The sequence below is a fragment of the Tamandua tetradactyla genome, chromosome 9, assembly GCF_023851605.1.
Source record: "Tamandua tetradactyla isolate mTamTet1 chromosome 9, mTamTet1.pri, whole genome shotgun sequence".
NCBI classification, from domain to species: domain Eukaryota; kingdom Metazoa; phylum Chordata; class Mammalia; order Pilosa; family Myrmecophagidae; genus Tamandua; species Tamandua tetradactyla.
In genome coordinates this window covers 9,282,791-9,403,240 of record NC_135335.1, presented here as the reverse complement: position 1 = coordinate 9,403,240, position 120,450 = coordinate 9,282,791, and the positions used below count along the sequence as shown (strand labels likewise).

Sequence of the window (120,450 nt, the reverse complement as noted above, 5' to 3'; positions counted from 1 at the left end):
TCTAGAGCATGGAAAAGGCATGGAAATGGACTGTCCCTTAGAGACTCCTGAAAGGTATGCAGCCCTGCTGACCCCTTGATTTTAGACCAGTGAGACCCATTTTGGGCTGTTGATTTCCAGAGCTGTAACATGTATGTCTGTATTGTTTTAAGCACGAAGCTTGTGGTAATTTGTTATAACATGAATGAGAATCCAATGCAATAATAAACAACCTCCAAATTTCGGTGGCTTTCAAAGAGAAAAAATGATTTCTTGCTTCTATTACATGTCCTTTACCATTTGGATTTCACTCTTCATGTGTTCTTTATCCCAGAACCCAGGTATGATGGATTGAATTCAGGAAGAATTCAGAGAGACCCACAGATGCAGAGAGACTGGAGAGACTAAGAAAGACTAAGAGACTCAGAGAGAACTAGAGAGAGCCAAAGAAACCCAGAGAGACTAAAACTGACTGAGAGGCCCAGAGAAACTAAGCAATAATAGGATACCTAGAGACAGAAGGGACCCAGTGATCAAAGAGAGACCCAGAAACCCAGAGACTCAGAGAAACAGACTCAGAGAGACCCAGAGATTCAAGAAATTCAGACTCTGAGAGAACAAGAAACCAAGAGACCCAGTGATACCTGAGAGACCAAGAGACTGAAAGAGACCCAGAGATCCAAAGATACCTGGCAGAGAGCCACCCAAACCCCAGAAAGACCAAGAAATTCAGAGAGATTCAGAAAGCCATAAATGCATAGACCCAATCACCCAGAGAAGCCCAAGAGTGATAAATTCAGAGGGACCAAGGGACACAGAGATACCCAGAAAGATCCAAGAGAACCAGAGACATGGAGAAACACGGAGAGACTAAGAAACACAATGAGACAGAGGGACCCAGAGAGACCTGAGACCAAGAAACCTAGAGAGCCATAAAGACTGGGAAAGATCAAGAGAAGCAGAGGGAATGAGTGAAGCCCAGAGATCTAGAGGGACCCACTGAGACCCAGAAACTCAGAGAGACCAAGGCCAAGAGAAACCAAGAGACCCAGACACATCAAGAGACTCAGAGACCCAAAGAGACTCAAAAAACGGAAAACCCCAGAGATCCAGAGAGACCCAGAGGCCCAAAGACCCAAAAAGACCAAGACTCAGAACAACTCAGAGACCCAGAGAGAACAAGAGATTCAAAGACCCAGAGAGACCAAGAAACCCAGGACACCCAGAAATCTAGAGAGACCAAGAGAGTCTGAGAGAATCATAGACCAAAGATCAAGATATACAGAGATACCCAGAGATCCAGGGAGATCCAGAGAGATGCAGATATGTCCTAAGCAACTAGAGACTGAGAGAGACCCAGAGACCTAGAGAGACCAGTTAAGACTCAGAGAGATTCAGGGATCCAAAGACCCTCAGATACAGGGGACAAGGAAAGCCCAAGAGAAGCAAAGTACCTGAGAAACCTAGAGACAGGGAGACCCAGAAAGACCATAAGACTCAGAGAGACTGAGACCCAGAGAGACACAAGGACACAAAGATAGCCAGAGACATCAAGAGACCCAGTGAGAATAAGAGACTGAGAGAGACAGAACCAGAGAGACTGAAGGGTACAAAGAAGCAGCAAGACACAGTAAAGGAGGAGAGACACCCTGGAGTGAAAATTCACACTGACAGCCTTGGCCAAAGCCTGAGACAGGGAGCAAAGCAGACACAGGATGAAGCAAGCTTCAATGGGTACCCAGGATCCAACCCATGAAGGGCAGATTGTGGCAGAGAAAGAAGCCTCCCCCTGGGGTCCGGAGACCTGGGCTCCAAAGCTGGCCCTGCTTTTATTTCCCACCTGGCTCAGCCCACATTTCCTTCATCTTTCATTCTGATGTCAGGAGCTGAGCTCCCTGAGCCTCCGTTTCCCCATGTGGAAAACAATGAGAACCACAGAATCTACTTCAAAGGCTCAAAAAAGTTGAGGAAGAGAATATACGTTGTGTTGGTTATTGTGACTTGAGTTGGGTCCCATTGTCACCAGTGGGGGGACTTTGAGCACAAGAGATTTAACTTCTTTTGGGGCCTCCATTTCTATTAATATCATTTAATTGATATGTCACCAATCGCCTACTAAGATAACTATTATTAAAATAAAACAAAAACAGAAAATAAGAAACGTTGATGGGGAAGTGGAGAAATTGACAACCTCATACACTGTTGGTGGGATTGTAAAATGGTGCAGCCACTGTGGAAATCAGTTTGATGGTTCCTCAGCAAATGGAACACAGAATTACTATATGACCTGGCAATCCCACTTTTAGGTATATACCGGGACTTGAGCAGGACATTTGCACACCGATGTTTATCACAGCATTATTCACAATAGCCAAGAGGTGGAAGCAACCCAAATGCTCATGAACAGATGAACAGATAAACAAAATGTGGTACACACACACACACACACACACACACACACACACACACAATGTAAAAAGGAATGAAGTTCTGATGCATGCTACATCATGGATGAAGACACTACATTGAGTGAAATAAGCCAGGCAAATATTATATGGAATAACTAGAATATGCAAATTCAGAAACAGAAAGTAGATGATGGGGTACCGAGGTGGGGTGGGAATGGGGAGTGAATGCTTAATGGGTGCAGAGTTTCTGTTTGGGACGATGGAAAAGTTTGGGTAATGGATGTTAGTAAATGACATTTACTGTACACTTGAAAGTGGTTAAAATGGAGAATTTTGAGCTGTATGTATGTTACCACAACAAAAAGTTACAAGAAAGAAAAGTCACCCATCACGTGTGAAAAGTAACCCAGGAGCTGACTATCCCATGGAATTGGGGAAGGAAAACGAGCCAGTGGAGCCAAAAAGGCTTCGGATCCCTAAGGGGTAAGCCTGGGGGCGGGGGCGGGGGTTTCCTGGGGACACCAGCCAGCCTCCCCTTATCCCCAGAAGACCTTGGGAAGGGGATGGGTCCTCTGGAAGTTCCATGCCAAGATAGTATTCTCTCTGGCTCCCAGGTTTTGAGGTTTCTCAATCTGAAACAATCACCCACAACACCCAGCGTGGCTGCCTCCCACAGTCAGTGAATTAAAACTTTCCCTTCATACCTTTGGCTCACCTTCCGTGAGGAGTGGGGTGGGGTCCTGCCCGAGCACCCCATCTGCCCTGCGGGGGTAACGTTTCTTCTGGAGAAGCTTTTACCTTGGGGAGCCGCAGCTGGGAGGCACAGGAAATCTGGTTCCTGGTGGGCGGTGATGACCAAGCCCCGCCCCCTCTGCCACAAGGGAACTGATTGGTGGAGAGCCTGGGTGGGGCGGGGCAGCCCCAGGGCTATATAAGCGGCCGGGGCGGCCCGCAGGGCGTTATGCTGTAGGTTGTTGCTGAGGCCAGGTAAGGCTTCTCGAGGAGGGAGGCTGCGCCCCTGGAGACGCCTGGATGGAAGTCCTGGGCCGATCCCGGGCTAGGGGAGGGCGCCTTCCCTCCAACCCTCGAGTTGTAGGGAAGGCTTAGGAAAGTAGCTGGAGATACTTGAGCAAGCTCTCGACACCCCTCTCAGCCTCACTTACCCCGTGTGTGTTCAACCCTTTGGTGTGGGATGGGGTGGGGTGGGAGTTGGGGGCAAGAGAAACAGTGACGCTCTGGGGCTTTTGGAATCAGCCAAACTCCACCTTTAACTGGCTGCAAGTCCCCTGTGCCTTGGTTTCCTTGTTTGTGGAATGCGTGTCACGGACCCAGCTTTCGGGAGGAAATAAGATGTCTTAAATAAGTATTTAGCACAGCTCCAGGCACTTAGTGGCTGTTATTACACCTCTCTGGCCTGGCCTGGGGTGCCGGGAGGAGGGCTAGGGGTGCTGCGGCCTCCGGGAATTCCTCGTTTCTTTCCTAGGTTCCCCCACCCCCACCCCCCACAATGCATCGCAGCGTCCATCTTTGCTGAACTCCCTTCTCCACTCGCATCCCTCCACCTTGGGGTGCTCTTTTCGGCAGGCCTCACCATCCCCCCTGGACTGGTGGGAGGTGGGGGAGGGGGTACTTGCTGAGTCGGGGTGGGGGGCTGCCCTCTCCACAGGTCACCCTGCCCCGCCCCACCCCGCCTCACCCCACCCCCTCATGAGATGAGTGGCGCCCCGGACCGTGCCACTGTCCCTGTGGTCGCCGCCCAGGTGAAGCTGGGGGGCTGGAGCCGTCGAGGTGGGGGCCGCGGGTTCCTCCCTTCCCTCCAGCACCAGGAGCTCCAGGCCTTCCTCAACCTTCTGGGTGAGTTCATTTGGGGGACGGGGGTGGGGGGGGGTAGAGAATGACACGGGAGGGGCTGCAGGGATCAAGTGTGAAAAAAGATACAAGCATCTGAGCTCTCGGGTGCCCTTCCCGCTCAGGTGACCCAGGTTTGGCAGGTGGCAGAGGGGTCGCGTCGGAAAGTGGGTTCCGTGGGGGCTCGGGCTTTGGCACTCTGATGCCACTTCGCGTCTCGTGGTGGGTGGGGGATAATGCAGAGCCCCCATTTCTCCTCTCCCTCCACCCAGAGGACAGTTTTCTCCAGGAATTCCTCTCCAAAGACCCCTGTTTCCAGATTTCAGATAAGGTGGGGGGGGCAGAGGTTGTGGGTCACTTGAGGGGACGGTTGATTTAGTGGGGCTGGAGCTCTGCTACTTTCCTGGGGGTCCCTGGAATGGTGGGGGTGGGTGGGGGAGGACTCACTTTTTACCTCTAAATCGTCCTTGGAGCCCCCTCCCCACCATCTTACCCCATCCCTTCTCTCTACCACCAAAATTACCTGGCCAGGACACACCCCTGCTCCCCAACCCCCCCTCCACAGCTGACCTATGACCTCCACCCCCTCCCACACCTCTGTCTCTCTGCAGTATCTCCTGGCAATGGTGCTGGTTTACTTCCGGCGCGCCAACATGCAACTCAGCGAATACACCCACAGCAACCTGTTCTTGGCACTGTGAGCGGGGGTGGCAGGGGGCGGGGGTGAGGGGGCCTCAGCGGGCCTTTGGAGGGTGCTCGGCCGGTGCTGCGCCCTCCGCTCCCTGACCCCCCCAGTCCCGCATGGCCAGGTACCTTGCGAATGACATGGAGGAGGACCTGGAGGACCCCAAATGTGAGATTTTCCCCTGGGCTCTGGGCGAAGGCTGGCGTCCTCGGGTCTCGGACTTCCTGCACCAGAGGGACCAGCTGTGGGCGCGGATGGACTTCCGGGCTGTCGTGAGCCGCCAGTCCTGCGAGGAGGTGACGGCCGGGGCCTGGCATCCCCCGTGGGAGCAGCAGCTCCCCCCCCCACTGACCACCCGCTTTCCTCCTCCCAGGTCATGGCCAAGGAGCCGTCCCACTGGGTCTGGATGCGGGAGCGGCGCCCCCACCACGGCGGGGCGCAGAGGGGCTGCCCTGAGGCCCTCCTCTCCCTGCCCCGGGGCCCCGGCCTCTCGCCACCCCATTGCTCCCTCTGTGGCTTGCCCCCGAGCCACCCCTTGCCTGGGTCATCCAAGTGTCCTTCTCCAACCCCTGAGTGTCACAGCCCTCCCTCCCGAGCTTGGCTCTCAGTGGTTGAAGACCCCTGGGGTGGGAGCTTTCTCCTCGTCCTGCCCCCGCAGCTGCAGCTGGAGCCAGGCCTCTACACCCTCCACAGTGAGTGGGGCAGGGGGAGCTGGGGGATGGGCTTGGAAGCCTGGGAGGGGGGAATGGGGGAGGTCAGAGTGACAGAGCGGGGCCCATGGGGTGTATACAGGCTCCCATCCCAGCCAGTGACAGCTTGGCAAGTTTCCTCTTTGAGCCTCACTGTGTCCTTCTCCCCTAGTCCTCCGGGGGCCTCTGCCGTGCCCAGGAACCCAGCACCCTGCGGGGTGAAGAGCCGCTGGCCTGTGAGCTCACTGAACCAGTGCCCCTACTGGCTGTGGACCCTCCTGGCCTCCTCTCTAGTTGACTTCAGGCTGGCAGTGCTGCCCACGCCCCCTGCCCCTTCCTCCCACCTGCAACTTGTACCCACGCTGGCCTTGGCCCCCCCTCCAATAAACTCGTGTCACGGGACACCAGCTGTGCTTAGGCCCTGGCCTGGCTCCTTATTCCTGGATGAACTATAGGGCAGGGGACTGATGGGAAAGGGGGCCCAGCGGGGTTAAGCCTGAGTGGCTGGGACCACGGGCAGCTCGGCCCTGCCCCATCCATGTGACCTGAGACCAGCTGTCATCGCCCTGAGCCTCAGTTTCCCCTCTGTAACATGTATCACCTATGGACGAAGAGGCCCCCCACAGTAGCAATGGGGTGTGTACAGTTCCTAGGAGAAGGCCTGGAACCCATAGAAAGGAAAGCTCAAATGGAAGCTGGCTCTATAGTCAGTAAAAAATGCCTACAGGGCCAGGTATTGTTAGAAATAAGGTTTGGTCCTTGGCCTGGGCTGCAATAGAATATAATGCAGTAATTGGTATAATTCCCCTCCCCCCCAAAAAAGATTGATAACCCGAAAGAGTGAATTTCTTGTTCATGGGGGAGCAAGGAAGGCTTCCCAGAGGAGGTGGCATTTGAACTGGGCCTTGAAGAATGTCACGTGTGCCCGGGCTGGAGGTGGGGGTGGGGGTGACGGGACAAGCGAAGAATATCTTTGGAAAACAGTCTAGAGTAGTGATAAGGTTTTGCTCTCTGCAGCCAGGGGTTTAGGTTTCACGCCCAGATTGCTGTGGAAACTTGCTAATTACTCTCCCTGTGCCTCCATGGCCTCATCTGTAAAATGGGTATTATACTAATATGGGTGATATGGGATTTGAATGAGTTGATAGGTTGAAGCATTTAGAACAGAGTCTGGCATGAACTGGCACTCAGGTGTGAGGCATGGTGTTCATGGTGGAAGGAACTCTGCTCAGAGAAAGGCGAAAGAGGAGGGGTGTGTTTGGCAAGCAGCTAGAAGAGAAGATGGAAAAGGCTGGAGGTGACATCTACAAGTGTCAGATGGTAGAGGAGTCGGCCAGCAGTTCCCCTTCATGCTTTATGGAAGCTCTCAGGGGGCATGCAGGTAAGCAGCCTGAGAATGGAGGGCATTAGAAGACAAAACAGGACTAAACTGTTTTTTTCTTTCTTTTTAATAGACTTTCTCTCTCTTTTTTTTTTTTAGAGCAGTTTCAGGTTTACAGAAAGATTGCACAGAAAGCACAGAGGGTTGCTATATACTCACAGAAACCTACAGCTTCCCCTATTAATCCACCAGTGGTGCATTTGATACAACTGATGATGAATCAATATTGATACACTGTTATTAACTAAAGTCAGTAGTTTACCTTAGGATTCTCTTTGTGTCTCTAGTTTTTCCTTTTCCCAATGTCACATGGGTGCAATCATACTGTACATAGCTTTTTCATTCTAGCTTCTTTCACTTAGCAATAGGTATTTAAGGTTCTTCCCAATCTTTTCATAGCTTAATAGCTCCTTTCTTTTTATTACTGAGTAATATTCCATAATATGGATTAGCACAGTTTGTTTATCCATTTATCTGTTAAGGATATTTTGATTGCTTCCAGTTTGGGGCTATTTTGAATAAAGCTGCTATAAACGTTTGTGTGTAGGTTTTCGTGTGGTCATATGTTTTCGGCTCATTTGGGTAAATATCTTGAAGCATGATTGCTGGATTGTGTGGTATGACTGTGTTTTGTAGGAAACAGCTAGACTGTCTTTCAGAGTGGTTGTTCCATTGTGCATTCTCACCAGCAATGAGTGAGAGTTCCTAATGCTCCACAACCTCACCAACACTTGATGGTGTCAGTGTTTTGGATTTTAGCCATTCTGATGCGCACATAGTAGTATCTGTTTTCACGTGTGATTCCTTAATAAAATGATGATGACCATTTTTTTCATACGCTTCTCAGCCATCTGTGTATCTTCTTTGGTCTAAAAAGTATTTTTAATTTGTTTCTTGAGGAGGTAATATATACGCACATACATTTAGAATTTTGAACCAAGAGTCACAATCTTGCCCCTGACTCCCTGCCACCTGATTCCCTTCCCTGGCAGCAATGAAAGCAATACTTTATGTCCTTGCAGAGAATCTAAACATACGTAACCAAATGTGCATTTATGCTCCACACACTCTTTTTTATTAAGATGAAATGAATCGCTTTAAAATGAACAATTCAGTGTCATCTAGTATATTCATTATGTTTTGAAACCACCACCTTTATCTAGTTCCAAAATAATTTTCATAATTCCATATCCATTGAACAATCACTTCCCACAGCCCCTGGCAACCACCAACCTGCTTTGTCTCTATGGATTTGCCTGTTCTGGAAATTTCATGTAAACGGAATCATACAATATGTGACCTTTTGTGTCTGCCTCCTTTCTCTTAGCATAATATTTTTTAAGGTCATCCATGTAACATACCAGCGTTCATTGCTTTATTTTTATGGCTGAATAATACTCCATTTATATGCTGGTATTGCAATTTTTTAATCCATTTATCTGCTGATAGACATTAAGGTATTTCCCATTTTGGGGTCCTTGTTTTTTGCCCATTTCTCCCTTGTTTTTGGTTTCTCATTGATACTTAAGGTGGGGAACTAGCCATTCAAGGTGTAAACTGTAAATATTTTCTTCAGTTTATAATTTTGGCTTTTCAAAATGGATTTTTAGACATAGTTAAAAAACTTTTTTTTTAATGGCTTCTGGATGTTGCATCATAGTTTAAAAGACTTTTCCCACACAAAATGATTTTCTCAAAACCTCCCTTAGTGCCTGGCTTTACTTTTGATTTTTAATGTCTACCTTTAAATTTTGGATTCATCTGGAGTTTATTCCAGGTTGTAGATTATGGATCCGACTATATTTCCCAGATTGCTCCTACCCATTTCATAATACCTTTTTATTGAATAATTCCTCTTTCCTCAACAGATATGAAATGATACATTTAGCATATACTAAATTCCTGTGTGCATTTAGATCTAATTCTAGGTTTTTCTGTCTTCCACTGATCTATGTGTACTAGGATTACTTTTTAGTTATTACATTTTAACTATTATAACTTTGCCATGTTTAAATATCTGGTAGGGTTAGTCTCTGTTCATTGCTCTTTGTTTTCATAAGCATCCTGACTTTTTGCTTATTTATTTCTCCATATGAACTTTAAATCAACTTTCCCACCCCCCAATCACCACCAAAAAAAATAAACAACCAAAAACTTGTTAGGTTTTTTTTTTTTGGCACGGGTAGGCACTGGGAATCGAACCCGGGTCTTGTGCATGGCAGGCAAGAACTCTGACACTGTGCCACCAGCGCCCACCCTAGGCTTTTTAATTGTGATGAACTCAGACTAATTTAGGGAGAATTGACACCTTTAGACGGCAAATCCCTACCGAGAACAAGGGTTCCTTGGTACCCATAATGTGTTTGTGCACTCACCTGTTGATGGACAGTTGCTGGACAGATAACTGCAGGTTATCTCTGAGTGTCACATGAGTTCATCCATTCTCCCCAAGTATGTCACTCAGAGGTCCTGAGGGTAACCCCCAAACCTGAACTTCCACTCTACCCCTAGCTTAGTGAGTGCACCTTCTCATGAATCCACAATGGGGATCAAGTCAGGTTAAGGGTCTGGGAGCCCTTGATTCCTCCCTTTCTCCCAAGAGCTATATCCTATCAGTGATTAAATCCTCTCGGCATTTTTAACAGCTTTATCCAGGTGAATCTGACATCCAATAAACTGTATGTATATAAAGTGAGCTATTTTAGTTTTGACATATATATATATACTCATGAAACCATAACCATAATCAAGTCCATGAACGTATGATCACCTCCAAAAGTTTTTTCGGGCCCTTTTGTCCACCGTGTCCTGCCTGCCACCCCTCGGGCAACCACTGATCTGCTTTCTGTCACTAGATTAGTGTCCATTTTCTAGAATTTTCATATAAACAGAATTACATAGTTATGTGTTCGCTTGTCTGGCTTCTTACACTCAGCACACTTATTCTGAGCTGCATCCATTTTGTTCTTTTTTTATCACTCAGTAGTATTTCATTGTATGGACATACCACAATTTGTGTATCCCTTCATTCTCTCATTGGTGGACATTTGGCTGTTTCCAACTTGGGGCTATTACAATGAAAGCTGCTACGAACATTTGCTGCAAGTCTGTATGTGGACATAGGCTTTCATTTCTCTTGGGTAAATACCCAGGAGTGGAGTGGCTGGGTCACATGGTAGGCGTATACTTAACTTTTTAAGAAACTGCCAAACTGTCTTCCAAAGTGATTGTACCATTTTACATTCCCACTAGCAGTGGATGGGAGTTCTATTTTCTGCATATCCTTGCCAATATTTGGCATGGTTGGTAATTCTTTTAGTCATTCTAGTAGGTATACAGTGGCATCTCTTAGTGGTTTTAACTTACATTCTTCTAATGAGTAATGTGTCAACCAGATTTTTATGTGCTTATTATGCCATTCATATATCTTCTTGAGTGAACTGTCTTGTCCGTATCCTTTGCCCATTTTTTATTGGACTGTTTGTCTTTTTAAGTTGCAAGACTTCTTTATGTATTCTAGATACAAAGTCCATCAGATAAATTTTGGCAATTATTTTCCCTTAGTCTATGGCTTGCCACTTCATTTTCCAATTAGTGTCTTTTGAAGAAAAACGGTGTTTTACTTTGAAGTTCAATTTATTAACTTTTTTTTTCTTTTATAGTTTGTGCTTCTTTGTGGCATATTTAAGAAATCCTTCCCAAACCCACCCAAGGTCACTAAGACTTTCCCCTATGTTTTCTTCCAGAAGTTTTTTTTCAGGTTTTACCATTAAACCTGTGATCGTTTGAATTCATTTTTGCTATTCTGTATTCTGGATAGTTAACTAATCCACCTATCTCTCTCTACTGTGTCTCCCACCACCCTACCTTCCATCATCCCTTGCTACCATTATCTCTTCCTGGACAACTAACTGCAGCAGTCTTTTATCTGGATTCTTTGCTTTGTGTCTTGTCCTTTCCAAACCACTCCTCCTGCAGCCTCCTCCTCCCTTTGTACAGATCTAATCACATCAGCTTCCTGCCTCACTAAGCTCTATGGTGAAGGAAGGGATGGAGTCAAGTTAGCAGAAGAGATGGAAGGGTTGTGAAGGTGACTGTCCGACACGGGGGGTTGAGCCAGAGGGCTTTGAGGGGAAAGGTGGTCTTTGGCACTCTGCAGTCACATCTTCCCTCTCCCCTGCTCCCTTTGATCCAGCCACAAGGGACATCCTTACAGGGTGTGTTCTCCTAGCCTTTGGATTTTTGTCCTCACAGTCTTTCTGCTTACAACACTGTCTCCAGCACCTTCTTGCCTGGTTAACTCCTACTTAGCCATGAAGAATCAGGTTTTTTAATCCCCAAAACTGGGCCAGGAGGGAGCCTGCCCCTGCAGTGGCTGGTTCACCTTGGTCGCAGGTCCGTGCAGAAAGGGTTTTGTCAAGGTTGGCTGCATAAACGCTGAGTGGAGAAGGGCACAGAGCCCAGAGCCGTTCTGGTCCCGGCTTAACCAGGTGAGGGAGCTCAGGCAAGCCACGCCCCTCCCGGGCCTCAGTTTCCCCAATCTGTAAACTCGGTTTAGATCCGTGGCTCTTAACCTTTTGGGGGTCTTGGATCTGACAATCCCGAAAAGGCTATGGTCTGTTCCCCAGCCAAATGCTTGTGTGCACGTCCTAGGAGCTGCGGGGCTGGGGTCCCCAGGGCCGGTGCGAAGCCGTGGGCTGCGGGAAGTTGCAGCCTGCCAACTCCTCGCCTTCCCACCCCAGTCCTCCCGGTCTCCCGCTGCTTCCTGCAGCTCGGGCGCCGGGGTCTCCGGGTCCTCAGCGCGCCTGCAGTCTGGCTCGCAGCCTCCGCCGCCCCCTCCCGGGTAAGGCGGCCCGTGGGCGCTCCCTGGTGGGCGGGCAGAGGGCGTGGGGGAGTGGGCGGGGAAGCCCCCCGACCACCCTCCCGCCGCGACTCCGACTTCCCCGATTCAAGAAACCCCAGCGCGCCGGAGAACGACAGCTTCCCCTAGCGGCTCATCGCCAGCCGGCGCGCGGCGGGAACCGGGGACCCCGCGCACAGAGGCGCGGGGACTTACCCAAGGTCGCGCCGCGAGCCCCGGTTCGGCCGCCTGCAGCCGCCGAGGCGCGGCGGCGGCGGCAACCCCGGGCCTGCGCCCCAGGGCGCGGGGGTGGGGTGGGGGGCGGGGTGAGGGTGGGGGCGGGGAGCCGGGGTGCGGCGCGGCCCGGGCGGGGTGGGGCTGCGGCTGCCGAGTGTCCGGCCGGGTCCCCGCGCCGCTCGCCGCACGCCCGGGCCCCGCCGCCAGCGGCTGCAGCAGCGCCAGGTAATCTCGGCCCCGCGCTGGGGCGGCGGGCGGCGGGAGGCCGTGGCGGTCCCCCCGGGGGGCCCGCGTGTCGCGGCGCGCTGGCCCGGGAACGCCCGCCGGGCCCTGCAACTCGAGCCGCGGCCCCTGGTTAAAAATACCCGCGGCCCTGCCCAGCCGCCCTCCTCCCCCGCCGTGCCCTCGGCCCCGGCCCCGCGCTGGCCCCTCCCCGGGGACAACTGTGCCTTTGGCTAATTTGTCCTCTCGCGGAGCTGGACCCGGGCCTGCGGAGGGAGCGAGGGGCGGGGAGACGCCGTGGGCCCGAGAGATAGTCGGAGAGCGCGTGGGAGAGATAAGGGAGGGCGGGGAGGAAGCGGGGCCGAGCCCCCGGAGCCGCCGGAGGAGGAGAGAGGGCGGGCGGAGGGGCGCGCGAGGAGGGCGGGGAGGAGCGCTCTTCCTGGTTGGGCCCGGCCCTGAGCAGCCACCGGGGAAGCCCGCCGCAGGGACCGCCGCCACCCCCCACCCCCTGCCCAAGCAGCCGTCCCTGCCCCCAGGTAAGGCCGGCCGGGGTGCCCTGATCCCGGCCACGGCGCCCCGGGGCTGCCCCCGCTCGGCGCGGCCGCGACCCTCCGGGTGCTGGGGAGCGGCCCCAGCCTGAGCTCACCATTGTGGCCAGGGGCTGGGCCGGGGCGGGGCTGGAGGAGGAGGGGCTGGGGGTCCAGCCCGCCTTGATGGCCCGGTCAGTCTCGGGGGGCCTGGGGAGCGGGGTCCTTGTCTGCCCGCTGTTCTCAGCCTGCAGCCCAGAGCTGGGAACTTGTTGGGTCTGGGATTGGCAAATCGGTTGGAAGAGGCCTTCCCTGGGGTCCCCGCCTTCTCTGTTCCTTCTGTTATCACGGGATCCACCCTGTCCAACCTGGGGGCGGGGAGGGGAGGCTGCAGGCCCAGGACTATAGTTTGGGAAGGGAGAGGTGGTGGGTATTCAGTGTGAGGGGGGGCAGGGTGGTGATGGCCTGGACACCCAGGGGCGGGGCAGGGGGGCTCTCCTGGGTGCTGGGAGCAGAGGGAGGGGGCACTGCGAGCCCCTCAGGTTCTGCAAGGGGAACTGCAGTGTGGCCAGGGAACCCCAGGTTTGGAGAGGAACGGCGGGGTGGGGGGCCGTGAAGAGGGGCAGGCACCCCAGTCCTCGCCCAGGGAAGGCCTGGGCTCTGAGCCAGCCATCGGTCCCGCAGGATGGCCGAGGAGTTCATCACTCCGGTGTACTGCACGGGGGTGTCCGCACAAGTGCAGAAGCTGCGGGCCAAGGGGCTGGGTCTGGGCCGCCACGAGAATGCTATCAAGTACATGGGCCAGGACTATGAGCAGCTGCGGGCGCAGTGCCTGCAGAGCGGGTCCCTCTTCCGGGACGAGGCCTTCCCCCCAGCGCCCCAGAGTCTGGGCTTCAAAGACCTGGGCCCCAATTCCTCCAAGACCTATGGCATCAAGTGGAAGCGCCCCACGGTGAGAGAGGGGCCACCCCGGGTGGGGCTGGCCGACCCCTTCCCCCTCCTCCCAATTTTGGGTGAGGAGGTGGGACAGGATGGTGGGGCGTGGGGGTCTGGGGTGGCTGGGGGCCGGTTTCCAGGAGGGACAGGACTCTGGGTCTCTCGCAGGAGCTCCTCTCAAACCCCCAGTTCATTGTGGACGGAGCCACACGCACAGACATCTGCCAGGGAGCACTGGGTAGGCCCCGGGGGACTCTGGGTGTTTTTTTTTTTTGGTCTTGTGAGTTCCCTAGTCCCGTTCCTTCCTGCAGCGGGATCTGCCCCTACTCCGCCCTCCTGCAAGCCGAGGCAGGCTCTGCCAATCAGGGCTGGGGCTGGTTTGCCTAGATTCCTGGGTAAGCTGAGGGGAGCCCAGGGCACACCACCTGGGGAGCCCCACCTGTTCCCCAGTATGGCACCTGTATGCACTGTCAGAGCAGGCTCCGGGGAGTGGACCTGATGTGGGCCCCCTCCCATGCCAGGGGACTGTTGGCTGCTGGCCGCCATTGCCTCCCTCACCCTCAACGACACCCTACTGCACCGGGTGGTCCCACATGGCCAGAGCTTCCAGGATGGCTACGCCGGCATCTTCCACTTCCAGGTGAGGCACCTGCACAGGTACAGGGCGCGTTGGCGTGGGGGAGTATTGGCGAGGAGGGATGCAGGGATGCACTGCTGTCCGAGGTCAGGGCAGCCGCAGGCACACCCTGCGGGGGCCAGCCCCTCCCCTGGAAGGTATTTGACCTCTCTTTGCCGTCTCAGGTCTGTCATGTGTGACACGGTCAGGCAGGTATTGCTGCTGGCGGGTTTCCAGGGTGTATTGGGGAGAAGGTGTTTGGAAGGAAAGAAAGAGCTCTGCTGTATATCCTGCAGGGCAGATCCTTCTCCTTCCCTGGGCGTCACTTTCCCCATCTAAAAATAAAGGGGCATTCTAGAGGGTAAAACAGACCAGTACCTGCAGCTGTCTCCCCTCTGAGCACCTCCTTCACTTTGGCAAACTCGAGCCTCTGACTGCGCCCCGCTAAAAAGAAAGACTTGGGATGAAGTCTGTTGAAACCAGCTTTTCCTGACCTTGTTTGCTCCCTGAGCCCATTTTTCAGGTCAGGCGAATTAATTTGCAATGAGCTGGGGTTGGCAGAGACACACCCTGGCAACCTAAAGGCCAGACCCTCTGCCCTGGGGGCCCCAGCCCTGTCCTGGGGGTTCCTGGGTGTTCTCTCCTTTTCATGTGGGACCCCCTTGTCCCACACCACCCACACCGGTCCTGCAGGACCCAAGGTTCAAGCCATGTGGCTGCACCTGTCCAGTTCATAGGGATGTGCCCCCCCACTTCCCTCCTTCCCTCCTGCCCCTGGGTCTCCCCTCCACCTGCTCCAGCTCCCGCCCCCTCCCCTTCCCTCAGCCTTCGGTACCCTGGGTCCTGACTGGACAGGCCCTTTCTCCCACCTGGACAACCCGTCCCCTTCTGACTCATCCCTGCATCTTTGAGGCAAACCCTGTGATTTTTTTGGGGGGGGGGGGGTGAACCTGCTCACTGATCTTGTGGTTAAAGGGGCTGGAAACCGCATTTTCATTCTTCACGCAATTTGCACATGTGTTCCCCCATCCCAGGACCCAAGGGAGCAGGGTCGGGCAGGGGGCTGGTGGGAGAAGAATTCAGGCCTCAAGGTCCTCCCAACTCTCCTTAGCTGCCTCCATCCTCTCCTTTCCTGAGGAGGCACCTGGTTTAAAAAATTAAGGGCAGGGAGATACAAAGGTGGCTCAGTGGCAAGAATTCTCACCTGGCGAGCCAGAGACCCAGGTTCGTTCCCGGAGCCTGCCCATGCAAAAAAAAAAAAAAAAAAAAAATTATGGGCAGACCCGTGCAGGCTTTGATTCACCTCCCACTGCCACTCCCTCTTGTGGTTGGGGAAACTGAGGCTGCGTGTGGCAGGGGCGTTAGGATCGGCATCTGGCAGTGGCTGAGCTGAGGCCGGAGCCCTGGTCTGTGGCATCCCCAGGCAGGCTCTCACTGCGCACTCTTCCTCCAGCTGTGGCAGTTTGGGGAGTGGGTGGACGTGGTCGTGGATGACCTGCTGCCCATCAAGGACGGGAAGCTTGTGTTCGTGCACTCGGCGCAAGGCAATGAGTTCTGGAGCGCCCTGCTGGAGAAAGCCTACGCCAAGTGAGTGGGGGTCCGGGGGCAGCTCGGCTAGCTTCGCGGGAGGGCTCTGGCCCCGCCTTGCTGACCCGGGGCTGCCCACAGGGTGAATGGCAGCTACGAGGCCCTGTCGGGGGGCAGCACCTCGGAGGGCTTTGAGGACTTCACAGGCGGCGTCACGGAGTGGTACGAGCTGCGGAAGGCACCCAGCGACCTCTACCAGATCATCCTCAAGGCGCTCGAGCGGGGCTCCCTGCTGGGCTGCTCCATCGACGTAAGTGCACCCTGTGCGCCCTGGCCCCAGACCCTCTCCCCCCACCCCGTCCTGTGCCCTGGCCCCAGCCCCGTGCCCTAGCTCCAGGGCCCCCCACCTTCCACCCTGGATCTGTGGTTGACTCCACACCCAGCTCAGCCACCAACCGCGTCAACCCCTTGGCATTCCGGTTCCCTCTCCCCACTGTCCCCAGAACCTCAGACCTCAGCCCTTCCCCGTGGGGGCTTTGCTGTCAGCCCCCTCTCCTTGCTGTGGGCCCATCCATCGGCCAGCACACTGGCCTCAGGCCACATCCTTCCCCAGTCTCGCTTCCCCTCCTTTCCCAACCTCGTTCCCTTCCTTTCCATCCCCCCAGCTCATCCCCAGTCCTCCTTTCCTTGACCTTGACCTGAGTCCACCCCAACATCTCTGAGGTCCTCTAGTCCCTCCACCAAGCCCCTCCCCATCTCAAACTTGTCCAGCCTGTCCCTTCCCCCTCCTTGTCTCCCACCACACTGCCCCCCCATACCCGGCCCTCTGAGGGGCTCTGGGGGGGCTGTGCATAGATGGGGGGGTGTATATGTGTGTTTCCAGAGTCTTGCCCGCCCTGGCCAACAGCATAGTGGGGTGCCCATGCTGCCCCCTCCCTCCGCCCCCCAAGGGGCAGCGTGTGCATGTGGGGGTGGGGGGTGGACTAGACAGGCTCAGGGTCCTGGCGGGCGACCCCCAATGGCTGAGATATGTCAGCGGAGATGCCCAAGAACCACGAGTGCTCAGGGCTCATCTCCTGACCGGGGTGGGGGTGCAGTTGGGTCGCGGGGAGCCCGGCCCCGCCCGCAGAGCCTCATCTTTGCGCAGATCTCCAGCATTCTGGACATGGAGGCGGTCACCTTCAAGAAGCTGGTGAAGGGCCATGCCTACTCTGTGACGGGCGCCCAGCAGGTACCCCGGGGCAGGGGTGGAGGGAAGGGCAGGGGCGGGGGCAGGAGGCAGGGGCAGGAGGTAGGGAGAGGGTGTAGGAGGGAGGGGCGGGGGCAGGAGGGAGGGGGAGGGGCAGGGGGAGGGGCAGGAGAGAGGGGGAGGGGCAGGAGGGGGCAGGAGGGAGGGGGAAGGTGCAGGAGGGAGGGGGGGGGCAGGAGCAGGGGCGCCTCCCCTTAGAAGCTGTGGCTGTCCCCTTGCCAGCAGGGGCCCCACTGGGGTCTGCCCGGGGCCGTGGCTGGGTTGTCTCCCCCTGCAGCCCTTTACCCATGTCCTGGGCACCCTCATTCTGAGATCCTTATCCCGTCCTGTCCCATGTGGCCAGGCTGCCGCCCTCGCGGGCTTCTGGGGCAGGCTTCACAGTGTATCTCCCGTGACGCGGGAGCTGGTCCCGGAGAGGCGTGGGCCCGGGGGCGCGCGTGGGCGTGGGGTTGAGGGGCCTAGGCCAGTGACAATTCTGGGGCCCAGGTGAACTACCAGGGCCAGATGGTGAGTCTGATCCGCATGCGGAACCCCTGGGGCGAGGTGGAGTGGACTGGAGCCTGGAGTGATGGGTGAGTACGGGACCGCCGGTGGGGGGCCAGGGGGTCTGGGGTGGGGGTGGGGGCTGCTAGGTGCCCCTGGCATCTCAGGACTGAGCACAGGGGCCCCTCTACGTGTGCTTGGGCCTGGGGACAGAGCTGGGGGCGGGGCTGCCTTGGCAGGGGGGCCCCTGTGCCCAGCCCGCGGGGCATCCTCAGGGCATCCCGCCCGGCCCTGAGAACCGCCTCCCCCACCCCGAACTTGACCTTGAGGAAACCCCAGGCCTGGGGTGGGGGTGGGGAGGTGTGGATTCAGGCTGGGGTGGGCAGGCTGGGGCCCCAAGGCCAGGCAGGGCAGCGCCCACCAGCGCCTGGCAATGCCGTCCCGGTACCCGTCCCCCCAGCTCCTCGGAGTGGAACAGCGTGGACCCTTACCAGCGGGAGCAGCTCCGCGTCAAGATGGAAGATGGGGAGTTCTGGTGAGCAGTCCCTCCTCAGCCTGGCCCCTTCCGTGGCCTTGACCCCCCACCCCCCAGCTCCCGATCCCCTCCCCCGACCCGGCCTCCCAGACCGACCACCACTCACCGGGGCTCCCGGCCCCCCAGGATGTCCTTCCGGGACTTCCTGCGCGAGTTCACCCGCCTGGAGATCTGCAACCTGACTCCCGATGCGCTCAAGAGCCGCTCCATCCGCAAGTGGAACACCACGCTCTACGAGGGCACCTGGCGGCGGGGCAGCACCGCGGGGGGCTGCCGCAACTACCCAGGTGACCACACCTCCAGCGGGCGTGGGGCGCGGGGCACGGACCTGGTGGGGGAGATCCTGGGTGTTCTCACCTGTGAGATGGGGACGCAATCGTACAGACCCCTCGCATTTGCTTTGATGGGTAAATTCAGAAGAGTAAATTCTGAAGAGCTCAGAGTGGTAACGGGGGAGTGGGGAGAGGAAAAGGTTAGAGACCTCCTTCCCTTGCCCTCTGTTGCCATCTGGCCACCTCCCTGTTGCTCCTTGCGCCCATCCTAGTCCTTCTCCTGTCCCCTGTCCCTGGGTTCCCCATCCATGTCTACACCCTAGCCTCTCCGTCCTTGAGGTTCTCCCCTCCAGCCACCACCCTGGGCACACCGGAGCTGGTCTTGCCCAGTAGCTGCTCCTATCTGAGTCCACCTTTGCCAAACAGCCCACTCTGACCTCCACCTTTGACCCTGTCAGCTCCCCTGCTCTACAGTCCTCTTTTCTTTTTTTTTTTTTTTTTTGACTCATTGAAATATCTCATCTGATGAACCTGTTATCTTTGCACTCTTCCATCTCCTTTCACCTTGTCTTCATGTCTCACCTACCCAGGTCAGAGCCCATCATTCCATCTTGTCCCTGCACATGCTGGGTTTCTTGGCCCTTCTCTCCCTCTGTTGTTTTTCCCTGGGCACCAACCGCAGTTCTCATTGAACCTAACCCAGTTCTCCACCTCCACATGCCGGCACCGGAAATGTTGCACGTGGCTGGAGAGAAATCACATAACCAAGACCATGCTTCCTCTGGAAATGCACAGCCACAAACCTCAAATAAGCACTTTGCACAGTCCGGCAATTCTCTGAACTGTTTAGGAAGGTTCCCAGTCTCTCATCAAACCTCCCTCCACTGGTACGTCCAGCTGAGAACTTGGCTTTGTGCTGCATTGAGAAGGTGGATTTCATCAAATGCAGGTGGAACTACATGTCCCCACCTCCAAGTCCCCCAGCCCCAGAGGGACCTGTGCCCATCTTCACTGCCTCCCCACTTGTGACGAATGAAGACAGAAGGCAGAACTGTCTATACTTGTGGGGACCTCCCACCTCTGCTCTACGTGCCGTTCTCACTCCCTCTTAAAGCAATGGGCTCTTCCATCTGTCACCGCTCACTCTTGTGTGGCTGTTGGGTCCTTCCATCAGCTTCTGCCCATTATGGAGAATCTCCTGCAAATTCACAGCCACAGACCTCACTCACCCACTCATTTCTCTGCTTACCTTCAAAGCAAAATTTTTCATTAGCTACAAACTTCAAATGAACTTCCAGTTCGTTTTTTTAACTCACTGCTGTCCAGCTTCCATTAACACCACACTGCCCAAGCAGCTGTTTGAAGGTTACCAACAGTTTCTCCTCTGCTGTATACCACTGCTGTGTTTTCCGGTTCTCACCCTCCAATAGTTCTCAGCGTGCCTCCTTGCCCTCTGTTTTGAAGCATTCTTCTCTCTTATGGGAATCCGACTTCATTATTCCCCTCAAACATATCATCAGTTTTCCCTATGCTGTTTATTGAGAAGTCCCTCCTTTACTTGCTGACCAGCTCTTATATAATCTAGTTCTCATATATGTGTGGGTCTGTGTCTGGGTTTGCCATTCTGTCCCTCTGTCTGGCTGTCCCTCAGTCACCAAGCACATTGATTTAATTGGTCTAGATTTCTAAGATGTCCTGCTATTGGGGAGAGTGAATTCCTTCTTCAGTAGTCTCTTGGCTATTCTTGACTCTTTGTTTTTTTTTTTTCAATTGAGATTTAGGGTCATCTTCCCATGTTATAAAAAAAAAAGATTTGAGATTTTTTATTTGGAATTGCATTGACTCTATAGATCAATTTGGGGAGAATTGATAGCTTTATAATTTTGAGCCTTTTTAACCAAGAATATGGTTTCTCTCTCCATTTATTTTGGTCTTCTCGAATGTCATCTGATAAAATTTTCTAATTTTCTTCATAAAGGGCTTACATGTCTTTTCAGATTTGTCCTAGGTATTCTAATCATTTTGTTGCTGTTGTGGTATCACTTTTTAAATTACATTTTCCATGTAGTAGTTGCTGATACAGTAACACATGGTTGACTTTTAAAAATTATTTTGTAGCAAGCAAACTTGCTAATTAATTATACTAATTAATCTGTAGATGCTTTTTGATTTTCTGCATTGAATATATACCATCTGGCATTGATGGCAAATTTGTTTCTTTTTCAATTCTTACAGCTTTTATTTCTCTTTCCTGTTTAATATGCTAGTTAGGACTGCAGGGTTTCAGTAGTAGCAGCTATGAAGGCCTGCTTACCTAGCTTCTCTCTCTTTTTTTTTTTTAATTTTTTAAACTTTTTCATTGTATAGTATAACATTATGCAAAGCAAAGAAAGAAAAAAGCAATAGTTTTCGAAGCACTTTTCAACGAGTAGTTACAGGACAGATCCCAGAGTTTGTCATGGGCTACCAAATGATCCACTCAGATTTTTCCTTCTAGCTGCTCCAGAATATAGGAGGCTAGAAAGCTTAGATTTTTTTTTATCATCACAATCAACTTTTTTATGAAAAATAACATATATACCAAAAAAAAAAAACTACATTTCCAAGCACAGCACCCCAATTAGTTGTAGAACATATTTCAGAGTTTGACATGGGTTACAATTCCACAATTTTAGGTTTTTACTTCTAGCTGCTCTAACATACTGGAGACTAAAAGAGATAATCAATTTAATGATTCAGCATTCATATTCATTTGTTAAATCCTATCTTCACCGTATAACTCCACCATCACTTTTGATTTATCCTTTTCTCTCTTTAGGGGTGTTTTGAGCTATGGCATTTGTAAATTTCTCATACTGGAAGGGTCTGCACTAATTTGGGGTAAGGAGATGGAAATATCTGATGTTCTGGAGAGGCTGGGCCCTCTAGCTTTCGGGACTTAGCTGGACCAGGGACCCACCTGAAGGTTGTTAGTTTCTGAAAAGTTGCTCTAGTGCATGGAACCTCTGCAGAATTTTATTTATTGCCCTAGGTGTTCTTTAGGATTGGCTGGAATGGTCCTGGTTGGGGGTTGGCAGGTTATGACAGGTAGCAAGGTCTAACCAAAGCTTGTGTAAGAACAATCTCCAGAGTAGCCTCTCAACTCTATTTGAACTCTCTCTGCCACACATATTTTATAGTTATACCTCTTTTCCTCCTTTTGGTCAGGGTGGAATTGTTGATCCCACTGTGCCAGGGTCAGATTCATCCCTGGGAGTCATCTCTCATGTTACCTACCTACCTTCTCTCTGAAAGGGAAAAATTTCAACATTTCACTACTAAATATTCACTGTACGTTTCCCCACTAAACCTTTTTACTATAGGTTTTGCCTTTTATCAGATCGAGGTTAATATTATTAAACTTGATGTGTTTATTGTTGATGATAATATACATTTATTCTTTTATCTGTTAACATGGTAAGTTACATTTATCAATTTATGTTCCTGGCATAAAAACAACCCAGGCATGATGTACCTATTTATTTTTATTTGTTTGAGAATTTGTGGGTTTACAGAACAACCATGCAAAAAATACAGGATTCCTGTATATTAGCCTATTATTAAAATATTGCATTGGTGTGCTGTGTTTGTTGCAATTGATGAGAGCCTATTTTTAAAATTGTACTGTTAGCTATAGTCCATGGTTCAATTTAGGAGCTCGCTGTTTGTGTGGTGCTGTGCTATGAATTTTAAAAAACATTTTTACTCTAGTAACATGTATATATAACCTAAAATTTCCCCCTTTAACCACATTCAAATCTGTAATTCATTGCTCCTAATTACTTTCACCACCATCTATTAACAAAACTTTCCCATCATCCCAAATAGAAACTCTGTCCATTTTAAACCTGAACTTTCTATTCCCTACCTCCACCCGAGCCTATATAACCCATATTCTAGATTATGGGTTTAATCTAGAATTATTCTGATGATTTGATATCAGTGAGATCATACAATATTTATCCTTTTGTGTCTGCCTTATTTCACTAAGCATGCTGTCTGTGAGGTTCACCCATGTTGTCACATGGATCAGGTCTTTGTTCCTTTTTTATGGCTGAATAGTATTCCACCCTGTGTATATACCACATTTTGTTTATCTGTTCATCAGTCGATGGACACTTTGTTGTATCCATATTTGGGCGATTGTGAATAACGCCCCTATGAACATCAGTGTGCAAATATCTGTTTGAGTCCCTGCTTTCAACTCTTTGGGTATATACCTAAAAGTGGGACTGCTGGGTCATGTGATAATTCTATACTTAACTTTCTGAGGATCTGCCAAACTGTTTTCCCCAATGGCTGCGCCATTTTACATTCCCGCCAGCAATGACTGAGTGTCCTATTTCTCCACAACTTCTCCAAGATTCTTGTGATTTTGTTTTGTTTTGTTTTTTATATATAGTAGCCATTCTAGTGGGTGTAAAATGGTATTTTACTGTGGTTTTGATTTGCATTTCCTCAGTGGTTAATGATATTAAACATCTTTTCTTGTGCTTTTTGACCATTTATCTATCTTTGGAGAAATATCTATTCAAGTCTTTTGTCTATTTTTTAATTGGGTTGCTTATTTTTTTGTTGTTGAGTTGAAGGACTTCTTAGATGTTCTGGGTATTAAACCCCTGTTGGATATGTGGTTTCGAAATATTTTCACCCATCGTGTAGGTAATCATTTTACTTATATGAGAAAGTCCTTTTTTTTAAATGCAGTTTTATTGAGATATATTCACACCCCATACAAACCATCCAAAGTGTACGATCACTGGCTCACTGTGTCATCACATAGTTGTGCATACAACCCTTTGATTGCTTTTAGAACATTTCTTTTAGAATATAACTTTTTTATATAACAGTTTTACATCTAGGTTTGTGATAAAGTCCCTTGAGGCACAAAATTTTTAATTTTAATGAAGTGCCCTTTATCTGTATTTTTCCTTTTGTTGCGTGTGCTTTGGGCATAAAGATGACATAACCTTTTTTTTTTCATGGGCAGGCACCAGGAACCGAATCCAGGTCTCTGGCATGGCAGGCGAGAACTCTGCCTGCTGAGCCACTTTTTTATATTAAAAAGTTATATACATAACTTTTTTTTTTTAGATTTTTTAAAATTAATTAACGGAAAAAAAGAAATTAACCCAACATTTAGAAATCATACCATTCTACATATGCAATCAGTAATTCTTAACATCATCACATAGATGCATGATCATCGTTTCTTAGTACATTTGCATCGGTTTAGAGGAACTAGCAACGCAACCGAAAAAGATATAGAATGTTAATATAAGAAAAAAATAAAAGTAATAATAGTAAAAACAAAACAAAACAAAACAAAAACGTATAGCTCGGATGCAGCTTCATTCAGTGTTTTAACATGATTACTTTACAATTAGGTATTATTGTGCTGTCCATTTTTGAGTTTTTGGATCTAGTCCTGTTGCACAGTCTGTATCCCTTCAGCTCCAATTACCCATTATCTTACCCTGTTTCTAACTCCTGCTGGACTCTGTTACCAATGACATATTCCAAGTTTATTCTCGAATGTCGGTTCACATCAGTGGGACCTTACAGTATTTGTCTTTTAGTTTTTGGCTAGACTCACTCAGCATAATGTTCTCTAGGTCCATCCATGTTATTACATGCTTCATAAGTTTATCCTGTCTTAAAGCTGCATAATATTCCATCGTATGTATATACCACAGTTTGTTTAGCCACTCATCTGTTGATGGACATTTTGGCTGTTTCCATCTCTTTGCAATTGTAAATAACGCTGCTATAAACATTGGTGTGCAAATGTCCGTTTGAGTTTTTGCCCTTAATTCCTTTGAGTAGATTCCCAGCAATGGTATTGCTGGGTCGTATGGCAATTCTATATTCAGCTTTTTGAGGAACCGCCAAACTGCCTTCCACAGTGGTTGCACCATTTGACATTCCCACCAACAGTGGATAAGTGTGCCTCTTTCTCCGCATCCTCTCCAGCACTTGTCATTTTCTGTTTTGTTGATAATGGCCATTCTGGTGGGTGTGAGATGATATCTCATTGTGGTTTTGATTTGCATTTCTCTAATGGCCAGGGACATTGAGCATCTCTTCATGTGCTTTTTGGCCATTTGTATTTCCTCTTCTGAGAGGTGTCTGTTCAAGTCTTTTTCCCATTTTGTAATTGGGTTGGCTGTCTTTTTGTTGTTGAGTTGAACAATCTCTTTATAAATTCTGGATACTAGACCTTTATCTGATATGTCATTTCCAAATATCATCTCCCATTGTGTAGGCTGTCTTTCTACTTTCTTGATGAAGTTCTTTGATGCACAAAAGTGTTTAATTTTGAGGAGTTCCATAACTTTTTTATATAACAGTTTTACATCTAGGTTTGTGAGATTTACTTGTAATTTTCTTTCTCATGCTGACCTTATCCAGTTTTGAGATTGATACTCTTTTTTGTCTTATTAAGTGAATGGGGATATGTCTTCTCTTTTTCCTAGAAGATTTTGTGGGAATAATTTGTTTCTGGAATGTTTGGTAGAACTTGTCTGTAAAGCTTTCAGGTCTGCTCTTTGGTTTGTGTGAAGATTAACTTTTGATGTTGAATATCTTTGATGGTTATTGGACTATTCAGGTTTTCTCTTCTTGGGCTTTTTTTTTAACTTTTAGATTTTTAAAAACATATATAGCAACAAACACAAACATCTTAACTCATGATCATTCTGTTCTACATATGTAATCAATAATTCACAATATCCTCACATAGTTGCATATTCATCATCATGATCATTTCTTGGAACACTCGCGTCTATTCAGAAAAAGAAATAAAAAGAAAACAAAAAATTCATACATACCATATCCCTCCCCCCTCCCCCTCACCGATCACCAGTATTTCACTCTAAATTTATTTTAACTTTTGTTCCCCCTATTATTTGTTTTTATTCCATATGCTTTACTTGTCTGTTGATAAGGTAGATAAAAGGAGCATCAGACACAAGGTTTTCACAATCACACAGTCACATTGTGAAAGCTATATCATTATACAATCATCTTCAACAAACATGGCTACTGGAACACAGCTCCACATTTTCAGGCAGTTCCCTCCAGCCTCTCCATTACATCTTGACCAACAAGGTGGTGATCTATTTAATGCATAAGAATAACCTCCAGGATAACCTCTAGACTCTGTTTGGAATCTCTCAGCAATTGACACTTTATTTTGTCTCATTTCCCTCTTCCCCCTTTTGGTCGAGAAGGTTTTCTCAATCCCTTGATGCTGAGTCCCAGCTCATTCCAGGATTTCTGTCCCACGTTGCCAGGAAGGTCCACACCCCTGGGAGTCATGTCCCATGTAGACAGGGGGAGGGTGGTGAGTTTGCTTGTTGTGTTGGCTGGAGAGAGAGGCCACATCTGAGCAACAAAAGAGGTTCTCTTGGGGGTGACTCTTAGGCCTAATTTTAAGTAGACTTGACCTATCCTTTGTGGGATTAAGTTTCATATGAACAAACCCCAAGACTGGGGGCTCAGCCTATAGCTTTGGTTGTCCACACTGCTTGTGAGACTATCAAGAATTCAACTTGGGGAGGTTGAATTTCTCCCCGTTCTCAGCAATTTTCCACTCACTGAATATGATAGCTTTTTAAGTTTTGAGGAACTGCCAAACAGTTTTTTCCAAGTGGTTGCACCATTTTATATCCTTAGCAGCAGTGTATGAAGGTTGCAATTTCTCTCCATCCTTGCTAACATTGTCTGTCTTTTGGATTATAGCCATCTCAGTGGACATGAAGTGCTATCTCATAGTTTTAATTTGCATTTCCCTCATGACTAATGATGTTGAGCATCTTTTCATGTGCTCATTGACCATTTGTATACCTTAATTGGAGAAATGTCTATTGAAATCATTTGCCCATTTTAAATAAAATTGGGTTATTTGTCTTTTTTATTGCCGAATTGCCAGTTCTTTGTATAGGCTCATATGTATTCTTTCTAGGTATGTGATTTGCAAATATTTTCTTTCTTTCTATGGATTGTCTTCACTTTCTTGACAGTGACCTTTGATACACAAAGGTTTTAAATTTTAATGATGTCTGCTTTCTCTGTTGTTTTCTTTGGTAAATTGTGCTTTGGGTGTCATATTTAAAAAAACATTCTGAATCTAAATTCATGATGACTCAGAACTATATTTTCATCTATGAGTTTTATAGTTATAGCTCCCCCATTTAAGCCTGTGACTCAGAGTGAGTTAAATTTTGTATATGGTTGAAGGTAGATCTCCAACCTCATTCTTTTGCATGTGGGTATCCAGTTGTCCCACCACCATTTGCTAAAAAGATTGCTCTTTTCCCCATGGAGTGGTCTTGGCACTCTTGTTGAAAATAAGTTGACCATAATCAGGTGAGTTTATTTCCAATCTCTCAGTTCTTTTCCATTGATCTAGATGTATATCCTTATGCAGGTACCACACAGTTTTGATTACCATAGCTTCATAGTAAGTTTTGAATTCAGGATGTGAGTCCTCCAACTTTGGCGGATTTTTTGTTTAGATTTGTTTCAAGATTGTTTGGGTTATTCTTGAGCGCTTCTATTTCCATATGAAGTTTAGGATCAACTTGTCAATTTCTATGAAAAGCCAGCTGGCATTTTGATAAGGATTGTATTGAATCTGCAGGATGCTTTGGATGGTGTTATATTAACAATGGTAAATATTTTAATCCATGAACGTGGGATGTCTTTCCATTTACTTAGGTCATCTTTCATTTTTTTCAACGCTTTTTATTTTTTCAGTGCACTTGTTTTGTTAAGTTCATTACTATTTTATTCTTTTTGATGCTGTTGTAAATGGAATTTTCTTAATTTCATTTTCAGATTGTTTGGTCCTGGTGTATAGAAACACAGTTGATTATTTTATATTGCTCTTGTGTCCTGCAGCCTTGCTGAACTCGTTTGTTAGCTTTCCTAGTTTGTGTGTGTGTGTGTGCCTCTTAGAAATTTATATATATAACAAAAGTTCATCTTTGGGAGTTCTTTAAATCCTGAGATGAAGTTAAGTTCCTTCAGAGAAGATTTGCCTCTATTTCTGCCACTTACCTGGGGCTGCTACTAGCCCAGGGTTCTTAGAAAAATACATTCTCTGCTTAAGATTTCCTTGACCTTTAATTCATACAGTTGCATGAATTAAAACTGCATAGCCATGTGAAGGCTGGCTTGTAGTTATAAATTCTCAGGAGTATTTTTTTTTCTTCCTCCCGCTGGGGCTTATTTCTCTTTTACACTTGTACATCTGGTGTTCCCCTGACCCCCCCCCGCCCCCCGTTTTATTGTAGATGTTGATTGGATTTTCCACTTTGGGCAGGTCCTGGGTTTTATCTCTTGCCCTCTATGCCCAGTGCTTAGGGTCTCCAGGGGTAGACAGAAGCCCTCTGGCATTACTGACCTTGCAGAGCTCCTAGTTTCATTTTGTGAAAGCATTTGTATTGAGATATAATTCACATACCATAGGATTCACCCATTTAAAGTATACAGTTCAGTAGCTGTTAGTCTATTCACACAGCTGCAAATCCAGCACTACATCAATTTTAGAGCATTCTTATTACCCCAAGAAGGAGCCCTTGCCCCCTTAGCTGTCACCTCTCCAATCCTCCCATCCCACTTATCCCCAGGCATCCACTAATCTACTTTCTGTTTCTGTGGTCTTACCTGTTCGGGACATGCCATATAAATGGAATCATACTATATGTCATTCGTTTGTGTATGGCTTCCTTTACTTAGCATGCTGTGACGAGCTTCATTTCTTTTTATTGCCAAATAACGTTCCATGGTGTGGATTTACCACATTTTGTTTACCCATTCATTAGCTGATGGATAGTTGGGTTGTTTCTACTCTGGCTGTTATGAATAATGCTGCTAGGAACATTTGTGTGCAACTCTTTGGGTGGATGTTTATTTTCAATTCTCTTGGATCTATACTTAGGAATAGGATTGCTGAGTCATATGGTGACTCTGTATTTAGCCCTTGGAGGAGCTGCCAGACCAATTCTGCAACACTTTAGAGTCCCACCCTCATTCCCAGTGTGCAAGAATGCCAGTTTCTCCACATCCTCGCCAACATGTATTGTTATCAGTCTTTGTGGCGGTGGCGGTGGTAGGGCTGGGTGCTGTGACTTAGTGGTGCATTTGAAAATATTCTATCCAGCATTTGGTTGTTTAGTCCAGTGGGTTGTCCAGGCAGCGAAATCACCAAACTGTCTGAAACAGAAGTCCCCTGTCATCTCTCGCCGCCCTCTGCGCCCTCTTATCGGATCCCTGCGTGCATCCTTGCCATCTTCTAAGCCCTTCTGTGCTCAGCAGCCAGGGCCACCTTCTAAAGGACCCATCCTGTCCCTCCCTGTCGGAGGCTCCTTTGGCTCTTTGGTTCAATCCGTGTTCCTTGCCACCCAGAAGGCTCCGTGGGTCCCGCCTGCTCCCTGGCCTTTGCATCTCCTTAGACACTTGCAGGGCTCTTCCTCCCTCCGCTCTGCTTCCCTCTTGGCTTCCCAGGGCTGCACCTTCAGGTCTCAGCTCCAGTCTCACCTCCTCAAGGTGCCTTCCTGGACCGACTCTAGTTTGTTTAATTAACTTAATGGACTTGCTCCTCCTTCACCCCTCCCCCCGGGTGGAATCTGAACCCCATGTGGGCAGGGACCACGTGGCATCCAGTGGGTAATACCCGTTGAAAGGTTGGGTGGATGTGTTGGGGAGGCTCAGGGTGGGGGGCTGCTCTGTCCTGCCCCTGATCCCCACCTTCCTGCCTCCCGCAGCCACCTTCTGGGTGAACCCCCAGTTCAAGATCCGACTGGACGAGGTGGACGACCCAGACGATGACTATGGGGGTCGTGAGTCAGGCTGCAGCTTCGTGCTGGCCCTCATGCAGAAGCACCGCCGCCGCGAGCGCCGCTTCGGCCGGGACATGGAGACCATCGGCTTTGCAGTCTACGAGGTGAGCCCGGGTAGCCCAGGGACCCTCTAGGAAACCGGCTTCCTGCAACCCCTCCCCCACCCCGAGCTTCCACCAGGGGGCGCCAGAGCTCGCCGCCACCACCCCACCTGCAGACCCATCCCTGGTCCCTGCTTAGAGAGAGACACCTTCTCGGGCTCTCTGCTGGCTATGGTGTGGGCAGACACCTAAGAGTCCTCTCCTGCAGCGGGGTGGAAGGAGAGGAAGGCGTTTGGCTAGGAAAAGAGGATTCTGGGATTTGCCCTCACCCTCAGAGGCTAGACAGATGCCCTCCGGGAGAGGGAACTGGCTGAGCCCGACACCTGGGAGGCAGCTTCTGGGGGCCAGACTCGGGCTCAGCTTCAGAAAAGAGTGGGCAAGTGGGCTGCCCTGTAGGAGGAGTGAGCTCCCTATCCTGGAGGCATGTAAGCCGAGGCCCTGCCAGGTTGGGCTGGTGGCTCTGTACTTGTGACTCCTGACTTGCCCTGAGGCTGCCCAACCATGCAGTGTGCTTCCAAGACAGGGGAGCCCCCAGCCCCCAGCTGCACACCGTCAGCTCTGCCTGGCTTTCCTTTCTGGGGCCCTGGGGACCCTCTCTGGCGTGAGGACAGGATCTGTCTCTCAAAACTTGGGACCCCTGCCGCATGACCCGTCCCCTGCCCCAGCACCGTGGGACAAGCACACATTTCTAATTTCCTCCTTCTCTCTTGCAGATTCCTCCGCAGGTAAGTGTGGTACCCACCTCACCTGGATTTACACATCCCTGAGTGCACCCTGCCTGATGGTGCCACACTCACAGTCCAGAGGGGTGCGGGACCGAGGCAGATGCCCACGTGCAGAGCTCGCAGAATGCCCTCTGCCCCTGACTGTCTGTGCAATGGGTGGAGCAGGCATTGCCCCCCTGAGGGTCAAAACAGGGTAGCTGGACTGGAAGCACCCATCGTGCACCCAGGGGCCTGCTCTAGCTTGCTCTCCCTCGGAGTGAGTCCCACTCTGGGCGTCTTGGGCAGGAGCAGGGCATGAGGCAGGTGAGTTTGCAGCCTTGAGCAAGTCACTTATGCTCTCAGCCTCAGTGTCCATGTCTGTAAAATGGGGGCGACTGCCCCACTGCATGGGGCTGTCGTGCCCCAGCCGTCCCTAGAGTCCCCGCCGCAGGTGGGGCTGGTGCTACCCCCATTTTACAAATGTGGAAACTGAGGCTTCTGTGGGTGGCTGAGCCCTGACCCGGCTCTCCAGAGCCCTTGACCAGGGCTTGGGGCCCGGGAATGGGGGCTAATGGGGGCGGCTCAGGAGGGTGGACTGAGCGGCCACTCCCCCCGCCCCCCCTGCCCCTGCCAGCTGGTGGGCCAGCCGGCCGTGCACCTGAAGCGCGACTTCTTCCTGGCCAACGCGTCCCGGGCGCGCTCGGAGCAGTTCATCAACCTGCGGGAGGTCAGCACCCGCTTCCGCCTGCCGCCCGGGGAGTATGTGGTGGTGCCGTCCACCTTCGAGCCCAACAAGGAGGGCGACTTCGTGCTGCGCTTCTTCTCGGAGAAGAGCGCTGGGACCCAGTGAGTCGCGCCCTGGTGCCTCCCCCTTTCCCCCCTGCCCCCCAATCCAGGTCCCAGGAGTACCCCACCCCCACCCCCCACCCCCACTGACTGGTCCTTCCTTCTGCCCACTCTCTGCAGGGAGCTGGATGACCAGATCCAGGCCAACCTCCCTGACGAGGTGTGTGCCCACTCCCGGGCCCCCGGGGAGTTGTGGGGGGGGACCTGGGTGTCCTCCTTGGCTGGCCAGAGCCCCTCACGGCAGGAGTGATCGAATCCTCCACTGCCCGGCCCGGCTTGGTTTATGGAGGCTTCTGGTTGCAGTGACGCGGCCCCTGAGCATTTGTGGGGCCACGTGTGTGCTAAGCCTTGGACCCAGGACACCCCATTTCCTCCCAATGTCAGCCCTCTTGGGGTGTTCACCTCATATATCCCTCTAAAGAAGGGGAAACTAAAGCCCAGAAGGGTCAAGGAACTTGCCCAAGGTCACACAGCAAGGATCCAGCCCCTCACCCTCATTGCTAAGCTCAACTGCATCTCCTCATTTAGGGCACCAGTGTCCTGGGGGTGGGACAAGATCCCCCTTTTACAGATTGGAGGAATGAGGTTCAGATAGGGGAGGGGATGTGTAGCCAGTGAGTGCTCCCAGCCCCACTTTCGGCTGCTCATGCTGCACAGCTGGAGCGCCCCTTACCTGCTCTCCATTCTTCCCGGTCCAGCAAGTGCTCTCAGAAGAGGAGATCGATGAGAACTTCAAGGCCCTCTTCAGGCAGCTGGCAGGGGAGGTAGGTCGGAGCAGGGGCTGGGAAGCACCGATGGGGCAGCCCCCTGCCCACGACGGCAGGCGCCGCCCACCCGACCCTTCTCTTTCCCCAGGACCTCGAGATCAGCGTCAAGGAGCTACGGACCATCCTCAACAGGATTATCAGCAAACGTGAGCGTCCCCCACGTGGCTGTGCTGCAGCCTACATCCCATGCCCTGTTTCCCCCAAGCGCTAGAATCCAGCCCTCTGTTCCCACCGCGAGCTCCGGCCACTGTGCCCCTTACACTTACCCGACCTGAAACCTGCTCTCTGCGCCTGAGCTCTGTGCCTTTGTGTGCTTGGAAGCCCGGTGCCCCTCTGGGCGGTGCAGACCCCAGGCCCACAGCCTGGCCACCTGATGGCACCCCTTCCTACCGGACACGCATGCCCAGGCCAGGCTGCACAGCCTGGGGAGACGAATTGGGCAGGCCTCCTTTCCCAGCATGCACACAGGAAGCTTCTGGACCTCAGCCCTCCTCTCCCTCCAGGCCTTGGCTCCACATAGCCAGCTGGACCCTGCGTCCCTGCCCTGCCGACTGTCCCCTCTGGCCTCTCACCCCACTCCCTTCACTTCTTCAGCATGTGTCTCATTTGCCTGGGACTCTGCAAGTCTGGGGACACAGGCTTGAAGGCGGAGACACTTTAAACCATTTTCTGATGACAGAGAATTGCAGCACACTTCCTCTGTCCGCCCTTGCCCTCCCTGCTCCCGGGCCCACCCCGTGCCCCCAGCCCGTTCAGGCACAGGAGGAGGCCTGCCCGCTGAGTTGTACGAACTGGTTTTGCTTTGCAGACAAAGATCTGCGGACCAAGGGCTTCAGCCTGGAGTCCTGCCGTAGCATGGTGAACCTCATGGACGTATCCTGCCCGAGTGGGGCTCGGTGGGGGGCCTTGGGGGGGGGGGGGACTGGCTGAGCACCCCAGAGAAATGCACCAGGCCTTTGTGGGGTGCAGATGCCTCTGTGCTCCAGGTTGAGATGCATCCCCGGGAGGGGGAAACTGAGGCACCGGCCTTGCGTCAAGTGAAAGATAGAGCAGGGGTGGGGTCTCCGAGGGACCCTAAGGCTCGAGCTCTTTCTGCACCCTGCTCCAGCCCACCCTGCTTCTCCCCTCCCCCCTGAGTCGTCTGCTTTCCAAACTGTGGCAGCTCCCTCCCTCCCCACTGCCCATTTGCACCCCCACTCCTGCTCTCAGCAGTGGCATTTCCTTCTTAACGGGGCACCCCCAGCGCGACGGCAATGGAAAGCTGGGCCTGGTGGAGTTCAACATCCTCTGGAACCGCATCCGGAATTACCTGGTGGGTGGACCTCCCCCCTTTCCAGCCTCACCCCTCAGCAGCCTGGGGTGGGGGGGTCAGGAAGTGCCCGAAGCTTCTGTCCGGCTCTCACTCCCTGTCCCCACCCCCAGACCATCTTCCGTAAGTTCGACCTGGACAAGTCCGGCAGCATGAGCGCCTACGAGATGCGGATGGCCATCGAGTCTGCAGGTGAGGCCTGAGGGGTGGCTGCTGCCCTGTGCCCGGGCCCTGGGTGGGGGTGGCGGGAAGGGGTCCCAGGCCTGACGCTTTGGCCTTTAGTCCCCGATCGTAAGCCCAAGCACCCCGCATGCTTCCCCCAGCGTTCTTTCCCTCCTGCCTTGTTGCAACCTGGAGAGGGCAGGTTCTTTTCTTGTCCCCACTGTGCATGTGAGAAAAGTCAGCTCAGAGAAGGGAGGTGACCAGCTCAGGCCACACAGCCAGCGAGGGGCCGAAGCCAGGCTCCAGAGCCTTTGTTGAGAGAGAGTCTGGTGAGCCAGGTCCATTTCAGGAGAAGGCCGGGGCACTCTGCACACACTAAACTGGAGCCCTGGGCCCTCTCTGATTGGCACCCAATGCTCAGGCCTCTGGCGGTCCCTCTGGGACTGGAACTCGGGGCCAGCCTCTCCCCACTCCTAGCCCTGCCCAGGAGCTGTTCGTGGCCCCAGGCAGTGGGGCCTTCCTGGGACAAGGGAAGGCTCTGGGTCTCCTGCCCCCTGCCCCCACCCAGGGACAGGGGCTGGGCCTCCCCGGCCCTCACGCCACTCCCCTGGGCCAGGCTTCAAGCTAAACAAGAAGCTGTACGAGCTCATCATCACCCGCTACTCGGAGCCCGACCTGGCGGTCGACTTCGACAACTTTGTGTGCTGCCTGGTGCGGCTGGAGACCATGTTCCGTGAGTGTCCCCCCACCAGCACGGCCCCAGATCCAGCCCCTACAGGAGCCCCGCCGGCAGATTTGGGCCAGCAGGGTGCAGAGAAAGGGCATGGGGGGGTTGTGGCCAGGCAGGGCTGGGAGGCCCCCCACAGCCACGGAGCATGTAACCTGAAGGCCCAGTGCTGGGGGTGCCGTGGGGGGGTGGGGTGGGCAAGAGAGCTCGGGGTGCTATGCACAGGTTTGGGGTGGAGGTGGGGCAGGAGGCTGGGGGGCCTGCCGTCAATGCCTCACTTGGTTCCCAGCCTCACGGCTTCTTTTCTCGAACACACAGGGTTTTTCAAAACTCTGGATACAGATCTGGATGGAGTCGTGACCTTTGACCTGTTTAAGGTAGGGGGGCCTCCCTTGGACCTGTGGCAGAACCTCAGAACTTCTAGGCCAGGCCACCTGAGCCCTGGGGGGGACAGGGCAGAAAGATCCAAGTCCCAGGAGGACGGGATGGGGGGACCCGAGCCCTGGAAGGGCGGGGTGGGGGGGTTCTGAGTTCTCAGAGGGTGGGATGGGGGGTTGTGGTTTCTCGGAGTGTAGGGTGGGGGATTGGGGGTTCTGGGAAGGGAGGGCCAGAGGCCCCAGAGGCCTTGGTGGAAGCCAATAGCCGGGTGTCCCAGGGGTAGGGAGGTAAGAAAGCATCTCCACACGAGGGACCCTCTCCCACCTGCCCTCAGAGAGGCAAAAAGTGGATGGCTCCTGGGTCAAGGGATCTGGTGGAGAGGAAGCTGGAGAAGGCTGAGCCAGCCTCTCCTGCTGTACCCGCTGACTTCCGTCTGCTTTCCCGGGCAGTGGTTACAGCTGACCATGTTTGCGTGAGGCGAGTCTCAGGACCCCTGGCTGTGTCCCGTTCCCTTCCTGGTCACCACGCCTTCCCGCCACGCCACACCACGCCACGCCACGCCACGCCATGCCATGCCGGGCCACGCCAGCTGCAAGTGCCTTCCTCGGAGCCGAGGCAGCCTTTTCCTGCTACCCCTTTTCCCCCACCCCCCACGTTCATCTGCCGTCCGTCTCCACTGGCCATGGGCTCAAGTGGGCCCCCGGCCCTCCCCCCCCAGCCCCCCAGCAGGCAGCTTATGCATGTGCCTGCCTCAGGGTGGCCTGACTCCAAGGGAGCTGCCAGCCTCAGGCCCCCCAGTACCCCGGTGTGTCCCCACCCCTTACACCACGCCCAGCTCTGGGAGGCTGCACCCCGGCCCCCCCACTCTGCCCCACCCCCCTGTGTGTCTCCTACAGACTTTAAACATAACCACTAGCCCTGCACAGCCACTGTCGCCAGGGCAGCACAGAGCCCCCTCCCCCGGCTGGGGCTGCCTCCCCCGGGGCTGGGGACAGCTGTGCCTTCCGTGCAGAAGCCAGTGCCCCCCCAAATCCTGCCCGGCCACCTGCCCTGGAAGGTATTCAGACCTGCCCCCTCCCCCGCCCCTGCCTTCCTCCTCCTTTTTTTTATATTGGGGATTTCAAAGGGGATTTCTTCAGGGATGGGATTATGGTCATGGGGTGTCAGAGGCCCCGGGGCATGGGTGTGGGGGTCCCGTTGCCATTCAGAGGATCCCCAAATAAAAGGGAAAAGGCCCCACATCTGTCTCTGGAGCGTGTTTCTTACTCAAGCTTGCAGCTGGGGAGGAGGCCAGCAAGCTGTGACCTGTGGGGACACACCCAGGGCCCCCCATCCCTGCTCCAGCCACCCCAACTCCTTCCCCATCATTGCTGAGACCTCGCACCCCGTGGGGGGCTGGCTGTGTGCCGGGAGGGCGGGCAGGGAGCATGGGCCCAGGGCCCAGGCTGTGGCCTGGACAGGGCTCTGATTTGGGGACCCAGGTGGCCCTGCCGGGTCCCACCCGCCCCCTTCACAGCCCAAGGCCTGAGTGCCGCCAGGGGCTGAAACCCAAACCCCTACTTAGCCCAAGCCTGACCTCTGGGGAGCTCCCCACAAACACCTCTGGTGGGGGGGGGTACCCTGTGACCCAGGCACCTGCAGCTTATATAAGCCGCTCCAGCCAACTCCAGGATCCTGGCTGTTCTTATCAGAGATAAGAGCGGGTCAGCGTGGGGGTAGGGGAGGCAAGACGTGCCGTGGGCGAAGTGGGGGCAGAGGGAGCCACAAAACTAGGACTCATCTCCCGAGCAAAAGCTGGGGGCAGGCTGGACAGGATGGGGGGAGGCTGCAGCTGGCTGCTCTGAGCCTCCCCCACCCTGGGGTGGGGCATTTTTGCTGATCTGGGGCGTCCTGAAGCACAGGCTGTCTCCAGCTGAATAGGAGCCTGGGACTGGGTGCTGCAGGGCCCTGGCGTCCTCATTGTGACCCGCCACCATCCTCGTCCACCAGTCACAGTGGCACCCCCTTCGCTGTTGTCTGTACTGGGTTTTGTGGGTGGAACCCCACCAGTCTGGATGATCTTGGGGCCCTACTCCCTTAAAACCCCTGACTCTGAGGGTGATGAGAGGGGGAGCCAGGGAGACCAGCGCTTCTTCTCGGCTGCCCTATTTGGACTTTTTGTTTGTTTGATTAGAGGAATTGTGGGTCTACAGAACCATCGTGTATAAAATACAGGATTCCCACAGACTAACCTATTACTGGCACCTTGCAATGGGACAGAACATTTGTTACAACTGATGAAAGAATGCACATTTTTATAACTGTACTGTTAATTATAGTCCATGGTTTAATTTAGGGTTCACCGTTTGTGTAATGCAGTTCCATGGATTTTGTTGTTGTTGTTGTTCTGTTACTATCTAACATTTTTAAAAGTTTCGCTCTGTTACCATGTAGCATTTCCCCCTTTTACTCCCATAAGATATATATATTCCAGTACTGTTCATTGCCCTCACAATGTGGTTCCATAACCATCATCCATTACCAAAATATTTCCATCGTTCCAAATAGGAACCCTGTATATTTTAAGCTCTTAACTCCCCATTCCTTACCGCCACCCCATTTCCTGATAAACTGTACTGCAGATTTTGACTTTGAGTTTGTTTTTTTCAACAGTTTCAAATCAATATGAGCAAACAATATTCATCCTTTTGTGTCTGGCTCATTTCACTCAGTACGATGTCTCCAAATTTCAACCATGTTGTTGCATAAATCAGAACTTCATTCCCTGTTAATGCTGAATAATATTTCATTGTATGTATGTACCACATTTTGTTTATCCATTCGTCAGTTAATGGACACTTGGACTGCGTCCATCATTTGACAATTGTGAATAATGCCGCTCTGATCATTGGCATGCAAATGTCTGTTCAAGTCCCTGCTTCCAATGCGTTTGGGTTTATACGTAGAATTGGGATTACCAGGCCATATGGTTCTGTTTAACTTTTTGAGGAACCTCCAAGCTGTTTTCTGCAGCAGCCGCACCATTTTGCAATCCAACCAACAGTGCATGAGATTTCCTATTTCTCTACATCCTCTCCAACACTAGTTACGTTCGTTTTTTTTGTTTTTTTGTTTGGTCTGGTTTTTTTGCTCTGCTTTGTTTTTTTAATAATAGTCATTCTTTTGGGTGTGAAGTGGTATCTCATTGTGGTTATGATTTGCATTTTCCTAAAGGCTAATGATGTTGAGCCTCTTTTCATGGGCTTATTGGCCATTTATAAATCTTCCTTGGAGAAATGTCTAGTCAAGTCCTTTGCCCATTTCTTCATTAGTTTGTCTTTTTGTTGTTGACTTGCAGGAATTCCTTATATATTCTGAATATTAAGCTAAACACATGGTTTCCAAATATTTTCTTCCATTCTGCAGCTGGTCTTTTCAATTCCTTGATACTATCCTCGGATGTACACAAGCTGTGAATTTTGATGACGTCGCATTGATCTCTCTTCTTTTGTTGCTTGTGTTTTTGGTATAAAGGCTAAGCATCCCTTGCCTAATACAAGATAACCTGGGCGTTTTAAAAGACTTTTTCCCTGGGGTCTCCTGGGCAGCCAAGCTCTGAGCTTCTGGTAGGGTACTTTCCCAGCCCCCCAGCCCCCACCCCTAATCTCTGACAGCCAAGCAGCAGCCCAGGTCCGGGGGCTGCATCCACATGCTGAGCTAAGACTAGGCTCCTGGAGAAACCTCGGGATGGCCGACTGGGGGAGGGGGGTGGCAAATGGGGTGATGGTGCACCATGCATGGGGGGCCTGCAGCGGTGGGCTGTGAGGCGGCCCCCCCTCCCCAGGACCCCTTGCTTTCCTAGCCCAGGAGGGGAGAGACTAAGGGGGTTGGGGAGGAAGACGCAGGGGCCGGCCCGCTGGCCTGGAAAAGTAGGGGAGCCTGCAGATATGGGGGACACCTGAGGCCTCCTGTGAGGTGTAACTGGACTCCTCTGAGCTGTTGGCTACTGGCCTTAGCTCTTAGGTCCTAACCCCAAGCCTCCTTTTCCTCCGCCTCCTCCTCCTCCTCCACGGCCCCCTCCCCAGGGCCCTTTGCATAAGGCCAGGCTGGGCCTCCCGTCCACCCTTGGCCATGGCCTTCACTGACCTGCTGGATGCACTGGGCGGTGTGGGCCGCTTCCAGCTCCTCCACACGGCCCTGCTGCTGTTGCCCTGCAGCCTGCTGGCCTGTCACAACTTCCTGCAGAACTTCACAGCCGCCGCGCCCCCCCCATCGCTGCCGGGGCCCCGCCAACCAGAGCGCGGGCCCCACCGGCCACTCCAGTGCCTGGCTGCGGGCCACCGTGCCCCTGGACCGGCTTGGGGCCCCCGAACCGTGCCGGCGCTTCACGGAGCCTCAGTGGGCCCTCCTGAACCCCAACACCTCCTCCGTCCCCGGGGCGGCCACGGAGGGCTGCAAGGACGGCTGGGTCTACGACCACACGGTGTTCCCGTCCACCATCGTGACGGAGGTCAGCGGGGGTCGGGGTGGCGGGTGGGGGCTGCCGCAGTGGGCCGAGGCTGGAGCGTCCCTCCCTCTGTCTGCACCCTCCCACCCCTGCAGTGGGACCTGGTCTGCGACGCCCGGAACCTCTGCGATCTGGCTCAGTCCATCTACATGGCCGGGGTGCTGGTGGGTGCCGCTGTGTTTGGCAGCCTTGCGGACAGGTGAGCCTTGGGAGAAGAGGATCCCAGCCCCTCTGCTCAGGCAGGAAAGACCCCAGGCCTTTTCCTTTATAAAAATGTGTCTTTGATTCCCGGTGCCTGCCCATGCAAAAAAAAAAAAAAAAAAAAGTATCTGCATATTTTTATTTATGTTCTTCTTATTTTTTTTTTTTTATATGCTGTAGGGCAGGGGTCAACGTTTCACTCTTTTTCCATGTTAGGATCCCGTTATTTGCACCTCTATTTGTTGAATTTTTGATTGGTTGGTTTTTGGTTTGTTTGGGGAAGTGCATGGGCCGGGAATCGAACCCGGGTCTCCCGCGTGGCAGGTGAGAATTCTACCACTGAAACTACCCTTGCACCATCTGTAGCTGCGTATTTTTAAATAGCTAATACATATAATACATTCGCATCATTCGAGATTCCAAGGGGTACAGAGGGTACACAGGGAAGCACCCCCTCCACGCCTGGCCTGCTCCCCCAGCCGCTTCCCCAGGGCCACCCAGTCTCTTTGTACCATAGCAGAGCTAACTTACAGTTTTGTGCCTAATCGAGCAAAGGTATATATAGACTCTGTCCCCCCTTTTTATACAGATGCTGGCACCCCTCACATGTGACTTTTTTATCGCTTAGCAATATGTCTGGGGGCCTCTCCATAGCCTTTCAGAAAGAGCGTGCCAGTCCTTTCTAATATCTACCTTGTATCCCATGGTATGACTGAGCCAGTAGGCATCTAACCAGCCCCTACAGATGGACAGCCTTCTCTAGAGGGGGGCTGAGGGGTGGCAATGGCGTGGGTGGCTCTGATGGCATCCTGAGTCCATGACTCTTTCTCTGTCCCTTTCTCCCTGCGCTTCCCCCTTCTCTCTCCCTCTCTCTTATCCCCTTCCCTGCACGACCCCCACTCCAGTAAAGCCCCTCCTCCTCTGCACCCCCCTGCAGGACCCCTGTGGGTGTGTCTGTCCTGGGCCTCATTGCACCAGGCCACAATATAATCTGGCTTTGTTACCTACAAGCTTATATTTTATCCACAGTGTTTTGTCTGTTTCTAGCACTCAACTTAGAAGCCATCAATGAATGTTTGTGTAATGGAATGAATGAATGAATGAATGAGTGTGTTACCGTATGTGTGGAGAAAAAATGCTTCCTGCCCCTGCTTTGCCTGTTGACCCCCCCGGCCATGCTGGGGCTGTGTGCTCCTGGCTTGGGATCCCTGCCGTTGAACCCCACTGTGGCCACACCACCCTAGCACCCCAGCTCCCCAACTCCCCAGCACCCAGCTCCCCAGCACCCCAGCACCCCACCATCCTTGTGCCCCAGCACCCCAGCTCCCCAGACCCCAGCTCCCTAGCACCCAGAGGTCCCACCTCTGGGTCCCTGTTTGCCCATTATAAGACGAAAGGGAGGTTTTTATTTCATACATGAGTTAGTCACGGGGACCCCCAGCTTCCTCCTGGGGTGCAGCCTGCCCGTTTGCTCCCTCTCCCTTTGGGGTCTGCCGCTGCCACCTCCCAGAGCCCTAGCGCCGACCCCATACCACCTCACCCTTCATCCTGTGTCCTCCGTCCCTCACCCCCCTGCCTCTCACCCTTCCCCCAACCTCAGGCTGGGCCGCAAGGGCCCCCTGGTCTGGTCGTACCTGCAGATGGCAGTTTCGGGGGCCGCCACGGCGTATTTCGGCTCCTTCAGCGCCTACTGCGTCTTCCGGTTCCTCACCGGCATGACCTTCTCCGGCATCATCCTCAACTCCCTGTCCCTGGGTGAGTCCCCAGAACCCAGGCCTGGGTGGGTGGGGCTCGCACGGGAGCAGGGAACGGCCGCCCCCTCCCCGGACGTCTCTCCTATTTCCTTTTGAGTGGGAGTCTCATCCAGCGACCTCAACTCCAACACAGACCTCCTGTCCCAGGGTGGGAGTGGGCTTGGCTGCAGGATGTGGGACAGCCTTTTCCCACCCCTGGGTCCCTGCCTGCCCATCTGTAAGACGAAAGGGCGGCTGTTATTTCATGCATCAGTTAGTCAACGACTGGCCCTCACTAAGTGCCTTCTGAGTGCCAGGCCCGGGGTGGGGGGTGGGGCAGAGGAGACAGTGGGGTGGGAGGGACTCGATGGCCCTCAGGACTGCAAGAAGCCCTTAGATAACATGGTTCTAAAAAGGGTTAAATGTGCACAAGTAGTTCAGTGGTAAAATGCTCGTCTTCCATGCGGGAGACCCGGGTTCGATTCCCAGACCATGTACTGCCCCCCCTGCTCCCCCCAAAAAAGGATTAAGTTAGCCAGGCTGCAAAAGCCAGTGATTTCTGGGCTCCAAGGTGGAGACCTGGCCTCCCGGATGCCAGAGGGGGATGTCACCCTTTACCCCCAAGTGACAGGTCAGTTCTCACTCCAGGTTGGCTCTGGGCAGCTCTGGGACCCAGTCCAGGGCTCCCCTGGGATCACCCTGGGCACAGGCGTGCAAGCTGCCTGCCCCTCCTTGACCACTTAGCTTGCTCCAGAGAACACTGCCGGCCTCAGGGAGGACCTCAGGGCTCCAGAACCTGCCACCACCCTCAGCCAGGCAGACAGAATGGGTCCTTCATCGCAGGTGGGAAGAGATCTAGGGACCAGAGAATTAGTCCAGCGTCCACGTCCGAGGCCCCTGACCAACATCGGGACCCCATGAGGCACTGAGCACCCACTGGGGTCTCCACAATCCTCACCCCTACCCCCCTCTGTGGCAGACATCCCGCCACGGCTCATGGGATCTCGAGGTGGGAACGGATGCCAAGGGCCGTCTCGTGCTGGGATTCCCTCCCCTCTGCAACAATCCCCTTTGCCCCCACCCAGAGGGAAAACAGAACTGGGAAGGGGGAAGGGGACGGCTGGGGGTGCAGGAGGGGTGCGCAGCTTTATGGGCCAGGGACGACGAGGTGGAGGAGGTTCTTTTCTTTATTTGAGAGTCCTCATTGTGGTAATGCACATACATTGGGTTTCCTAGCTTAACCACGTTCAAGGGCATGGTTCAGCGGAGACGTTTCATTTTGAGCCAAGGCCGAGCCTTGCACCTAGGAAAGGGCATTTCCAGGCTGAGGGAATGGTCTATGCGGGCACCTGCCTGCCTGTTGGGATGAGGAGGCAGCAAAGAAGCCCATGGTGCAGAGTTGGGGGCAAGGGAGGGGAAGAAAGAGGTGGGTGGCGTGAGTGTGTGTCACATGCAGGACCTTGTAGCATCTGAAGAACTTCGGTTTTCATTCCGAGATGGGACCCAGTGGAGGGTTTTTGTTTTGTTTTGTTTAATATTTTTATTGAGATATCTTCATGCACCAAGGTATACCATCAATGGCTCACAATATCATCACCTAGCTGTGTATTCATCATCATGATCATTTTTAAACTGATAAGAACAGATACTACACTTGATCTTAGCCAAAAGGCTGAGAAGCGATCCATGATCATTTTTAGAACATGTGCATCACTCCAGAAAAAGAAATAAAAATAAAAAATTCATGCATCCCATACCTCTTACCCCTCCCTCTCATTGACCACCAGCATTTCTATCTACTCACTTAATTTTAGCCTTTGTCCCCGACTATTTGTTTATTTTTTTACCCATACTCATCTGTCCATACCCTGGATAAAAGGAGTAACAGACACAAGGTTTTCACAATCACACAGTCACATTGTAAACGTTGTAGCCAGGTCCCAGCTCATCCCAGGAGTCATGTCCCACATGCAAGGGAGATGCACACCCCTGGGAGTCATGTCAGTGGAGGGTTTTGAGCAGAGGAGAGACCTGACTCAGAACTAACTGGGACTGTTCTGCTGCCAAGTGGCCCAAGAGCAGAAGCGGGAGGCCAGTTGGGAGGCTGTTGCCATCATCCCAGTAGGAGATGAGGTTGGCATGGGCCAGGGCAACAGAGAAGAGCTGATTCTGCCTAAATTCTGAAGGCAGAAGCAACAGGGCTGGCCGATGAGTTGGACGCAGTGAGCTGGTCGCTCTATGAAAAGAAGCCACCTCGTGAACTTGCTATGGTGGCCTCATAAGGATGTACCACCATGTCCCCTGTGGATGGACATTTAGATCATTTCTCATTTTTGCTATGTACAAAAAAATTGCGTTTTTTTAATCTTTGCAAAGGTTGAGCATCTTTCCATATGGTTGGGAGCCAGTGAATTTCCTTTTCTATCAACCGTTCACCTCCTTGGCCCATTTTCCTTTCAGCTTATTGGTCTTTTTCCTAGGGATCTGAAAGAACTCTCCCAACATTAGGGAAATTAGCCCTTTGCTTGTGAAGCTACAAATATTTTTTGCATGTTTTTATGACTGCTTATGGAAGGTTTTTTTTCCTTCAACGCAGACGTTTCTTATTTCTATGAAGTTAAATGTGTTGATCATATTCTTTTATTTTTTATTTTTTGATCATATTCTTTTATTGTTCCTGCTTCTTGTGACCTACTTGAAGAAGCTTTTCCTTACTGAAGATCATAAGAATTCCACCATCATCTCTTCTAATATTTTTGTGGGTTTTATTTTTTCACTTATGTTTGATTCCTTGATCTGTGTGGAATGCAGCTGGGGGTGATGATACCTGTCTCTGGGTCTCACGGAACTCTGGAATTATTTTAAGCTCCCACTGGGTCATTCCGGAGGGGGCAGAGCTGATGCGCTAAGCACGTGGGAGGGTGAGTCGCCTCACCAAGCATGTTGTTGTTTTCCCCCCAGTGGTGGAGTGGATGCCCACCCGGGGCCGCACGGTGGCTGGCATCCTGCTGGGATTTTCCTTCACCGTGGGTCAGGTAATCCTGGCTGGAGTGGCATACCTGGTCCGTCCCTGGCGGTGGCTGCAGTTTGCCGTCTCTGCACCTTTCCTGGTCTTTTTCTTTTATTCTTGGTACGTCCTGAGCACAGCGGGGTGGGGAAGATGCACCGGGGCAGCCAAGCCCTCGCCTGGCTCCGTGAGAAGCTCGGGGTGTGTGGTGGCTGGGACTTGGTGGCCTCGATGGGGACAGTATCACTGTCCTCTATGGAGACAGTATCGGGAAGCTCCAGCCAATCCCTGATTTCAGCCTGGGGCTCAAGACCGAGAGGAAGCTTTTACCCTCATCAGCCAGCTCCTTCGTGCCTCAGAACAGCCCGAGGGCATTTTAAAAGAGGGAAACTGAGGCACAGCTCAGAGAGCGGGCCATGACTTCTTTAACCCTGGTGCAAAACCAGATTCAAAACCGGGTCTGTTGAAGTCCTAGCACGCATGGTCTCTAAGCACCCTTCATTAGACTCTATCTGATGTGCTGCAAGAAAGGGGGAGCACATCCTCCAGCCTTTCCTGAGTCTGCAGAGGCAAGGAAATTTCACCTTCTTTTAGGGTGTGAAAGAAGGTAAATGAAGGTGTTCTTGGGCTCGGGAATGGAATGAGCTCCATCCAGCCCAGGATCATTCCTCATTCTTCCCCTGGGCCCCAGGTGGCTGCCAGAGTCCTCCCGATGGCTTCTCCTCCATGGCAAGTCCCAGTTAGCCGTGCAAAACCTGCGCAAGGTCGCGGCGCTGAATGGAAAGAAGGAGGAAGGGGAGAGGCTGACTAAGGAGGTGAGGGGATGGGAGCAGGGAGGCTGGGGACAGCCTTCAGTCTTGTGGGCAGCCTAGACCGCCACCCGGATTTAGCAGCTCCCCAGACCTCACCGCCATCCGGGTGTGGAGGGAATAAACAGACAGGAGGACCTTCAAGTGTGGGAAGGAGCCGCTGAAGGGCCCTGCTATCTGGGATAAATAATTCGACTGCTTGGTTCATCAGTTTCTCCATCTGTGCAATGGGGAAAGAACCCCATTCGCACTGACCTCCAGGTGAAATTTTAATTAAATAATTAAAAGAGCAATCACAAAACAAAATTTAGTGGAGAATCACTAATAAAAATGGTTACCATCTATTATAAAATAAGTACCATTTGTGGAGGCCCATCACAGGCACTGTGCTAAGGGGCTTTACGTACATAACTATATTTAATAAGTCATCTTTGCTGACAGGTTAGGCAGTTTGTCCAGGAACACCCAGTGGGAGCTGGTGGGACCCCTCTGAACCCCTGCTCTTAGCCATTGGCCACCGTTATCTCAGAGTCAACCTAATCAGTAGGCAGTTCCTGAGCATTTGGGACTCCCATTGGAGCCTCTGCTTTGTCTCCGAGTCCTGCCAGCCCATGGAGAACCATCTGTGCTGGAATGGAGAGCAGACTAAGGGTGGCCATCGTTTCAGGACCCTCAACCCCAGCCACGCTTGTCACGGACAAGGGGATTCCCAGCGGGGAAATAGGGTCCCGGATGCCCGGATCCCCATGACCAGACTTTCCTCGCTCAGGTGGTGAGCTCCTACATCCAGAGCGAGTTTGCAAGTGGCCGCACCTCTAACTCAGTCTTGGACCTTTTCCGAACCCCAGCCATCCGCAAGGTCACATGCTGTCTCATGCTGGTCTGGTAGGTGACGGGCTCATGGTCAGTGCTTTGCCTGAGGCAGGGACGCGCCCCTTGCTCCCACTGGCAAACTGTGCTAAGATGCTCTTCATACGAGGAGCAGGAGAGCCTTGTACATCCTACGCTCCATACGCTTTCTCTAGCACCCAGATGTGGCGGTGGGCGAGGCGTCTAAGCTGACCTGGGGACCCCACATCTGGGCAGTGAGTCTCCCCTGAGGGGAAGGGAATCACCTGGACAGCTATCCCAAAATGCACCTGTCCCATCCTGATAGGCCCCAAGGGTTTACTAGAGGATTCTGGGAAATGTCTCACTGCGGGGGGGGGGGGGGGGGGGGAATACTTCCGGGTCAGGAAGGAGACAGGCGGGGCAAAAATAACTACCAAGGGTCATATCGGCAGCTGTCCTCATTGGGGGCTGCTGAGGGTGTCGCACAGGAGATGGCATTTAGGTGGGTTTTAAAAAATGGTTCATCGACTTTGCCAGGTGGGCAGGAAGGCATTCCCAACAGGAAGAAATAGAGGCACGTAGGTGTGAAGGTGTGGAATGGATAAAAATACAAAGGCAGTCCGTGTTTGGTGGCACAGACCAAAAGCTGGCAAACCCTTAAGGGACTGGGAAAAGCAGATGACCATTTTCACTTAGCTTCTTTGGATTTCCTGGTCATTTTAATAGCAGAGGTTGGTATTTTTGAAGTAGAGGCTGCAGGCAATGGGTTACGTCTGCTTTCCAGAGCTGACCCGGGCACTCAGGGTGAGTGGTTACTAGCTGGGCTCTGAGGCCAAACCACCCCTGTGTCCACCAGAGGATCAGCCATTCTCCCTGCCACCTTTTTCCACTCTTATGTACCTGCCCATAGGACCTGGCGAGGATGGGAAGAGTTAAGACGGGTAAAGTGCTTGAAACCACACCTGGCAGTTCTCAGTAAATGAGTCATTGTCTTCTGGTTTAGGCTTGGAGCTGTGCCCCAGTGACCTGTGATTATGGAATGTCCGCCTCTCTGGGCTTCTGCCCAAGTTTTTGTTGGACAGTGCTTTTTGCAAATCTCTTCTTCCGCTCTAGAGCTCGCCTTTTTTTTTTTCCCCCATACATTTTTTACTTTGGAGTTAATTTAGATTCACAGTTAAGTTGCAAAGGTAAGTCCCCATCTGTCCTTCAGCCACCTTCCCCCGATAGTATCATCTTACATAACCTGGTACGTTTACCAAAAGTAAGAGTGTTACATGGGCACATAGCTAGTAACCAAACCAGATGCTTCATTTGGATTTCACTCATTTGAATCCCATATTACATTTTGTCGTAGGTCTCCTTAGTTCCTTTTGATCTGTGATAGTTTCTCAGTCTTTCCTTGTTTTTCGTGACCTTGACAATTTAGAGGAGTCTTGGTCAGGTATTATGTAGAAAGCACCTCATTTTGCATTTGTCTGGTGTTTTTCTCATGACTATCCTGGAGTTACAGGGTTGAGGACAGAAGACCATGGAGGTGAAGTGGCCTTTTCATCATAGCATATCAGGGTTGCCTGATACCAACTGGTGAGGTTAAACCTGGTTACTTGGTTAAGGTGCTGTCTGCCAGGCTTCTGCTCTGTAACTTATTATTTTTCTCTTTCCATATTCTATTTGAAAGTGAGTCAATAAGTTCTGCCCATTCTGAAGGAGAAGGGATTAAGGTCCACCTCCTGAATTATCTACACATAATTCTTGGAATTCCACTGTAAGATTTATTTATTCAGTCATTTATGTATATAGACTCAGGCATATGTATTTTTATACTTTGGTTTATTTTCCAGTACTACGATATTTATTTTATCTCTCAGATTGTTCCAGCTTTGGCCATTGGGATCTCTTTCAGTTTGGCTTCTGTGTGCTTTGACCTGCCCCCATCTTCTATTTTTATTTGTTAGCACTGCTTTGCTTCCTGGAACTACAAGATCTCCAGGCTCATTTTCCCTATCCCAGTCCTAGAATAAGCCATATCTCCAAGCACTCTGCTTGCTGTTATTGGAGAATGATATTTAGAAACCAAGATCCGGGCACTGGGTGTGCTCAATGCTTCTGGGGATTATGGCTTCCAGGCCATGTAGCTGACAGACCTGAGAAATACAGATATGTATACTAATCCATGCACACATATGTATTTATAATTATTTATGTATCTATCTGCATATATACAATTCCATCACCATAATAACTCTCATGTGGCCCTTTCATAGTCAACCACTCCCCTCTCACCCAACTCCTGACAACCATTGGACTGGCTTTCCATTATGATTTTGCCTTTTCCAAAATGTCATATAAATAGATAAATAGAATCATAGGAAATGTGATCTTTTGGGTTTGACGTCTTTCATTTAGCAGAAATACTTTTGCTTTTTGGCAGATATACTTTTAGCAGTTATCCGTACTGTTATGTGAATCAGACTTCGTTCCTTTTTATTGTGAATAGTACTTTATTGAATGGATGCACCAGAATTAGTTTATCCATTCCCTTGTGGAAGGATATCTTGGCTGTCTCTAGATTTTGGTGATTATAAATAAAGTTGTTGTAAGCATTCACATACAGGTTTTTATTTCAGTTCACTTGGGTAAATATATAGGAGTGTGATTGCTGGTCCCCGTGACAAGTGTATGTTTAACTTTGAAACAGCCAAACTATTTTCCATAATGCCTGTACCATTGTGTTTTCCCCTCCATCAATGAATGAGACTTCCTAGTTAACATTTAGCATTGCCACTTCTGTGGATTTTAGCCATTCTAATAGGTGTGTAGTGGTATCCCTTCCATCGCATTTTGCTCTTTCCTCTGTACATTTACTAATTGAATTCCAAACAGGCAGTTTTCAATTCCTCGTGGTCTCAGAGCATCATTTTTAATTTAACTAACTTATTTTGAGAACACTCCAAACTTGATATAGGACAACAAAATACTTTTACCTGTAAAATGGAGAACTGACAAGTTAAAACCACTTACGGTGATGTGTTTACTTTTCAGTAGCTACTCAATGCTTCCTGCTGGACTAGCTAAGATACAACAATTCTCTACTCCATGGTTCTAATCGAGGCTTAGTCCACTGGGAGTTACTCCATTTGAACCCATTTCCAACTCCAGTACTTGTGATTCTGTGCGTTCAGCTGCCGACAACTGAAGAGTTTTCTGCAAATCAGTGGGTTCTAGGGAGATGTCCTGAGTGCATTTACTGGGGGGTGGGATGAGGGGGTTCCACTGGTCAGTGTTTGGGGAATATGAAGACTCGCAGGGGCCTGGTCAAAGGGGTTTAAAGATAGGAGCCAAGTAAAGAAGTTGCTGCGGCTCATCCAGGCCCTGTTTTCCCACAGCAAAAGTAGTTACAACTTCCCCAATGTTTGTTGGGTAGAGGCACTGCAGCTTGAACCACCTCTAAGTTTTGGAGGCTTTTTGGAGGTACCCAAGGAGGCTTTTCCCCCGAGTTTTTAATCTCTTGAGGCCCTTAGTGAGATTTTGCAAATCTTCTTATCTATATGTGGCATTTATGAGGGAGGCACATAGGGATTTGGCACTCTTGCAGAACTTTATCTTCCTGCAGATCCACGGCTCCCGTGTGGTCCAGGTGGGACTTTTCTAGGTTTCCTCTTAGATAATTCAGGACATGATGGTCCCAGGAGCCAGCAGGTGAAAAGTGTCATCTTTGATTATCTCTTAACATATTATATGCTTTATTTATTTATATCTTTCATAGCACAGGGACTCTGCTGGTTTAACATAACTGGGTCCAGATGGCGTCTTTCCCTTACTGACCCTCAGACTTGCATCTAGAGATGCAAATAGGGCGCACAGCAATATAAGGAAAGGCTTTTTCTTTCTTTTTTTTTAGGAGGTGGGAAGGGGTAACACAAGCAGGCAGACTCGCTCAGTCCCTGATCCCTTCCTTTGTAAAAGAAAGGCAATCGGATGCAGCTTTGCTGCTGAATCCCTCAGCAGAGGAGAGGGGTAAAGAGGAGATGGAAAGTGAGACATCAGGGCCTTCAACATGACCCTCGTCCTGAGCCCACCTCTGCCTCCCGGCGGGTTGGTGTCTCTCCACATCCCACAGAGGCTACACCAAACTCTTGGGGGATAAGAACAGAGGTTTGGGGGAGTTTTTAGAAGACAAGCAAGCCCAGTGTTCTTCCAGAAGACATGGAAGGAAGGAGCGTGAGGACACAATTTGTTGAGTTCTTCTGGTTATGGAGAGAGGAACGCGGGCATCCATCTCCCACACCGGAAATCCGGGGTCTTGTCCGACTCACTCACTGTGCCGTGGCCTGGACCTAGAAGGAAGAGATGAATGAATGAATGGGCTGGTGAAGGGAAGACAGGAGCATCTACATTTGAGAGGAGGCAGAAGACGGAGAGATGCCAGAGGGGGTGAGGAGGTCAGTGAGAGAGCAGGGTCAGGGAAGCCTGGGGCAAGAGACAACACCAAGGAGAGAACGGTCAGTGCTGGACAAGATGGGGGTGGACAAGGGAGAAGGACAAAAAGGGGGGGGAGCAGTGACCACAACTAGTCTTTCCAAGGTCAAATGATCTACTCTCACAACAAACTCTAGCTCCCCCAAAACCTGTATTACATCACCATCCCTGCAATAAGAAGGGCCAAGAAATGTTTTACCTGCTGTTGCTACTATTGTTTCAGAGTGTTAAAAATTATTAATTTGGAGGGGAGGTCTTGACTCCCCTCTGGGAATGGTGGAAGCGGGGATATCAGGCCACTTTTCTCTGGACCTGCCCTCACCTTAGACATAAGGTTGATCAGAATGACTGGGCAAGTTTTCTAGGAGTTTCCTCCTTCTCTCTCCATCTTCACTGACTCACATAACTTGGGGCAGGTGGGAGGGATGGTCAGTGTTTCTCAGTAAGGTGGTTTGGGAGCAAATGCCAGACCCGGCTGGGAAAGAACCCACAGAGTCCATATTTATGCCACCTCCTGCTCCACAGCCCCGAGCCTGTGCCTGTATACGTCCGCACCAAAATAAATCCTGTCTGCCAGCAACATGAGTCAGAACCCACCCCCTTGACCTCAGGAACCTTTTTTTTTTTAATTAAAAAAAATTTATTTATTAATTAAAAAATAAAGAAACAAAATAAAACATCAACATACATAATCAGTAATTCACAATATCATCACTTAGTTGCATATTCATCATTTCTTGGAACATTTGCATTAATTCAGAAAAAGAAATAAAAAGCAATAGAAAAAGAAATAAAACAAACACAGGAAAGAAAGAAAAAAAAAAAAGATTATACTTACCATACCCCTTACCCCTTGCTTTCATTGATCACTAGCATTTCAAACTAAATTTATTTTAGCATTTGTTCCCCTATTATTTCTTTTTATTCCATATGTTCTACTCCTTTGTTGACAAGGTAGATAAAAGGAGCATCAGACACAAGGTTTTCACAATCACACAGTCACTTTGTGACAGCTGTATCATTATTCAATCACCCTCAAGAAACATGGCTACTGGAACACAGCTCTACATTTTCAGGCAGTTCCCTCCAGCCTCTCCATTACATCTTTTTTTTTATTATTATTAATTAACGTAAAAAAAGAAATTAACCCAACATTTAGAAATCATACCATTCTACATATGCAATCAGTAATTCTTAACATCATCACGTAGATGCATGATCATCGTTTCTTAGTACATTTGCATCGGTTTAGAAGAACTAGCAACACAACAGAAAAAGATATAGAATGTTAATATAGAGAAAAAAATAAAAGTAATAGTAGTAAAAACAAAACATAACAAAACAAAAACCTATAGCTCGGATGCAGCTTCATTCAGTGTTTTAACATGATTACAATTAGGTATTATTGTGCTGTCCATTTTTGAGTTTTTGTATCTAGTCCTGTTGCACAGTCTGTATCCCTTCAGCTCCAATTACCCATTATCTTACCCTGTTTCTAACTCCTGCTGGACTCTGTTACCAATGACATATTCCAAGTTTATTCTCGAATGTCGGTTCACATCAGTGGGACCATACAGTATTTGTCTTTTAGTTTTTGGCTAGACTCACTCAGCATAATGTTCTCTAGGTCCATCCATGTTATTACATGCTTCATAAGTTTATCCTGTCTTAAAGCTGCATAATATTCCATCGTATGTATATACCACAGTTTGTTTAGCCACTCGTCTGTTGATGGACATTTTGGCTGTTTCCATCTCTTTGCAATTGTAAATAACGCTGCTATAAACATTGGTGTGCAAATGTCTGTTTGAGTTTTTGCCCTTAATTCCTTTGAGTAGATTCCCAGCAATGGTATTGCTGGGTCATATGGCAATTCTATATTCAGCTTTTTGAGGAACCGCCAAACTGCCTTCCACAGTGGTTGCACCATTTGACATTCCCACCAACAGTGGATAAGTGTGCCTCTTTCTCCGCATCCTCTCCAGCACTTGTCATTTTCTGTTTTGTTGATAATGGCCATTCTGGTGGGTGTGAGATGATATCTCATTGTGGTTTTGATTTGCATTTCTCTAATGGCCAGGGACATTGAGCATCTCTTCATGTGCTTTTTGGCCATTTGTATTTCCTCTTCTGAGAGGTGTCTGTTCAAGTCTTTTTCCCATTTTGTAATTGGGTTGGCTGTCTTTTTGTTGTTGAGTTGAACAATCTCTTTATAAATTCTGGATACTAGACCTTTATCTGATATGTCATTTCCAAATATTGTCTCCCATTGTGTAGGCTGTCTTTCTACTTTCTTGATGAAGTTCTTTGATGCACAAAAGTGTTTAATTTTGAGGAGTTCCCATTTATTTATTTCCTTCTTCAGTGCTCTTGCTTTAGGTTTAAGGTCCATCAGGAGCCTTTTAAATTTCTGCAAGAAACCTTTGATTTGTAAACTCCAGGTCTTTGTGATCAGTTCTCCCTTGGCAGAAACAGCCATCTTTTTTTTTCTTTTAAATTTTATTGTGATAGCGTACATATAACAAAATTTGCCATCTTAAGCACTGTCAGTGTACAACTCGGTGGTGTTAATTAGATTTACCATCACCACCATCTGTTACCAGAACCAAACTCTACACCCATTAGTTATCTGCCACCCCCTCAAAACTTTGAATCTACTTTCTGTCTCCATGGATTTACCTATTCTAGATATTTCATGGACATGAAATCTTACGGGACTTATCCTTTTGTATCTGGCTTCTTTCATTTAGCATAATGTTTCCAAGGTTCATCCATGTTGTAGCCTGTATCAGGACTTTGCTCCTTTTCGTGGCCGAGTAATATTCCACTATATGTTCATCCACATTGTGTTTCTCCATTCATCTGCCAACGGAGACTAGGGTTACTTCCAGCTATTAGCTATTGTGAATACACTGCTCTGAGCATTGGTGACAAGTACCTGTTCTGCTTTCGATCCTTTGGGGCGACATATCTAGGTGTGAGCAGAATTGTAGGGTCCTATGGTAATTCTATGCTTAACTCTCTAAGGAACCTCCAAGCTGTTTTCCAGAAGCAGGGCTGGGGGCTGGGGTGACGCTGATAGGGAAAAACAAGGCTTATGGTTCAGGGTCCACAGTGGGGTGGTGGAGGGGGGTCCTGAGCCCCATGGCCTAACTCAGAGACTTCAGGGGGTGGGTGGGGGTGAGGGTGCTGAGCAGACCTTCAGGGGATCCCAGCTCTCCCCAAGGGCTGGGGTCTCCTGTGCAGCCATCCTGGTCTCCCCTTGCCCACCCAGAACGGTGAACATCCATTGGGTGAGACTGAGACAGGACCCTCGCACCTCCTCTCCCAGGTTCTCCAACTCCCTGGCTTACTACGGGCTGGCCATGGACCTGCAGAAGTTTGGGCTCAGCATCCACCTGGTGCAGGTTGTGTTCGGGGTCATCGACATCCCGGCCATGCTGGTGGCCACCGCCACCATGATTTCTGTGGGCCGCCGGGCTACGGTGTCCTCCTTCCTTGTCCTGGCCGGGGCCATGGTGGTCGCCAACCTGTTTGTGCCAGAAGGTGAGGCTCTGGCGGGCAGAAAGACGCTGAGGGAGGGAGGTGGATGGATGGTAAAGGAAGCGACAGAGCAGCGGGTTCTTATCAAGCCCGGGGTGCCTGGACTGGGGTGGGGTGGGGGGTATCCACAGAGAACCTGGGTCTTTATGCACAAGGCATTTAGGCTGGTGGGAAAGACCAGACTCCTGCATAGAAAAACAATGGGAGGGCAGACGTGCCTGCTTGGGTGTGTGTCCTAGGAGCCTGGGCAGGGCAGCGTCTCCAAGGACTGAGAGTTAGGGTTCAAGTCTCAGCAGCTGGCCTCTCACCAGGGCTTGCAAAGACAGCTGTGATTATGCTCACCTGGAGACCCTGGAGTGCCGCTCATGCCCAGGCCATGCTCCAGGAAGTTGCAATTAGAATCTCCAGGGTGGAACCCGAGTCAGTGTTTTTAAAAAACTCCATGACCAAAAGGGGGGAAAAGAAGTATAACTAATAAAGTATCAGTGGCTGAGAGAGTTCAGATAGAGTTGAGAGTCTACTCTGGAGGTTGCTGTTACGCAAGCTTCAGTTAGACCTTGCTACCTATCATAACCTGCCAACCCCCAACCAGAACCATTCCAGCCAATCCTAAAGAACACCTAGGGCAATCAATGTATAAGATTCTACAAAGGTTCCATGCACTAGAGTAACTTTCCAGAAACCTACAACTGCCAGATGGGTCCCTGGACCAGATAAGTCCTGAAACCTAGAGGGCCCAGACTCTCCAGAACATCAGCTAGTTCCATCTCCCTACCCCATATTATCGACAGCCCCTTCCAACATGAAAAAGCTAGAATGGCCATAGCCCAAATACCCCTGAAGTGGGAGACAGATCAAAGGTGATGGTGGAGTTATACAGAGAAGGTCGGGTTTAACAAACCAGTATGGTTGCTGAATCATTATATTGATATTTCTTTTAGTCTCCAGTATCTTAGAACAGCTTGAAGCAAAAACCCAGAATGGTAGAATTGTAACCGGTACCAAACTCTGAACTCTATTCTACAACTAATTGTTTTGCTGTGCTTTTTTTTATATGTGTTATTTTTCACAAAAGAGAAAAAAAAAAGTCGATTGTGAGGATAAAAAAATATTTATTCCTTCTAGTCTCCAATATTCTGGAGCAGCTAGAAGGAAAAATCTGATAGGATGGTATGGCAGCCCATGACAAACTCAGGGATCTGTCCTGTAACTACTTGTTGAAGAGTGCTTTGAAAACTATTGGGGTTTTTTTTTCTTTGCTTTGTATGTATATTATACAATAAAAAAGTTAAAAAAAAAAAAAATTCTTCCAGCAATACCAGGGTGCAGCCGGGGCTGAGAACCAGCCTCTGGGAGCATGTGCAAAACCCCTCTGCACAGGTGTGGCCCCACCTGGGCCATGATAGCCTCGGGCGGGGTGTCTAACCTCCGTGCTTCAGTTTCTCACCTGTTAAGTGGCTATGTTATCATGACTGTATTCTGATGCATCTGTCCCAGCCTGTTTTTCCTATTAGCAGATTTTGGTTTTAACGTCATTGGGATCATATATGTTTATCGTATATATACATTTATATATATTATATACGTATTGTTGCATCCTCTTTTCACTCCACGTTGTAACGTAAATGTGCTTTTCCGTGTCTATATATTTCACGAATCTAATTTTTTGTAACTATTATTTCACCTACAGTCTTGTTTCTCAACTCTGACTGTACATCAGAACTTCCTGAGGGCCTTAAATACTAGCACTTGAGCCCACCCCTAAGAGATTTAATTTTAATGGGGCATGGGGGTGGGGCCCAGGCATGGTTTTTTTATAAAGTCTCACCACCTGAGGGTGCATGGATCCTGCAGTGGTTGAATGCTTGCCTTCCATGCAGGAGACCTGGGTTCGATTCCCAGGCCATGCACCCCTCCCACCAAAAAACAAAATCTCCCCACCTGATTCCAGTGGGCAGCCAGGTGGGGCTGCCGCCAAGCCTAGAGGACACAGCATGATTTCCTTGGCTACTGCCCTGATGCAGACATTTGGATTTGGGATTTTGCCATCTGTATAAGCGACCACCCAGCCAGCAAAGGAACCGGGACGCTTCCCTTCCCACAAGCCTTTCCTGGGCTCCATGCACTCGAAACTCATGGTGTCATGTCCACCCCGGCAAGCTGTGAGGTCCGCGTTGGTATTTTCCTGATTTTCCAGGGGAGGACAGGGAGGCTCAGAGAGGTTAATAACATTGATCGAGGTCACCCAGCAGGGCCAGAGCTAGGATTTGAACCCGGGCCTGACTCTAAAGCTTGTCCACAAACTCCCCCAGCAGGACCTGGTGACTGATGGGGAGAAGGGAGGAAGGAGGCAAAAGCCGGAGAAGAGCAGTTGGGGGGAAAGAGGGGGTTCTGGGCCTTTGGGCTCTGACCACCACCCCCCATATTGCACGGTCTTCCTCCCTCTCCAGACATGCAAATCCTGCGCACAGCCCAGGCGGCCCTGGGCAAAGGCTGCCTGGCCAGCTCCTTCATCTGCGTGTACCTATTCACAGGAGAGCTGTACCCCACGGAGATCAGGTGGGTGCATGGGGGGAACCCAGGAGCCCCTGTGCTCCAAGCTGAGACCTGTCGTGGTCGCCAAAGCTGTGCACCCTCCCCGCTCCTCTCTGCTCTCCCATACTCCGGGGCCTGGTCCTCCCAGCCCTGTGGGGCGTCCTGACTACGGCTGCTGACTGCTCCCCACTCCTCTCACAGGCAGATGGGCATGGGCTTTGCCTCGGTGAATGCCCGCCTCGGGGGGCTGGCGGCACCCCTGGTCTCCACGCTCGGGGAGCTTAGTGCCATCCTGCCGCCTGTGGGCTTCGGGATCCCCTCCATCCTGGCCGGGCTGGTGGTCTGCCTCCTGCCCGAGACCCTTGACGTCCCTCTGGCAGAGACCATCGAAGTGATGGAGAGGAGGTGAGGGGGCTCTGGGCACGGCGGGGTGGGGGCAGCCAAACAGGCTGCAGATTGATATGAAACACCTGGAGATCAAAAAGACCCTTTCTGCCACGGCCATTCCACTGACATGTTGCTCTGGTTTGCTAGCTGCCGGAATGCGATATACCAGAAACAGAACGGCTTTTAAAAGGGCGGCTTTATTAAGTTGCAAGTCCACAGTTCTAAGGCCGTGAAAATGTCCCAGCTAAAGCAAGTCTATAGAGATGTCCAATCTAAGGCATCCAGGGAAAAGATACCTTGGTTCAAGAAGGCCGATGAAGTTCAGGGTTTCTCTCTCAAGTGAGAAGGCACGTGGTGAACAAGGTCAGGGTTTCTCTCTTATCTGGAAAGGCAGGTGGCGAACATGGCATCATCCGCTAGCTTTCTCTCCTGGCTTCCTATTTCATGACGCTCCCCGGGAGGCGTTTTCCTTCTTCATTTCCAAAGGTTGCTGGCTGATGGACTCTCTGCTTCTCATGGCTGTGTCATTCTGCTTTCTCCAAATCTCTTTCATTCTCCAGAATGTTCCCTCTTTTATAGGACTTCAGAAACTAATCAAGACCCACCCAAATGGGTGGAGACATACCTCTACTTAATCCAGTTTAACAACCACTCTTGAGTGAGTCACATCTCCAGGGAGATGATCTAATTACAGTTTCAAACATACAATACTGAATAAGGATTAGAAGAAACGGCTGCCTTTACAAAATGGGATTAGGATTAAAACATGGCTTTTCTAGGGTCCATACATCATTTCAAACCAGCGCACCACCCTTAAATAATCCCCCCACAAACATCCCGTCTCTTACCTGATCTGTGGACAAAGGTTGGAAGCTCACAGATCAAGGGTATATGCTTTGACAAGTCCTGTCCATGCTGCCTCCAAAATATATTTTGAATCCTTACATCCCTCCCCATCCCGATGGCATGAGCCCCCTACTGCCCCAAGAGCCTCCTACCGCCCCTGTCTCTCTCCCCAGCAATGAGTGTGATTTGCTGATAGTGCAAAAAATAGTATTACTTCCCCACTCAGAACTCTGTCCTCTTCAGTTTCCTGAAGATTCCTATTGCATTGTGGATAAAACCCAAGATCTTACAAAGCCCTCATGGCCCCTCCCTGCCCACCTGGCCCGCTTCCTGGCCACAGTCAACCTAGCTGCCACCAGCTCGTTCATTACGTGCTCAGCTCCTGCTCATTGCCAGGTGTGGCTCCACTGACCAGGTGCTGGATAAATATTTGTCCTTAGCCCAATCAAGAGCCTGATTTGCAGGTGTTCCGAGCTGTCTTCTGAGAGACCCAAGAACAAGAAAAAAAAAAATATTGGAGAACTGCCTTCCCCCTAACATTTACAGGGAACAGCAGAGTTGATTCTGGCCTGGGCATTTTTATTTATTTTTAAAATATTTTTATTGATAAACAACATACAAACATTATTAACATACAGACATTCTATACGTGGTGTACGATCAATGGCTCACAATATCATCACATACTTGTGTATTCATCACCATGATCATTTCTTAGAACAGTTGCACTACTCCAGAAAAAGAAAAAGAAAACTCAAACATGCCATACCCCTTACCCCTCCTTCTCATTGACCACTAATATTTCCATCTACCCAATATATTTTAACCTTGGTCCCCCCTATTATTTGCTTATTTTTTACACATATTTCTTACTCATCTGTCCATACCCTAGATAAAGGGAGTATCAGACACAAGGTTTTCACAATCACATAGTCACATTGTAAACATTATATCTTCATACAATCATCTTCAAGAAACAAGGTTACTTGAACACAGCTCTACAGTTTCAGGCACTTCCCTCCAGCCTCTCCAATACACCATAAACTTAAAAAAGGATATCCATATGTTGCATAAGAATAACTTCCAGGATAACCTCTCGACTCTGTTTGAAATCTCTCAGTCATTGACACTTTTTTTTTTTCTTCTCATTTCTCTCTTACCCCTTTTGGTCAAGAAAGTTTTCTTGGCCTGGGCATTTTTTTAGTCCGGCTATAGAAAAATTACAGTTATGACAAATGAAGCCCTAGTTTTAAGAAACTTGGCTTCCTTTGACTCTGCCTGGAAACAATTGACTATAAAACTACAGTATGTTGTTCCTGGATATGGACCAATAAAATATGAGAGACCATTTACTAAAAATAATATTAATTTTTATTTAATTGATAATGAGCCATTCTTTTCCACAACAATTTGCTGGTTGGGTGTGATCTAGCTAATTCTACCAGGAGTCCATTCATTCTAGGGGTTTAGGATGAGTTTGAACAAGCTTAAAACCAGTTAATTCATATCTACAAAGTGGAAAGCTTAAGAGGGCTCAGTAAATGTGGCATAGTAGTCTCATATTTAGTATTGCTTTTATCATTTATTTTTAAATTTTTTATATGCATATATAAATGTGAATACACATATGCACACACCAATATACATCTTTGCTTTCTGACACAAAATGCTCCATAATTTATATATGTATCTCTATCTATCTATCTATATGCAGTTTGGAATAATCACAAATTTGCTGAAGAAGTACAAGACAGAGAACTGTTTTCCCAAACCATTTGCAAAAATGTTGTTGATATCACCTCCAGGTACTTTATTATATTTCCTCCAAACGAGGACAATCTCCTACATAACCGCATGCACAACCATCAAAATCAGAACTTTAACATTGATACATGACTAGCACTTCATCCTCAGACCCCATTCAAGTTTTTCCAGGCGCTTCTCTCGGGGTCCTCTCTTAGGAGCCCGGAAGGGGCTTCCTTTCTGAATCACAAGCCACCAAGAAGAGAATGAGATCTCTCAGTCTCAAGGAAGCCAGGGCACCAGTGGACCGAGAGGTTCACTGACTATCCAGTGGTCACACAGCCAAGACCAGACTGTGCTACCTGGTCAACCCAAGGCAGACCATGAATCTATGCATTTTCAATAAACAGTATAGACAGGTTGGTAGAGGGTGCCTCCAGGGAAGACTCAGACTTTAACAGCACCTTGTAAATTACTGGCTGGTACTTTGTGTCCTTGCCTTTGTGGTTGGTTGAGTGTCAAGGATCCAGGAATCTTTGGAGATGAGCACAGAGCTGCAAGTTAAACCTCTGCTTACACAATGACTTTGACCATTTTAAAGATTATAGGATAAGTGTTTTGCACAGTTGCCCTCGGTTGGGGGTTTTTCTGAGGTTGTAGGTTATGCATCTTTGGCAGCTCTCTCCCAGAAGTGAAGCTGTGTTCTTGGATCTTGTCAAATGGTACGTGATTTTCATTTGTCCTATGACTGGTGATGTCCCCTTTGATCACCTGACTCAGGTGGCATCTTCTCCTCTGCAAAGTTTCTCTTTTCCCTTTGTCATTCATGTGTATCTTGTGGTGAGGTCATTTGAAACGATGTAAACATTCCATTCTTCATCAAACTTTCCGTTTGTTTATATCATCATGGACTTATACATTCTTATTCTGTTCAGTGGGTTATACTCTATTTTAATGCTGAATTTGTTCCAGGTCTCTGTGTCCTTTTAACATTCTTTGAGACCATCCTTGCTTCTGGCACAGCAAGATGTTCCAGGTTCATCCTACACTTTCCCTGCTGCCGTTCTGGAAGCAGCTGTTCGTTGCTCAGAGTATCCTGGTCGATTTTAGTACAGAATGGGACTTAGAAGCCAAGCTCTGGGTGTGAGGTGTGTTCATTAGTTACTGGAGTGTCTCTGCTGTCAAGTGGACACAGGTAGGGAATAGTTTCACACTCTTACATCTTTATTTCTCTATCTATGGATTCTATTGAAAACTATGAGTCCACACCAATACTTCTTCCAACGCAACACCAGAATTCCTTCTAGTTTTCTCCCTTTTCATCCCTGATAACTCCCTTCTCGGACACTGCAGAACCTGGCTCCCCTTATCCTTAATATGTTTCCTAATCTGACTGGTCCCCCTGGATGTAACTCGCTTCTCACGGTCGCTATTGCCACCTCCTCTGCATGGATGGCCACACCACCACATTACACCTACCTTCCACTGCCCCCACTTAACAGCTTTAGGACTGAACTATTCAGGAAGAGAAGGGAAGAAGGAGCACTTTGCATGTATTTTTTGATGACCCAGATTGTCATTCTCATAAACAGGTAAAGTGCCCCCTTTCCCAATCTCCCTTCCCTCTTGGAGTCCCCTCTAAGTGGACAATGCCAAAGGCTAGACCTGCCATGCCAGCGCCTGTTGGCATCTCCTGTACACTTTTTTTTTTTTTAACATGGGCAGGCACCGGGAATCGAACCCGGGTCCTCGGGCATGGCAGGCAAGCATTCTTACCTGCTGAGCCACCGTGGCCCGCCCTCCTGTACACTTTTGCAAAATAGAGCAAAGCCTGTGGTTTCCACAGGAGGAGGGAGGCGTGGGGCTTATGAAGTCAGTAGAGCAAACGAATAGGCTGACGCCTTGAGGAAACAAAGTCCAGACTTCTTGGAAACAAGGTGGACACCGCCCTGTGTACACCCAGGTCTCTAATCTCAGAGACCACTGGTCAGGAAAGCTCTGCAGAGACTTGGAGGCAATGATTTTTTTTTAATTAATGTTTTTATGGTAAACCTTAACAAACAAATGTACAAACTTTCTTTTTTTTCCCCCTCTCAATTTTATTGAGCTCTATTCACACAACACGCCAAGTATACAATCACTGGCTCACAGTATCACACAGCTGTGCATATATCCTCATGATCAATTTTAGAACATTTTCATTCTCCAGAACAGAGATAGGAATAGAAAATAAATCCCAAATCCTCCCATACCCCTTATCCACTCCACCCCTCAATTGTTGACCCATCATTTTGGTGTAGTAAATTTGTTACTGTTGGTGAAAGAATATTAAAATATTACTATTAACTATAGTCCATAGTTTGTATTAGCTATGTTTTTCCAATATATCCTTCTATTATTATTATTTTTTTACATTTGTAGTAGTTCATGTGAGAACTTATTTACATACATGACTTTAAACAACCACTTAAAATTAAATTCACCTTATTATGCATTACTATTACTTATAATCCCAATAAGGAGCCACCATCACCTCTATCCATTCCCAGACGTTTAAGTTCAAACTTGTTAACAATTCTGTACATATTTGGTAACCACTCCCCCTTCTCTAACTTCTATTTATCTCTAGGTACCCTATATTCTACATTTTAAGACTCTTAATTTACATGTTCCAGTTCATATTAGTGAAATCATAGAATATCTGTCCCGTAGTGAGTGGCTTATTAAACTCAGCATTGTGTCCTCAAGATTCATCCATGTTGTCATGTGCTTCAGGACATCATTAATTCTTACTGCTGCATAATATTCCATCATATGTATATACCACATTTTGTTGATCCACTCATCTCTTGACGGACTTTTGGATTGTTTCTATCTTTTGACAATTGTGAATAATGCTGCTATGAATATCGGTTTGCAAATATCTGTTTGTGTCCCTGCTTTCAGCTCTTCTGGGCATATACTGAGTGGTGGAGTTGTTGGGTCATAGGGCAACTCAATATTTAGTTTTCTGAGGAATCACCAAACTGTCTTCCACAGTGGCTGATCCATTTTACGTTGCCACCAGCAGTGAATAAGTATTCCTATTTCTCCACATCTTTTGCAGCTTTTGTATTTTCTTGTTTGTTTAACAGTGGTCCTTCTTACAGGTGTGAAATGATCATTCATTGTGGATTTGATTTACATTTCCCTAATAGCTAATGAAGATGAATATCTTTTCATGTGATTTTTAGCCATTTGTATTTCCTCTTTGGAGAAATGTCTATTCATATCTTTTGCCTATTTTATTTATTGCTATTTTTTTAGCCAACAAAACAAAACAACATACACACACGAACATTCTTTTTTTTTTTTTTTTTTTTACATGGGCAGCACCAGGAATCGAACCTGGGTCCTCAGGCACGGCAGGCCCACCCACACGAACATTCTTAACATATGAACATTCCACACTTGGTATACAATGAATGGCTCACAATACCGTCACATAGTTGTGTGTCATCACCATGATCATTTCTTACAACATTTGCAATACTCCAGAAAAAGAAATAAAAAGAAAAACTCATACATACCATACTCCTTACCCCTCTCTCTCAACCACTAGTGTTTCTGTCTACCCAATATATTTTAACCTTTGTTCATCCTATTTTTTTTATTATACCCCTTACCACTCCCTTTCATTGATCACTGGTAAATTTTTTGGGGGGCAGGGGCAGGCACTGGGAATCGAACCTGGGTCTCCAGCATGGCAGGTGAGAACTCTGCCACAGAGCCACCATCGCACCGCCCTTCGTACAAAAATTCTTGGCATATAAACATTCTATACATACTGTACAATCAATGGCTTCTATATCATCACATAGTTGTATATTCATCACCATGATCATTTTTTTGAACATTTATATCACTCCAGCAAAATAAATTAAAAAAGAAAAAAGAAAAACTTATACATACCATGCCCCTTACCTCTCCCTCTCAACCACTAGTATTTCAATCTACTCAATTTATTTTAACCTTTTCCCCCTATTATTTGTTTATTTTTATCTGTATTTTTTACTCATCTGTCCATACTGTAGATAAAAGGAGCATCAGACACAAGGTTTTCACAACCACACAGTCATACTGTAAAAGCTATTAAGTTATACAATCATCTTCAAGAAACATGGCTATTGGAATCCAGGTCTTCCTCCAGCCCCTCTAATACACCATAAACTAAAAAGGGATATCTATATAATGCATAAGAATAAGTTCCAAGATAATCTCTCAACTCGGTTTGAAATCTCTCAGCCACTGACACTTCCTTTTGTCTCATTTCTCTCTTCCCCTTTTGGTCAAGAAGGTTTCCTTTCAATCCCTTGATGCCAAGACACAGCTCATCCCAGGATTTCTGTCCCACGTTGCCAGGGAGGTTTACACCCCTGGAGTCATGTCTCACGTAGAGAGGGGGAGGGCAGTGAGTTTGCTTGTCGTGTTGGCTGAGAGAGAGAGGCCGCATCTGAGCAACAAAAGAGGTTCTCTTGGGGGTGACCCTTATGCCTAATTTTAAGTAGACCTAGCCTAGCCTTTGCAGGGATAAGTTCCAAAGAAATAAACCCCAATATTGAGGGCTTGGAGGCCAATGATTTTACCCTGTGTTTAAGCCCCACTTTTTGAGATCAAATTAATTGATCCATTGTTATTTATAGAGTTCCTGCTGTGTGCCAGGCACCATGCTAAGTGTTAGATGTCTGGTGACTAAAACAGGTGACCCTTGCCGCTTACAGAGTAAGGGAGACACAAATAAGATGTGTTTCTGGCGCTCAAATAATACTTAAGGAAGGGATTAACTGGGTGGTTGGGGGAGGGGGGAGCGTGCCTCAAAGAAGAAGGATTATTTAAGCCCAGACATAAAAGAGGAGGAGGAGGTAGCCAGACTGAAGGGAGAGCCAGCCTACATACAGATCACATTGAGAGTTTAGACTTTAAAAAGCTAATGGAGAGGGTGGGCCACAGCGGCTCAGCAGGTAGAGTACTTTCCTGCTGTGCTAGAGACCTGGGTTCAATTCCCGGTGCCTGCCATGCAAAAATGGAGAAAAAAATAAAAACCCAAGGAAAAGTCAATGGAGAAACCACCGTAGGACTTTGAGGAAGGGTTCATTGGAAAGATCTCTCTGTCTCTTCAACATCGTTTTATCTCAGCCCAAATGGAGGCTGGGGTCTGCACGTTTAAGGCAGTTGCTGTAGAATAGTGTTTCAATTCAAATCTTTTTCATTATCATGCCCTCTAAGGGGTCATTTTTTAAGAAATTTTTCTCCCTCTTTGCCCAACCCGTCACTTCTTCCCCATGAAATTTAAATACCGCAGTTATCCCACACATCTGCTTCTATGGCCCTTTGCGGAGCTGCACACCATTATAATAGCTTGAAATATCTTTGTCCTCTCAGGAACCAGGTTTTTTGCCCCCTTGGGGGCTGTGCGTGGGAAATACATGTTCTAGAACTACGATGGCATGTTCTGACAGCCATAAGGAGTCCTGGCAGCTAAGATTTTTAGAGCCACTGATAGAGTCAGATACACATTTACTGTGTCCCTGGGAAGCTTCTGGAGCATGCTGGGTTTCTTCATTAACCCGCCAGATCTTCTTATTGACCTTTCTTGTCCAACCAGGAACTGGAGGCTGAAGTTCTCACCCAACCAGACATGAGACAGAATTGGCCCGGCTTGTTTTAGTCCACTAGGAAATGGGTGAGGTGGGAGGGGAGGGGAGGGGAGGCAAGAGAGACCCTCTCTCACAGGCCAGCCCAATGGAGGTTCAGCTATCGGAACAATAAGCATCCAAGGACTCCTCCCCCATCTCATTTTTCTCAACTTCTAATCTCATTAAATAATTATGGGTGCCGGTCAGAGGCCCAGGATGTCAAGGATTAAGATGAGAAGGAAGTGGCCTCCTTCTCCCCGGGTTGGAGATACCAACCCAAAGATGGCGGGAAGCCAAAAGGGGTTGGTGCCAGCAGCCCTCGGAACACTGGTTCCCGTGGTCAAGGTTAAGTGAGCTCCCCGCCCCGATTTATTTCGCAGTCTATTTGTAAATCATTCATTTCTGCTTAGATTGTCAGATGCTCCCCTGATCCCCAGACCAGCTACCGTTTTTCCAGAATGTTCTAAAGACCCAAAGTAGTGCTGGGGTTGATGTCAGTTGCCCAACTGGGGTTATATTCCAGTTTGTTGTAGCAACACAGCGAAGGAACAGCTGGCTGACCCTGTTCAAAAACTCCTTTTGTGTAAGAAGAATACAACCATCACAAACGAGAAAACTCAAAAAGGAAGTAAATACGGGAAAATATCCAAACAGCCATAATCAAAGACATGCAGATTAAAGCAGTGAGATATTTTTTAATATCCAACAAGGAAAGGTTGTAAAACAGGGTAATAAACAATACGGGAATGGGGGTGCAGGCAGGAGAGGAAACCACTGCAGCCTTTCTGGAAGGTTCTTCGGCATTACCGATCTCCAGCTGTAAACATTTTCATATTCTTCAAAGCATCAGTGACATTTGCAGGAATCTATCCCAGGAAAATAAGCTGATATGTGAACACAATATATATGCAAAAATATCCATTGTCATGTTTTATATACTAGAAAAAAATGTAAACTCTCCAAACATCTATCAATAATTAGATTATAATACATGGTGCAGTTGTTAAGTGTGAAGTTTATGAACGTTTTAATGGCATAGGGATGTTTACGAATTACTGGTAAGTGGTATATTAAAATTAGTTATATTTTAATTGTGTCGAGAGATATATTGGACTTAAAAGAGAGAAATATGTCTCAATGGTGACAAAAGTTGCCTCAAAGTATGGGTGGATTTTTTTTTCTTTGGTCTGGTTGTTTACATTTTTAAAAAATTATCTCCAAATTATCTATACCAAGCAGGGAGACCAGACCCTCTCAGAGGCTAGAGGATTAAAAAAGGAAAAAGGCAAAATTGGCAGCAGACCTGGCTCATAGGATGCAAAGCTCTGTGGGGAGCCACCAGGCTGTTTGGCACCATAGGAACCCCCGAAGTCCAGGCCACTTTCCTACCTGTCACCCCATCCCTGACTCCGGTCCCTGAAAAGAGCCCAGGGCAGGGACAGCCTGGAGCCCCCCGACCTTGGAGCCTTGCTGCCTCCTGGGTCTCCCGTTCCTTGGGCAGGGGTAATGGGGAGCTTTCTGTAGGTGCCTCAAGCCTGATACCAGGAAGCCCTGTTTGAGGCCTGCTCCCCACGCCCCACTTGCAGGTGGGGTGTCTCTGGGGATGTGTCTGATCTCCGGTTCCTCCTCTCTAAACTCTTGGCTAGCCCCCTGGGCACTGCAGTCATTCCAAGTCCCGTGTCTCGGCCAGGCCAGCTCTGACCACTATGAGACACAGCCTCAGCGGTAGAAGGGACCCCGGGGTGGGGGAAGGGGAGGGGGTGCCACTAAGAGGCCCCAGGGAGAACCCAGAGGAGGGGCTGCTGGGACCCCCGCCTTCCTTTGGGGCTCTGGGGCAGTGGGGAAACGCTGCAGGTGTCGCAAATACTCCCTTGAATGACTCGCCCTGCCACCTGCCCCTCGCCACCTCCATTCACCTTTTCCCACCCATGGCCTTCTCCTTTCAACAGAGCCAGAGAAGGCCTTTCCAAGAAGGACGTGCAAGAGAAGAGAGAAGAAATTGCTCTTCAGCAGATGGGAGCCTCTCCCCTTAAAGAAACCATCTAAGTTCAGTAGCAGCCTGGCACTGGCTCGTGGCCTTCTCAGCCCCGGATGCTGCCAAGTCCAGCCAGGGGCCACTGCCCCATGCCAGAGTCCCCACACATGGGCTGCTGGGAAGGAAACCCCCGATCAGCAGAGGTCTATGTACATTACAAATATATAGAAAGTGGGGAGAAAAGTGTGTCCCAAGGGCCCCAGGAGGGACTGTTTTCTGTAGCAATAAAAGGTCTGTTTTCCTTTCCCATCCTTGCAGCTGCCCTTTAAAAATGTCTCTGTTCCCTGTTGTTCCACCTGAAAACAAGCTGGGTCTTTGTGGAGTTAGGGTGACACCTGTGCCACAGGGTCAGCCCCGAGCAGCCCTGCCCCTCCTCTCACGGAAGAAGGCTTATCCTCAGAGAAGCTTCCAGAACTCACTCCGCACCACTCATTTGTCATTTACTCTCTCCTGTCCTGTTGTACGAGAAAACTTTTTTCTGCTGTGTGTCTGACTTACCTCCTTGACTGGCAAATGTCTCCTTGACCAAGGCCGCGCTTGATGGCCTTCGTTGCCCCAGGGTCCCTGACGTGAGTCTTGCAGAGACCCAAGAAGTCAATGAATAAGTGATGAAGCCAGGCTTGGTCAATGGGTAGAGACCTTTACCCTCCATTTGCCTTCCCAGGACAAGTACTTTGCAGAAATGGGGTGGGGCTCGGTTCCCAGGAAGTCTTACAGAGGGGCGATCCCTGGGAGAAGGGGAGAGCACCGGATCCCCTCTGACCTTAGACCTATTTCCCTCGATGTTGGGGGCGCATGCTGCGTCCTTGACCTTGGCCATCACCGGGAATTCTGATTAGAGTCACAAGGGTCTGGATTCGAATCCTGGCTCCTTGGGTGACCTTGGGCAAGTTCCCTGGTCTACTGCCTTCCTCCAGGAGTTGCCAGAGCATCAAATGAGTTCAGTACTCACCCCCCTCGAGCCCACGGAAAAGCACAGTAGAGGCAAAAAGTGGGAATATCATGGTTTGGACAAGAGCCACCGAGACCTGCCATTTCTCCAGGTCGGTCTTTCAGCAGCTCAGCCCTTGGAACAGGGGTTCATTGTCACTCTCAAGGGTTGTCCCAAGGACCTGGCATCGAAGTCACTAATCCTCATTCCCTCCCGTGGATTTAACCTCCCCTGTTGCACACGTCAGGGAGCATCTGTTAGCAATCCACGATGTGAGCTCTCTGCTTGGATTTGTTCTCAGCCCACACCCCTCAACAGATCAGAACGTTGGAAATGGGGAGAGTACTGCCTTGTCTCACTTGGGAAGGTTACCTCCTCCAGGCTGCCCTCCCAGACCTCCCCTTGGTGCCCTCTACACCCCACCCCTTTGCTCTTTCCCAGCTGTCTGCTGCCCTCTCCTGGCAGCTCTCTGAGGACAGGGTTGGGTCCGCCTGGCCTTTGTCCCGCACCGAGGCCAGCACCTCGGCAGGTGCTCAGGCCACTTTGCTGAGCGAAGGATGACCGAGTCACAGGGATGGCGAAAGCGGCCTGCAACTTCCAGACGCCAAGGGAGGGGGCAGAAAACCTCAATGGGAGCCCTGGATAGAAGATCAAGATTTTGTTTGCGTTTTAGAAGCGCAACTGTCATCAACACCAGTTTGTGGGGGTTGTTTTTGTTTTTGTTTTTGTTTGGCATGTACAGCCTCCGGGAATTGAACCCCATCTCCGGCATGACAAGCAAGAACTCTAAACACCAATTTGTTTTTACTTTTGGAGTAAAAAAGGTGTCCTTAGTCTGGCATGGGTCCAGGCTGAGAACCGCTGATCTTGGAACAGTTTTCCTAACCAGCAAGAGAAGTCACGTAACTTAACCCAACAAGTAGGGTTTACTATAACCATGAAGCCCTAGTTGGTGGGTCCATTACCATGGGGTTAGTAAACTAGTTCGACTTCCCAAGACAAACAAACTATATCCTTTGAAGGGAGCAAACCCAATTTTCCATACAAACCTTCTGACAAATGAAGTTTCCTACAACAGCCATGAACACTCCTGGGGCTCCAGGTCACAGGCCTCGGAGAAAACCATGGAATCTTTGATTGCTCTTCTCCTTAGCAATCCACGCTGGTCAGGAAGTGTTCAATGAAGGCACATTCCCGAGGAGGAGACACAAGGCTTAGACAGGACTCCACTCGGCCCAGGCTCTTTATTCATTCTGCTAACTGGCATACAGCTTCCAAGCGTCCCTATTGCACATCGGAAGGCATTGACCAGCCAATGTGTGGCATTTTCAAAAGCCCTGGGACATTCCAGCCAATCCTAAAGAACACCTAGGGCGTTCATAGAAGATTCTAGAAAGGTTCCAGGCAGCAGGGTAACTTTCCAGAAACCTACAACCTCCAGATGGGTCCCTGGACCAGATAAGTCCTGAAATGCAGGGGGCCCAGCCTCTTCAGAACATCAGCTAGTTCCATCCCCCTACCCCATATTATCGACACCCCTTTCCAAGTTGAAAAATTTAGAGAGGGCATAGTCCAAATACCCCTAACAATTGGGAGAAGGATCAAAAGAGAAGCTATAACAGAAAAGATAGAATTTAACAAATGGCTATGACTGCTGATTTATTTTTAAGTCTCCAGTATCTTAGAACAGATAGAAGTAAAGACCTAACATGGTGGAATTGTAACCCATACCAGACTCTGAAATCTGTGCTACAACTATTTGTTGCAATGTGCTTTGAAGTTTATTGCTGTATTGTATTTATGTTATTTTTCACAAAAAAAAAAAAGAAAAAAAGTTTCTTCTAGCCTCCAGTGTTTTGGAGCAGCTAAAGGAAAAATCTGAAATAGTGGAGTGGTAGCCCATAACAAACTCTGAAATCTGTTCTGTATCTACTTTTTGAAGTGTATTTTGAAATTCATTGCTTTTTCTTTTCTTTTCTTTGTATATATGTTATATTTAACAATTAGAAAACTTAAAAACTAAACGCCCCGTGACAACAGTCTTCGGCATCTCTAGGCTTCTACAGAAGCAAGAGTGGACCTTGCGGCCGGAGGGCAACGTCTCAGCCCATTCGTGCAGGGGGACTGCGGGGGCCGGCTGAGTTGAAGGCTGCCGTGTCCCGGGTCGCTGCAGCTGTGCAGCCTCAAAGGGAAAAGGGAACCGAACTCTGCTCGATGGCTGGAGCTGCAAGGCCGCGGGGCCGGTCCCGGAAGACGCCTTCCACCATGCATCTGGTTACATTTTCGCAGACTCGGGGGGGGGGGGGGGGGGGGGGTGCAGCGCGGTCTGGAGCCCGGCGCGGGAGGGATGGGAGAGGGCGCGAGGCCCGGCCCTCGCGCGGATGGCCGTGGGAAAGGAAGGGGCAGCGGTGGAATCAGCGGGCCGGTGGGCCCCACACGGCCAGGCAGCGGGTGCCAAGGGCGGGAGGAACCGACTCGGACGGACAAACCCAGCAGGACGACAGGACCGCGGGGCTCGGTGCCCTGCCAGCGGCTGCTGCAGGAGTCGGGCTCTAGCTGGAGGATTCCACCCCCTTTAAAGAGAATGTTTCATTATAACGTCAGGGAGAGGGGAGGAGACCAAAAAAAAAAAAATCCCTTTTAAAATAATTAACCCTTTCCACTCTACTCTTTTCCTTCCCGTGACTGGCCCAGGTGACTGGAATTTGTGTGCAGCAAGCAAGAGCTGGAAGGGGCAGGAGTACCAGGGGGAGTCTAACCTAATGCTTCTTTGGCTGCAGGATTGGGGCACTTATGGATTTTGGTGGTAATGATTACGGAAACCATTGCTGGTTTAAAACTGTTATGCACCCCAGAAGAGCCATGCTTTTTTTTTCTTTTTGTCTTTTGCATGGGCAGGCACCGGGAGCTGAACCCGGGTCTCCAGCACTGCAGGCAAGAACTCTGCCTGCCGAGCCACCGTGGCCCACCTGAGCCATGATATTTTAATCCAATCCTATGGGGGCAGACCTACTGCTGGGTGGGACCTTTTGATTAGGTTGTTTCCATGGAGATGTGACTCCGCCCATTCAAGGTGGGTCTTAATCCCCTTCCTTAAAAGTCCTTTAAGAGGGAGACATTTGGAGAAAGCACACGTGCGTGCGTGGACGCAGAAACACCCCAGAAGATGCTAAGCAAGGACCCAGGGGAACTGAAAGAACCAGAATCTGGAGAGAAGCTAAGAGATGAAATTCGGAGTTTGCCTTGCAGAAGTTTGAGAAAGGACCTACAGAGACGCTAAGGGAAAACCTGCAGAACCCAGAGAAAGCCACAGGAATCAGAAGCTGAAAGCAATGGAATCAGGAGCAAGGGCCAGCAGACACCGGCCATGTGCCTTTCCAGCTGACAGAGGTGTCCCAGATGCTGATGACCTTTCTTCAGAGTCCAGGTATCATCCTGTTGATGCCTTAATTGGGACATTTTCATGGCCTTAGAACTGTACAATTGTAACCTAATAAATCCCCATTGTAAAAGCAAATCTGTTTCTGTATATTGCGTTCTGGCAGCTTTAGCAAATCGAAACGTGCAGTGATGATTCCTAAGGTAAACCTGGTGTGGTCCATGCGTCAGGGACTGGGAGGTGTTCTGAGATGGTACAAGTTCTATAAAGAAGGAATCACTGGGCCGCCCAGCGAAGGGTCCAGGTAAGACATGGGAAAATGGACATCATGGTTGCTTTAGGGACGGGTCCTGGGGACAAGGGGCCATCGGAGAGCAGCAATCCCGGCTAGAGAGAAAGGGAGACCTTAGATCTGGAAGGCTAGGGGTGGTGGCAGCGACCATGAAGCTCAGCTCTTGTCCATAAGGCAACTGGCCAGTTTAACCCAGACTGCCACCACCCTCAACTTGACCACTGCCCAGTGGAGAATCTTAATCTGAGACCTCTCAACAGCCACCAGCCCAGGAGGGAACAGCCCCCACTCGAGATGACAGGCCAGGAGGAGCACTAGCTTGTCCTTTCAGCCTCATCCTGTTATTATTGGACTGGTTTTGTACATTTTTCAGAAGCTCCAGATTTTTCTAAACACATCACCAGGGGTGGTAAGGGGTAATCGTATTGCCCTGGTGGGGGGTGGGGCCGGTGCTCATAGCCTTGGTGCACCTGGATTCACGAATATTTATCGCTGGCCTGGTTCCAGATGGGAAGCTGGGCTGGTTACCCTACTGGGAGACAGTGTGGTCTGTCTCATCGGATGAAACAGATTTGGTCCAAGCTCCTCTCAGTCCAGTTAACTGAAGCATCCAATGGGTTGGCCTGAGCTTGTTGGCATCTTCACCTGGATCTATGAATGGTCAGAGGGTGGGGCTGTAAGGGAACAGCCCTGCCCAGTTGCCTGAGAACCCTGCCTGCACCCACACAGGCCTGAGCTCACCTGAGTCTTGGCAGGACACCTGGAGACAAGAGGACAGAGGCCCGGAAGGAGCTGCTACGAGGCCACCACCCACTCTGCTGCCTACCTTCCCTGGGAGCCTGTCATGGGGGAGTTTCCCACGGCTTCTGGGTTCTGATGACGGCTTGGGCTTTCCATCCCTAATCTAAAGCCACTTCACCGCCTTCTAGAATTGTGGCCATGGACACAGGTCATCCTTTTTGGTATGCAGATTGAGGACACAGGATGCTGACACTCTGAGCTGCTTCTCCTTTCTGTAATATAAATACATAAATGATAAACTCTAAATCTGAAAGTGGCTCATTGTGTCCTTTTTGCACTTTTCTGTATATTTATTTACTTAAGTATTCTTGTTGTAAACCTTAAACAAAAATACAAACATTCTTGACATACAACCATTCTATACACAGTGTACAATCGGTGGCTCACAATATCATCACATAGTTGTGTATTCATCACCATGATCATTTTTTTAAACATTTACATCACTCCAGAAAGAGAAAGAAAAAAGAAAAAGCTCATACATACCATGCCCCTTACCCCTCCCTCTCATTGACCACTAGTATTTCATTCTACTCAATTTATTCTAACCTTTGTTCCCCCATTATTTGTTTATTTTTTATCCATCTTTTTTACTCATCTGTCCATACCGTCGATAAAAGGAGCATCAGACACAAGTTTTCACAATCACACAGTCACATTGTGAAAGCTATATCATTACAGATTTTTGAGTGTTGATCTTGTAACCTGCCACTATGCTGTACTCATTTATTAGCTCTAGTAGTTTTGCTGTGGATTTTTTGGGGGGTTTCGACATATAGTATCATATCATCTGCAAACAGTGGGAGTTTTACTTCTTCCTTTCCAATTTGGATGCCTTGTATTTCTTTTTCTTGTCTAATTGCTTTGGCTAGATCTTCCAACACAATGTTGAATAGCAATGGTGACAGGGGACATCTTTGTCTCGTTCCTGATCTTAGGGGGAAAGCTTTCAGTCTTTCCCCATTGAGGATGATGTTAGCTGTGGGTTTTTCATATATTCCTTTATGTTGAGGAAGTTCCCTTCTATTCCTATCCTTCAAAGTGTTTTCATCATGAAAGGGTGTTGAATTTTGTCAAATTCCTTTTCTGCATGGGCTTAGATGATCATGTAGTTTTTCTGCTTTGATTTATTGATACAGAGTATTACATTAATTGATTTTCTTATTTTGAACCATCCTTACATGCCTGGAATAAATCCCACTTGGTCATGGGGTATAATTCTTTTAATGTGCTGCTAGATTCGATTTGCAATCTAATTTGTTGAGGATTTTTGCATCTATATTCATTAGAAAGATTGATCTGTAATTTGCTGGTAGTATCTTTGTCTGGCTTTGGTATGAGGGTGGTGTTGGCTTCATAGAATGAGTTAGGTAGCCTTCCTTCTTCAATTTTGTTGAAGAGTTTGATCAGGATTGGTACTAATTATTTCTTGAATGTTTTGTAGAATTCACAATTGAAGCTGTCTAGTCCTGGACTTTTCTTTTGTGGGAGCTTCTTGATGACTGATTCAATCTCTTTACTTGTGATTGGTTTGCTGAGATCATCTATTTCTTCTCCAGTCAATGTTGGTTGTTCATGTCCATTTCATCTGTGCTGTCTAGTCTATTAACATATAGTTGCTCATTGTATCCTCTCACTACCTCCTTTATCTCTGTGGGGTCAGTGGTTATGCCTCCTCTTCCATTTCTGATTTTATTTATTTGTATCCTCTCTCTTCTTCTTTTTGTCAACCTTGCTAAGCATCCATCAATCTTAGTGATTTTCTCAAAGAACAAACTTCTGGTTTTGTTGATTTTCTCAGTTGTTTTCATGTTCTCAATTTCATTTATTTCTGCTATAATCTTCGTTAGTTCTTTCCTTTTGCTTGCTTTGGGGTTAGTTTGCTGCTCTTTCTCTAGTTCTTCCAAGTGAATGGTTAATTCCTCGACTTGAGCTCTTTCCTCTTTTTGGATATAGGCATTTAAGGCAATAATTTTCCCTCTCAGCACTGCCTTTGCTGCATCCCATAAATTTTGGCATGTTGTGTCTTTATTTCCATTTGCCTTGAGATATTTAGTGATTTCTCTTGTAATTTCTTCCTTGACTCACTGGTTATTTAAGAGTGTGTTGTTGAGCCTCCACATGTTTGTGAATTTTCTGGCCCTCTGCCTGTCATTGATTTCCAACTTCATTCCTTTATTATCTGAGAAAGTGTTTTGTACAATTTCAATCTTTTTAAATTTATTGAAACTTGATTGTGTGACCTCGCACATGGTCTATCCTTGAGAATGATCTACGAGCACTTGAGAAAAAGGTGTATTCTGCTGTTGTAGGGTGTAATGTTCTGTACGTGTCTATTAAATCTGGTCCATTTATTGCATTATTCAAATTCTGTTTCTTTACTGATCCTCTGTCTAGATGTTCTAGCCATTGATTAGAGAGGGGAATTTAGCTATTATGGTAGAGGAGTCAGTTTCTCCTTTCAGTGTTCGCTTCATATATTTTGGAGTACTCTGGCTTGATGCATAAATATTTATGATTGTTATGTCTTCTTGTTCAATTGTTCTTTTTATTAATATATAGTGTCCTTCTTTGTCTCTTTTAATTGTTTTACAGTTGAAGTCTAATTTGTCGGATATTGGTATAGCTACTCCTACTCTTTTCTAATTGTTATTTGCATGAAATATCTTTTCCCAACCCTTCACTTTCAACCTATTTTTGTCCTTGGGTCTAAAATGAGTCTCCTGTAGACAGCATATAAATGGATCCTGTTTTTTAATCCATTCTGCCAATCTATCTCTTTTGGTTGGGAAATTTAATCCATTAACATTTCGTGTTGTTACTTTAAAGGCAGTACTTTCTTCTACCATTTTGCCTTTTGGATTTTGTATGTCATATCTATTTTTTTTTTCTGTTTTTACCTTTACTGATAGTCTTCATTTCTACACTCTTCTCTACACCTCTCTCTCCTATCTTTTCCTATCTGCTTCTAGTGCCCCCTTCAGTATTTGTTGCAGAGCTGGTCTCTTGGTCACAAATTCTCTCAATGATTGTTCATCTGAAAATGTTTTTAATTTCCCCCTCATTTTTGAAGGACAATTTTTCTGGATATAGCCTTCTTGGTTGGCAGTTTTTCTCATTTAGAATCTTAAATATATCATACCATTGCCTTTTTGGCCCCATGGTTTCTGCTGAGAAATCCACACAAGGTCTTATTGGGCTCTCTTATATGTGATGGATTGCTTTTCTTTTGCTGCTTTCAAACTTCTCTCTCTTTTTTGACATCTGACAGTCTGATTAGTAAGTGCCTCGAAGTATATCTATTTGGATCCATTCTATTTGGGGTACGCTGCACTTCTTGGATCTGTAATTTTATGTCTTTCATAAGAGATGGGAAATTTTCAGTGATAATTTCCTCCATTAGTCTTTCTGTTCCTTTTCCCTTCTTTTCTCCTTCTGGGACACCCACAACATGTGTATTCATATGCTTTATGTTGTCATTCAATTCCTTGAGACCCTGCTCATATTTTTCCATTCTTTTCCCTATATTTTCTTTTGTGTGTTGGATTTCAGATGTCCAGTCCTCCAGATCACTGATCCTTTCTTCCACCTCTTGAAATCTATCATTGTAGGTTTTTGCTGTTGTTTTTTTATTTCATCTCTTCTACTGTGACATTCATTCCCGTAAATTCTGTGATTTGTTTTTTCAGACTTTGAATTTCTTCTTTTTATTTGCCCATTGCCTTCTTTATATCCTCCTTCAACTCGTTGATTTGATTTTTGATGAGATTTTCCATGTCTGTTCCAACATCCTGAATTGGTTGTTTCAACTGTATCTCATTTGAGTGGTTGGTTTATTCCTTTAACCGGGCCATAGCTTCAATTTTCCTAGTATGACTTGTTATTTTTTGCTGGTGTCTAGGGATTTGTTTTCCTTAATTAGTTTATCCTGGAGATTGTTTTCATTCTTTTACCTAGGATTTTCTTGGTGGATGGCTTTTTTCTCTATCTGCACTTTGACATTCAGTTCAGCTTATTCTAGACCTCTAGCATGGGTTTTGTTTAACTAATAAGAGTTTTTCAGTTCTTGTTTTACTGTTTCTTGCCCAGCATATATGGAGCTTGTACCACTTTAAAAGGATTTATGTACCCTAGAAAAAGTCACGCTTAATCCTAATCCAATCATGCGGGAGCAATCATTTCTCTTAACCCCTATTCAATAATGTAGGTTGGAAACTGGATTAGGTTATCTTCACCGAGATGGAACTCTCCCAATTGTAGGCATGAACTTTTAAGTGGAGGGAGATGTGACTCCATCCATTCCAGGTGGGTCTTGATTACTTTATTGGAATCCTTTAAAAGACGAACCATTTTTGAAAGTGCTTGAGGACTGAGAGAGCCACCAGAGGATGAGAGAACCACAGGGCCCACCAGCCAGCAACCTTTGGAGATGAAGGAGAATGCCCCTGGGGGAGCTTCATGAAGCAAGAGACCTGGAGAGGAAGCTGACATTGCCATGGTCACCATGTGCCTTTCCAGTTGAAAAAGAAACCTTGAACTTCATCAGCCTTTCTTTCTTTCTTTTTTTTTTCAATATTCAATTGATTTACAAAAGAATGGAAATATGGCCTTACCTACTCCTCAGGACTTTTTTTTTTAATTTATTTACTTTTTATTAATTAACGGAAAAAAGATAAAAAAGAAATTAACCCAGCATTTAGAAATCATACCATTCTACATATGCAATCAGTAATTCTTATCATCACATAGATGCATGATCATCGTTTCTTAGTACATTTGCATCAGTTTAGAAGAACTAGCAATACAACAGAAAAAGATGTAGAATGTTAATATAGAGAAAAAAAATAAAAGTAATAATAATAGTAAAAAAAAACAAAAACAAAAAAAACAACCAGACAGACAAAAAAAAAACAAAAAACAAAACAACAACAACAACAACAAAAAAACCCTATAGCTCAGATGCAGCTTCATTCAGTGTTTTAACATGATTACATCAGCCTTTCTTAAGTGAAGGTAACCTCTTGTTGGTGCCTTAATTTGGACATTTTTATAGACTTGCTTTAATTGGGACATTTCCATGACCTAAAAACTGTTATATTGCAACTTATTAAATTCCCCTTTTTAGAAGCCATTCCGTTTCTGGTATATTGCATTCCAGCAGCTAGAAAACTAGAACAGAGCCTCTTTTCTTTTTTTTTTTTTTTTAGGAGAGTCTACGCAGATATTATCAACTCCAGTCAGATTTTCTCAGATGAGACTGACCTCCTCTCAGGAGTAAAGAGTTACCTGCATCAGTTTTCCCTGAGAGTGAAACCCAGCAGGTTGACAGATTTTACTATGAAACCTCTAGACTCTGTGTTTTTCCTATCCTGCCCAGTGTGTGGCTTTGTCTGCCTTCAGGTCCCACCAGCATAAAGTGATGCAGTGCCTTTTAACTTCATGCTGGGGGCATGGTTGAGACAGAGGAGAGTTTGTAGGCTGGCTTTAATTGCTTCAGTTTTCCAGTCCCTGGAGTCTGAATTCCTTGAGGGAGGGATTCCATCTGAGCTGGGCCCCACCCCTCTCCTGGGGCAGGCGCAGCCTCCCAGGAATTACCTCCTTTCACCTGACCAGCCTCTTTGTCTTTCAGACAAGCTTAATTCCACCCTTGCCTGGGGCAGTTGGAGCCTGAGAAGCTTTACAATTCTATCTAATGAGGGTTCTGTGTGGGATTGTAGCTGGTCCAGCTTGTCCAGGCTGGTGTACACTGTGTGTCCAGTCACCAATATGGCCCCAGCAGTTGTTCTGTACTGTTTCTGGCTATTTACTAGCTGCTCTGAAGGATGAACTAGATTCCACACCTCGCTAAACTGACATCTTGGACTCATTGTGTCTTTACCAGTCAAATGAATAGGGCCCTGGCCTTGGGCCTTGTCTCACCCTGTGTGTGTCCTCCACAGCAGCCCATGGTTTCACCTTTCATTTCAACCAGAGCTCAGATGAAGAATTTGGAATTATAATTTTTGGTTGCCACACAGCTTTCATCACGACAGCCCCAAGCCGGAAAGGGATGATTAATTTCTAGGTCCTCAATAAATTTTGGTAACTGATTTATGGAATTAAGGCCCAGGAAACAATGGACCTGGTCCTGGCACAGTGGGATTGATGGTGCTGTGCAGGTTTGAAAGGAAGTATGCTCCCTAGAAAAGTCATGTTTTAATCAGAATCCCATTTCATAAAGGCAGAATAATCCCTATTCAATACTGTATGTTTGAAACTGTAATCAGATCATCTCCCTGGAGGTGTGATTTAATCAAGAGTGGTTGTTAAACTGGATTAGGTGACGACATGTCTCCCCCCATTTAGGTGGGTCTTGATTGGTTTTTTGGAGTCCTATAAAAGAGGAAACATTTTGGAGAATGGGAGACTCAGAGAGAGCAGAGAATGCTGCAGGATCACAAAGCAGAGAGTCCACCAGCCAGCGACCTTTGGAGATGAAGAAGAAAAACGCCTCCCGGGGAGCTTCATGAAACCGGAAGCCAAGAGAGAAAGCTAGCAAATGACGCTGTGTTCACCATGTGCCCTTCCAGATGAGAGAGAAGCCCTGACTGTGTTTACCATGTACCTTCTCACTTGAGAGAGAAACCCTGAACCTCATCGGCCTTCTTGAACCAAGGTATCTTTCCCTGGATGCCTTAGATTGGAAATTTCTATAGACTTGTTGTAATTGGAACATTTTCCCGGCCTTAGAACTGTAAACTAGTAACTCATTAGATTCCCCTTTTTAAAAGCCATTCCGTTTCTGGTATATTGCATTCTGGCAGCTAGCAAACTAGAACAGGTGCCATCCTGACCAAAAGGAGGAAAAGAAGTATAACAAATAAGGTATCAGTGGCTGGGTCTAAAGAGAATCGGGAGGCTACTCTGGAGGTCACTCTTACACAAGCTCCAGTTAGACATTGCTACCTACTTGCCAACCCCCAACCAGGACCATTCCTGCCAATCCTAAAGAAGACCTAGGGCAATATATAAGATTCTCCAAAGGTTCCATGCACTAAAGTAACTTTCCATACCAAAGTCTGAAGTCTGTTCTACAACTGATTGTTGTAGAACTGATTGTTGTGCTGTGCTTTGAAATTTATTGCTTCTTTTTGTATACAGTTATTTTTCACAAAAAAAAGGGAAAAAAAGTCAATTGTGATAAAACAAAACAAACAAAAACAGATTCTACAAAGTTCCATGCACTAGGGTAACTTTCCAGAAACCTACATCCTCCAGATGGATCCGTGGACCAGATAAGTCTGGAAACCTAGAGGCCCAGCCTCTCCAGAACATCAGCTAGTTCCGTCTCCCTACCCCATATTAGTGACACCCCTACCAACACCAAGGGGTTGGAATGGGCATAGCCCAGATAGCCCTGGGGAGTGGGAGGGATCCGGGGGTGGTGTTGGAGTTGTGCAGAGAAGGTAGGGTTTAACAAGTGAGTCCGATTGCCGGGTCATTGTAATAATGTTTCCTAAAGTCTCAGTATCTTGGAGCAGCTGGAGGTGAAGACCTAAAATTGTGGAACTGCGGCCCATGCCTGGCTCCGGCATCTGATCTGCAACTGATTGTGGTGCTGTGCTTTGAAGTTTGTTGCTTTTTTGTATATGTGTTCTTTTTCACAATAAAGAAAAAAAGTCAATTGTGATGATAAAAAATGTATTTATTCCTTCTAGCCTCCAATGAAGGAATAGAAGGGAAAATCCGAGACGATGGTATGGTAGCCCATGGCAAACTCTGGGATCTGTCCTGTACCCACTTGTTGAAGAGTGCTTTGAAAATTATTGCTTTTTTCCTTCTTTGCGTTGCTTTGTATATACGTTACACAACAAAAAAAGTTTAAAAAAAAAAGGACCCAGGACGCAGAGTGGAAGGCTTCCACCTCAACAGCTCACATGACATGCGTAGTCCTCAAAGCAATATTCACATAAGAGGGACACTGTACTTCCTTCTCTGGAGCAAATGAGGTAGAATCGTATAGTGGCGCTGGACAAAGGCCCACGTGCTCTTGCCCAAGAATCCACCAGAAGAACGAGGCAAGACGGACTGTTTAAGAGACCAAGAGAACGCATGTGGAGAAACCTCTGTGGAAGGTGGCTGGAAGGGGATGAGGTGGAGAAGTTTGGAGTTGCTCCACACCATGGGACGTGTGAAACTTCCAAATCCAGGACCCCAGGGCATCCCCGCTGGCCAGGCACCTGGACCAGTGGCTCCTGGGTCATAGGTGGTCTTGAGGATGGAGATCTGCTAAGGGTCTTCAGCGCAGGGAACAAGGACGAGAAGTCCAGGTGGCACCTAAGAGGCTCCTAGCTCCAGCCTCAAATCACAGTCCCCATTTCCTCTTCCTCATCGAGTCTGGGCACCCATACCTGCCTCAATGGGTCGTTGTATGAGCTGGGGGTCATCAACTCTCCAATTGGGACTGAGGCAAGGCACATCTAGAGCTGAGGCTGACTCTTCAAATGATTTTTTTTAATTCTCTATTTTAATTGAGATATAACCTACTTTGCTCAAAATTTTAAGTGTATGGTTTGATAAATTTTTGCATGCATACAGACATATCCAAATACCCAGCTTGAGATACAGATTATTTCCAACACCCTAGAAGGTTCTGTTGTACCCCTCCCAATGATACTGGTCCTCAGATATAGCTACTGTTCTAACCTCTAGCACTATCAATTGGTTTTGTCTGTTTTTCAATTTCATATAAGTGGAAGCATACCATATGTATTCTTTGGCATCTTGTTTTTTTCCCAAGCAACTTAAAAGCTTTGGGATGACTCCCACATGTTATTATGCATACCCAGAGTCTGTCTTTTTTCAGTGCCGTGGAATATTCCATTGTATGAATGTACCATAGTCCATTTATCCAATCTATTGTTAAAAAACATTTGCAGTTTCCAGAACATTCTTGCACATGTCTTTTGGTGGACAAAGGGATTATTTCTGCTGGGTATATGCTCAGGGGTGGAATTGCTGGGTCATAGCATGGCCCCAGCTTCTGCTACATACTTCTTTAAAAGGACTGTATCAATTTCCACTGCCTTCAGCCACATTCAAGAGAATTCCATTGTTGTGCATTCTTCACATTTGGTCCAATGTTTTTAGTTTGCTCTCCCATATATATTTGCAAAACTGTCGGAGAATCAACATGACATCCATGTTTTCATTACCCCAAATCTTTCAGTCTCCTGAAAAAAAACAAGAGCAAAAAGCAGGAAAAATTGATGCATTTCCTGTAAACTGAGTCTAAGCTTGTGTCAATCAGCCATCTCTTAGTTTACAGGTTCACTAAGGCAGGGGTGTGTCTGTTTTATAAAATATTGGGGATAATGTGGTGATTTCACTATACTAACATTATTAGCAAGGTTTGGACCATTTGAAATGAAAGTACCTGTGCTTATGACTGCAGCCTTTGCTTCTCTTTCCCTCCCACTTTGGCCCCTTCTCCTTTTAATGTTTGCCAAATGCTTCCTCTAGGCAGCTTCCTAAGAGGCACGAAGGCCTTGGCCCCTAGAAGATTGCACAAGCTAGCTAAGGCAAGAGAGGCATAAAACACTGAAAAACAAAATTGAAGACTTCTGAGTCTCCTCCCAGAAACAATATCATTTTGCAGGTTTTCAAAAAAACATCCAGAATTGGGTCTTCACCCAATCAGACAGGTGAGAAACGGCCTCCTTGTGATTTCTTTGCACTTTTTGATCACCAGGGGTTGAGGTTTCCTTTACCGTTGTGTGCTTCACTCGTCTGCCTCCTCCAAGTAGAAGGGCCCGGGGGTGGGGGGGTGCAGTTCTTATTGGTTGGTAAGAGGTGAACCCTGAGTCTTATTTGTCGCCAGTACTTTATCTCACGTGCTTGCCTGCTTTGTCTTTTGTTCGCAATGGTTTTTGGATTTTTATGTAGTTAAATGCAGCCTTCTCTTTGTGTCCTTGTTTGCGGTTGTATCCTAGATGTCCTGGAATGTTTATGTTCTAAGGTTCCCCTTTCCTGTAACCCGTAACAATATTTCTGAATAATGCTAAATAACTCTGTGATGTTATCCTTTTTTACTTTCACTCCATTCAACTTTAACAATGAGTACAGCAAGGTTTCATACTCAGCAGGCAAAGAAGTGTGTCACCCCATAGTAACCCTAATTGACACATTCCCAGAACAAAACTTTATCAAGTTCTTGGAGCCCAGACTCTCCCTCCTCCTGGGTCCTGGCATGTGACACAATCCTCTCCAGTTGGTTGGAGCCTTCCCTCCTTCAAGTCCCTGTTTGGGCTCCAGTGCTGGGGATTCCCCGGAGAACAGGGGAGAAGAAGGGGCGCCACGCAGGATTAAGAAAAAACAGACACAAAAAGATAGTTAAGTGGGGTCAGGGGACTCAAGGTCATCAGAAGCAAGAGCGCCGAATATCCTGACATCTGCACATTTATTGTGCTCTCTTACAAGGGAGCTGGTTCAGGGAGTGTCAAGCAAGATTATTTTTGAATATCTGTCATGCCTGCAAAGCTACAGAGTTTGGTTCCCAGTTCCTAGTCTCAGGAACTGTCTATTTCTTATCAGAATGTTCTCTTTAGACCTCAGACTTTGAAGTCAACATTCTCGAGGACAATTGCCATATCACTTTGCCATATCAGTAGGGCACGGTTTGCCTTTGCCCCATGTCCTCGGCTGTTAGCCAACATCCAGAGGCCTCATGGCTGGTCTCCAACACTGGAATATCACCAGTGGCTCTCTTGGAAGGTTGCATGATTGTGGGTGGGTTTTTGTGTTTTTTTTATTTTTTTTTATTTTATTTTTTTAATTAATGGAAAAAAAGAAATTAACCCAACATTTAGAAATCATACCATTCTACATACGCAATCAGTAATTCTTAACATCATCACATAGATGCATGATCATCGTTTCTTAGTACATTTGCATTGGTTTAGAAGAACTAGCAACACAACCGAAAAAGATATAGAATGTTAATATAGAGAAAAAATAATGATAATAATAATTGTACAAAAAAAGACAAACAAACAGACAGACAAAAAAAAAACACCTATAGCTCAGATGCAGCTTCATTCAGTGTTTTAACATGATTACTTTACAATTAGGTGTTATTGTGCTGTCCATATTTGAGTTTTTGGATCTAGTCCTGTTGCACAGTCTGTATCCCTTCAGCTCCAATTACCCATTATCTTACCCTGTTTCTAACTCTTGCTGGACTCTGTTACCAATGACATATTCCAAGTTTATTCTCGAATGTCGGTTCACATCAGTGGGACCATACAGTATTTGTCCTTCAGTTTTTGGCTAGACTCACTCAGCATAATGTTCTCTAGGTCCATCCATGTTATTACATGCTTCATAAGTTTATCCTGTCTTAAAGCTGCATAATATTCCATCGTATGTATATACCACAGTTTGTTTAGCCACTCTTCTGTTGATGGACATTTTGGCTGTTTCCATCTCTTTGCAATTGTAAATAATGCTGCTATAAACATTGGTGTGCAAATGTCCGTTTGTGTCTTTGCCCTTAAGTCCTTTGAGTAGATACCCAGCAATGGTATTGCTGGGTCGTATGGCAATTCTATATTCAGCTTTTTGAGGAACCGCCAAACTGCCTTCCACAGTGGTTGCACCATTTGACATTCCCACCAACAGTGGATAAGTGTGCCTCTTTCTCCGCATCCTCTCCAGCACTTGTCATTTTCTGTTTTGTTGATAATGGCCATTCTGGTGGGTGTGAGATGATATCTTATTGTGGTTTTGATTTGCATTTCTCTAATGGCCAGGGACATTGAGCATCTCTTCATGTGCCTTTTGGCCATTTGTATTTCCTCTTCTGAGAGGTGTCTGTTCAAGTCTTTTTCCCATTTTGTAATTGGGTTGGCTGTCTTTTTGTTGTTGAGTTGAACAATCTCTTTATAAATTCTGGATACTAGACCTTTATCTGATATGTCATTTCCAAATATTGTCTCCCATTGTGTAGGCTGTCTTTCTACTTTCTTGATGAAGTTCTTTGATGCACAAAAGTGTTTAATTTTGAGGAGCTCCCATTTATTTATTTCCTTCTTCAGTGCTCTTGCTTTAGGTTTCAGGTCCATAAAACCGCCTCCAATTGTAAGTTTCATAAGATATCTCCCTACATTTGCCTCTAACTGTTTTATGGTCTTAGACCTAATGTTTAGATCTTTGATCCATTTTGAGTTAACTTTTGTATAGGGTGTGAGATATGGGTCTTCTTTCATTCTTTTGCATATGGATATCCAGTTCTCTAGGCACCATTTATTGAAGAAACTGTTCTGTCCCAGGTGAGTTGGCTTGACTGCCTTATCAAAGATCAAATGTCCATAGATGAGAGGGTCTATATCTGAGCACTCTATTCAATTCCATTGGTCGATATATCTATCTTTATGCCAATACCATGCTGTTTTGACCACTGTGGCTTCATAATATGCCTTAAAGTCAGGCAGCGCGAGACCTCCAGCTTTGTTTTTTTTCCTCAAGATGTTTTTAGCAATTCGGGGTAGCCTGCCCTTCCAGATAAATTTGCTTATTGGTTTTTCTATTTCTGAAAAATAAGTTGTTGGGATTTTGATTGGTATTGCATTGAATCTGTAAATCAATTTAGGTAGGATTGACATCTTAACTATATTTAGTCTTCCAATCCATGAACACGGTATGCCCTTCCATCTATTTAGGTCTTCTGTGATTTCTTTTAACAGTTTTTTGTAGTTTTCTTTATAGGGTTTTTGTTTTTATCCTTTGATGTTTTCTTTGTATCCCTATGTCTTATGGACCTGAGAGTGAGCTGTGGCCCTGCCAACTTGCTAGGAGAAGGCATGTGGGTGGTGACGAGACAACTCAGTATTTTACTGAAGCAACAGCCATCATTCAACATGCATGGTGTTGGCACAGGGCCACCTGTGGATGCCCACTGGACCCCGGTGACACCTCTGTCTCTTCTCCTCCAGTGGGACCTGGCGTGTGGGTACAAGTCACTGAAGTCCATCACCCAGTCCCTTTACATAACCAGACGGCTGCTGGGGCTACTGCCTTTGACTTCTGTCTAATCAATGAGGGAAGGAGGCCTACAGAGGTCTTCTGAAGCTTTTGAATGGGTTGGAGCTCAGAGTATCCATGCACTATGGCCCAGGGGTTTAGGATCCCACTTGGGAGGACCCCACACCATTGCCATTTCCTTCTCCCTACTGAGACAGCCAGGCTTAGCCTACACCTTGAAGCAGAGGGGCATGGTGGAGGCTGCCCTTCAGCGCAGGGATGATGGTGAAGCCTTTTCCATGGTCACTTTTCTGCAGATCTCATGATTTCCCTCTGCAGTGCTGCTTCCATGGTTTTCTCCCCAAGGAAGGAGGAACAACTGTTACTATCATCACTGTGGTGAATGGCTAACTTTGTTGAGCACATACTGTGAGCCAGCTTCTCCCATAATCCTCATGCAGCTGTTTCTGTTTCAGGAAATGAGGCTTGGTGCCCCCAGTCTTACAGAAAACTGATTCCAGCATGGCCATTGGTTTAGTCAATGTCCTTTGAAGTGGCAATGCTTTGCCTGTGAGGAGGAAGCTCTGTGCCTGATGCCACATCTAGAAAGATCATCCTGGCTAGAGCTGAGACATTTGGAGCCTTCTGGGGCACTGATGAGACACTGGTGTCTCCTAGTTTTACCTCTCTCAATGTTTGCCAGCTTGTAAGATGAGTCACCCTTCTGTGGTCAAAAACCCTTTGAGGTGGGCATCAGGAGAACTGGGTTCTGGCCTCTCTGGATCATTTCTGCCAATTTTCCTTTGTCTTTTTTAGAGAAGTTGTGGGTTTACAGAAGAATCATGCACGAAATACAGATTTCCCTGTTATTAACACCATGCATTGCTGTAGAACATTTGTAACAATTGATGAAAACACATTTTATGTCTACAAAATTGAGGAGCTCCGCTAGCAATTCCAGGTGCCCCAGCTGTCCCTGCTTCCCTGAGGACACTTGTCTGGATTTTCGGGACACTCAGCCTCTTGCCCGCTGCATGGAGACACTCAGCCTTGGGCTTTGGGCAAGATGGACAGGAGAGAGCAGAGGCTTCTGGGAGGAGGTGGTCTGGAGGGCCCAGACTGCTCTCATCACCCCCCACCCTGTCTGGAACTAAAAGGAGGGGGATTTTTTTTTGACTTTTAAAAAGGGGAATTTAATAAGTTGCTAGTTTACAGTTCCAAGGCCAAGAAACTGCACCAATTAAAACAAGTCTATAGAAATGTCCAATCTAAGGCATCCAGGGAAAGATGCCTTGTTTCAAGGAGGCTGATAAAGTTCAGAGTTTCTCTCTCATCTGGAAGGGCACATGGCGAACATGGCGTCATCTGCTAGCTTTCGCTCCTGGCTTCCTGTTTCATGAAGCTCCCTGGGAGGCATTTAAAAGGTGGGGGATTAACTCATGATTTCCACGGAAGCCTTGGAGACCTTGCTTTAAAAGTCAGGCCCCGGACTTCCAGAGAAGATGGCGGCTTAGTAAGACGCGCGGGTCTTAGTTCCTCCTCCAGAACAGCTACTAGGGAAGTAGAAACGATACAGAACAGCTCCCGGAGCCACAACAGAGACCAAGAAGACAGCGTACCCCATTCTGGAATGGTTGACTGGCTGGGAGAACCCGCTGCAGTGAGATCGCCGAGGGGCGCGCGCTTCCCCAGGCCAGGGCGGCAGGCGGCTGGAGTCCCTCCCTCCCTCCTTCCTGGGCCGGCTGGGAGAATTGGACAGGCGGTCCCCTCAAGCCACGGCAGCTGGCGCCCCCCCCCCACGCGCGGCCCCCCGGACCAGCTGGGAGAATTGGATCAGAGATCCCCCAAGCCGCGGAGACCGATGACCGGGGTCCATTCCAAACACGTGGCTTCCCTGTCCGGCTGGGAACGGTGGATAGGCACTCCCCCAAGCCGCGGCAGCCAGTGCCCCCCCGCCACGCTTGGCGCCCCGGGCCAGCTGGGAAATTTGGACAGGCGCTCCCCCAAGCCGCGGAGGCCGGCGACCCTCCCCACGTGCGGATTCCCTGGGCCGGCTGGGAGATTCGGATTGGCACTCCCCCAAGCCGCGGAGGCTGGCGACCCTCCCCTACAGTGAGAGTTTTCCAAAGTTAAAGGAGCCACAGCATCTTTTACTGGTGGGACCTGCAGACAGATGAGCGCCACGAGCGCCACCTACTGGGCAGGATAAGAAAAACAGAGCCCAGAGATTTCACAGAAAAATCTTTCAACCTGCTGGGTCTCACACCCAGGGAAATCTGATTAAATGCCCAGACACCAGCAGAAGATAACGGATCACGCTCGGAAAATTGAAGATATGGCCCAGTCAAAGGAACAAACCAATAGTTCAAATGAGATACAGGAGCTGAGACAACTAATGCTGAATATACGAACAGAAATGGAAAACCTCTTCAAAAACCAAATCAATAAATTGAGGGAGGACATGAAGAAGACATGGGCTGAACAAAAAGAAGAAATAGAAAAACCGAAAAAACAAATCACAGAACTTATGGGAGTGAAGGACAAAGTAGAAAAGATGGAAAAAACAATGGATACCTACAATGGTGGATTTAAAGAGACAGAAGCTAGAATTAGTGAATTGGAGGATGGAACACCTGAATTCCAAAAAGAAACAGAAACTATAGGGAAAAGAATGGAAAAATTTGAACAGGGGATCAGGGAACTGAATGACAATATGAAGCACACAAATATACGTGTTGTGGGTGTCCCGGAAGGAGAAGAGAAGGGAAAAGGAGGAGAAAAACTAATGGAAGAAATTATCACTGAAAATTTCCCAACTCTTATGAAAGACCTAAAATTACAGATCCAAGAAGTGCAGCGCACCCCAAAGAGAATAGACCCAAATAGGCATTCTCCAAGACACTTACTAGTTAGAATGTCAGAGGTCAAAGAGAAAGAGAGAATCTTGAAAGCAGCAAGAGAAAAACAATCCATCACATACAAGGGAAACCCAATAAGACTATGTGTAGATTTCTCAGCAGAAACCATGGAAGCTAGAAGACAGTGGGTTGATATATTTAAATTACTAAGTCAGGCCCCAATCAAAAGGGAAGCTCTGCAACCTGGCCACCTGACATCCTTGGTCCCCAAGAGCTTTGGTGTGTCCAAGGGGAGCCCCAGGCTTGCGCAACCATCCCCAAAGAGAGCCGGGATGGGCGGTGAGTGAACCTCTCTTGCCCCATTCCATTTGAGAAGTCTTCCTTGCTTCTCCCTTCTCTCTCCCAGACCACACCCAGTTCACCTGCCCACTCTGTGAGCTAACCCTCCACACAACCCAGAACCCAGCTTCTCCTCCCACAGCCTCTGAGGCCACTGCCCTGATCGGAGCCACACTCATTGCACCTGGGTGGCCCCAACAGCCTCCGAAAGGCTTTCCTGCTTCTTTTGGTCCTCACCCCCTTCTGTCCCTCTCAAAACCAAGGACAGAGCAATCTTCTTAAAATACAGGACAGACGATGGCAGAGCGAGGACCTTCAGAGCTCAGCACGCCCACAGAAGCTTTGAGCAACCAGCGAGAACTGGCAGAAGAACAACTTTCTTAAATCCCCAGAAAACAGTTAAAGGACCTCAGTAAAGGGGCAAGTGCAAAAGGCCACTTAGAATCAGTGAGCTATTGTGGTGTCCCAGCCGTCCCCTCCCCCAGTCCGCTTGGGGCAGAGCTGGCCCATGCTTCCAGCGTGGGGTCCCTGGTCCGGTTTCCAGAGGAAGCTGAGTTCCCCTCGTGCACATAACAACAGCATGTGTGTGTGTCCCAGTCTGTCTGGTGGTGACCTGAGGGACCAAACCAGGATGCTTGCTGCAAGCTTGCTGCCCCAGAACATGCCCTGCGTGGAGAGAGCTGTTCCCCTGAGCTTTCTTACGTAACACTGGGGGAGAGCAGTCAAGTTGTGGCTGCCTGGGGCAAGGGATTGTTGAGTGTGGGACATATGGGGCAGTACCTGGGGCTGTAAGGACACTGGTTCCTAAGGAAGAGGGGACATCTGTATCCATGTAAGTAGGGGAAATTCCCAGAACCACGCATGCATGCTCAAGAAAAGATGTATATGCAGAAAGAATCAGGGTGGCTCCTATGCTTTGCCCTGGAGCTATTCTCTAAACTCAGTGTGTGGATACACTCTGAAGGAGAGCATGCACACAGGTCAATCTGCAAAGCCTGGGAAAAGCATTTTCTTTTTTTTTTTTTTCTTTTGTTACCTCCTGGCAGTCACTGAAAGCTCCGTCATAGCACCAGCTGGATACAAGCTTAAGGGATAGGGCCTGTGCCGCAGTCTAAATTCCAGCAATAATGCTTTAAAATATCACAATCGTGATTGTGAAGTTGGCCAACTTCACACATTGGGGGGGGGTACAGCATATGCAGTCACTCGAGACCCCTCACTCACAAGGGTTTGGTTTAATGCTCTGCTGTCGCTGTCTTGAAATTCTTAATTTTGAACCAGGACCTTGTACTTCCACCCTGCACAGGGGCCTCTCAAATAAGGTAGCAGGTCCTGACTGTGGAAGGCCACTCCTGTCCTTCCAAAGGCGTTGATCTGTGAGCAAGAGATGGAAGAGGTAGGAAAGGTTGGAGACAGAATCCAAGGGGACAGAGGGACACATGGAGCAGCAGCGGGGGCAGCAGCCACAGAGGAGCCAACTTATGTAGTCAGACAAGCAGCAGAGTGACAGGCGGATGGACAGAAGGTGGACAGACACAGCAGCTTTCCCACCTCTAGCCCAGGTCACCGCAGGAGCCCTTGAAGTTCAGGCAATTAAAGAATAAACTGATTTGGGGGGGGGGGGGTAGTTCCCATCCAGAGAAACTCTGATTATACCTAGCAAAAATTTTGTGCTTTAATTTTTTTTATCATATAGTTGTGTATTCATCATCATGATCATTTCTTAGAACATTTGCATCAATTCAGAAAAAGAAATAAAAAGAAAACAGAAAAAAAAATCATATATGCCATATCCCTTACTCCTCCCTGTCATTGATCACTAGCATTTCAATCTACTAAACTTATTTGAACATTTGTTCCCCCTATTATTTATTTATTTCTATTCCATATGTTCTACTCGTCTGTTGATAAGGTAGATAAAAGGAGCATCAGACACAAAGTTTTCACAATCACACCGTCACATTGCGAAAGCTATATCATTATACAATCATCTTCAAGAAACATGGCTACTGGAACACAGCTCTACATTTTTGGGCAGTTCCCTCCAGCCTCTCCATTACATCTTGACTAACAAGATAATATCTACTTAATGCGTAAGAATAACCTCCAGGACAACCTCTCGACTCTGTTTGGAATCTCTCAGCCTTTGACACATTATTTTGTCTCATTTCTCTCTTCCCCTTTTTGGTGAGAAGGTTTTCTCAATCCCTTGGTGCTAAGTCCCAGCTCATTCTAGGATTTCTGTCCCACATTGCCAGGAAGGTCCACACCCCTGGGAGTCATGTCCCACGTAGACAGGGGGAGGGTGGTGAGTTTGTTTGTTGTGTTGGCTGAGAGAGAGGCCACATCTGAGCAACAAAAGAGGCTCTCTTGGGGTTGACTCAGGCCTAATTTTAAGTAGGCTTAGCCTATTCTTTGTGGGGTTAAGTTTCATATGATCAAACCCAAGATTGGGGGCTCAGCCTATTGCTTTGTTTGTCCCCATTGCTTGTGAGACTATCAAGAATTCTCCACTTGAGGAAGTTGGATTTTCCCCCTTTCTCACCATTCCCAGAAGAGGACTTTGCAAATGCTTTTTTATTCACTGTTCAAATCACTCTGGGAGTTATCGGGGATCACTCTGGACAAACCTACAAAATCTCATGTCCTACTAAGTTTCCATGTACTATGGTGTTCTATTAAGCTGTCCACATAAGTTATATTAGGAAATGTTGTGCTTTAATTTTTTTTTTTTTGGCATGGGCAAGCATCAGGAATCGAACCCGGGTCTCTAGCATGGCAGACAAGAACTCTGCCACTGAGCTGCCATTGCCCACCCAGTTTAACTTTGTTTTGCCATAATCTTGACAGTCTACTCTCTCCCCACACTGGGTGCCTGGCTTCACGCACACTTGGGAAAACTACAAAATGTCCAGTTCCTTAATGTCCATTGGAAGCAAATTTTTAAATGTTTGAAAGTAAATTCACTCACCAAACTTGTACTTGGGATTTTTCATTCATTCCCGCCAAACAAGACTCTTATTTATCAGCAAGCCATTTATGGATGGAAGTAGTTTATTGATGGGCACAAGTCAGGGGAAGGCAAAGCTGGCTGGCCCTTTGTCCATGGTGGGGGTTGTATTTCAACCCACAGCCATCCGGGAAGAGGTGCTTCTCAGCCTTCCTGTCTTCAAATCCATCAACATTAAACTGGGTGAAGCCCCACTTCTTGGAGATAAGGATCTTCCCAGCAGCCAGGGACCTTGAACTTGTGCCTGCCCTTGATCACAGGTGTCTTGATTTGAAATGGTGGTAGGACAGGGCAACTTGGCCCATGTGTACCCTGGCTACCATGCCCTGGGGCTTTCCAAAGGCACCTGCATACCTGTCTGGAGGGTAGACTGGGGACGGCTTGAGGCCAGACATGAACCCCAACAGGAAAAAGTCATCTCCAAGGTCCCTCCCAGCAACCCCTACAAGCAACAGGCTGCGTCCATGACCAAGGAGGCTGCGTCCTGCAGCCACTGCACCCCAGACCCCACAGGGAAAGCAAGACGGTCCATGCAATGTATTTTTGACATTTTAAAAGCAGCAAGGTAACTTTAGAACATGTATTAGTGTGCTGGTTTGAAAGGAAGTATACCCCCTAGAAAAGCCATGTTTTAATCAAAATCCCATTTCATGAAAGTAGAATAATCCCTATTCAATAGTGTATGTATGAAACTATGATCGGATCGTGTCCCTCGATGATGTGATTTAGTCAAGAGCGGTTGTTAAACTGAATTAGGTGGTGACATGTCCCCAGCCATTTGGGTGGGTCTTGATTGGTTTACTGGAGTCCTATAAAAGAGGAAACATTTTGGAGAATGAGAGATTCAGAGAGAGCAGAGAATGCTGAGAGAGTCCACCAGCCAGCGACCTTTGGAGATGAAGAAGGAAAACGCCTCCCGGGGAGCTTCATGAAACAGGAAGCCAGGAGAGAAAGCTAGCAGATGACGCCGTGTTCACCATGTGCCCTTCCAGCTGAGAGAGAAGCCCTGACTGTGTTCACCATGTGCCTTCTCACTTGAGAGAGAAACCCTGAACTTCATTGACCTTCTTGAACCAAGCTATCTTTTCCTGGATGCCTTAGACTGGGCATTTTCTCGGCCTCAGAACTGTAAACTAGCAACTCCTTAAATTACCCCTTTTAAAAGCTGTTCTGTTTCTGGTTTATTGCATTCCAGCAGCTAGCAAACTAGAACAATTAGTTTGGAAGCTGTTGGAATGTGATATACCAGAAATGGAACGGCCTTATAAAAGGGAATTTATTAAGTTGCAACTTTACAGTTCTAAGCCTATAAAAATGTCCAAACTAAGGCATCCAGAGAAAGATACCTTAATTCAAGGAAGGCTGATGGGTCACAAACACCTCTGTCAGCTGGGTAGTCACATGGCTGGCATCTGCTGGTCCCTTGGTCCTGGGCTCCCTTGCTTCCAGCTTCTGTTCCTGTGGGGATCCTCACTTAACTTCTCCAGGGTTGGCTGTCATTTCTTGGCTTCCTTTGGTTCTCCCCAGGTTCTGGCTTATTTAATATCCCATGGCAACGTCTGCTGGGCTCCATGCATCTCCAAACATCCGTGTCTCTGTTCTCTGCCTATCAGTTCTGCTCTGAAGTTTCTGTTGACTCTCTCTCTGTTGTTTCTGACTCTCTCCAAAGTGTTTTCTCTTTTAAAGGATTCCAGTAAACTAATGAAGACCCACCTTGAAAGGGTGGAGTCACATCTCCATCTAATCAAAAGGTCTCACCCACAATTGGGTGTGTCACATCTCTGTGGAGATAATCTAACCAAAAGCTTCCACGTACAATGTCAAATCAGGATTTTTAAAAGCAATGGCTTCTTCTACAAGGCAGGATCAAGATTAAAACATGGCTTTTCTGGGGTACATAATATTTTCAACCTGGCACAGAACATAAAATTAAATATTACACACAGAAGTAGAAATATCTAAATTTCTTCTTTTATCTGAAAAATGTTCAAAATTTTCTAGATCTCTGAGACTTAGCATTAAGGGATTGAGAAAACCTTCTCGATCAAAAGGGGGAAGAGTGAAATGAGACAAAGTGTCTATGGCTGAGAGATTCCAAACAGAGTCGAGAGGTTATCCTGGAGGTTATTTTTATGCACTGAGTAGATATTATCTTGTTATTCAAGATGTAGTGGAGAGGCTGGAGGGAACTGCCTGAAAATGCAGAGCTGTGTTCCAGTAGCCATGTTTCTTGATGATGATTGTATAATGGTGTCGCTTTCACAGTGTGACTGTGTGATTGTGAAAACCTTGTGTCTTATGCTCATTTTATCTACCTTGTCAACAGATAAGTAGAACATATGAATAAAAATAAATAATAGGGGGAACAAATGCTAAAATAAATTTAGTTTGAAATGCTAGTGATCAATGAAAGCGAGGGGTAAGGGGTATGATAGGTATAATCTTTTTTTATTTTCCTTTCCTGTGTTTGTTTTATTTCTTTTTCTATTGTCTTTTTATTTCTTTTTATGAATTAATGCAAATGTTCTAAGAAATTATGAATATGCAACTAAGTGATGATACTGTGAATTACTGATTATGTATGTTGATGTTTTATTTTGTTTCTTAATTTTTTAATTAATAAATAAATTTTAAAAAATTTTCTAGATCTTTTGTCTGATTAGGAGATATTAACTAATAAATTATTTAAATGCATTAGTCAAAAGCAAACAGAAAATAAAGAACTATGAAAGAACAGAATATCAGCATCAGCCTGATAAAGAAGTACAAAAGGGCGGGCCACGGTGGCTCAGCAGGCAAGAATGCTTGCCTGCCATGCCAGAGGACCCGGGTTCGATTCCCGGTGCCTGCCCATGTAAAATTTTTAAAAAAATTTTAAAAATCAAAGAAAAAAGAAGTACAAAAAAAAGGACACCAGAGCAAATTCAGTGTAACAATGACACAAACTAAATATTTGCTGACTGCTTACTAAAAGCAGGATGTTGTATCACAACCGTATCTTTAATTCCTATGAATAGAGTTGAAATCCCACTCTAGCTTTGTAGTCACCACCTGCCTGCGTTCATGATATCTGCTTTCTTCACTAATAAAATCAGTTAATACTACAAAGAGAGGGTAAGGGGCAGGAGGGAAAGAGAAAGAGGAAAAAAACAGAGAAGAACAGGAAAAAAAAGAAGAAAAAACATGTACCTCCCGATCGCTCCATCTTCCAAACTTATCTTATACACTGTGCCCATTTGAATCTGTGGCGTACCCCAGAAAACCCTCATTCAATAGTACTGGGTGGGAGCTTTTTGATTATCCGTGGAGATGTGACTCACCCAATTGTGGGTGGTAATTTTTTATTAGATGGTTTCCTTGGAGATGTGTTGTGCTGGTTTGAAAGGAAGTATGCCCCCTAAGAAAAGCCATGTTTTAATATGGATCCCATTTCTTAAAGGTAGAATAGTTTCTATTCAATGCTGTGTATTTGGGACTGTGATGGGATCATTTCCCTGGTTGATGAGATTTAGTTAAGAACGGTTGTTAAACTGGATTAGGGGATGACATGTCTCCACCCATCTGAGTGGGTCTTGATTAGTTTCTGAAGTCCTATAAAAGAGGAAACATTTTAGAGAATGAGAGACTCAGAGAGAGCAGAGAATGCTGCAGTACCATGAAGCAGAGTCCACCAGCCAGCAACTTTTGGAGATGAAGAAGGGGAATGCCTCCCGGGGAGCTTCATGAAACCAGAAGCCAGGAGAGTAAGCTAGCAGATGATGCCGTGTCTGCCATGTGCCCTTCCAGCTGAGAGAGAAGCCCTGACTGCGTTCGCCATGTGCCTTTCCAGATGAGAGAGAAACCTTGAACTTCATCGGCTTTCTTGAACCAAGGTATCCTTCCCCGGATGCCTTTGATTGGACATTTCTATAGACTTGTTGTAATGGGGATATTTTTTCGGCCTTAGAACTGTAAACTAGCAACTCATTAAATTCCCCTTGTTAAAAGCCATTCCGTTTCTGGTATATTGCATTCCAGCAGCTAGCAAACCAGAACAGATTTTGGTACCAGGAGTGGGGTGCTGCTGCTGCAGTTTGCAAATACCAAACATGTTGGAACGGCTTTTTAATTGGATAAGGGGAAGATTCTGGAGGAGTTGTGAGAAGCTTGATAGAGAAGGCCTAGAATGCTTTGGAGAGACTGTTGGGAGAAATGTGGACTCTAAAGATACCTCTGATGAAGCCCTAGACAGAAATGAAGCACGTGTTATTGTAGACTGGAAGGAAAGTGAGCCTTGTTTTAAAATGGCAGATAATCTGGCAAAATTGACTCGTGGCTTTGGCTGGAAGGCAGATTTTAAAAGCCATGAACTTGTATATTTAGCAGAAGAGATCTCCAAATTAAGTGTTGAAAGTGCAGCCTAGTTTCTCCTCACAGCTTATAGTGAAATGCGAAAGGAAAGAGATGAGCTAAGAACTGAACTCTTGAGTAAAAAGAAACTAGAAATTGAGGTCCTGGAAAATTCTGGGCCTACAGAAAGGGAGACTCCAGAGTATAGTGCCCTGAGTGTAGATTTAACCAAATGTGGAACCAGCCAGCCATTTCAGAGAAAGTCAAGATCGGACATGGAGTTATCCAGGAAAGATTTGTGGAAACTCCTTATGTCTGATGGGCATGATCCAAGGCTACTGCATAGAAAGCCAACGAGAGTGCTGTGGGACCTGTATAAACAGAGCCGCTGCTGGTCTGGACTGAGGGGTTCAGAGAAGGGACACATTGGAGGAAAAATAACTTCAGAGGCAAAACCGTGGAGGCTGAAGTCTGAAGTCAAGAAGCCTCGGGCCAGGAGAGCGGACACACCCAAGCCCGTGAAGAGGGTGAGTTTACCCCAAAGGCAGAGAATGGGCCTTCCACCTCATTGCAGTGGAAGAGTCATGCCGCCTCAGGCCTTGGAGAAGGTGAAACACATTCCTTGGGGTTTGGGGAGAGCCTGGCTGCCACCACATGGAGGGGTTAAGCGTGTGCCCCAGAGATGGCAGAGAGCCCGGGTGTGGCCCCAATGCTTGGAGAGGGTGGAGCCAAGAAAAAGGTGGTCTCCCCAATATCCCCCAAGGTTGCATTCAGAGAGAGGCAGGCGTAGGCATTTGGAAAGGGTGGGACTGCCACTTTCTAAAGCCCTGAGGATAAATGACTCTCAGACTTTGAAAACTAATGGACTTTGCCCTGCAGGTTTTCGAAACTGTACGGGTCCGGTGACCCCTGTGTTCCTTCCTCCCTATGGAAATGTGTATATGTATCCTATGAATGTTCCTCCTTTATATGTTGGCAGCAAATAATTTGTTATGAGTTTTCAAAGGTCCAGAGCAAATGGAGAGAATTTTGCCTTAGGACAGACCATGCCTGTAACTGATTTGATGAGATTTTATACTGTCTCTAATTTGATACTTTGTTTGTATTGCTACTGATAGGTTTAAGGATTTCTGATGTTGTTATGAAATTAATGTATTTTGTATATGTTGAAAACATGTCTTTTTTAGGGGCCAGAGGGTGGAATGTGCTGGTTTGAAAGGAAGTATGCCCCCTAAGAAAAGCCATGTTTTAATATGGATCCCATTTCTTAAAGGTAGAATAGTCTCTATTCAATGCTGTGTATTTGGGACTGTGATGGGATCATCTCCCTGGTTGATGAGATTTAGTTAAGAACGGTTGTTAAACTGGATTAGGGGATGACATGTCTCCACCCATCTGAGTGGGTCTTGATTAGTTTCTGAAGTCCTATAAAAGAGGAAACATTTTAGAGAATGAGAGACTCAGAGAGAGCAGAGAATGCTGCAGTACCATGAAGCAGAGTCCACCAGCCAGCAACCTTTGGAGATGAAGAAGGGGAATGCCTCCCGGGGAGCTTCATGAAACCAGAAGCCAGGAGAGTAAGCTAGCAGATGATGCCGTGTCTGCCATGTGCCCTTCCAGCTGAGAGAGAAGCCCTGACTGCGTTCGCCATGTGCCTTTCCAGATGAGAGAGAAACCCTGAACTTCATTGGCCTTCTTGAACCAAGGTATCCTTCCCCGGATGCCTTTGATTGGACATTTCTATAGACTTGTTGTAATGGGGATATTTTCTCGGCCTTAGAACTGTAAACTAGCAACTAATTAAATTCCCCTTTTAAAAGCCATTCCATTTCTGGTATATTGCAGTCCAGCAGCTAGCAAACCAGAACATGTGTCTCCACCCATTCAAGGTGAGGTTGCTTACTGGAGCCCTTTAAGAGGGAACCATTCTGGAAAAAGCTTTCAAGACACGAAAGCAACCAGAGCCCACGCAACCAAAGACCTTTGGAGGTGTCCTAGTTTGCTAGCTGCCAGAATGGAATATACCAGAAATGGAATGGCTTTTAAAAAGGGGGAATTTAATAAGTTGCAAGTTAACAGTTTTTAGGCCATGGAAACATTGCAATTAAATCAAGTCTATAGAAATGTCCAATCTAAGGCATCCAGAGAAAGATACCTTGATTCAAGCAGGCTAATGAAGTTCCGGGTTTCTCTCTCCCGTGGAAAGGCACAGGGTGAACACAGTCAGGTTTCTCTCTTGGCTGGAAGGGCATGTAGTGAACACAGAGTCATTTGCTAGCTTCCTCTCCAGCTCCCCAGGAAGCACTTTCCTTCTTCATCTCGAAATGTCGCTGGGTGGTGGACTCTGCTTTGTGGTTCTGTGGCATTCTCTGTTGTGACTTTCTTGTAGCTTGATCGTTCTTCTCTGAATCTCTTCCATTCTCCAAAATGTTTCCTCTTGTATGGGATTCCAGCAAACCAATCAAGACCCACCTGGAACGGGTGGAGACACGTCTCCACCTAATCAGGTTTAATACCCACACTGATTGAGTCACATCTCCGTGGAGATAATCTAATTAAAGTTTCCAAAATACATGGCTGAATAGGGATTAGAAGAAATGGCTGCCTTTACAAAATGGGATTAGGATCAAAACATGGCTTTTCTCGGGTACATAAATCTTTCCAAACCAGCACAGGAGGGGAAGAAGGGAAACACCCCTGGGGGAGCTTCATGAAACAAGAAGCCTGGAGAGAAAGCTAGCAGACGTTGCCATGTTCACCATGTGCCTTCTAGATGAGAGAGAAACCCTGAACTTCCTCGACCTTTCTTGAGTGAAGGTAACCTCTTGCTGGTGCCTTAAATTGGACATTTTCACAGCCTTAGAACTGCAAACTTTTTTTTTTGCATGGACAGGTATCAGGAATTGAACCTGGGTCTCCAGTGTGGCAGGCGAGAACTTTACCTGCTGAGCCACCGTAGCCCGTCCAGAACTGTGAACTTGCAACCTAATAAATTCCCCTTTTTAAAAGATGTCCCATTTCTGGTATATCGCATTCCAGCAGCTTCCAAACTAGAGCATACACTCTCTTGTCTCCTTGAAAGAAGTCCTTTGATTTACTAAGGACAAGATAAACAACTGAAACAGAGGGGCCGGCTAAGTTCCGTCCCATACTAGAAGGATAGTAAATGTCACATCCTACGGCAGGATGTCTAGATGGTGAAAATTAACTACCTTGAGACCAGGATTGACAAAACAAAGGGGAGAACGATTAATGTCACTTCCATCTTTTCCCTTTTGTATATACATTACCCTCAAAAAAAAAAAAAGGATCCCCTTTTCTTTCTGAATTCCTAGAGCAGAGTTCTAAATTCAATTGAAATGTACAGGTAGGCTGACCATAAATCCCAGGCCATCTACCCCATACATTTTCAATTTACACGCTGGTGTGAGCTTGAAAATGGTACCCTCTACCAGCTGACGCAGCTCCCTGAGCACCCACCTTGAAGAGTATAAATGATACCTTTGTGCAAGTTAGGAAAGGAGCCACCCTTCCCTCCCACAACAGGATGCACAGCTTGACCAGTGAAGCATGGGCTGGAATACAGCCTCCCCTACCATGACCTTGTGGCCAGGCACCCTTGCTCAGTGCACACCCATTAAACATGAAGCCATTCTACAAAAGGAAGAAAGCAATCTGCCTAACCTCATCCACACCATGTCATTTACTGCTAATTCTTAAAACCTCCCAGCAATATCCATGTGCATACGCGCAGGTGTGCTTGTGTGTGTGTTTAAAGGGGAGCTCGGGAAGTTTTCAGGCTATATAAAAGGAAGTTAAAAAAAATTAGATACAACTCTGGAAGATACTTGGGCAAAGGTACAGCAGAGGCATACGAAGTGTGGGCTCTACAGTCAACTGGAGGTGAATTCAGATTCTGGCTACGAGCTCTTCAATAAGTCATTTAGCCTCTCTGAGTCTCAGGTTCCCTGATTGGGAAATGGAGATAATAATGTGTATCTCATAGGGCCGTCTTGATGATTAAAGGAAGTAATTTTCATCCATTCATTTATTCACTCCAACAGTATTTACCAAGCACTTCCTAAGTGCCCTGAATATACAAATGGGGTCCCTACCATCTGGTATGGAGTCAAAATTATTATGAAATTTACACTGGGATAAGAGTTATAAGAGGACACAATGAAGGGTAAATGACTCGACCTGGTCAGGCATGTCAGGAACAGTTTATTGTTGGCTTGAGATCTGAAAAAAAGAGTGGGAGCTAATCAGGCAATGGGACAAGCAATGGAAGACCCAGGCAGAGGGAAAAGCATGTGCAAGGGTCCTGTGGCAGGAGAACTACTTGCTTCACAGCTCAGTCACCCTTAGAGCGGTGCCTTTGTCTTCACAGTCCAAGTTGGTTACCACTGTGTGCCCACTCCAGCCACTGGGGAGGGACAGAAGGGGAACTGGGAACATGCCCTTCTTCCCTTTTGGGCACAGCCCGGCCATGCCACTTCTCTTCCACTCACGTGCTATTGGGCAGAACCTAGCCACATGACCATACCTGCCTGCGAGGGAGTCTGGGAGATGTAGTCTTGGGTCATAGCAGTCTTTGGTAGCCATGGGTCCAGCTACAAAGTAGGGTTCTCTTAAAGGAGAATATGGATAGGAGGCAACGGCAGTCCCACTGTCCGAGTTTCATCTACCCTCTGCAGTGTTCACATTAAATACAGTTTGCATTGATCAAGGGCACTTGTGCCAGTTTGAAAGCATTATGTACCCCCAGAAAAGCCATGTTTTAATCTTGATTTAATCTTGTGGGAGGAGTCATTTCTTTTCATTTTGATTCAATACTGTAGATTGGATTGTTTGATGAGATTATCCCCACGGAGATGTGGCGCGCCCCCTTGTGGGTGTGGTCTTTTGATTAGATAGAGATATGACTCCACCCATTCTAGGTGGGTCTTGATTTGCTTGCTGGAATCCTTTAAAAGAGGAAACATTTTGGAGAGAGTCAGAAACAGTAGAGAGACAGCCAACAGAAACTTCACGCAGAAATGACAGAAGCCTCAGGGCCGAAAGAAAGTTCACGGCAGAGCTGACAGAGATGCAGACACGTGGAAAACAGAGACATGGATGTTTGGAGACGTTGCCGTGAGATGTTAAGCAAGCCAGAACCTGGAGAGAGCCAAGGGATGCCAAGAGACGAAAGCCAGCCCTGGAGAAGCAAAGTGAGGAGCCCCCACAGGAACAGAGGCTGAAAGCAAGGGAGCCCAGGAACAAGGGACCAGCAGATGCCAGCCACGTGCCTTCCCAGCCTACAGAGGAGCTCCTGACTCATTGGCCTTTCTTGAGTGAAGGTAACCTCTCGTTGGCGCCTTAATTTGGACAATTTTATAGGCTTAAAACTGTAAACTTGTAACTTATTAAATTCCCGCTTTTTGTTTGTTTTGTTTTTTCCCCCATGTATTTTTATTCCATATGTTTTACTCATCTGTTGACAAGGTAGATAAAAGGAGCATCAGACACAAGGTTTTCACAATCACACAGTCACAATGTGAAAGCTATATCATTATACAATCATCATCAAGAAACATGGCTAATGGAACACAGCTCTACATTTTCAGGCAGTTCCCTCCAGCCTCTCCATTACATCTTGACTAACAAGGTGGTATCTATTTAATGCGTAAGAATAACCTCCAGGATAATCTCTCGGCTCTGTTTGGAATCTCTCAGCCATTGACACATTATTTTGTCTCATTTCTCTCTTCCCCCTTTTGGTCAAGAAGTTTTTCTCAATCCCTTGATGCTGAATCTCAGCTCAATTAGGATTGCCAGGAAGGTCCACACCCCTGGGAGTCATGTCCCACGTAGACAGGGGGAGGGTGGTGAGTTTGCTTGTTGGGTTAGCTGGAGAGAGAGGCCACATCTGAGCAACAAAAGAGGCTATCTTGGGGGTGACTCTTAGGCCTAATTTTAAGTAGGCTTGACCTATCCTTTGTGGGGTTAACTTTCATATGAACAAACCCCAAGATCAGGGGCTCAGCCTATAGCTTTGGTTGTCCACACTACTTGTGAGAATATCAAGAATTCAACTTGGGGAGGTTGAATTTTCCCCCTTTCTCACCATAAATTCCCCCTTTTAAAAGCCATTCCAGTTCTGGTATATCGTATTCTGGCACTTGCAAACTAATACAGCACCCCAGACACAGGGCACTGTGCAAGGTTTTATCTTGCATTATCACATAATTGTCACAACAAGCCTGTTATTATTCCCATTTCTGAATCTCAGAAACGTCAGTAAGTTTTTCTAGTCTACCCAGTAGTATAGATCAAAGCCTGCATTTGGACCCAGGCCTGGCTAATTCCAGAGCCCACATCTAAGCCACCACCTAGGGCAATGCTGTCTTTTCTTTTTTTTTTTTTCATTGATAAAGATCTTTATTCTAATATTATAGTAATAATTGGAGTAGTGGTGTCTTAAATATAAGACAAAAACACAGGTGACACTTTAAATTTTCTAGTGGCCACAGTTAAAGAAAAGTAAAAAGAAATGAATGTATACTACACATTTGAATAAAATATAAAATTTTCTTTACCCCAATATATTCAAAGTATCATTTCAACATGTAGCCAATACAACACATTAATGAGAATCTTTTTTTCTTTCCAGGTGATGATTGAGAAGCTAGTAACAAATGGTGCCAGGTACCACAACAGCAATAGAACTTGCTGTTTTCTGTGATTTTTGTTTTTTACTTTTTTTTTTTTAATAGAGTGTGCTGGATGTCTCTATAATTTTGTTCAGATGACTGCAGAACCTTGGAAAGCTACTGCTGCTATTGATTTATAACATACTACTATTGGTCTTTCTATAAATATATATTGAATTTTTGGAAACTTTAGCTGTGCTGTCAACTTTGGAAAAAGTATCCCAGTTGTACCGTGTTGAGTTGGCATTGTATAGAAATTAGCAACTATATTGGTCTAGAAATGTTAAACTTAATTTTTTTTCCATTTGTACAAGGATAACACACTGTATTAAATATGTAAGGTCTCATCTACATGGGTTTGATTACAGAAACTAATTAAGTATTCTCTAAATAATGAAAAAAAATGAATGCGTTATTTCACAGGACACTTCAGTGAGGACTGACCATGTTTCAAGGGTTCAATACACGTGGGCCTGGTGGCTGCCTTACCGGACAGAGCAGCCCTTGCCTGGCCCAGAATTCTGCCTCGATCGCCACCCACTGGCTTTAGACCCATTTGACAAACAAGGAAACTGAGGTACAGAAGGTGGAAAATCCATCCAAGGTGATTGTTTCTGTTTGCTAAAGCTGCTGGAATGCGATATCCCAGAAATGGACTGGTACTTACAAAGGGGATTTATTAAGTTACAAGTCTACAGTTCTAAGGCCATAAAAATGTCCAAATGAAGGCATCCAAAAGAGGATACCTTTACTCAAGAAAGGCCGATCGTGTCCGGGGTTTCTCTGTCAGCTGGGAAGTCATGTGGCTGGCATCTCCGGGTCCTTTGCTCCTGGATTGCATTGCTTTCAGCTCCTGATTCCAGTGGCTTCCTATGTTGGTTCTCCAAGCATCTCCAGATGTCTGTCTAGGGGTCTGCTCTCTGTGTCAGCTCTGACTCTCTTTCTCTCAGCTCTTTTAAAGACTACAGTAAACTAATTAAGACCCACCTTGAATAAGCAAGGTCATGTCTCCAAGGAAATAATCTAATAAAAGAGTCCCACCCAAACGATAGGCCTGCCCTCCATAAAATTAGATTAGCATTAAAAGAACATGACTTTCCTGGGGTACATAACAGTTTCAAACCAGTAGTCACAGAGGGCTCAAAGCCAGCTTGAGTGGACAGGGTGCAAATGTGCACGCAACCTAGGTTGGACCCTCCCTCTGGCCTGCACCTCCCTCCTTCATTCATTCATCGAAGACACATTTATTGAGAACTTTTGCCCCACACCAGGGATATAAAGCAGACTTGCCCTGCGCGCCAAGGAGGTATGGCAAAATGGGATGGAGAGAAGGAGGAGTAAAATGGAGAAGATAGGATTTAACAAACGCGTAAGACTGCTGAATTAAAAGTTGATATTTCTTTTGGTCTCCTGTGTCTTGGAGCAGCTAGAAGAAAAAAAGAAAAATCATGGAACTGTAACCCATACCAAACTTAAAAATCTGTTGCATAACTACTTGTTAAAATGTACTTGGAAATTTATTGCCTTTTTGGGGTATATATGTTATTTTTGCACAATAAAAAAAAGTTTTAGAGAATGAGGTGGAGAGATATTAATCCAGAGAATGACAGAAATGAATGGGGCCCTTAGCCTTCCGCATGGATTTGATGGTTGGCTTTTCTATTTCTAGCAAAGTAGGCTGTTTTAATTTTTATCGGGATTGTACTAAATCTATAAGTCATTTTGGGTTCATTGACATTTTTTTTTTACATGGGCAGGCCCTCTGGCATGACAGGCAAGCATTCTTACCTTCTGAGCCACCGTGGCCCACCCCCCACCCCCCACCCCACCCCCGTTGACATCTTAATACTATTTACTTTTGTAGTCCATGAGCATGGAATGTCCTGCTATTTATTTGGATCTTCTTTGATTTCTTTTGGCAAAGTTCTGTAGTTTTCTGTGTATGAAGCCTCTACATCCTTGCTTAAATTATGTTCATGTATTTTTAGGGGAAAATTGTTTTAATAAAATCATTCTTAGAACAAAAAGGAAAAGATGAGAAATTAAAGCTGAGACAAAAGGGATCGCCGCTGCCTCCCGGGTTCACTCTCTTTGCAACCCACCTCTTTCCAAGACCCCCCACCCGCCCGCCGCGGCTCAAATCCAGAGCCTCGAGCTGTACCCAGCTGTTTATTGGCTCAAGGCTCCTAGCCTGTTTTTCAAAAAAATCTTGCCTCCTTCTATCCAAAAAGCCCTAGTTTCACAGAAACACCGTGTGGGGAATCTGGGGGGAAGGACTGGGTTTGACTAATTTGACAATCGCAAAGTGGCGCAGACTCTGGGATCGCGCCGCGCGGGCGCCCCCTGCTGGCCACAGACCTACAGCGCAGGGCAGTGCCTCCAAACAACGTGGGTGCTGTAATAAAAGAAATGAAATAAAAATATAAGTTCTTTCCTGTCCAATTTAGGATATAATGTTGCTTATCTTGAAATTATGTTGTAGCGTCCTCAAATTCTTCTTCCTACTAGTTTATTTACGCGTGTACGCTCGTAACGTTCAAACTATTTCCCTCCAAACCCCTTACATCTTCTGTTTGGCATCTTTGGGGAGGGTGTGTCTGTAATTACATACAATTATGTACACGTTACTTATTATTCTTAATTATGTACGTGTTATATGCTATATAATATATTGTATAAGTTATACGTACTGCTGCTATTTCTCACTCAATTTTCTCCTGATAGTTCTCTCAAAGCCACTCTTTATTAGTTCTATTTGCAGTTTCCAGACATATAAATTCTCAGCACCATGGTCCATCTGATTTCTACTCTGCACCTGATCCTGCTGGAGTATAGAACATATGTGACCTGCCGCCATTCTATATGTGCCAAAAACAGGGTACAATGGGGTCCCACAATTAATCACTTCCAGGATTGCACAAAGAGACCTGAGCTCTGTGCAGTCCCAACTGGCAATCAATGCCCTGGCCATCATCTCGTTTTTCCTGGAGAGCTCCCCACAATGGTTTCTATAGACCTGCTCTGCTGCCACATTTAAGAATTTGTCCATAGTTTACTCTCTGTTACTCATCAGCTGTGTGACCTTCAGCAAATTACTTCACCTCTCTGAACTTATGGAATTCCCATCAGTCAAATGGGATTAATAACATCTTTATCACAGAGATGCAGTAAAGATGGAAGGACAAAGTATGGTAAAAAACATTATAAATTATAATATACTATGGGAGCCCCCCCACACCTCCCTTGTACTTCCCTCTGCGGGGTGGGGGTGGGGGAAGCTTCCCAGACCAGCCACTCGGCCAGAGACCGCCCCTCCCCCACCACGGCAGCCTGGATTGTCATTCCAAGACTGTAATTAGTATTGGGAGAACAGCATGTCACTGCAAGTTTTTTCTCTTTTTTGGCTTGGGCAGGCACCGGGAATCAAATACCGGTCTCCCACATGGCAGGGGAGAATTCTGCCACTGAACCACCGTTGCACTGCCTTACTGCAAGTATTTTTTTATCTGACCAAATAGTTCCTTCCACATAACAAGCAACTCTGAAAAATGAGGATAATCTCCCCAGTCCGCTCTCTTTAAGATAGTAAGGTTTTCCACGGCTTAGCAGGAATTATATTACTTATGTATTATCCAACACTAAAGAAAAATAACAAACATTGTATAGGAACATATTGCTTATAAAACACAACTCCATGACCTTACTTTAAAAATAGGAACTTGACTGAGCTATAATTTACCTTTTAAAATGCACAGTTCAGTAGTTTTTTAGTATATTCACCTGAAGTTGTGCAATTGTCATTACTATAAAATTCCAAACTACTTTCATCACCCCAAAAAGAAACCCACACCCATTAAGAGTCATTCCCCTTTCCCCCAACCCCCGGCCCTTGGCAACTACTGAATTCCTGTCTCTATGAATTTGTCTGTTCTGGATATTTCATATAAATGGAATCATTCAAAAAGGGGCTTCTTGTGTTTGGCATCTTTCACTTAGCGTAATGCTTTTAAGGTTCATCTATGTTGTAACGTGTAACGGTATTTCATTCCCTTTTATGGCTGACTAATATCCCACCAAATGGATACTCCATATTTTGTTTATCCATTCATCAATTGATGTCTATTGATGAACGGATAAACAAGTGAGTTGTCTCCACTCCTTAGCTGTTAAGAATACACTTCTTGGGGCGGGCCGCGGTGGCTCAGCGGGCAAAGTGCTTGCCTGCTATGCCGGAGGACCTCGGTTCGATTCCCGGCCCCAGCCCATGTAACAAAAACGGAGAAACAGAATACAATAAAACAAGAAAATGTTTAAAAAATGTTTCCCTTTCTTCCTTCCTTCCTTCCTTCTCTCTGTCTTTCCTTTAAAAAAAAAAAAAAAAGAATACGCTTCTTCGAACATTCTTACAAAAAGTTTTGTGCCAACATATGTTTTCCAATCTCTTGGCTACATACCTAGGAGTGGCATTGCAGGTCACCTGATAGTTCTATGTTTAACTTTTTGAGAAATGACCAGTAAAATTCTCCACAGCAGCCATACCATTTCATATTCCCACCAACAATATTTAAGAGTTCCCATTTCACCACATTGTAGCCAACACTTGTCATTATTCATCTTTTCATTTTAGTGGGTATGGAAATGGTATCTCATTATGGCTTTGATTTGCATTTCTTCAAATGACTAATGAAGTTGAGCGTCTCTTCATGTGCTTATTGGCCATTTGTATATCATCTTGGAAGGAATGTCTATTCAAGTCCTTCACCCATTTGTAATTGTTGATCTTTTAGTTCTTGAGTTGTAAGTGTTCTTTATATATTCTGGATACTAGACCCTTATCAGATATATGATTGGCAAATATTTTTTCCCATTTGGTGTGTTGTCTTTTCACTTTCTTGATAGTGTCTTTTGATGCACAAAAGTTATTAGTACATGATTTTTTAAAGTAAATGCTTAATCTTTATCATTATAAAAGTTACAGATTTTATTAAACCCATGAGTTAAAGAGGAAAATAATTCCCTTATGGTATCAGGTACACTTCAGCAGCCATTCCTAACAAACTCTCTAAATAAAACAGAACAAGAAGAAAACAACTAAACTTTAATTGTGCATTATTATTATTATCTTTTATATGCTGTACGTGGAGACACATTTCATTATTTTTCCATGTGAGTATCCTGTTATTGCAGCACCATTTGTTGAATTTGTTTGTTTGTTTGTTTTGCTTGTTCATTTGTTTTTGGGGAAGTGCCTGGACTGGGAACCGAAGCTGGGTCTCCCTCGTGGCAGGCGAGCATTCTGCCACTGAACTGCCCTTGCACCCCCTTAATTGTACATTCTTAACTCAAACCAGAAGCAATCATCAGACTCAGCAAGGTATGCTTAAACTATGGCCATCTGTTCTAGTTTGCTAGCTGCCAGAATGCAATATACCAGAAACGGAATGGCTTTTAAAGGGGGGAATTTAATGAGTTGCTAGTTTACAGTTCCAAGGACGAGAAAATGTCCCAATTAAAACAAGTCTATAAAATGTCCAATCAAAGGCATCCAGGGAAAGATACCTTGGTTCAAGAAGGCCGATGAAGTTCAGGGTTTCTCTCTCAAGTGAGAAAGGTACATGGCGAACACAGTCAGGGCCTCTCTCTCAGTTGGAAGGGCACATGGCGAATATGGCATCATCTGCTAGCTTTCTCTCCTGGCTTCCAGTTTCGTGAAGCTCTCCGGGAGGTGTTTTCCTTCTTCATCTCCAAAGGTCATTGGCTGGTGAACTCTCTGCTGCAGCATTCTCTGCTCTCTCTGAATCTCTCATTCTCCAAAATATTTCCCCTTTTATAGGACTCCAATAAACCAATCAAGACCCACCCAAATGGGTGGAGACATGTCATCACCCAATCCAGTTTAACAACCATTCTTGACTAAAAACATCATCCAGGGAGATGATCTCATTATAGTTTCAAACGTACAGTATTGAGTAGAGATTATTCTACTTTTATGAAATGGGATTTATATTAAAACATGGCTTTTCTTAGGGGGCATGCTTCCTTTCAAACCAGCACGCCATCAGAAACAGGAAGAAGGCAAGGATTGCCACTGAGATCCAACATTGATTTCAAGGCGTAAGCCAATGCACTAAGACAGGAAAATAAAATGGCTAGTATCAATATTTGAAAAAAGGGGGGCAAAAATTATCTTTATTTGTAGAATATGATTACAACCTGGAAAATCTGAGGATCTCCTAAACATTAGAAATTTTCATGGTGGGACCTTTAGATTAGATTGTTTCCATGGAGATGTGACCCAACAAATTGTGGGGGGGATCTTTTGATTAGATAATTTCCATGGAGATGTGTCTCCACCCATTCAAGGTGGGTCACTTACGGGAGTCCTTTAAGAGGGAACCATTTTGGAAAGAGCAGACAGGGCCAACAGAGCCAACACAAGATCCAGACATTTGGAGATGCAGAAAATAAATGCCCCTAGGGAAGCTGATTGAACCAGAAGCCAAAGACCCCAACAAATGCCAGCCACATACCTTCCCACCTGACGGAGGTGTTCTAGACCTTTCTTGAGTCAAAGCATCTGTCCCTAGGTGCCTTAGTTTGGACATTTTTATAGAATTGGAACTGTAAACTTGCAACTTAATAAATTCCCTTTTAAGAGGCCATTACATTTCTGGTATTTTGCATTCCAACAGCTTTTACAAACTAAAACACCACCATATCAGCCCTGAGCTGCCTGCCACTGGAATTCTTTTATATAACAGAGAAATAAACTTCTATTTTGTCTGAGCCACTATTATTTTAGGATTTGGTTCTATGTTACTCATCCAAGATCTTTTTGATACACTAGTGGAATCAAAACGTCATTATACAGAACATTACTACATTAGGGCTGAAATGGAGCTTCTTTGCCCTTGGGTTTAAGAGAAAAAGAATGTGTTTGAGGAGGAATTAGATGAGGAAAATCTCATGATCACATTAGCTCCAGTAAAAAGAAGGAATCTCAAGGGGTGCCTCAGATGGAACCAAGTACTGCAACAGCAGTAGTTTAAACTAAAGAAGTCTAGGAAAAAGAATCAAGTTCATCTTCCTCAAACAAATGAACAATTCAAAGCTTGCTCAAAACCTAGTTATAAAATACCAATGCTTCCTCGCTGACCATGTTACCTCCAATTAATAAGGTACATACGTACATCGGGACACTTCATGCAAGTGGCACCAACCATTTAATTTGAGTACCGATGGCCAGAAAGAAGAGGTTTATCTGAGGTTTCAGCAACATGCTTTCCCCGAGCAAAATTAGGATATTCCTGACACAGCACAGGAGGCCACGTTGCAGTCATGGTCGAAGAAATGCAAGGTGGCGGCCATGACAGCAAAGGATCAGAAAAGTTGGAAGAGAAGAGAGTGAGAGGAAGTGATTGAGGCAGTAGAAATGGTAACATCAGCTCAAGAGGACTTATGGGCATGATAGACAAGACCTGCTGCAAAAGCAGCTCAGCCTAAGACTGGGAATTCATGTGCCATCCCTACTTCTGTTGAGACCTTTTTGCCGTCAGCCTCTGGTGTCAGATGGTGTGTGGTCCATGGCAGAGTTCTCCTTGAAGACACAAAGGGTTGAGCTCATCTGCAATTTCATTCAGGACAGGCCTGGTGCCTGACCTTCCCCAGAGGATGAGCTCTCTCCCATCCCCAGACACAGAAGATAGAATGTTTTGTCCTGAAGATGTGAAGAGGAATAAGAAGTTAAGCAAAAGATCAATTTTAACAAGGAAGGAGAAGCAGACTGCTTTGAACATCACTCTTCTTGGATGGGCAATGTTTTAATAAACAACAAATGACCGAGAGCCCATAGCTCAATTGACTTGCATCCCAGTGATGGCTGTGCTGTGTCCTGATCATCCTCAATGCTACCTTCTTTGAGTATAAATGGACGTTTCTGGATTCTGGACTTTGGGGGTTGCCAAAAAGTGTCTGTTACTGCTGTCTTTCTTGAGTTGGGTTTAAGAAGAGGTTTTCCCATTTGTTTTAGCTTGCAAGCTGCCGGAATGCAATATACCAGAACTGGAATGGCTTTTACAAAAGGGGAACATAAGAAGTTGCAAGTTTACAATCCTAAGGCCGTATAAATGTCCAAGTTAAGGCACCAATAAGAGGTTACCTTCACCCAAGAAAGGCTGATGAAGTTCAGGGTTTCTCTCTCATCTGGGATGTCACATGGTGCCGTCTGTTAACTTTCTCTCCCGGCTTCTTGTTTCATGAAGCATTCCCAGGGGCATTTTCCTTCTTCATCTCCAAAGGTCTCTGGCTGTGTGGGCTCTGTTGGTTCTGGTGGCTCTAAAGCTTTTCCAGAAATGATTCCCTCTTAAAGGACTCTGGGGCGGGCCACGGGGGCTCAGCGGCAAGAATGCTTGCCTGCCATGCCAGAGAACCCGGGTTCGATTCCCAGTGCCTGCCCATGTTTAAAAAAAAAAAAGGACTCTGGTAAGCAACCCCACCTTGAATGGGTGGAGACACATCTCTATGGAAACCATTGAACCAGAAGTTCCCACCCACAATTGGTGGGTCACATTTCTATGGAAACCATCAGAAAGGTCCCACCCAGCGATACTGAATCAGGATTAAAGGACATGGCTTTTCTAGAATCCATAACAGATTAAACCACCACACCATCCATTCCAATTAAAATGTTCCTTTATGTATTGGGTCCATATAGATTACTGCCAGACTATGTGATGATATTGTGAATTACTGATTATATATGTAGAACGGCATGATAAAAAGTTACGAATGTTTGCGCTTGTTTGGTGTTTTTTGGTACTTAAAAAAAATTTTTTAATTAATTAAAAAAGTAAAAAAAATTACTGTTAAGAGGTGATTTCCATTACAGAAAAAGTATCAATTTTTACATTAAGTATATGGCTAGATAGAATATGTTTTTGCTCTTTTGAAAAATGTTATGCGTGTATAATATATTCATAATATTCAAAAGGTAATTAAGGGTATATAGAGAAATATTTCTCATTGTAATATTGACACTAAAATTAGCCTTGTTTACTCCAATTGTGTGTGTAGTTGTTCAATGAAATTTCTGCAAGTGGATTTGCTGTAGAATAAAATCCTTAAACAAGTGGAATTGCTTAGTAAACAAAACAAAATAAGACATTATTATGTTTACACAGAAAAGTTAACAAATAAATCCAATGGAATAGAATAGAAAATCCAGGAATATATCCAAGTATTTATGGGGATTTAATACATGATAAGATCACAGTTCACTTCTGTAGGAAATAAATACATTTCCTAAGAGTAACTGACATACTAGCTATTTATCGGGAAGAAAACAAAGCCAGATCCTTTGTCACATCATAAATAAGATAAATTCCAGATGGATTAGTAAACTAAAGGTAAAATATAAAGCAGTTAAACTAATAAAAGAGAAATTAGAAGAATATCTGCATAAATTTAGGTTGGGGATCCCTTATCAAGCAAAACAGGAAACCTAAAAGCTATAAAGGAAAAGGTAAAAATAATTTTTTTTTAATTTGTGTGGCAGAGGAAACCACAAACAAAGTTAAAAGGCAGGAAAAAACAGATGTTCAACACAATTGACAGTGGTTATTGTCTATGGCAGAGGTTAGCAAAAATTTTCTGTAAAGGGCTAGGTAGTAATTTTTTTTTTCAAGCAGATGTAAGTTTGCATAAAAAACTCACCAGATACTGATTGTATATATAGAATGGAATGATATCTTAATGTTTTGTTTGTTAATTTTTTTTTAATTAATAAAAAAAGTTAAAAAAAAAAAAAAAACTCGCCAGAGAGTAAGTATTTGAGCCTCTGGGCTCACTGGTCTCTGTCACAAGTTGTCACCTCTGTCACTGTAGCGCAAAAGGAGACCGAGACAATACATAAATAAAGGAGTGTGGGTGTGCTCCACTAAAACTTTATGGGCACAAATTTGAATTTCATATAATTTTCACACATCACAAAATATTATTATTTTTTATTCATTTTCAATCATTAAAAAATGTAAATATAAGATGGTATATGGGAATTCTGTGTTTCGTGCATGATTATTCCGTAAACTCACAATTTCTCTAAAGAAAAAAATAAGGAAATGTTGTATACAGGCCCTGCAAAAACAGGCAAGGAGCCAAATTTGGCCCTAAGGCTGTAGTTTGCAGGTTCCTGGTCTATGATACACAGAGAACTCCTGTCACTTGATGAGAAAAGGCAAAACACTGTGAACATGCAAATGGTCAAATAGGCATCTGTAACGCGATATGAAATGGGATTTTTCCTGTTTCCTGAGTACAATAAATGACAAATAATCCCACCTGCTAAAAACAAGAGACTTTTGGTATTGAAGTCTTTCTAAAAGAGCAGAACCAATCCTGCGCCTATCAATTCCCATCACCAGATAATAACAGACAACTACAGAAATACCTCGTTTTAGTGCCCTTCGCTTTATTGACCTCACAGATAGTGTGTGCTTTTTTTTTTTTTAACAAACTGAAGTTTTGTGGCAATCTGCTTTGAGCAAGTCCGTCCACACTATTTCTCCAACAGCACGTGCTCCTTTCGTGTCTGTGTGTCACATTTTGGTAATTCTCGCAATATTTCAAACTTTTTTGTTATCGTTATATCTGTTAGCGTGATCTGTGATCAATGATCTCTGATGTTACTGTTGTGATTTTTGGGGTGCCATGAACTGTGCCCACACCAAAGGGAAAACAATGGATAAAGGAGTGTGTTCTGACTGCTTCACCTCTCCCTGTTCTGCAGCCTCCCTATCCTGTGAGACACAAGGTTACTGAAATTAGGTCAACTAATAGCCTTACAAGGGCCTCTCAATGTTTCAGTGAAAGGGAAAAGTAGCATATCTGTCACTTTAAATCAAAAGCTAGAAATGATTAAGCTCAGTAAGGGAGGCAGGTCAAAAGTCAAGGTAGAGTCTCCTGTATTCTGGAGCAGCTAGAAGGAAAAATATGAGAGGATCATATGGTAGCCCATGACACACTCTGGGATCTATCCTGTAGCCACTTTTTGAAGAATGCTTTGAGAACTATTGTTTTTTTTTATTATTTCTTTGCTTTGTATATATGTTATACTATGCAATAAACAAAGTTTTAAAAAACCAGTTAATGTAATTCACCATATTAGCAGACTATAAACAAAACCTGATAAAGGACGTATACAAAAAACCTACAGGTAACATCATACTTAATGGTGAAAGACTGATTGCTTTTCCTCTGAGATCAGGAACAGGCAAGAATGTGTTTTCACCACTCCTTTTCAACGTTTTACTGAGGTCCTTGCTAGTGCAAAAGGCTAGAAAAGAAACAAAAGGCACACAGATTGGAAAGGAAGTAAAACTGCATAATATAATAGAAAGAAATGAAAGCCACATGTATTTGGAAGGAAGCTATCTTTGTTAGCAGATAATATGCTTGTTTAGGTGGAGAATTCTAAAGAACATAAAAATAAAAAGAAGCTGCTAGAATATGCGAGTTTGACAAGGTTACAGAATACAAGCCTAATAAGCAAAATTAATTGTAATTCTATATAGTATTGAGAAACAATCGGAAATTAAAATTTTTAAATATCATTTATGATAGCACTAAAAAACCGTAAGAGACATGGGGTCAAATTTAACAAAATATGTGCAATATCTGTACACTGAAAACTGTGAAACATTGCAGAGGGACATTTAAGAAGATGTAAAATGCAAAGGTATATCATGTTCATGTATTTCAACATTCAACTTTGTTCAGATGTGTTCTAGTTTGCTAGCTGCCAGGATGCAATATACTGAAAATGGAATGGCTTTTAAAAAGGGGAATTTAATGAGCTGCTAGTTTACAGTTCTAAGGCTGAGAAAATGTCCCAATTAAAACAAGTCTATAGAAACGTCCAATCTAAGGCATCCAGGAAAAGATACCTTGGTTCAAGAAGGCCAATGAAGTTCAGGGTTTCTCTCTCATCTGGAAAGGCAAACGTTGAGCATGGCATCATCTGCTAGCTTCTTCTCCTGGCTTCCTGTTTCTTGAAGCTCCCCGGGAGGCATTTTCCATCATCTCCAAAGGTCGCTGGCTGGTGAACTCTGCTTCTCGTGGCTCTGTCGTTCTGCTCTGCTCTCTCTGAATCTATTTCATTCTCTAAAGCATTTCCACTTTTATAGGGCTCCAGAAACTCATCAAGACCCACCCAAATGGGTGGAGACATGCCGTCACCTAATCCAGTTTAACAACCACTCTTGATTAAATCACATCTCCAGGGAGATGATCTGATTACAGTTTCAAACATACAGGATTGAATAGGGATTATTCTACCTTTATGAAATGGGCTTTTGGTCAAAACATGGCTTTTCTAGGGTTCATACATCCTTTCAAACCAGCACAAAATATCAATTCTCCCCAATTTTTTCTATAGATTTAATGTATCCCAATCAAAAGCATGGTAGTCTTTCTGTAGAGATTTGCAAGCTCTTTCTAAAAACTGTAAGGAAATGCAAATGGCTTGTAATAGCCAACACATTCTGTAAAAGAAGAACAAAGTTAGCAAAAGAATTTACCTGATTTCAAGACTTACTATACAGCTATACTAATTGAGAAAGTATAATATTTATTTAAGAATAGATATTTAAGTCAATGCAACAGAACAGAGTCCATAAATAGACTCACTTATATAAGGTCAACTGATTTTCAATAAAAATATCAAGGTAGTTTAGTAGACAAATAATAATTTTTTCAACAAATGGTACTGGAATATTTATAAACAAAGAAATGAACATTGAGAATTCACATTATATGTACATAAAATTAGCAAAAAATGGATCATAGATCCAATATAAGAGATAAAGCCATAAAATTCTAGAATAAAACTCGGGAGAAAATATTTGTGATTTTAGGTTAGTCAAAAATGTTCTATATAAGACATAAAAAAAAAGTTCAAGATAGGTCAAAAGCTAGGCCTCTTGTTAGTCAAGTTCTGAAAGCAAAGCAAAAGTTCTTGAAGGAAATTAGATGTGTTACTCCAATGAACTCACAAGTGATAAGGAAGCCAACAGCCTTACTACTGATATGCAGAAAGTTTTAGTACTCTGGATACATGATTAAACCAAACACAACATGCCCTTAAATCAAAGCCCAATCCCAAGCATGGCCCTAATCTCTGCAGTTCAATGAAGGCTGAAAGAGGCGAGGAAGCTGCAGAAGTTTGAAGCTAGCAAAGGTTGGTTCATGAGGTTTAAAGAAAGAAGCTGCCTCTATAACATAAAAGTGCAAAGTGAAGCAGCAAGGGCTGATGCAGATGCTGCAGCAAGTTATCCAGAAGAGCTAGCTAAGATAACTGATGACGGCAGCTACTCTGAACAACATATTTTCAAGGCAGATGAAACAGTCTTCCACTGGAAGAAGATGCCATCTAGGACTTTGATAGCGACAGAAGTCAATGCCTGGCTTCAAAGCTGCACAGGACAGGCTGACTACAGAGGGTTAGAGGCTAAAGCAGTTGGTAACTTTAAGTTGAAGCCAATGCTCACTTACCATTCCGAAAATCCCAGGGCCCTTTAGAATGATGCTAAATCTACTCTGCCTGTGCTCTGTAAATGGAATAACACTGCCCGGAAGACAGCATTGCTGGTTTGAATCTATTATGTACCCCCAGAAAAGCCCTGTCTTAATCCTAATCCAATCCTGTGGGGGGCAGCCATTTCTTGTAATCCTGATTCAATATCGTAGTGTGGAAACCTTTGATTAGATTATATCCATGGAGATGTGGCATGCCTAACTATGGCTGTGACCTTTTAAATAGATGGAGATGTGACTCTGCCCATTCCGGGGGTGGATCTTGATTAGCTTAAGAAAAGAAGCTTTAAAAAAGGAAACATTTTGGAGACACGGGAGAGCTCATGTAGACATTTCGAGATCAAGACAGGAATAGCCCCAGTGCTAAGCAAGGACTCCCAGAAATAGCCAGAATCTGAAGAGAAGAAATCTCTGGCCCCAGCAGATGCCAAGCTAAGAGATGAAACCCAGAGTTTTGTCTCAGAGAGCTAAATAAATGCCCATAGACATTTAGAGAGGAAACCACTGGTATTAGAAACTGGAAGCCACAAAACTGGGAACAAGGAACGGCAGATGCCAGCCACGCGACTTCAAACCACCCTTCCTTGAGCCATGGTATCTTTCTCTGGATGCTTTAGTTAGGACATATTTATGGCCTTAGAACTGTAAACCTGTAAATTATTAAACTCCCTTTTTATAAGCCGTTCCATTTTGATATATTGCTTTCCAGCAGCATTAGCAAATTAATACTAAAAAACATCTGTTTACAACACGGCTTACTGAATATTGTAAGCCTACTGTTGAGACCTATTGCCCAGAAAAAAGATTCCTTTCAAAATATGACTGTTCACTGACAATGCACCCTGGTCACCCAAGAGGCTCTGATGGAGATACACAGTGAGATTAATGTTGTTTTCATGCCTGGTAACACAACATCCTTTCTGCAGCCCATGGATCAAGGAGTCATTTTGACTTTCAAGTCTTATTATTTAAAATATATATTTTGGAAAGTTATAGCTGCCATACAAAGTGATTCCTCTGATGGATCTGGGCCAAGTAAATGGAAAACCTTCTGGAAAGGATTCACCCTTCTAGATGCCATAAAGAACATTTCATGATTCATGGGAGGAGGTAAAAATGTAAACATTAACAATGGTTTGGATGAAGTTGATTCCAACCCTCATGGATGATTTTGAGGGTTCAAGATTTCAGTGAAGAAGTAACAGCAAACGTGATGGAAACAGCAAGAGATTTGAAATAAGAAGTGGACTCTGACGATGCGACTAAATCGCTGCAGTCTCACAATAAAACCTGAATGGATGAGGAGTTGCTTCTTACGGAGGAACAAAGAAAGTTGTTTCTTTAGATGGAATCTACCCCTGGTAAAGATGCCATGAACACTGTGAAATGACAGCAAAGGATTTGGAATAGGACATCAACTTAGTTGATAAAACAGTGGCAGGGTTTGAGAAGACTGACTTCCATTTTGAAAGAAGTTCTATTGCGGGTAAATGCCATCAAACAGCATCGCATACTACAGAGAAATCCTTCATGAAAGAAAAAGTCGATTGATGTGGCAAATTTCACTGTCTTTTTTAAGAAATTGCTACAGCCCTCCCAATCTTCAGCACCCACTCCCCAGGTTGGTCAGCAGCCATCCATTTCGAGGCAAGACCCTCTACCAGCAAAGAAATGATGACTCTCTGAAGGCTCAGATGATAGTTGGCATTTTTTAGCAATGAAAGCATTTTTTAATTGTGAAAAATAACATATATACAAAAAGAAGCTGTCAATTTCAAAGCACACCACAACCATTAGTTATAAAACAGATTCCAGAGTTTAGTATGGGTTACTGCTCCACAATTTCAGGTTTTTACTTCTAGTTCCGCTACTAGAGACTAAAAAAAATCAATATAATGATTCAGCAATCACATTCATTTGTTAAACCCTACCTTCTCTGTATAATTTCACCATTACCTTTGATCTCTCTTCCACTCTTTAGGGGTATTTGGGCTATGCCTATTTTAATTTTTTCATATTGGAAGGGGTTGTTAATAATAAGGGGTAGGAGGATGGAACTAGCTGATGTTCTGGAAGGGCTGGCCCCTCTGTGTTTCAGAACTTATTTTGAGTTTGTAGGTTTCTGGAAAGTTACCCTAGTGCATGGAAGCATTGTAGAATCTTATATGTTGCCCTAGGTATTCTTTAGAATTGGCTAGAATGGTTTTGGTTGAGGTGTGCCAAGTTATGATAGGTAGCAATGTTTAACTGAAGATTGCACTTAAGAGTGACCTCCAGAGTAGACTCTCGGCTCTATTTGAACTCTCTCAGCCTCTGATACCTTATTTGTTACACTTCTTCTCCCCTTTTTGGTCAGGAAGGCATTGTTGATCCAACAGAGCCAGGGCCAGGCTTATCCCTGGGCAATGAAGTATTTTTAAATTAAGGTATCTACATTGGCTTTTTAGACATTCATTTATTCACACTTAATAGATTACAGTATAATGTAAACCTAATTTTATATGCACGAAAACCAACAAATTCTCGGGACTCCACCAATGCAAGGTGGTGGTGGTGGGGTGGTGTATGGGAATCCTGCATTTTATGCACGCCTGGTCTGTAAACCTCCAACGACTCCAATATAAAAAAATAAATTTGTGACTCGCTTTATTGCAATATATGCTTTATTGGTGATCTGGAACAAAACCCACAATATCTCTGAGATATGCCTGTAATAATTCAGAAAAGGATTGAACAGAGGGAAGGAGGGGCAGTATCATACCTAGCACAATTGACAGCCAGAGCACATTACTTGTTAACTCTCCCTCTGTTTTACAACAAAATTATTTTCAGTAATCATCATGAAATGAAACTATAAGCTGTGTTGAAGGCATTAAATATTTCAAAATAGATCTGGCCACTGTTTCAATAACCTCTTCTTTTGCTTTTTAAATTTTTCTTTGTTGTGCTCTACTGGCTTGGTGAGTTTTTATGTTGAGCCAATGCCCAATGCCCCCTTCACATTCATCTAGCTTCTGCAGTGAAGGGATTTTGCAGGGGTCCTTAAGCTTCCAAGTTAGCTGACCTTAAGAAAGGGAGATGGGGTGGGTCACGGTGGCTCAGCAGGCAGAGTTCTCGCCTGCCATGCCAGAGGACCCGGGTTCAATTTCCATGCCTGCCCATGAAAAAAACAAAACAAAACAAAACAAAAAATTATCTGGGTAGGCCTGACCTAGTAACATGAGCCTTTTAAAAACCAGACGTTCCTCTGGCTGGTGGGAGAAGAGAGAACAAGAGATTCAAAGCACAAGGGGTATTCCACGTGCCATCTCTGGCTTGAAGATGGAAGAGGCCAAAGGTGTGGGTGGATTCTAGGAGCTGAGAGTGACCCCTAGCTGACAGTCAGCAAGAAAATGGCCCTATAGAGGCAGAAAACGTATTCAGGTAACAGCTTGGAAGAGCGTGGAAGTGGATTCTTCCCCCAAAATTCCAGAAATGAATGCAGTCTAGTCAACAACTTGATTTCAGCCTGGTGAGACTGGGGTCCTGCATGCCCAGACTGCTTTTCTGCAGAACTGAGCTAACAAATGGGTGTTGTTTTAAGTTGCTAAGATTGTGAAAATTCATCACATAGCAACAGAAAATTAATAACCCCTGCTGCCTGCACCAAGATGGACTTCTCCCATCCTCTACCCTTGCTACTCACTAGCAAGAGGCCTCGGGGGACAGTAAGGCGGTTTTGCCTTCTCATCCCTCCCCGGAATTTGGTAAATAAGTAGACCATATCCCACTCCGTGCTGCCCGGCTGAGGCCAAGATGGGCTGCACCCATCCTGCTCGGCCCCTGCACTTCATCTCATCCAAGGTGCCCTCTAGAAGTCTTTGGCCTCCTTGGTGCAGAGTCTGAGAGTTGCTGCTCTGGGGAGACCCTTACTCTCCCTTATCACTTCCCTAAGGTTGGATGGTCAAACTGTCACCATTTTTTTTTTGATGTTGTAAATAAGGCTATAACGAAGATCTTTGGGCATAAAACTTCCTCTGGATTTTGGATGGCTTCCTTAGGATAAGTATTATTGAGTCCAGAAGAATGGATACTTTTTTGGCTCCTGATATGTATTGCCAAACGATTTTCAAGACTCTACCAGACAGGCATCCTGTCACCAGAGTATGCCACCTAAACTCATTTAATCTAAGCTGAGAGAATGGAGATTCTGGCTCAAAGAATTAGGGGAAAATGTGCGGGTGGGAGGTGTTCTCTTCTCAGCGTGTTCTCTCCCTTAGCAAAAGCTAGAAATGGATGGTTATGCTGTTCCCTCCCCAGCCATGACTACCTTGAAACCAATTTTCCAGCTGTGGGACTACAAAGAAAAAATTAACAGGGACTGCAGAAATAAAAAAAGGGAATGGGGAGCTGGGGTGGGGGTGGGGGACAATTCCATATACTAACTACTTCAAGTTATCAACCTCACCCCTACCTCCTCCACCTTCTTCCACGGGATGGCTGACTGATACTTTTCCATTACCCTTACCCTGACTATAAAACTTAACCAAAGCCTGCTTCCCATCAGAGCTGAGTTCTCCTTCTCCCCTACCATAAATAAATCATCCTTGCCTGTTGAACACTGCCC

General features: G+C 46.6%; 3 protein-coding genes and 2 pseudogenes across 5 annotated transcripts; 3 read left to right on the top strand and 2 right to left on the bottom strand.

Moving 5' to 3' along the window:
* Positions 1–3,301: 3,301 nt before the first annotated feature.
* SPDYC (speedy/RINGO cell cycle regulator family member C) lies at positions 3,302–6,011 on the top strand. 2 transcript variants are annotated; one of them, XM_077114965.1, is made up of 7 exons: positions 3,302–3,374; positions 4,054–4,241; positions 4,508–4,566; positions 4,847–4,932; positions 5,045–5,216; positions 5,294–5,612; positions 5,782–6,011. In XM_077114965.1, the coding sequence occupies exons 2-7, from the start codon at positions 4,100–4,102 to the stop codon at positions 5,829–5,831; spliced, it is 828 nt and encodes a 275-aa protein (XP_076971080.1). In that variant the 5' UTR covers positions 3,302–3,374; positions 4,054–4,099; the 3' UTR covers positions 5,832–6,011. The 2 variants fall into 2 exon arrangements, with proteins under 2 accessions (XP_076971080.1, XP_076971079.1); XM_077114964.1 differs by having other exon boundaries at positions 3,308–3,374; positions 3,871–4,241.
* Positions 6,012–12,229: 6,218 nt separating this feature from the next.
* Positions 12,230–35,553, top strand: CAPN1 (calpain 1). Of its 2 annotated transcripts, none has more exons than XM_077115757.1 (22): positions 12,230–12,292; positions 13,501–13,768; positions 13,921–13,990; positions 14,274–14,392; positions 15,822–15,955; positions 16,037–16,205; positions 17,043–17,126; positions 17,631–17,716; positions 18,088–18,162; positions 18,289–18,449; positions 29,246–29,424; positions 30,135–30,146; positions 30,760–30,971; positions 31,092–31,131; positions 31,670–31,735; positions 31,827–31,884; positions 32,547–32,611; positions 32,982–33,050; positions 33,161–33,239; positions 33,826–33,942; positions 34,255–34,313; positions 34,764–35,553. In XM_077115757.1, the coding sequence occupies exons 2-22, from the start codon at positions 13,502–13,504 to the stop codon at positions 34,788–34,790; spliced, it is 2,148 nt and encodes a 715-aa protein (XP_076971872.1). In that variant the 5' UTR covers positions 12,230–12,292; position 13,501; the 3' UTR covers positions 34,791–35,553. The 2 variants fall into 2 exon arrangements, with proteins under 2 accessions (XP_076971872.1, XP_076971871.1); XM_077115756.1 differs by lacking the exon at positions 12,230–12,292 and adding an exon at positions 12,530–12,825.
* A 2,871-nt stretch (positions 35,554–38,424) lies between these two features.
* LOC143646623 (solute carrier family 22 member 20-like) lies at positions 38,425–66,746 on the top strand. The gene is given in 11 exon segments (XM_077115755.1): positions 38,425–38,556; positions 38,558–38,803; positions 38,896–38,999; positions 40,602–40,756; positions 43,696–43,864; positions 44,433–44,556; positions 45,320–45,435; positions 53,192–53,406; positions 55,854–55,962; positions 56,140–56,343; positions 66,539–66,746. Coding segments are annotated over 11 exon segments (1,671 nt in total). The 3' UTR covers positions 66,636–66,746.
* On the bottom strand, positions 42,243–42,418 carry LOC143647533 (U2 spliceosomal RNA; annotated as a pseudogene).
* Positions 66,747–91,645: 24,899 nt separating the features above from the next.
* Positions 91,646–91,769, bottom strand: LOC143647506 (small nucleolar RNA SNORA70; annotated as a pseudogene).
* Positions 91,770–120,450: the final 28,681 nt, after the last annotated feature.

Coding starts and splice junctions, on each gene's coding strand:
- CAPN1 (XM_077115757.1), top strand. CDS start 13,502: ATGGCCGAGGAGTTCATCACTCCGGTGTACTGCACGGGGGTGTCCGCA. Junction 31,132..31,669: donor AGGCCAACCTCCCTGACGAG/GTGTGTGCCCAC, acceptor TTCCCGGTCCAG/CAAGTGCTCTCAGAAGAGGA. Junction 33,943..34,254: donor GCGGCTGGAGACCATGTTCC/GTGAGTGTCCCC, acceptor TCGAACACACAG/GGTTTTTCAAAACTCTGGAT.
- SPDYC (XM_077114965.1), top strand. CDS start 4,100: ATGAGTGGCGCCCCGGACCGTGCCACTGTCCCTGTGGTCGCCGCCCAG. Junction 5,217..5,293: donor GCCGCCAGTCCTGCGAGGAG/GTGACGGCCGGG, acceptor TCCTCCTCCCAG/GTCATGGCCAAGGAGCCGTC. Junction 5,613..5,781: donor AGGCCTCTACACCCTCCACA/GTGAGTGGGGCA, acceptor CTTCTCCCCTAG/TCCTCCGGGGGCCTCTGCCG.